At 39.9% G+C, this 144,179-nt stretch overlaps 7 protein-coding genes and 1 non-coding gene across 14 annotated transcripts; 3 read left to right on the forward strand and 5 right to left on the reverse strand.

Annotated features, from left to right (window-relative positions):
* Positions 1–423: 423 nt before the first annotated feature.
* On the reverse strand, positions 424–39,965 carry axin1 (axin 1). 4 transcript variants are annotated; one of them, XM_022214435.2, is made up of 12 exons: positions 39,735–39,965; positions 32,892–33,077; positions 24,988–25,947; positions 18,848–18,988; positions 17,719–17,815; positions 16,584–16,721; positions 12,499–13,028; positions 12,252–12,416; positions 10,891–11,139; positions 10,264–10,371; positions 6,087–6,236; positions 424–3,954 (listed from the first exon to the last, which is right to left on the reverse strand). In XM_022214435.2, the coding sequence occupies exons 3-12, from the start codon at positions 25,869–25,871 to the stop codon at positions 3,828–3,830; spliced, it is 2,589 nt and encodes an 862-aa protein (XP_022070127.2). In that variant the 5' UTR covers positions 25,872–25,947; positions 32,892–33,077; positions 39,735–39,965; the 3' UTR covers positions 424–3,827. The 4 variants fall into 4 exon arrangements, with proteins under 4 accessions (XP_022070127.2, XP_022070126.2, XP_022070125.2 ...); XM_022214434.2 differs by lacking the exon at positions 39,735–39,965 and adding an exon at positions 38,837–39,659; XM_022214433.2 differs by lacking the exon at positions 39,735–39,965 and adding an exon at positions 38,825–39,659.
* Positions 39,966–44,324: 4,359 nt separating this feature from the next.
* trnat-cgu (transfer RNA threonine (anticodon CGU)) lies at positions 44,325–44,396 on the forward strand. The gene has a single exon. It is a non-coding gene; the product is annotated as a tRNA-Thr (tRNA).
* A 7,250-nt stretch (positions 44,397–51,646) lies between these two features.
* Positions 51,647–57,247, reverse strand: pla2g10 (phospholipase A2 group X). The gene is made up of 4 exons (XM_051941260.1): positions 53,919–57,247; positions 53,210–53,378; positions 52,470–52,576; positions 51,647–52,020 (listed from the first exon to the last, which is right to left on the reverse strand). Exons 1-4 carry the CDS (start codon positions 53,953–53,955, stop codon positions 51,872–51,874), a joined length of 462 nt encoding a protein of 153 aa, XP_051797220.1. The 5' UTR covers positions 53,956–57,247; the 3' UTR covers positions 51,647–51,871.
* A 1,512-nt stretch (positions 57,248–58,759) lies between these two features.
* On the forward strand, positions 58,760–74,997 carry zc3h7a (zinc finger CCCH-type containing 7A). Of its 4 annotated transcripts, none has more exons than XM_022214424.2 (24): positions 58,760–58,912; positions 60,202–60,305; positions 63,140–63,179; positions 63,334–63,537; positions 65,957–66,115; positions 66,235–66,276; positions 66,779–66,859; positions 67,050–67,103; positions 67,192–67,231; positions 67,326–67,669; positions 67,762–68,014; positions 68,112–68,140; positions 68,233–68,377; positions 68,505–68,663; positions 68,952–69,157; positions 70,066–70,166; positions 70,362–70,543; positions 72,367–72,440; positions 72,928–73,061; positions 73,144–73,249; positions 73,340–73,448; positions 73,539–73,672; positions 74,033–74,196; positions 74,279–74,997. In XM_022214424.2, the coding sequence occupies exons 2-24, from the start codon at positions 60,238–60,240 to the stop codon at positions 74,466–74,468; spliced, it is 3,018 nt and encodes a 1,005-aa protein (XP_022070116.1). In that variant the 5' UTR covers positions 58,760–58,912; positions 60,202–60,237; the 3' UTR covers positions 74,469–74,997. The 4 variants fall into 4 exon arrangements, with proteins under 4 accessions (XP_022070116.1, XP_022070115.1, XP_022070119.1 ...); XM_022214423.2 differs by having other exon boundaries at positions 58,761–58,912; positions 72,925–73,061; XM_022214427.2 differs by lacking the exon at positions 66,235–66,276 and having other exon boundaries at positions 58,761–58,912; positions 72,925–73,061.
* Positions 74,998–75,071: 74 nt separating this feature from the next.
* On the reverse strand, positions 75,072–78,961 carry rmi2 (RecQ mediated genome instability 2). The gene is made up of 2 exons (XM_022214429.2): positions 78,601–78,961; positions 75,072–76,151 (listed from the first exon to the last, which is right to left on the reverse strand). The coding sequence occupies exons 1-2, from the start codon at positions 78,881–78,883 to the stop codon at positions 76,000–76,002; spliced, it is 435 nt and encodes a 144-aa protein (XP_022070121.1). The 5' UTR covers positions 78,884–78,961; the 3' UTR covers positions 75,072–75,999.
* A 1,553-nt stretch (positions 78,962–80,514) lies between these two features.
* Positions 80,515–85,866, reverse strand: ubfd1 (ubiquitin family domain containing 1). The gene is made up of 7 exons (XM_022214437.2): positions 85,688–85,866; positions 83,531–83,803; positions 83,231–83,439; positions 83,062–83,127; positions 82,853–82,958; positions 82,673–82,755; positions 80,515–80,939 (listed from the first exon to the last, which is right to left on the reverse strand). Exons 1-7 carry the CDS (start codon positions 85,701–85,703, stop codon positions 80,829–80,831), a joined length of 864 nt encoding a protein of 287 aa, XP_022070129.1. The 5' UTR covers positions 85,704–85,866; the 3' UTR covers positions 80,515–80,828.
* An 833-nt stretch (positions 85,867–86,699) lies between these two features.
* Positions 86,700–99,456, forward strand: LOC110965392 (UNC93-like protein MFSD11). Its single transcript, XM_022214430.2, has 13 exons — positions 86,700–87,332; positions 87,842–87,897; positions 87,993–88,100; positions 88,171–88,250; positions 89,994–90,090; positions 93,177–93,235; positions 93,409–93,553; positions 95,464–95,513; positions 97,594–97,659; positions 97,739–97,864; positions 97,946–98,120; positions 98,212–98,347; positions 98,839–99,456. The coding sequence occupies exons 1-13, from the start codon at positions 87,243–87,245 to the stop codon at positions 98,989–98,991; spliced, it is 1,341 nt and encodes a 446-aa protein (XP_022070122.2). The 5' UTR covers positions 86,700–87,242; the 3' UTR covers positions 98,992–99,456.
* Positions 99,457–101,604: 2,148 nt separating this feature from the next.
* kdm8 (lysine (K)-specific demethylase 8) lies at positions 101,605–109,455 on the reverse strand. Its single transcript, XM_022214432.2, has 8 exons — positions 109,318–109,455; positions 107,404–107,882; positions 106,406–106,578; positions 103,826–103,958; positions 103,666–103,716; positions 102,102–102,251; positions 101,900–101,992; positions 101,605–101,815 (listed from the first exon to the last, which is right to left on the reverse strand). The coding sequence occupies exons 2-8, from the start codon at positions 107,857–107,859 to the stop codon at positions 101,651–101,653; spliced, it is 1,221 nt and encodes a 406-aa protein (XP_022070124.1). The 5' UTR covers positions 107,860–107,882; positions 109,318–109,455; the 3' UTR covers positions 101,605–101,650.
* Positions 109,456–144,179: the final 34,724 nt, after the last annotated feature.

Here is a 144,179-nt window from a genome sequence, read left to right on the forward strand (position 1 = left end):
GATGTGTTAACAGTCAAAGAGAAGGCCGAGTGTGCAAGGCTGCCTCCCTCCAATCCTGTCAGACAGTGGGTCATTTCACAGAGAAATTCTGTTGCCTTCTTATCCAGAGGAAAATCTTTGCAGGTCTATTCAGTAAACGCACTGATCGTCGCCTCGTTTCTCTGTATATCATCCGATTGTCTTGGCTGTTTTGGTGGAGGGATCAGTGCGAGGAGGTGCTTTTACGGTGCAGAAAATCCATTGTCACCAGCACGCTGAGAGTGCCATCTTGGGTCTGTTGCAGATCACTGCAGCTGTGCTTGATTTCACAACACAACTGAGGGTTCTGCACAAATGCGTACGAAAAGCAAGCCGCTACATTTCATCCTTTGATCCATGTTGTAAATAAAAACAAAGCATGACAAATTACACAGTACTCAAGTGCTGGTTTATTGCATGTATTTATTGTCCAGGTACCTTTAAATGGTTACCATGCTAGTTAGTGAACAGAAACAGGTCCAGGGTACTGGATGTGATGACTGGGCTGCTGGTTGATGACAATTTAAGTTGTACATATTTACATTTAAAAAAAAAAGGCAGAACAGTGACAGACATGAACAACTTAGCAAAATAAAAAACTCTCAACAAAAATATCAAGCTAGTCCCTGGTATTTATGTCCCCATGTCGGTCTGAAATAGTAGTATAGCATAGTAATAAAGGCACTCTGCTGTTTATTATACACATTTCATTGATTTTAAATAAGAGAAGTTCACTTTTGGGGCTTTCACAGTAAAAATTCATAACAGAGTTGATGTTCTCGTTTTAAAAAATGCAAATCAAGACAACACGTAAAGGTATTAACTTCATCACGTACTCAGAAAAATTATAATTTAACAGGCAAAGGATCACTGGAAGCTAAAGCACTATAAATATTAAAACCGATTTAAGTTAGGAATCTAAAAAAGCAGCATCTCAAAAACAAACAAACAAACAAAGGATCAATTTCCTACACTGGGTTTCTATGCAACAACACAATCCAATACAGCACTCTGGACTCAAGGTCCACTGGCTATTACAACAGACTTCACATTTATGATAGCACATTCCTCTCTGTGGGCTCTGGCACAAGGTTAAGGACTAGAGCACGAAAAATAAAAAAACATGGTGGCCTTGAATCTTAATGTCACTTCGACGCTCCAGCTGATTTTGTGCCATACTGTTCAGTTGCAGTTTGTGCTGTTCCAGTGCAAAACTGTCATTCACATTGCGAGATAAAGGAGAAAAGCAAATGCAAACTGGCTGAGAAGGCATTGCATTAGTAACCGAACATTACACGTGAATGTGGGTGGTAGCAAGATGCAGCAGAAACCTACAATAAGAGATATTTAAAAGAACATTCTCAATTTCCATAAGAGAGCTTCGGTGTTTCCTATTAAAAAAAACACGAAGATATCAAATAAGTGCTGGCTAAAACTCAGTGTAAAAAGGGCTCATTTAAGAGCATATCTACCGTCTGCTCTTTTTTTTTTCCTCTTTGGTGTAACGTGACCAAACAGATCACTTGCACTAAACAATTCCTGCCAGGCACAAGATGTAGCTGTGAGAAGCTAGAGAAGGCTACAGATCAGACATCACCTCTTAGTGCAGACAATTCTTAATCCACTGACCAGCTGAGCAGTGATTAAAGGTTTACGGTGGTACGTTGTAGGGAATGAACAAAAAAGGGCATTAACACACACTACCTTTCAAAAGTTTGGGATCACTTAGAAATGTACTTATGTCTGAAAGAAAAGCAGTTTTGTTCAATGTAGGAAAGGTTAAATGAATCAGAAATACAATCTAGACATAGTTGATGTACTCAATGACTATTCTAGCTGGTAACACCTGATTTTTAATGCAATATCTACATAGGGGCACAGAGGAACATTTCCAGCAACCATCACTCCTGTGTTCTAATGCTACATTGTGTTAGCTAGTGGTGTTGAAAGGCTAATTGATGATTAGAAAACTCTTGTGCAATTATGTTAGCACATGAATAAAAGTGTGAGTTTTTATGGAAAACATGAAATTGTCTGGGTGACCCCAAACTTTTGAAGAGTAGCGTCTCTGCAACATTTCAGTGTCCGTTAGCCCTCATCAGCTCCCATGGATAGAACCTGTACATGCACTCATGTACTCCTTTTCATAGTATTCTGATGACATTTATTGGCCTTCTCAGTCAAATGCTGTGACATGATAAGAACTCTCTCCACTTCAAACCTCGAGTGTGCAAGTCTACAGGTTGAAAAGCTGCTGTTTCTATAGCATGAGCAACGCTAACGTCTAATGCTAACATAACGGAGTGCGGGCAATGCCATTCAGTGTTAAAGCAGAAATAATCCCAAAAATAAATTAGAAAGGAAACGTTTCTCCAAACTTTAACTGGCACTCTTTTACAAAACTTAGAATTCTTAATCATGATTAGGGAATTCAGACCATTTCTATGTGAAGCCTCGAATTATTTTAAACATTGTGCTAATGTTACAATAAATACAAATGCCATTTGTGGATTAGGGGCGACAAAATTAGAAATCTACTTGCATAGATATTCACCTTGGAATTTCCAATCACCTTTTTTTTTGACTATTACTGCATCTAAAGTCTACTCAAAATGCAATATTTGGGGTAAAAACAACGTAGTGGATGAGCACAGATAAACATAGCTATCGGCTACATTTACATGGAGTCTAAACCAAACCAGAATAACCAGAAACAAAATAACTAGTGCAATAAACAATAACGCAACCCAATAGGGGTACAAGAAACCACTTTATGAAATGTATGACATGGAGTTTATGTTCAGATTATATCAGAGAAGAACTACTCAATGGTATTTGGCGAAGGATGCAGAGCCTGAGCGAAGTTATGTGATGATCGCTGTTGGTTTGTCTGTCTGTCTGTTAGCAACATTGCTCAAAAACGGATGAACGAATTTGGCGGAAATTGTCAGAGAAGGTCAGAAATGACCCATGAACCAAATGATTAGGTTTTGGCACTGCATTACATTTAAAAAGCGGTTTTATTTTGAAACGAAACCTGTGAAAAATGACCACAAGCTTCTTGAAGGTTCTATATTAACGAACAGGGTTGTACTACTGGATTGTTCGACTGCACGAGTGTTTCTGGATTTCTGGTTATTCATGATTTTGTCCTTTAGAACAATGAGACACACTCGGTGCTAAACAACACACTGAACAATCAGCCACAAAATAAGATCAGTGAAGTATTAAAAGCACTTAGAAGAGCATTTGAGCCCAAAAGGGCTCTTACAATGAATGAAAAAATAACAAAAACAACCCCCCCACAAAAAAAAACAGCCCTATAAAGGATCTTGATCGTCTTCAACAGGGGGCAACGCTTTAATAAGATTGGAAATTTTAAATACTTAAATAGATATAAAATTTTATCTTTTTTTTTAACACAAACTGTACATATCTGGTACCAATACATATAAAAAATTACAAGTGCGGTTACTTTAGAAAGGAAACGCTCTGATACATCATTATCAAAAATATGTAGCTTTAGTAGCACTTTTTGTTCTTCATTTATCTAGTAAACTTTACAATGCTACATTACACTCCGGAGAAGTGAATGAGGTCTTTTTTTCTTTTTTTTTTTCCCCCCTTCAGCTTCACTGCAGTGGTGCTACAGAACCTCAAAAGTCACTGACTGCTGTTTCGCTCTAAATCCATCAGTTTTTCCTCCTCCACCCCATCCATCTCGAATCACTTCCTCTTCACCATCCAATCGCTCGTCGGATCACTAGGTGCTGGTTTTTCAACCCCGCTTTTCCTCTTCAAAATGCATTTCAATCAACTTTTTCGACTTTCCCGATAATCTTCTCGCCAAAGATTGGCAAGATGGCGTCATCTTCACGCACCTCCTCGAACACAACCCCACAGTCAAACTCATCGCTGACCTTCTTGAAATAATATCTAGAAAAGACAAAGAACATGGTTTTGGGTCACAAAATCAGAAACCAGATTGATATGATCATCTTTTCAGATTAACAACCTCATTTGGCAATAAATTAAAGAATTTTTCCTTCCTTCCTGCTGCTGTTAAAGGAGACCAGACAGAAAAAAATCAGTCGTACATCTCTTTGGTACAGTATCATGTTTATTATTATTACTTACTAGTTATGTGACGATCGGAGTCTGTCTGTCTGTCTGTTAGCAACACTACTCAAAAATGGACTGACGGATTTGGATGGCATTTTCAGCGAAGGTCAGAAATGACACAAGGACCACCTCATTAGATTTTGGCAGTGATGCAGCTTATAGTCTGGATCCACGGATTTGTTAAAGATTTCTGTGTCCTTGCGAGATAGCGGCACAGCATAACTATCCATGACAACAAGTGAACACTAGGTCAGCTGCCTGTTGACGATCACACGATTGCAATCCTACTCCAAATCCACCACTGCGGACTTATCAGGACTTATCCGTCGGAAATGATACAGGGAACAATTGATTAAATTGTGGGGGTGTTTCCGAGTCCCATCAATTCCCACCGCCTGCTACAAATTTGCGATTCGGTATCTGTACATAACGTACACATGCATACAGCGAGACATAATTTTGTTAGTGGGTACATCTATATTAAATGGCCACGTTCTATGGTGCCGTGATTTCAGCCCTCGGAAAAGATACAACTGAGCAGCCTTGGCGGAGTACTGTGCTCTCTGAGTGCTATTCTTGTTATAAATATGTTGCCGTTTAAAAACCCTGCGCAATATTTCCTTTCTACTCATGCGTAATCTGTGCAATAGAGGCAATCCGTGCAATATCAGTATTTCTATTCATCAAGAACTCTGTGCATTATCACTGATCTGTGCAACAATGTTATTTTTTAGATCTAGTACTTCTGCATATTGTGGTTTGCTTTGATTTTTTTTATATGTTTTGCTGCTGTAACATTGATCATTTCCCCACTGTGGGAATGATAAAGGCTTATCTTATCTTTTCTTTTAGTCAGTAGATCCTGCTATAATTCAAGTCTTTGATTCAGATAAAGATTAAATATTGAAAGAGTTTATGAAAACAAATTTCTAGGTCTGGGACTGGATCAGAAACTTAGTTGGAGCAAAGTTGCCTACGAAGGATGAGACACATTCTGAACTCAAAAGGCTCTTACACATTATACTGTTCACTGTTTTGTTTTTTTAAACCATGCTTGACCTACTGTGCAGAAGTGTGGGGTAACATATAATATGACATCACATCCAATAAACACATTTCAATAAAAGGCTATAAGGATCATACATAAAGTGGAACATCATGAGGATGCTGATATATTGTTTTCCAAAACCAATACTTGCTCAAGACAAACAATAGGTTCAGAAGCAACATTGCAAACTATGAATTAAGAAGAAATTAGAATAAAAAAACATTTGCTAGAAGTCTACCAGTTTGAGGGGCAAACTTAAGGACTAGTCTGGGAGATGATCTCAAAATGAGTACAACTATGAAACAACTGAAAGAATGAAAAAAAACTGCGTGAAAAATATAATAATGTGTAAATGTGTTGAAGTTTCTAAAGAGGGGTATAAAAGCATAAAATTTAATGCAAACAAGAAACAGTAAGAATTGAGGACGACTAATAATGTCGCCATTCTCATTTTCAGACATTTTTTTAGGTTTTGGATTTGGTTTGGTTCCTTTTTGTTTTGTGTTATTTGTTTTGTGTATTTTACTTCATTTTTTGCCTTAATTATACGTTAGTATGTCTGAAAAAAATCTAATGAACACGTAAATAAATTGTACATCTGTAATGTGTCAAATATAGCATCAGTGCTGTAGGAACAAAGGTAGAAATTCTGAAAAAGAAAACCCTAAAAGCATCAAACTCACCTGACTGAACTCCATTACATCAATGCTAACAGGCAGCCTGAACCACAGAACCACCCACACTTAGTAATTTTAATTCTTTCTGAACTGGCCTCAGTATACGTACAGCATACACCCTTTAGACAGCCATACTGTAGCTCTAATAATACTGCAAATGGTGCAACATTTTGAAATCTTACAGCACGCTGCGTTGCATCAAATAGCCCCATAAATCTCACCTGTAATTTCCTTTCTTTGTTAGCAGTTCTTTGAACTGGCCCAGTGTGACAACCCTCCCTTTGACAGACGTCCTGTATGGTATCAGCTCCTCACAGAAGTAGTACGCCACCGTAATGTTTTCACACGGCTGCTTTTTATTGGCTTTATGTCTGGAAAAGACAGAAAACTACTTAGAAAATGTGAAGCTGTACACAAAAGGCTTTCTATATTATATATTCTTCACTTATCTTAAAAGGAATCACACAAAAAAAGCAGGTCTATTTGGGCTGCAGTTTTCTAAGACTGAAGGAAATGAAGGTTGTTACAGTTCAAACAATGATGATCAAAAATGTCTATAATTTTAAACGACACAATGACAGAACCAAAAAACACTCAAAGGCATAAAATGTACTGGAGTGAATGCATCAGTCGGTGCCTGACTGCAAAACCAGACAAAAATCAAGTCTACAAAAGAGATGGACACAAAGGGGAACTATTGTGTGAACCCAGACAGGTGGCTTGTACATTGTGTTTCACAAAATGGGTAATTATTTTGAACTTTACCAAATTCCTGACATTAACTGGCAGCTGCCTCTAGCAACTCACTGCCATTAGAGGCACATAGAAAACACATAACCCAAACAAAACCTCTGCAAGTGTCAACAAAGGAAACTGGGAAAAAATCTTGTTACTGTATACGCAAGTACGCAGTAAGCTTAGCTAAGTGGGAGCTCTATAATATTCACAACTTCCTGTTACTGAAATGAGGAAAACTTTTACATTTTTTGCAGCTGGGTCACTAATGACTGCCCATATTTTTTTATTATTTACATTTCTGGTTGGGAGAAATGTTTTTTTGTTTTTTGGAGGGGGGGGGGCAAATACTGAAATCAGACATTTATAATAAAGTAATTTTGATAAAATATTACAAGTATATATTACAGATGAGTAGTTCAAGGATTGTTTATTATCTGCTATTGATGAATATGTAGCAGAAACTTGTAAAAGAGAAGGCTAATTTTTTAAAATTTTGAAGCCTTTATGTCTTCCAATTCTGGAATGACTCATAATTAAAATAATAAGTCCTTATTCATCGCTACTATATATCGAAGTCACTTTGCTTGCTAAGCAACAGCCTTGAGCTTTAAAATCCAATCTTGCTGTGATCTTTGAAAAAAACGCTCAAGCTTGGACAGCGGAGGAACTGAGGAGTTCAAACAGTGACTGCAGCACGCCGAAGCCCAGTTCTCTGAGGTCTAACAGGAGGATTCACCCACTGGTGGTTCCATATCATCTACCTTTCATCTGTCTCGAACACTTCTCCTGCTCTCCTCTACCCGTTAAGCATCCGTCTGAGAGGGCAGCCAAACATCAAACAGAAACATGCTTCTCACAAAACATCAAAAACTCGTCCTCCGTTTAACAGCGCGGCCGGTCTGCCTCTGCAGAAACACAGACAACCCTCGCTTTTACTTCCTCTGTGATCCTTTCTCTGCTCATCGGGGAAACAACCGAGAGATCTGATGTTTTCCACCAGAGGTATTTATGGCAAGGTGGGGAAGAAGGAAAGTTGACAGCAACACTATTGCCACTGGAAATAATATTTTTATCACTGGCTACCTGACGGTGGACAAGCAGTACGTTCAGCATAGCCAGATATAACGGGTAACACCATGGTGATTCTAAATTTCCTTTCAATTTACTCTCAATTCAATCAATTTCCTTTGTTAACACAGGTGTTCTTCACCAGATGTCTGCACTACAAAGCGATACTTTAGGGTTGGTGAGATATGTTGAGGTTGAAGTCAGAGTTTTCAGTGCCATGAAAGTGGCTCTCTTTTAACCTGCTAGATCTCCATGGTAACTGATGCTGCAGAGTTTCGGATTTACACCGACTGTAAGACCCGTTTCCCCTTAAACCAAACCGTTTCCCGACAATTCTCCATCAGTGATGCGGATTCCTAGCTGAGGGAATATGTTTAATCTGCAAACCTGTTGATCTGTGCGTTACTAAAACCGCCAAAGCCAAACAGTTGAAGTATCGCACACTGATTGCATAATTTTGCCATGCCAGCCAAACATGTATTCAACTGAAATCACATAAATGTCTTTTTACATTTGGTCCTGATTTGCTGTCAAATTTATTTACACTGTTGATACAAGTGCATGGAAAAGGCACTATTCTATTGGTATTTATTACAGAAAATATTCAATCAATAACATTAAGTTCACTTTTATTTGGTCAAACTAAAGTGATACCCCGCATTACGGGACAGTCAATACAATAAATGCACATCAATACAATATGTTTACAGCTATAATGTGCAATTTTCACATTAGATAAACGCTATCATAAGTGCTTACACTAATTGGTAAAAATTAACTTAAATTACCACACAATTATACCAGCATTCCTGTCTTTTACCATTTGCAGTAGCAGTGCTTTGTGATTACACTTTATTCCTCATAGCTCCACAATACAAACATATATATATAGATATAAGTATGTGTATATGTGAGGGGAAAGTTGACATTCACTTTCATGATGCCCGTTATCTCTCACTGGAGCTTTTGTCAAGCCAGCGCTCACAAAGAAAACCTGGCCATGTACAACTTGCTTTGTCGTACAGCCCTCAGGCTTCAGGCTCTGTTTGCGGTCGCATTAAGGGGGGCATCATTTGACTCTTCCTCTGTAAAAAATGGGACTGAAACAAGTCACATACTTCAGTCAAGAGGAGCACGTTTGTTGTAATGGAGAGCTGTGAAGAATAGGAAAATGTACTATAGTAGAAAGCACCGTTAGAGCGAATGTTACAAGAGAGGAATGCTGGTTCAAAACTGTTCAGGAGTTAATATTCATTTTACCACTCAGCGCACTCTCAATGCTTGCTGCTTATTTCTAACACAACAGCTGCACTTCACAGCTCTCAAACTTCACACATCTTAACATGATACACAGGATACAGAAGAGAATTAGGGTCTAACACTGTCCCATAATGAAGGATACGGTGAAATCACTTTACGTTTTGGTCAAATCTAACTGAAATTAATGTTACTGATTGAAAATTCTCTGTGAAAAACACCAATACCAGTGTTTTAATCTGGGTTCTACTAGCTGCAATGCCAGCGCTGTACAAAGGACGTGGCAGTAAATGAGGAACAAGCAGAAAACGGTATTTATGAATTTTCTGCATCACCTGCTGAATGCGTGTAGGTTCTCCTGATGACGTCAGCTTGTGCAACTGAAGCTGCACATAACCATCCATTATCTATACACCACTTAATCCTGGAGGGGGCTGGAGTCTATCCCAGCTGACTTAAGGTGAAGGCAGGGGGACATCCTGGACAGGTCGCCTTCTATCACAATGCTACATATACAAACAAACAATCACAGCCACATGCACACCTACGGACAATTTAGAGTTACCAATTAACCTCAGCATGTCTTTGGACTGTGGGAGGAAGCCGGAGAAGATGTAGAAAGTTGAAGCTCTATGTACAAAGATCCCAGGAAGGCCAGAACATAAATCGGGGATCTTCTACCTGGACGACCAAAGTGTTAACCACCAAAGTGTGCAGACCTTGGATGGATGTGTTCAGTGGAATCATTAAAGTGTGGCTAAACAGCTTTGCAGATATAAGATACTCCCTCAGCCCATAGAGAATATCTTCAGGGAAAGATTTAGTGAAAAGGTCGCACTTAACATGATCAATTTTTGGTGCTTCCTCTGGAGCGTTGAAGCTTTGCAGCATCAATCGCCATGGTGATCCAGCCAGGTTAAAAGAGAGCCACTTTAGTGACATTGAAAACTCTGATTTTAGGCTCAAAATACCTCGCTAACACACTAATCCTACTTCATAGTACACCTTCTACTAAAATAAACAGCCTTGTATTGTATTTGCTATTTTTTCTGCCCATTATCTTCTATTTCTCTGGACACTGGATGCACATTACTGCTTACCAAATACAAACCACTGACTTAACATGGATCAGTCCATATTTAGCTGTTAAGAAGCGTTTTGGTAATCACTGAGTCTGATTCCTGCATTAGTAAGTGCAATGAAAACTAGACAAGACACCAAATGAAAATGACAAACAAACCCAATGACGCGATGTGGGGAACTACATGGGAAGTAAAGAGGTGAACTATGGGGAATCTGGAAACGGCGGAAAAAGTTGGGACACAGCGGACGTACTCGGGCTCGGAGAGCTCGCTGTCCGAGACGGCGGGCACCACACTGAGCGGAGGGAACAGCGCTGGTCTGACTGCTGTACGACCCCTCTGGATCACCTCCATCACGTACCTGAGGGATGGAATAACCCTGGTAGTTAGACACATACCGACACATAGGCCAAAAAAACAAGTCTTTGTCTTTCTAGGCTTGTTAAATATACACTACCATTCAAAATTTTGGGGTCACCCAGGCAACTTCATGTTTTCCATCCCAAATTTTAACTTTTATTCATGTGCTAACATAACTGCACAAGGGTTTTATAATCCTCAATTAGCCTTTCAACACCATTAGCTAACATAATGTAGCATTAGAACACAGGAGTGATGGTTGTTGGAAATGTTCCTCTGTACTCCTATGCAGATATTCCACTAAAAATCATCCGTTTCCAGCTAGAATAGTCATTTACCACATTATCAATGTCTAGACTGCATCTCTGATTAATTTAATGTTATCTTCACTGCCAAAAAGAATTAAAACGAGGACATTTGTAAGTGACCCCAAACGTCTGAACAGTAGTATATTCCGCTGAAAAACTGCACTGATTAACTGGACAGATAACTGTGGCAATGAGGCGTGAACGCTTCCTACCGCTGCTTGGGCTGTAAAGTTCCAGACTTAATCTTCTCCTCCTCGAGCCGCCGGCAGACCTCCTCCAGCTGGATGAGGGGGCTGGGAGCTGGGTTGGGGGGCATAGTGGGGTCCTGGATGAATGGGTGAGAAGGCTGCACGTTGTTCCGCAGCTGGGTGCCGACGCATGGATGCATAGAGCCGGACCGCTCTGCTGAGCTGAGGCGGGATCCCTCATGGCCCGTCGTCCTCTTGGACCCTGTTATACTCCTGAAATGTGAAGAATATCAGCAATTAAACCAACAAAACACTCATGAGAGCTTTATGATTTTAGCTTTGGCTTGTGGGGGGCAAAAACAAAGAAAACTACAGACTGGAAAAGGAGAGCTTTCCTTACACGATCAGAAACACAGCACAGTGCCTGCAACATTTGAAATTGAGGATATATCTAAAAAGTATTTCTACATGCAATAATCCTTTGAACTCCAAAGTTTCTGAGTGTTTTGTTTGTTTTTGTTTGCTCTTGTGGGCTCAGTTTTGAATGCAATATAAAGTCGTGCATCTCTCTGGAAAGCACAAACATTAACAGAAGCAGAGAGAACTCAAATGTGCCTTTTATGCAGTTTAATGTTATGTAAAGTTAAAATGCGATAAATTTATTAAAGAAAAGGTCAAATGAACAAAAGTTTTTTTTTTTTTTTTTTTTAAAGTATCTTAATTTGATTACTTATTTTACGAAAAAAAGAATTTTCTTTAATTTTCAGTCACTCAAAAAACAAAACATAAAGACCAAACAGTGGCTCCACTTACTATACATATTTTAATATGTTTCTGTTTTTGTTTCCAAGCTTGTCTCCTCTTTATCCTGTATAAACACTGACTGAAGTTCAGTCCAGTTCAGCTAAAAAGTTCCTGAATTTTTGTCCTGTGACTTTTGGTCACAGTGAAGTCACTCACGGCTTTGTAGTCATAGTTACAGTGACGCAGTGCCACTCTTACAATACAGAAATCTTTTTTCAAATCCGTGGGTCCAGACTATAAGCTGCACGACTGCCAAAATCTAATCAATTGGTCATTTTTGATCTTCCATGAAAATTTCATCCAAATCTGTTGATCTATTTTTGAGTAGTGTTGCTGACAGACAGACGGACGGCAATCGACACATAACTGTGCTGCGTACCTTAGCGGAGTAATAACCTACATGTCAACACACATATACTTAGTTCAAGGACAGTGGGAAGGTTGAAAATCCCTCCATTCTTCCTATCTTTACAGTTTTTTTAATCTGATATATGGTGTCCTTTTGACAATTCTTTAAAGATAGCGTGTCTTTTCAGCATTCCAATGGGTTTCGGAGATCTAAACTAACTGTGACTACTGACCCGTACGGACTCCTCTTGTGTTGAACCATTTCTTTCTGTCCTTCCATCAGCCACAAAAGGATCTTCTGGTTTTTCTCCATCTCCTCTGTAGGCCCCGGCATGTCATAAGGCCGCACTTCCTCACCTTTCTTGAATGCTCTTTTACACTGTGAGCCACTTTTGCTGCTGTAGAATGGAAGAAAACAACGGGTGAGAAACAGGAAAAAAAAGTATTGTATGCATGTGAATGTGAAAAACAGATTTCTACCTATATCCTGTATGCTCTGTAGGGTTGGAACCCATTCCATCTGCGTAGCTGCGAGACTTGGACCCGTAATGACTCGACTCCACGCTCCAGGGAAAGCTGCCGTGAACACGCGTGGCCGCCTCTGCTTCCGCCTGCTCTTTGGGCTTCCCGACGCCTGTGTGGTGGATGTGGTGCACGTGTTTGTGGTGGTACATGTGGCTGGAGTCTCCCTTGAAACCGTGCCGAGATGGATGCTTCCCCTGGCCTGACGGTCCCGCCCCTTTGATCCCTGGGAAACCGTCCGGTGAGCGCGACTTGGGGGAATGGCGGCCGGTTCCTGGCGACTGGCAGCCGGGAGTCTTCATGACCCGCTGGACGTGGTCGTCCAAGATGCTCTCAGGGTTTTCCTCGTGAGCATCTCTGAGGAAAGGATCACTGTAGGTGATGTCGGCATAGCGGGAGTTGTAATTCTGCGAATAAGCACCAGGGGGGAACCTGTGACTGGGTAATGAAGCTGCAGTGGCCATGACGACTTCATCGCCTTCCTCTTCCTGCAGCACAAACACAAAAACACACATTTAGAGGTGGAAAAAAAAACAGGAGGAAGCGTGTAATTTATTGATTTGCCAGCTCATTTCCCAATGCATCAATAACGTGTATGAGGATTTTCATGTGTCGTACCTATTTCAACCTGCAGATGGCAGATTCTCCCCATATGCTAATGCGAGTCGTCTCATTCTTACTGCAGAGCTTCGGAGCCAAACCGTGAATCCACCAGCATCAGTATGCGCACAGCACGTTTCTATTGTTTCATGTCGTGACAAGTGCAAGCGATACGGCATCAGCTCTGACTGACTGGGACAAAACCGCGCTCTGACAGAATCTGGTCCGAGGGGGAACGACTGGGTGTGGTGCTGCAGGCATCCATAACGGGTTCTGATAAGCAAGGCACCGTAGGGAGCCGGGGACATGCAGTGATGAAAGAAACCAGGGCTGAAATCTTTACCCCAGTCCACCGTTACCGCAGAAACGCTGATTAAATTCAATATTTTATTGCAAAGCTGAAGATCTATTGACGCAAAAACACATTTCCGGAACTTGCAAGCAGCGATTCTAATCAGTTTTATTCCCCATTAAGGTTCGAACCACAAGAAAATGTGTTTTAATGCAGCTGGAGCACCATACGGCAGAGCTTTTTTATCTTTACAGCATCCTGTGTAAAGTTTTGGCAGAGGGAGAAGGGAGAGGAGACAACAAAGCTATATAGTGGAAAGACAACAGTAGGTATTGGCTTGGCTTTCATTTTTTCGCCAGCCCAAACTTTTTATGTCAGTTATGTTAATAATTAAATAAACCTTCACTTGTGAATATGCCAAACCATTTTGAGTTTGCTACTGCCCTGTGGTCACCGTCCATTAACTGTAACTGTATCAAAGCCGTTCTCAGCTCGCTTTCTACAGAAACTTAACTTCCCCGTGCCCACCGCTTTCTTCGACTCAGTGATGCTGCAAAAGATTCTATATGCAGCCAAATATTTTCTGGCATGTTTCTGAATAATTGAAGTGTCTTTCGCATCTCTGTGCTAGCCGAGCCCACAAGTTCCACATGGAAGCATGACACCTTCCCTTTGAGCACACTTTCCGCTTGCTCCCTCTTTCTCCAACTGAAAATACTGAATTCTTGGCAAACGGGAGCAGATATTTGACTTTTTACAAGTTGGCTTAGGTGCTGGATGGAAATGTACTGATGCCAGTGCTTTGGCCTCTCCTTATGAGGCGTGTAGCGTACGCGGTCACATGATCTGTTGTCTTGTTCACACAGAATTAAAAATCTGATACACACAAGCGATGACCACCTAGCCAGTAATTTACTTCTGCTGCTCTTGCGTGTCCGCATTGCGTACATTTCCCGAAAATTACATTAAATGAAGCCACGACTTCCTTCCTGGGGAGATAAGCTCCTCGCATTCACATGAAATCAGATTAGGAGCCTTTTCCTCACAGCAACAAAACAATGACATCCATTTTGAAATCAGATTTTGTGCTACTTCTTCACACATTATAACCACATGGCTTTTAATACCTCTGATATTATCACTAAAAAGCTGAAACCTAAGTTCACGTTTCCTTTTCTGGAGGCCCAGAGTGTTACTTGATGAAGGCAGTCATTTCATCCTTGCCTCTAGGTTTCATAAAGCAAACCTTGAGCCGTGTGATGGCAGCTTCTCTCCGTTCGGGGGCCAGCCACAGAAATTGTCCGCCTTGAGATTTAATACTTGGCTCTGTGTACTGAGGGAGATTTCATTTGTGGTAGCGGCGGCTATTTTATCACCGTTCAAGTGACATCAAACGGGCGGCTCAGTGTTCCAGGCTTACAAGTGGCTGAGCGTGCAGGTGCTCCATCTGATTCATCGACAAAGCCAGATTGCTGACAGGCCAAGGACAGAATTCTCCAAATGATTCATATTGTCTTTCTATTCCCCATTCAAATGGCTGGCCTCATTAATTTCATTAAGGCCAGACGGATTTAAGTCTCCTTTGTTACTGGAAACTTAAAGCCCACCGGCCAGGCACACGTCTCGCTGTCTGGCTCCGAAACAAGCACTGGTGGTGCCTACTGATACTCTTCAACCGACAGTCTGCTTTTCAATACCCTATCCATGGTCACAGAGTATTTAATCATTCTTTTATTAAAGTAAATCAAAGTTATTAAAGTTAATAAAGAGCCATTTGATAATAGCATTTGCACTATGAGGGCGTAGATTGAGATCTTACTATGCACGTGAACCCTCTCAACCACTGAAAACACCAACGGGTTTACAGGATTGTCTGTTTTTAACCACCAAAACGGCACCGATTATCAGAGCGAGAAACTGTCAAAAGTGAAAAATGTCAGATTTCCAACTTCCCAACAGTTCTTTATAATAATAATTATTTGTGTCTGTTTGAGTGGGAAAAAAAATAGATATTTAATCAAAAATCACCTGAATTTACATATTTCCTTGACGATTTTGCCAAATATACACCATCTGCAATAGCTAGAATTTTTAAAAACAAGACATTTCACGTTTCTTGTCACGATCAAGAAACCGTTCAGCCGCTTGACACAAATTCGACTGAACTGCAGGCTGTGTAGGCACGGAGCAGTGAACAGTGGAAACAAATGAAGGATTTAAGTAGTAAAATATCTGCACTACAATAAGTAGAGCCACCATTTTTTCACCAGTACTGGTAATACGTGTGGGCACTTGGAAACATGCCATATGTATGCTTTTTTTTTTGCAATTTGAATATTCAAAAAAATTCAACTATTACGAATTATGGTGCTATCAGGTCCTTAAACTGTTCAGTAGACATTTCTGAGTTCTGTAAAGTTGTTTCCATGGCTGTGCTGTTTCCATAGAAGTGCAGGAATTCATATTGCAGTGAAAAATGAGCCCACAGCGAATAAAAATGCGACAGGAGCTTAAACACTTAGGAACTGTGTGGGGTTCAGATGGTCAAACTAGGAGATTTTCACATATTTTCTCTTCAAGATATCCGAGAAACAAAAAAAAGATGCACATCAGGATTTGAAATGTAAAGCACTGAGGTGCATTTCTGACACTGAAATACTTGGTCAAAGACAGAAAATATTCTAAATAATTTAAGGATCTGATCCTAGTTTCTAAAATGTAAAGATTTAATGCTGATCTTTGGTATATATGACAGTAAACTAAACGTCTTTAGATTCTGTACCGCATTTTTCACTATTTTCTGACATTTCATTGATGAAACAGTCGATAAACATTAAAAATAACATCTAATTCCACTCTAAGAACTCAGACTTCAATCTTGTTTTCTCCCCTGGCTACTAATATTATACAGCTGGTGTCACCAGGAGCTAATATTCAGCTCCAACCAGCACTTCGCATGACTTGAATGTTTAACCCAAGTGAAGGCAGAATTCAGAATCACACTGAAGACGTCACGCAGCCAAAAAAAGACAACGTTCTCCAGCGTGAACGTCCACACCAGCTGCTGAAAGGCGCCTCTTGTTGACACATGATAAATCAAATTAAGAAAGCAGAAGATGAGTTTCAGGTTCGGAAAGGAAAGCCAACATACCAGCCGTACTCTCTTCAGTCGCTCCTCCAGCTTCTCCTGAGCCTCCCTCTCCCTCAGCACTCCCTCCAGCCTCCTGATCAGCTCTGCAGCGAACCTCTCCGGCTCCACATGTATATCCTTTGGAATCCGGTCTGGGCGCTGGAGGAAGAAATGTTGGTGAATTTTTTGCCACTGCTGCATTACTGTCAAAACCACAGGGGGATGCTTTAACACCCCGATCCCTTCACATCCTGTCGGTATGAAAGACTTGAAACACAAGCAGGAAGCATTGACTGGACAGTGTCGACCGTTGAACCTCCAAATGGATTGTAAATTTAAATTTGAGCCTCTGTGACATTTCTGTGGCTGTTAAAAGAGCTGGTGTTAACCTCTGCTCGGTAAGATAAGAGTGTCTTTGTTTGTCAAGAAGAATTCAGCCTAGATTTGATAATGAGCTTCTGCATCTCAAAATCATTTTGTGAAGCATCACTAAAAAGGATGACAACTACGCTGTAATTTTAAACAACGCACATAATCATCCTAATAAGGCCACAAGTGACATTTATTTCCTTCCCTTCCAACATGAGTACTGCAATCACGTCTCCTCAAAGCTGTTGATTTGGAAACGGTTTATAAAAACAAGGTTGGAAAAACAAAATACTTCCAAGCCCCTGTCATTTCTTCCTATTGCTACAGAAGTCATGATGAATTTGTCGGGGCAGGGAAATATGAGAGTTAGGCTTCAGGGATTTGGGCTCTACTATACAGTCAATTCACACATCCTAATAGGATGCTACGTGTGGAGTTTTAATTTGACTCTTCACTCCGAGGCCTAATTAGGGCCGGGGCTTTCCTACCAGGAGACAGCATAAGCTGCAGAGGGAGGCATCGGGCTGTCACAGGGGAGGATTCATGTCTGCTAGGCTTCAGCACACACAGCTTAGGAAAGCATCAAGCTGCATTTAGACAGCCTTCTCTTTCACCATCACCTATTCTTATACTCCATCACAGGCCCTGCGACACGGCACAGCTTAAATATGCACATCACCAACGATGGAGCAGAGGAAAAATAAGGCAGAGACAGACAGACAGAGAGAGGGAGAGGTGTAGAGGCGGAAAGTGAGAGGGAAGAGGAAATAACCCATGAATAACTCACAGGAATATGAGGTAGTGGCACTCGCCCATTTGCTTTGGCACTTTCGTGCATCTCCCGGCGATGCTGTTTGCGGTATCTGTAGGGTGGAACCCCATCTCTGGAATTAACAACAAAGACATTTTCATAATACATCCTCATGAATAAACAACAGAGGCAGCTTTGAAGTTGAAAGCTTCTCGCAGCATTTTTCGCCTAAAACGAACACCTAGTAAGTCTCGATTAATCAGTAGGATAGGTATCCTCGCAGGTTTGCGGCGTCTCTGCCGCACTACAAGTGGTCTGGCAGATTACAGTTACATGCTATCACAAGCACGAGTCTGCAATTCCACGCGGCATTGGTCATGCTGGGTTTCACACGCTCCTGTGCTGGAAGCTCTGGACCAATTAGCTGATAACAGACTCTAATCCATTCAGCTTCAAACACATTTTTGTCCAGTTGTGCGAGCTTTGAAGCCTCTTTGGCTTAAATTCCCCGGTGCCATCCCTGCACCTAGGAAACGTTATTTTTCAAATCTTCTTTCAATAGCACATGACTGAATCTGACTCACGAACACTGCACTGAAATACAAGTTCTGCTTCAAGTGATCCCACATGATAGAAAACGCTGCCTTTGGTGTCGAGTTTGTGGACTAAAAAAAAAAGTTAAACTGTGAAAAAAGACAAAGGCTGCTTTGAAAATCAAAAACAAAAAAAATGAAAAAACACTCTCATTTCATTCACAATCACTTCAAACTGAGTCCTGTTTGCACAAGAGGTCAGTAAGTAAGGTTGTTCCAATTACATACCTTCTATTAGACATGCTTTCATATGTGCTGCACCTTTTAGGATTCCCAGCTTATATAGAAAAATGTATTTTAATATATATTATTTAATATTTTAAACAGCGATTTTTAACAGTCATGATGACAAGGAATCTATAATAACATGGTATCAGCTCCCGAAAACCGATGTTCCAGCCAAAGTGGTAGCCTGGTGCATCCTTTACAACCTGCTACAACTTTCTGTAAAATGTGTGTGTGTGTGTGTGTGTGTGTGTGTGTGTGTGTGTGTGTGTGTGTGTGTGTGTGTGTGTGTGTGTGTGTGTGTGTGTGTGTGTGTGTGTGTGTGTGTGTGGGGACAAGATACGTACACACTGCTGTCCGTAAGGGAAATTGTGTCTGCGTCACTGGACATACTCTGCTGCTCGCTATCATTGGCGCTGGTGGCAGGAGCCTTAACGTGACCGGTGTTGACATAATACGGGTTGATGGGCTCCCGACATGGTTCATGCCTGGAAGTAACACATGAAGAAACAGAGGAAATGTAGAAAAACAACATAAGAAATTACAGAAAGAGATCCTAATGTGACAGGTAACCCCTAGAAAAAGACTGACTTTACTGCATGATTAAACAAATAACAGCTCAATTCTGTAGTTGGTGTTGGGGTGATTGGATCACTACATGCTTGCAACAACATTGAAAACCATCAAAACAGCATCATATATAACAAAGGAATATGTGAGCACGTTGTGAAATGTCAGTATTAAGTATTAAGCTGATGATATACTACAAACAAACAGGTTTTCAGATGGACATACAATAAAAACAAGAAACTCCAACCAAGGTTGCTCAGTTGTTGTATCATTTCCGACAGATAAAATCTTGAAAAAAATTTGTGGCAGAAATCACGGCACCAGAATGTGGCCATTTAACACAGATGTACCCACAAACAAAAAGACCTTGCGGTGCACGCAGGTGTGTGTTACGTATGGAAACCCTGTTGCGGGAATGGATGAGACTCAGAAACACATCTGCAATTTAATCAATTGTTCCTTGTATCATTTCCAACGGACAAGTCCCGATACGTCCACAACGCTCGATGTAGTCGGAGCGCAATCATGCGATCATCATTCAGCTGACATAGTGTTCACTTGTAGTCATCGTTACACCGACGCCGTGACGCTATCTCGCAATGATACAGAAATCTTTAACAGATCCGTGGATCCAGACTATAACCTGCATCACTGCCAAAATCGAATCAATTGGTCCTTGTGTCATTTGTAACCTTCCCTGAAAATGCCATCAAAATCTGCCACTCCGTTTTTGAGTAACGTAGCTGACAGACAGACGGACAAATTTACACCAATCATCACAAAACTCTCCGCTTTCCTTGGTGTAGTAATTAGCCATTCTAGCACAATTGCTCAACACTTAAAATGTGCACCCAACCTCATAAACCAGCCTCTAATACTCCACTGCTTCAATTTTGTTTCTTGCTTTCTCATATCCTCTGATGCCTCTTGCAGCCATCATTTAAGCAAAAGCCATACTGGCTAGCAACATCGTGACCGACAGCGGTTGAGAACATCAAATTCAATCCCAGAGTATCAAACAGTGACACGTGACTGTCGGCTTGATCCGGATGCACGCTGTTCAAAGAACGTCTCACGAAAGACGAGGAGACTTCATTTGACACCTTTTCCATTTTCAGTCATCGACTTTGCTGAACACACTTCTCGAAGGCCTTTGTACACATGAATTATAGATGTTAGGCATCATTACTTTTTATTCAAATTGGAATTCCCTCAAGCATTTACCCGAGCTTCCTCCCCTGTTTGGAATGCAGAAGCACCCAGAGTTCACTACAAAACCTTCGTGACCAACTGATTTTCATTAGCATCCACATTCAACAGAGAATAATTACAGCACCAGGTTGGTTGAAGAGACAAAGAAAATGCCGTCGACAGAAAGCGACGTTCAATGCTGTGATTGTATGTGGCGACATTTCTAATAATGAGAAAAGTAGGGACAAAGGTAGGAAGAAAATATTCTAATTCTGTCATTTGATCAAAGACAGATCAGGTGTTTTTTTTTTTTTTTCTTTCTTTCTTTGAGGCACCCTTCACACATACAGGCAGCAATTTACAGAATAAAAACACAAATTTCTCATACAGTTAAATGAGAACAGAGCAGCACAATTTGAGCAATCATGAAAAACTGCAATACTTTCGCTTGAGAAGTGGTTTAGTATTGTTCTTCTATGTCATGTTTTCTCTTCAACTGATCATCATATTATTCTTGGAACTACAAACACCTACACATGTCGTGATTAATCCCATAATAAACAATACATGCAATGAAAATCAGCAGCAGCAGCAGCAGCAGCAGCCTGATTTCCAGGCTTGAGGTCCAAATTATTCCATTTTTTTCTTCTGCAAATCTACAAGCTGGAGCATTGTGTGCCAAGCTGAAAGAAATACTAAAAGGCTTGATTATATGCACAAACTGATTTAGCAGAAATGCTCTTGCTGTTTCCAAGTCTTCAAATTCTCAGCAGATAGATGATCGTCATGTCGAAATGTGACTGAATATGGCACACTTAGGCATCCTATTTTCAGTGCAAGATGTACCAAACATGCTATATGGAACCGATTAGTCTCAAAGCTGTGTTTATGATCAAAAGAGCACCAATAATTATAACTATTCCAGCGTTCTCACAGATTTCTGTAGATCACGTAATGCCACATGGGGTCCCAAGACAAGGTGTTTCAAGGACATGGATTGGTATGGATTTCAGCAGTTTAACATTAAGCTATTGCAAGATATTGACCAACCAATGTGCAGTTGAAACTTTAAAATTCCCTTCTTGCAGCTTCTAAATACATGCAAGAGATATCAGGTCAATCCCCGAACACAACACAATTATTGATAAGGGTCAACCCCAAAAACTGAACACAGGCCTTTCATCTTCGACACATAATACAGTCCCATGTTTATCTCCACTTTACTCCAGCCTGTAGTCTGTTACGGGGCTCTTGATATTACTCAAAGGCAACTTTCATTAAAATTACAAAGACGACACAGTCTCGCCTTTGAAGTTTACATCTAACTTGACTGAGAACAAAACTGAGCCGTTCTCTCTCCCCCCTAAACATTAATGGCCATTCTCTTTCAAGTTATCTCATTTCTTAAAGCTGATCTGAAAGACTCTTTAATGTCTTTTGTTATCCGTCTCTGAAGAGATTTTGACACAACTGCTGTAAAATTTAGCTTCACGAGAAAAAAAAAAGAACCCAACGGGCGACGCTAAAAGGCTATTTAAAAATGAAGCGTGTCTTTCTGGAATTCCAGCCAAATGCTTGATTGCTGAAATAATGATGTGAAAATAAATGTGTTTCAATCACAGTTTATTTATTTTTTTATCGCCTGCCGTGCAGATCTTCACACGCATATGGCTGCAGTGTCTGTGGGAGAGTAGACTTTTTCTCTTTCGCCCTATATTTTAGAGACGACTTCAAACATCGATCCCCAACAAAAGCGCCTTTGGTTATGTTTTCAGAAATCTTGCTTGTACAAACAAGCATTTGCATTCTGTAGATATCAACCAAAAAAAGCTGGAGAATGTAGTGAAACACGGCAAGATCTTGGAGGGGGAGAAAAGATAGTAGAAGACGGCAGCTGCCTGGTCTCATGGTCTGGTTTTATCCGACCAAATAGCGATCAGGATTTGCTCAGTCTCCGCTACATAGTGCAGCACTGTGCTCGGTGTTTTTGTCACAGAGAGGGTTTATCTGGAAGGTATTGTCTGTCTGTCAGCTGATGTGAATTCCTGACCCTCATCATAACAGTGGTGCTGCAGCAAGAGAGGTCAAACATGGGAAAGTTTCTGTAGCGATCCTGCAGGGGGACCAACATTAGAGCAAAGCGGACAATAGCTGCCACCACATTAGGATCTCACATGATTCGCTTTCATTCGCAGCAATAATGGTACAAATTGCTCATGTGACGTTTCAATTGTGACATTTAGCAAGTTTCTTTTTCTTCCTTAACTGCAAGTGACCTTAATCCTCATCTGAAGACGTGACCTTATTACATAATAAGCTGTGTTTGCTTCCTGTCTGCGCTGATAGTAGCTCGGCTGCAGCGATGAAATGCGACTTGTGATTTATGAGTTCCTATTTCTGAGCCACTTCTCATTTGTTTGACAGCATTAAAACTCCTGTGCAAGCACAAACAAGCATCAAATCCTGGTGTGAAAATTCAGAGTCTTTCGGCGGTATTAAGTCTGGTCTTCGTTCTGTCATTGTGCCGACAGATTCACAAAATATCACTGAAATGTCCAAGGTACACAACACCAAATCCAAAGTCATACAATCTCACTCTTTACACAAGACTAAAGCTGCAGGTTTTTAATCCCTGTATTACATTTGAACAAAATCGATGAAAACCTGAAGCAGAAACGTCATCATAGGAGCCCAATTTGAACAAAAATGAATAAAAAATTTAATGTATCTTCTTTGTGTATTTTAGAGCAGGTTTGCCAACATGCTATACTCATACTAAACTAATTATACTACGCTGTTTTTAAATCCTGTATCTCTGAGATTATATGCAAGGGCTTGTTCACACCAAAAAATGTACGGATGCACAATTTTGCATGTTTGCCAATAACCAATTGGCTGAATGCCAATATATGCACATATTTTATACACCTGATTGCAGTGAATGTCAAACCTCTTCTGTGGCGCAATTACCATATTATTGTGAATACGCTTACTAGCTGATGCAGTCATAAAATACAAAGCTTTTCAAATGCACGCAATCACTATGAAAAATAAGAAAATCACTCCAACTCGCATGTAAAACGTGCCAAAAATGCACTACCATTCAAAAGTTTAGTGTCACTCAGGCAATTTCATGTTTTCCATGAAAGCTCACACTTTTATTCATGTGCTAACATAATTATACAAGAGTTTTCTAATCATCAGTTAGCCTTTCAACACCATTAGCTAACACAATGTAGCATTAGGAAACAGAAGTGATGGTTGCCGGAAATGGTCCTCCTATGTAGATATTCCATTAAAAATCAGCCGTTTCCAGCTAGAATAATCATTTACCACGTTAATATCTGGAGTGGATTTCTGATTCATTTAATGTTGTCTTCATAGAAAGAAAATGCTCTTCTTTCAAAAATTAGGACATTTCTTAGTGCCCCCAAACTTTTGAACAGCAAAGCATTTGATGTGACATTTTAAAAGAAAGTTGTAAATACTCAGCCTGACAGGCCTCATTTGCCTGTTCAGTTTGGGTACAATATCATCATGCATCCCTAGTTATTTACAGAAAATAATCTGTCATGCCAGCAAATGTATAAATTATCCAGAATCCTAACATTAGGTTAAAACACCACAAAGATATGGACAACTCTATCATCACTACAGAGAAAAAAAGCCAAGGATTGGGATGGATGTTGGTCATTCAGCTGCAATTAACAACTAACTGTATTTATTAAAAGTACAGGCCTCTAATTATGCCCTTACAGGCACATTAAAATGACTAAAAGCTGATTTTTCTCAGCATCAAGCATCAAGCAGCAGGCATCAGCAGATTTGGCATTACAGAGACCAGAACATCTGGCTGAATGTTGTCTGACCTCCCCCACACCAGATATGAAAAGCATTTCAAAGCGTAGAGGACACTGTTCGAATGACATTGCTGGCTGTGAGAATCAAAAAAAGTCCAAAATCACTGCAAACTGAGGCATTTGTTCACCGTTTTACTTCAATTTACAAAACATAAATTAGTAACTTTATATTGATTCTGAGTTTAGAAGCACACCCACTCTTAATCAGCATACTGTGTTGAAATTTAAAAGCTGCAATAAGAAGTTTCCAGCATATTAATATAAAGGCTGAAGGTGCACTCTATAGTATTCCATCTCTGCATGCCCTGCTGTTACAATGATTTTTTTAGGTTCAAAAATCCAAAATGAGGGAAAAATCATCATCAAATTAAGTCTCGATCCATAGTCGTGACTGTTTCGCTTCATAAAAGAAGTTTTGGAGCGACAGATTGAATAGCCAAATATCATATTTATAGTATTTCATTACACAAATATAAATCAGTTTTATTTCCAAAAAGGCAGACTTAACACGAAAGGGAAGAGTTAGATTTTCAGGGTCAATGATAACAAAAAAGCTCCTCATGAAATAAAATGCTCTTCAACTTTTACTACAAAAATTTCAATGCAAAACACACGATTCCTGCACTAAATGCACAAAGACTGCTGCCTCAACCTCCAAGTAACAAGTCGAGTAGCCTCTTTAACTTCTGGCATTTCCTCACCACCACACCTTCAAATGCTTAAACCACTTCACACACCATCCCTGCCGTCTCTTGCATTACGCTCACACTCTGTTTTCATCTCAAACTTATGGAGGCATGGGGCCTTCAGGTACATTTCTAATTCAGCAGTTAGAGCTTGAGAGAAGCTTCGCTGGGAGGATTTACCTGTACTGGTGACTGTCCTGGAATCTTGCGCTTTTGGCAACTTGCTGCGGCTCCGTTAACAGCTTCTGAGCGAGCCGGCTGCTCGGCGTGGAGTCGCACTCGGGCTGCTCCTCCGGCTCTTGGTCAAATCTGCTTTTCTCGTATAAAGTCGGTAAATAACCCGACAGTCCCTTCCCATTCCCGGAACCAGAGCTCTGATCACTGTACAGCTTAGGGCTCTCCCCTCCTGTCCGTGTGTATTCCAAATATATGTCAGACTTCAGGAATAAAGGATAGGTGTTCTCCTCCATCATAGTCTGTATCTCAGTCTGAGCCTGGTCGAACATGGCAGGATCGATGTGAAGCTTCATCACACAGTCTTTGATGAAGGACTTGGTAGCCGGTTTGATCTGTCTGGAGACAATCCCATTGTTGTCCAGGATGTACTTCTTATAGATCGCTTTCGCCAGCTTCACCTTCTTCTCCTCGTTGCCCTCGTTGGCTTCAAGCTTGCGAAAGCCGCTGCACGCAAACCAGAAGTCCAACATATCCGCACAATCCTCCTGCCTGAGGAACGTCCTGAACAGCTGGATGCCATCCTGGTCATCCAGGAGGGAGTGAAGAGATTCTGCCCACTTTAAGTAAGGCGGCGTTGGGGAAGCGCTGCCTTCGGGCTCGTAACCCAAGTCCAGATCGGGTCGCCTGGGCGTAGCCACGGATGCCTCGCATTTTAGGCTCTCGCTTTTGGAGGAGAAGCTGAGGTTGCTGTGCTGCCGACCGTCACCGCACACCAGCTCGCCTTCTTCCCCAGGGACCGGTGGTCTGGGAGCGTCCTCAGTGAAGCTGCCTCCCAGGTCTGCCAAGTAGTCCCTTTTGTCGCTTATGCTCATAGTCCCAGCATCCATATACCACGTCCCTGAAGAGCCCGCACTGTGCAACTGTTCGATCCAGAATTCTACTTATGCCGCTGCAAAAAAGCTCCTGCAAAGAGGGACAATACAGAATGAGATTCATCACATCACGTGCTTACCGTAACAGGGTACTACTACTACTACAACACATAATGATCATTCTCATATTCATGTCAAACAATATTTCTACGCGGCAATACCAACGAGTGTGAGTGAATTCCGCCTGGTTGGAAGAGGACCTCTTGGGAAATGTTTAGAATTCAGTTCAGTTGGCGTTTTCATCAGATATTCATGGAAAACTCTAGTGGCCGGGTTTTACCCAAACACTAAAATGAATACAGATCAGTGGAAATCGAGAGGATTTCGTAAACTGGTTTGCGTTTAAATGCAACATGTTCTGGTTGATCCTGCTGATTTTACATTCTGAAAATAACATCTTACTACATCTTTTGGAAGCTCACAGTAGAATAGGTCAATCGGTACAATAGAAAAACAACACATCGGCAAGGAAACGTCTAAAAAAAATGGTCACAATACAAGGATAAACTTTCATGCATTTGGGTCCCACTTGCAAACAGACATCTAAAATCATTAGCTTTTAACGTGGTTCGATTCGTGAATGTGGTGTAGCATTACGGCCCAATAATATCTCCCTGACTTACATGCATATCAGTACTTCACACAGCTATTCCAGTTTCATCCAAATTAGCATTGGAGCGTCATCACAGTGATAAATCCACTTAAGGTTTACAGTATGAGCTCAATAATGAAGCAGCCTTATTGTCTTTACTATTAGCTGATATGAGCAGAGCTACGAATGATACTTTATTGATCCTGATGCCATCTTCTTATTTATGCAGGATTAGCTGCAGGAGAGCGCATCCAGCGATCAAGGACACATCTTGCCTTCATAGCACAGTTCTTTTTTCTTTTATTGCTGAGGAAAGGATCTGCTGCTTCCATCCCCACCTCTACGGGTTGCACAGCTTATGACTAAGCTTCCCAGATACACTGTCAGTATTCAATTTGAGGCCTCGTGCAGCCACAGCTGACTGTTTGAATTCACACAGCAGCAGCAGCAGCCACTAATTCTTGACAGATCGGAATCACGCCGAAGAAAGTGAACCCGCTTTTTTGCTGCATTTACAATCTCAATTCCTATTTATAGCTATGTGCACTTGTTGACTGCAATAGGATTTTTAAAAAATGAAACAAAAGAGCATGGTTTCCTAGAGGCTGACAGCTGGATATAGCTACTCTAGCTGTGATTTCACAAGAAATATTTTTTATTTAATGGTTGCCATCACCCTTTCCTTTAGGGCAACACCCACTCTCTGTCTGGTCCAATACAGATACAAATCATTTTCTCCTGATTGGAACAAAGGCTGGATTAAGAAAAAAAAGGGCAAAACACTAAGTGTTTATTCGCTGCACAAATGTGGGAAGTGCGAGCAGCACGTGTAGCCATCGGGGGGGCAGATGTGCAGGAATGACAAAACACAAGGCGAAATCTGTCGTGCAAAAATGCAAATCGATCATGAGTGCAAGGTGGCATCGTAGCACCTGTGCAGAGGACGCATCGGCACAAGATGTTCGCTCGGCACCACTGTTTTGAATGAATGGATCACAGGTGTGCAGCGACATGGAGGGAGGCTGTAGGTCAGCTAGGGGGAAATACACCCCATTTTGTGTTGTTTTTTTCCCTTTTGATTTATATTTTTGTTTTTCTCCCATGTCCTCACACTGTTCTTTGAAGTGAGCCTCTCATCACATTCATGTCTTGGCCTCTCCAGAATGAGCAGAACAGGCATCGGCGAGTGGGGGAGGGGAAACAAACTCCACACATGCATAGACAAACACACACACTCACACGGACACACATATACACAACACAGCGATCCAGGCCTTTCAGCAGCCGACCGACAAGTGCACAACTTTGTCACACTATTAATATCTGCGGCCGTATCCGCCGACAGCTGCCCAACTCAAAGAACAACATGACAAACATTTCCCCCTACCGTTACGCACGGAATCCCGCACCGATTTCCCCCGAAAAGACTAAGAAGCAGCAAAGCGATGGTATATCTCCCGACTACCGCAGCAATCCCAATCTCTGAGCAAAGAGAGACAGAGAGAAGGGGGGGCTGCCAGGGGGGAAAAAGTGACATATACTTAACCGGTGGAAATCTTCTGGCTGCTTTCGGGTGCATCGCGCGTTTGGACCGACACAAGTCACAGCGAGCGGTGCCATACTTGCGATTTGCACAGAGTTTAAAAATAACAAAGAAAACAGTCCGCTCCTCTCCACCTCTCCATGGCTGAGCTCTGGCTGTCTGTGCGGGGCTGAGGCTGCCAGGCGGATGATGCACAGCGCCTCACCCGTTCACTACACAAACTGCCACTGTTTGGGTTTCATACATGTGCTACACCGATTTTTTTCCCTCCTCCCTTCTCCCACCCTCTCTCCCTATCTAGTGTTAGAATAAAAATCATGAAAAAGAGATCCAGTATTTTTTTCCAGCCACAATTTATTGTCTATTACTGTTTTTCATAACATAAAAATACCCCAGAATTCGCACATATACTTGCTGCTGAAAAGCATCTTCTCGCCATGATGCTGCCACCACCATGCTTCCAATTTGGGGATGGCTCAACTAAGACAACAAATTCTCAATTGGATTGAGGTCTTGTCTCTGACTCAGCAACTCGTGAACGTTTATCTAGTTGTGTCAGTCATTGTCTTGCTGTAAAACAAATTTTCTCCTACCATTTTTTCCCTTCTCTCTCTCTCTCTGAGATGCTAAAAATCATGAAAAAGAAGTTCATTTTTTTCCAAGCACAATCTACTGTCTCCTATTGGTTTTTCATAATATGAAAATAAAAGTACCCCCAGAATTCGTCTATACTTGCTGCCTAAAAGCATCTTCTTGCCATGATGCTGCCACCACCATGCTTCAAGGTGGTGATGGTTCAACTCCAACCACAAATTCTCAGCCGGATTGAGGATTGGTCTCTGACTCAGCCACTCCAGAACGTTTATCTAGTTGTCTTTAAACTATGTCTATGTCAGTCATTGTCTTGCTGGAAAATAAATTTTCACGGACCATTTTTCCCCCTTTTGTGCTCCCTCTCTCTTTATGAAGTGGTACAATAAAAAACATGGAAAACAGGTTGAATTCCATTGTTTTTTTTCCCTAGCAACCTACTGACTACTATTGTTTTTTCTGGTAAGAATTTACAAAAAAAAATATATATACAAAAACAATAAAAATCCCCCCAGATTTCCCCTATGGTTGCTGCCAAAAAACATCCCCACATTATAATGCTGCCACCACCATGCTTCACAGTGGAGATCGTTCAACTCCAACCACAAATTCTCAGCCGGATTGAGGATTGGTCTTTGACTCAGCCACTCCAGAACGTTTATCTAGTTGTCTTTAAACTATGTCTATGTCAGTCATTGTCTTGCTGGAAAATAAATTTTCGCCGACCATTTTTCCCCCTTTTGTGCTCCCTCTCTCTTTATGAAGTGGTACAATAAAAAAACATGGAAAACAGGTTGAATTCCATTGTTTTTTTTCCTAGCAACCTACTGACTACTATTGTTTTTTCTGGTAAGAATTTACAAAAAAAATATATACAAAAACAATAAAAATCCCCCCAGATTTCCCCTATGGTTGCTGCCAAAAAACATCCCCACATTATAATGCTGCCACCACCATGCTTCACAGTGGAGATCGTTCAACTCCAACCACAAATTCTCAGTTGGATTGAGGTCTGGGCTCTGACTCGGCCACTCCACAACATTCATCTTGTTGTATTTAAACTATTTCTGTACAGCTTTGCAGGAAACTAATTTTCTCCTAGGTTTCCCCTCAGGATTTCCATATACTTGCTGGCAAGAAGCATCCCCACATCATGATGCTGCCACCACCATGCTTCAGGTTTTTGGTTGGTTTCAAGTCCAACCACAAATTCTCAATTGGATTGAGGTCTGGGCTCTGACTCAGTCACTCCAGAACGTTTATCTGGTTATTTTTAAACTATTTCTGTTTACCTTTTACTGTTTTGGCTCATTGTCTTTCTGGAAAACTAATTTTCTTGCAGGTTGCCCCCATTGTTCCCCTATACTTTGGTGCATTTTTTTTCACCCTCTACCTTAACAGGCTTTCCAGAACCTCCTGCTGAGAAGCACCCACACATCATGATGCTGCTACCACCATGCTTCACCCTGGCTTGGGATGATGTGGTATGCCGATTTTTTTCCCCCCACTTTCCCTCTCTCTCTCTCCCTATCTCAAGTGTTTGAAATAATATTAAAAATGGTTCCATTCCTGCTTTTTGCCACAATCTACATTGGCTTTTCTGGCAAGAAATTACAAAAAAAAAAGAAAAGACTATTTTATGTGAAAACAGATTTCTACAATTACTGCATTAAACCTGTCTAACCACAAATGTTCAACTGGATTGAGGTCTCGGTTCTGACTTGACCCACTCCAGAACATTCCCCTTATTGATTTTAACCATTCCTGTGTAGTTTTGGCTGAATCCTACAGGTCATTGTCTTGCTGGAAAACAAATTTTCTCCCAGGCTGCCCGCTAGGATTCCGCTATACTGCTGTATTCATTTACCCTCTGCCCTCACAAGCCTTCCAGTGCCTACTGCATGGAGGCATCCCCACATCATGATGCTGCCACCATGCTTCAAGGTGGGGATGGTGTGATTGTGATCATGTGGAGTGCATGGTGTCCACTAAACACGCTGTCTGATCTAATTGCCAAAAAAAACTCAATTTCAGTCTCATCAAATCAAAGAACCGTCTTCTACTTAACTTCAAAGTCTCACACATGCCCTCTGGTGAACTCCAGTTGAGATTTAATACGAGTTAATGTACAATTAATTGTTTAGATGCTCTACACAAATGAGGATGTTTGTGCTTATGAAAATCTCTGTGATGGTCATATCAGATCTTACAGTCTACAAAACAATGAAAGGGCATCATAAACTTCATGGATTTTTAAGACAAAACTGATGCTGCAGCTGCTAAATTTACCTAATTTTTAATCCATAGTAAGGTCAAGAAATGCTGGATCCTACAATTCCCATAATGGAAGTGAATAGCGTTCTTGTTGAATGTTTGTCAGATATCACGTCCCACTTTGTAATACAATGCTTTCTATAATAAATAAATGTGTAAATCCCCTCAGAGTTTAAAAAAAAAGACAAACAAACCCTCCTACAGATCCACAGAAGTACTCCCACATACTGAGCAATACTCATCTTAGTGAGAAGACTGAACTTCATCTGTAAATTTTGTGGAATGCCCCTTCAAAGGTCAGATTTGTTATTGCTGCGACAATGACTGCATTTTCTCATTCCGATGAGATATATAACGTGCGTATTTAAGTTCTGCATGTGCAGCACTAGTTCCAAGTGTTTCCAGAGCAGGTTGGGCAACATTTTGTTTTGGATGGCACCAGTCTGCAGGTTTTTTTCATTCCATCCTGCACCAGATGACTTCACTGGCATGCGCCTCAACCAGATAAATCGGTATACGATGGCAAACTTTCCTGGTCATGTAGTGCATTCAGACACTAACTTTACCAGCAGGAAATTGGAACAGAACATCTTAAGAAGCAGTAAAATGCAGTGGTAAACTTAGGGAAACTCCTTGAGCTTATGAGTTACCTTTTTTTTAACCTTTAATACATAATGGCCAACAGTACACCAGGTTAATGGTGAATGCAAACAACATACATAATGATGTTAACTACACTGCCTGACATGCTAACGATGTACAAATGGTGACTTTTATGTCTTATTTTCAACATATATCTCTCTTTACTCATGTCATTGTACACCACTGACATGACCACTCAAATGCAAACGCTTTAGAGGGCTTTCAATTTCAAAAGAAACTGAACCTTTTAGCTACATTATTCCTCCTGATGCTTTGTATTGAAAGAGCTTCTCAGACATATTTGCTCTTGTTCTGGTGTGTTTATGAACAAAATCAATCCATCTATGGTGGAAGCCACACTACGCAGACAGATACCTCTAATGTATAAACACTTAGGAGTCAGAGAAAGCAATTAGCATGCCAGTTTAAACCATTAGGCAAAATTTAAGTCTGTATTTCAGCTCTTCTGCATCAGATGATATCACGTAGAGCTACATTAATTAATTTCTATACGATTTAAGATCAACAAGGCATCCAAATGCGTGACTGTTTCAGTTCAACAGAACACTTTGCCGTGTTCAGCAGCCCCGTTAGATGCGCTTCATCATGTCATTACTTTATGACTTTACAGTACAAAGACTAAATGCAGCAATAAAGGCTGTTGTCATTTTCTGTGCTTTCACACCAGGCAATCACCGAGCGGTCACACTTTTAACAAGATGAAAGGCTGGTGGAACACCATAAAAACATAATGCTTTTTCTATCACATAATTAGACGAAAACATCTGTGAACACCGCGGTGAACGGGACTTTACGTTTCACACTTTCTCTCGTTGTATCACCTGAAGTGCCGGCTCAGACCTGCAAACCTGTGAAAGTGTGAACAGTTCCTGCAATATTTATGCCAGCAACATAAAACATGAAAAAAAGTTCAATCCAGTGCAGCTTCCTTGAGGCAAAATTGACTTTCTGCAGAAACAATTTAAGCATCCTGATACTCAGACACTCCTCTTCTCTTTGTACTAGTTACTTTCTCAGACTATATGCTGTATCTCTGTTGGTTTCATTTCCAAAAGCAACCCAGAAGACCGCAATTACTCGTTATTTTTTGTTTCAAATTCTCCAAGATTATTAATGAAAAAATTATGTCTTACAGAAGTTTCCTCTCACTAACACTTGGGTGTCACATGTCACCCTCAACAGTCAGTTTCACAGCTGTAAAGTGGTTTTTAAGGGTTTTCTTAAGTGCATCTGCATGTGTACCAGCACTGGATATTCGTGGTTAAATGCTGTAAATGGTGCATATAAAGATGATTTGGATGCACAGTTTTACCTTGACTTTGATTGTCTTCTCCACACATCCTCCAGCAGTGCATCCTTTCACTGAAGATTCCATTGTACAGTTATTTAACACACTGTGCTGCGGTAATGGTAAAGCCGCTTTCACCCTCATGAAAAGTAAAGATCCGGCTGGAGCAGAATGTCGCCATAGCGGTTTGTCTTTACCATCCATTTGCTCCTGAAAAAAAGAAGTATTTCATTAGTACAGCTAACAGGGGACAAGCAGGGGTTAAGAAGCAGAAACCATAGATTCTTCACAGAACAAAAAAAATAAAGTCCTCTTCATAAATTGTGACTAAGGCTTCATCACAGTGGCTGTAACATAAGTCAAGCTCCCCAGCCATATACTGATAAGGTAGCATGGTGCCCTCTACTGAAATAAAGTTTTCCCAACAGTTGTCTCCTGTAAATACAAACTGAACGCATTTAATACGTCTCTCAAGCTCTTGTGCAGTTTCACGTGACACTGTTCTTGTTAGAGACTCAAAAATTGAGACACAAATCTGGAACAGACATCACTATTTTTTGCTTGAGAGTATTTTTCTCCTTTCAGAACAGCACATGCTAAACTGACAGATAAAAATACTGCTTATACCAGTGCTTCAGATCTGATAAGACGTAAACACAAAGATTACAGTTTAGAGCTTTGCCAGTTCCAAATGTGTCCTTCAACAAATGTAACGTAATGAGATGAATTAAAGAGCTGATTCCACGTTCACCGGTGTGAGAACCGCTGCAGAGCAACAACCTCTGACCCTGGTTTTAGTTTTACAAGCTGCCAAGGAAGAAAGTGTGGAAATAGATGAAACAGACACCTGACAGGCAAATCAAATATCAAGTCCAGCTTTACATGGTACATTCTCTAGCTTTCCCGCAAACTCCGTTAAACGTAAAAACTGGAGAAATGAACTGCAAAGATCTTTTAGAAGAGTCCCTCACCAGCACTTCCTCAGTTAATAAAACAGAAAATTTACAAACACAAACTCAACACAGATGTGGATGACCGATCCTGGATGACCAGCTGATTGATTGAAAATGATCAATTAAAGTTGGGAAATCCATCCAGAATCAGCCTTGTAGACTTCTCACACGCAGCTTTCTTACTAATGACGTACGGATGTGAGCAAAAGTTTACGTACACTTGTAAAAACCTAAATATCACGGCAGCCTTCTGTTTCCAGTGACTCCAATAACTATATTTTTTTGATGGATTCTTTAAAACGCGTGCATCTTTGTCACCGTTTGGTTCTTTCATTAATATATTATAGGTCTTCTGGAAATATGGCAAATAAACACATACAAACAAACATAAGTAAACTTCTGTTCACAACTGAACCTGGCAGTAAAATATGAAGATGCATCAGAATTTGAATTCCAAATCCACTCATGTGCAATACTTTATCTCTCTCCATTGTTTTGTGTGGCTTTACTGACATCTACTGAACCCTGATTCTGTGTTTTATATCAAAACTGGACTTTGCTGACTGACATGTTCCACTTTGTGTGGATCCTGGTCACTCACTATTTGATCTACTGCTCTCAGGAGAACATTATAAGTGTCTGAAAAAAAGGACTAGCAGATTCAGGAACAGCTTTTATCCCAAAACAATGTCAGTGTCAAATGGTTCTAAACTGTTATGATTATATGAATGCACAGTACCTTAATTTATTATTATGTGTGACTTATTGTGTGACATGCGTCTTTATTGTGGTTTTATGGTACGGATGTATTGAATGAAGCACTTGCTGGAATAGTGCTCTAATTAAAGGCATTCTGATTCTGACACTCAATATGACATGCTTTTTGCCCTCCTGATCTACAGGATGACAATGAAAACAAGAAAAGTGCTCAAAGACCACAGTACTAGTACCCAGTACCAAGGCTGCTCAGTCAATGTGTGGCAAAAATTACAGCACTATAGATTGGGGACATTTAATATGGATGTATCCACAAACAAAATGACCTTGCGCTGAGCACAGGCGTGTGCTATGCATGTGTACATTATGTACGGCTACCAAATCGCCCAACCTAAAAATGTAGCGGGCAGCGGGAATTGATGAGACTCAGAAATACCCCCATAATTAAACCATTTGTTTCCTATGTCATTTCAGACGGCTACATCCCAATCGGTCTGCAGTGGTTGATTTTTAGTAGGATCGCAATCATGTGATCATCGTCAGCAGGCAGCTGACGTAGTGTTCACTTGTTGTCATAGTTACAGTGACGCCGGGCTGCTATCTTGTTATGATACAGAAATCTTTAACAAATCAATGAATCCAGACTATAAGCCGCATCACTGCCAAAATCTAATCACTCCGTCCTTGTGTCATTTCTGACCTTATCTGAAAATTTCATCCAAATCTGTTACTTGTTATGTTGCTAACAGACGAACAGAAAATGTTCTTACTCCTCCATGTTCATTGGCGGGTAATAACATTTTCTGCAAACGTTTGGACACTCTCTCACTTAGTCTCACACTTTCATAAACTCATTAGATTTTATTTTGTTAAGACCTGGAATACAGGCCCAGAACTGTCATTGGAAACTGTCCTCTCACAATGTTTCCATGAGTTGACAAATTCTCTGTCTCTTCAAAAATTCTAGTAACAAACTCCTCCAAGCAACTGACTGAGGATCAGCAAATGAGGCTAATTGATTCGTACAAATCTTCAAGATTGCAGTTTCCCCTGCCTGAAATTTCATTATGAACCTGCAGTTCAGCCGAACTGTGGAAGTCAAGACAAGATCTGGAATAGTAGGAAAGCTTTCAGATAAAACTGCACTTCTGTTGGGAAAAAAGGCAAAAATGAAACCCCATATGACTGCAAAGGAGCTGCAGAGAGGTTTAGCTGACACAGGAGAGATGGTGTATTGTTCCACTGAGGAAACTTTAACTGCAGCATCATCACAGAAGTCAAGACAAGCCAGAGGCATTTTGGAAACAAGTGCTGTGCACAGATGAAGGTTCCAGTGCTAATATGCATGCTTTTCAGAGTTTGGTTGGGCCCTTAGTGGTTTTGCGCATTCACTTTGGAAACAAATTGGAATATATTCATGCTTGTTATGATTTAAAGTATTTTCTAAGTTCTTGTATGCTATTGAAAATGGTCACTAAGTCCAATGATGTTTTGGGATTCATGCTTTCTTGTAACTCTTGGGGAATGAGATTGGTGGCCCCAGTAAAGCTGGCTTCTCTTCATGATAAACCTGATTAAAGTCTCGCTCCAAAACACTGCAAATAAATGTATTTCTGCGAGTCAGACAGTCTGCAAGAGTCAGTTTGAAACTTTGGGATGTGATTGTTCCGTTTGCACATATCTGCCTCATAAAACAGATCATGAAAAGTTTCCTCGCCTCAAATCAAGACACATGAAGTTCAGATTGAATAGCTTGGCTGCAGTCACTAAATATGTGTTTGGAGAACAGAAGAGCAGCACTTGATGAAAAGACTGACGAGCGTGGGAGTGGAAATGAATGCACAACAAGAGGAAAAGAATGAATAATGAGATATCATCAAATTCCAGATGCAAATGTCACGCAGCTGATCAAGAAAATGAAACTATAAAGAGGCTGGCTTTTGCCAAAGGACAACAACTTGGAAGGGAAGGACACAAATTACTTTAAAAAAAAAAACACACATACACACACACACACACATGGTGAAGCATTTGGAAATGGCCCTTAGAGTCACCTGATTTGAACATCACTTAAAATCTGTGTGGGTATCTTAAATTTGTGCAGGGCAATTGAACTCACAAGTTAAAGTGATCAGTAAGACAGACAGTAAAAATGGATCAAAAACAGAAAGATTTGCAGCTGCATATACAGTAGCTGTAAAAATGTGCACGTCTCAATTACTGTTTTATTTTTGAGTTTATTATATAAAAAAAAGTAAGGAACATCTCTTCCCTTCTTCAAAAGTAACATCTCCTTTCCTATGTGTGGTTGCTAACTGGGTTACACTCAGTTTTGCACTTTGAATTTCACATACTTTTTGCCTTTTTGCAAACAACTGTATGTATTTTTGTAAATTAAAAGTGTAACAAGTAGCTAATTTATTATCATTAATTTATCTATTTGCTGCCCCTTTCCCATCCACCTCACTTGTTACTAGTCTTCCTGGGAGCTCAAAAATACAGCATAAAACCATGTATCCACACATAAAAGTATCCTACCAAACACCAACATAAGCATTATCATTCTACATTCTACATATGCCTGGCCAGTCATATAGAGCTGAGATGCATTTTTCTGTATCTTTTAAGGATAAAGGTGCAAGATAATTCTCTAAAATCCACTCAAAAAAAACACTCTTTTTGCACCACTAACTGCATAATAAACCAGAATTCAGCATTTCATGATATTCTTCAAAAGCTCGCCCAAATCACAGTATCAAGCGATTATGCATTTTGACTTCCTCTGGCACACTATTCAAAAAACTAGCAGCACAACCAGCAAGCAGTACAGTGAACAGCAGCCATGAAAGGTTCCACTAGCCCGAGATCAAAAAGTCAAGTAACCAGAAGGCTTTCAGTGTGAATCCCTTGGATAGTTCGAGGCAGCCGGGTGTGGAAAGCGAATGAAAAATACTCTTCCCTTCTTCGGTAACTACAAACAAGAAGCCCTTTAGCAACTGGCTGCTCAGCACACAGAAGAACAATAGAGGAGGTTTCTCTGCTCAGCTCAGAGGTCTGAAAAAGACGTGGCTATTACTAAAATCAGCAGACCTTATGTAAAACAAGGATTCTGTGTGAAAGAAATACAGCTAGAAAAAAAAACCTGTGGGATGAAATTTTGCTTTTTTTTTGTTAATTCCTGCATGAATTCACTAATTATTGATACTAATTTATGCTAATTCAAATGCATTATTTTGCAGCTTGGGAAATAAGTTATGATAATAAATGCTTTTAAAACAATCTCAATTTTGTGGATGATTTTAAAGCTACCTTCAGGTTGTGAAATATTTGCAAATTCTCAAGCAGTGAAGTGCCACCAGAGGACAACTTCATGTCTCCAAATGCAGTCCTTTCAGAGGTCCTTTGTTCCACCTGTCAGTGTGGATTTAGACTCTCTTGTAGGCTTTGGCTGAAATAGGCTTATCTCCGCAGAAGACTGTGATGAACAAAAGCCCATTAAGACATTTAAATGAATGCTCCCACTTTTGAGTGCACACAATAGAGATTTCAATTTCTCAAACTGGCCGTCTTCAAAGAATTCACGAAAAAAGTTTAGAGGAACAAAAAAAGAAACAACAAACGAGACAAGGGATATTTCAAAGCCCTCAAAACTAAAAATGGAAAACATTCATAGGGCTCATAGACTAATATGTTGTGTCACGAATATTAACGCTTTTAGTGTTTGTTTTAAGTTCTGAAAAATGATCCAAAGAGTAATATCTAAAGACTGTCAGAAAATGTATTCTGGAGTCCTGCTGATGTCCTTTGTCCAAGCTGAATAGATCATGACTAACAAGACTTGGAGTGGATTAGGCACAGAGGATTGAGCAATTTGCAGACTTGAGTTTATTTTTGCTGGTTATCATAGCATGTAGAGAACCGTATTCCCACAAGAAGGGGAAAAAATCTTATTAAAAGGCCCACGTTTCCTATGGCGATATAATACCAAAGACATACATGCGGAACCGTGTACCAAATGGCGAAAGTACATAGCCAGAGATCTGTCGGCTTGAAGAAATTCAAATTAATTTCAGTGTTCAGTCTATCGTGGGCTTCAGTAGTCTGGTCATGGGATGCACATTCACCGGTCAGATCAAATGATGTGCTTTGCTTTTGATGAGAGGGAGGACACAACAAAACAGTATGACATGAAAAACGGTAGGAGACATAACAGCGACGCACAATAGAATGGAAAGTTACTGGCAACAGCAGTTTTCATCCTCGCAGACTGAAAAGCAGACATCATACCTGCTGATTTACCTTACTGTGTGCTTCTTGGTTTTGTTGTGCTGGATCGCAGACTACTCCCACCGCTTTTCTAGGGATCGAGAATAGTCCTTCGTAGTCTGCAGTAAAGACTGCCGCCATCTTTAATCACAACAGAGTCCATCTGTCGATGGTTCTTCCCTTTCTAGCCTCTCTTTCTCTGTTCCAGTCTCTCTGTTCCAGCCCTCTGTTTGTTGTGGGGGGTTCTTATTTTCCATCCAACATCAAACCACCATATCGACAGGCTCATGGGCCGCCCAGTAGGGGGGCAGCTTGAACATGCTGCATTGGCTGTTGTCCTTTTCCAAGCTGCAGATTAACTGACCACATTTATTTTTCTCAGAATTATATGGAGAGCCCGGGAAAAAAAAAAAGAAAAAAAAATCATCTCTCAGGCCTTTGATTTCAACAAGCCTGGCCTCAAAGCTCCTCCATGATTGTCCCTGAACGCATCTTTTCCTTAGATGTTCTGACTGATGGGATTTGGAGCTCTCTTTGATTGAGGCCACATCTGTAAAACTACTTTGTGAATTCATTTGTGGTTGATTGTGATCATTTAAACCAAAAAAATGTATTTCCCCTCCCAGCTGTTCCATCATAGGTAAAGTAAAAAGAACATCTTCCTTTTCAGCAAAGCTAAGCTGGAATTCTTTGATCTCACTAACAAAAACTGAATGCGACCTGAACACCCTCGGACTACATTTAGAAGTATAAGCAGACTCCATTTCATTTAAAGTGACATGTCCTTTTTGTTCCTCTTGGTCCTTTTTTTTTTTAGCTTTCAAAGCTCGAATGCAAAGGCACACCTTGTTTACTGTCACTGTTTTGTTCCGCCAAACTCTTTCAATGAACAATAAAATGACCCGAATTTCAAGATGGTCGATGCTCTCACCTTCCCCTCCTGTTGTGTGGCTCGTCGGATCTTGTTTCTGTGGTCCGCCATGACTGGGCGCAGTCCCCCGTCTGCCACTCCGCAAGACTTTTTGTTGCTCATGAACCTGTTTCTGATTCTTTGCCGTGTGTTGTTGAAAGATGAGCATCTTTACTTTATATTACAGCTTTAGCCGTGCAACCCCATTGGAGGAAACAAGGACCAGATGATTGTCTGCATAATCATATTGTAGCTATGGTAACAGACCCAACAGGCATGAGCACCTAATTGCTCTGCACAAATTAAGGAACCAAAAACAAAATCAGAGAAATTAAGCTGCGCTGTGCAAAATCAAATCGTAGAAATCCCACCTTTCAGCTAATCAATCACCTGCATCATGATATTTGTCATTAAAACTTACATCTACCTTCTGTATGATGTTGTGCAAACAGTTACTGATCAGATGAATGCAAAGAAAAGAAAGAGAGAGAGAGATGGGTGGAAGGAAAATTTGGAGAGAAGGGGAGAGATGATATTGCTTTTGTTATGCTCTGCTTACCTTTCAACTGGATTTCACACTCGCGTGTCTTGTTGTGACCAGGGTCAGACCCAGCAGACCCTCCTCACAATGACCAATTTTCTCCTCAAACTGCGCCGGCAAAGCCCCACGGTGTTGGCTGCCACTCGCATTTGCCTGGATTGTGACACATTTAAACACAATTTTACTTCTAGATCTCAACTTGTCACATTCGTGCGACTAAAGCTGTCGTCCGAAGTTATATTACGGCCAAAGAAACCAGCTACTAAGTTGCAAGAGATGTTTCAGCACTAGAATGGTCCTATAGAACTGGGACAGCACAAAAATATAATATAATATAACACTCAAGCATGTGATTAAAGTTTTTCATTCATAGCTTTAATTTTTGATAAACATCATTAGCTCTGTGTAAGGAAAACGAATTTACCACATGTTAAGGGAAATGTAATACCGTATAACTGTCAGTGCCAAGCTAGCTACAGCATTTGATTTGTGTAGTATTGCACAAATCAGAATGTCTTTTCACCTTACAAATATAGCTAAAGGAACAGTATATTAACAGAAGAAACAATTACTAATTCTCTCTAAAAAGTAACATATAAGTCTGCATATAAAGCTCACAAATTACCATGGTGCATCTGATTCATTCAATCTGTACCAAAAACAAAACAAAAAAGGACTGCTTGCCATCTAACAGGTTGGCAGTCGAGCAGACAAAGATGGCAGCCGCAAGTGGTACATTCATAGTGATGATACAGAACTCCCTGTTTGGGAATATTTTGAATAATAATTATTATTCAAAATATCATGTGGATTAAAAAACGTTCCCACAATTGCAAGAGACATCAGTGAAGGAAATAACACACACAAAAAAGTAGGTTTAAATTTAATTTTAACTGTTCTATTTGAGATTAAATTTGGTCATCTGGGGGGTGGGACAAGGGAAAAATGGCATTTTAGGGGGAACTCCAGATTAATTTGGTGTTTTTAAAAATATTTTCAAATATTCTTTTCTCCGAGTTTCTCTAGATTTGGTCTCAGGATAAGCACATTTACACAACAACTGCATGTTTTAGCATTTTGTACATGGATTGTTTGAAATTTAATGGGTGGGACATAGAATGTCCTCCATAACAGTTAACATCCAGTATTGTTTGTAGATGAAGAGCACACGATGACGAAACTGATGTAATGTGGACCCATGAAGATGTGGAACACTAGAACTGGAATTTAATCAGTCCTAAAAGTGTTTATTTAGCTGTGTTTAGCTTGCAGGATATTCTGAAGGCGTGCTTTCTTGCAACAGAGAAAACAGAGTCATGATGACTGAGGACAAGTTCACAGCATCTCCTAATGTCTTTATGGCTAAAATGAACCGATGAGAAAATCAAACAACCAAGACCACTGCTGTCACTGATGATGCGCTCAAACAGACAGCTGGAAACATTCCAACTGTCAGAGAAAGTGATTCAAAGTACTTCAAGAGGCACACAGGACAGAGTACAGATGCAGTTGTAACATATTCTCTTGTGTTTCACTCGCACAAGAAACACAAAAACAGTGGTGAAGACTTTCCTGTCCACAGATTAAAGGTATTACAGGGAAACTTTACCCACATGACAAGTGTAAAAGTAGTTCTTGTGCTCATCAAGTGTTCTTCATTACACCAAAGCTCTATTACTTTCTGGCTAGCTTGTGTTTGTAGGCTAATATTTAAAAGGGCTGAATAATTGTAGCCTTTTTTAAAGCTTCTTTAGGTGCATTTTTCTGTTATTTGTCCAAAACTCTCTCAAAAAGCCTCATTTTCACGTTGTTTATTTCACTACAGATAACGATAATGGCAACGACATGACAATAAATTCTCCTTTCAAAATGTATTAATTTTATCAAGCCTCCCTAACATGACTGTGGTAGCATGCTTACAGAAAAACAGCATAAAGTGCCAGACGACTGGAAAAGAATACGATTTTCCTGTTCAGTTGCTGTCATGTATCAGAATTCAGACAAAGCAAATGCAGCCGAGTCTCACTCTTGTTAGCAAAAAGAAAAAAAATGCAAATGCTGTACAGAAGAGAAAAAAAAATATGTGACTACTCCACCAAAAATAAATATTCTCACAGTTTCAGGGCACAAGAGTATTCATTCGTTCACAGGCAGCACAGCAAAATAAGAGGGTTTTTACAGCAACAGACCAATAAATAATTAAACAGACTGCTACAGTAATACTTCTTATTCTCTCAGGGAGCGAGCTGCTTGGTGTTCCCCAAATGAACAACAATGCCCCAGACCCATGTGATCTCTGACTGGAACATATTGCATTTCTCAGGTTATGATGTTGGAGGAGGTTTATGATAAACAAGCAGCGAGGCAAAAGAAAAAAAAATCAATTCCATGTAAGATTATAAAATATACTTAAAGGCCCTCCAGCAATTTAAAATCCCTGAGAGTCACTCAAGGATGCTTATCTGGTTTTATCATCACAACCTGCCTGTAAGACAGTTATATTTTGTTCAATAAGCCGCCACCTTAACAGCATGAAAAGCATAAATTCTTAATAATAGAAAAACAAACAAGAATCCCCAAGACGGAGCTAGACGGTGGCTCAACAGTCAGTTGAAATCATGAAGCTCAAGTCAGCAAAAAACAAAATAATAAACAGATCTGATCAATGTTCATATATTCCAACAACATTTCAGGTGAAAATTTGCCTGCTTTAGTGTACTAAAGCAAAGATTTGAAAAGAAACCATGTCACATTTCAAGGTGCTCTGAATTCAGTCTACCAGTGTGGGGTATTTTTTGAAGAGAAGCCCCATTTTTCTTTTCTATTTTTTTTTATCTGTGTGCTCTGACAACGTGCTATAAGCAGGTCAAGGTGAATACTCCACATCTGTGATTTTCACTGCTAACTCATTCCCAATGGAAATGAGTCTTATTCATTTTTCAAACAGCCTCTAGGATATCTGATCTGGAAAAAAAAAGAGAAAAGCTGCACAGGCAAGCATTCATCTTTGATGTTTTGCAGAGAAAGACAGCAGTCTGGCTTCATGCATATTGTATTGCTTAGAAAAGAATTACAAGCAGCCTACTGGCTCCTGTGGTTATTAGTTATGCGAGCACATCCCTGGCAGTTCAATATTGATTCAGAAAAGAATGTACATCTTGCTTGTAGTGTACTGATTGCCTTTACGTTTAGTTTGGATACTCCAGTAAATGATTTCTTGTGATATTTTCTGACCCCCTGACCTCGTTAGGCCAAGAATTTGCCAGCATCGGTGTGGGAATGTTGGAATTTAATACACCTGTCTTGTGGCTGTATTTATCATTTAATTGGAAGTATGACAAAATGCAATTCAGCAGCTAGGCCCTACAGTCATTACTAACCTTCTGACCTTCTTCTTCACTGTTGGCCATGTAGAGAAGGCAAATTGAAATCAGATGGATAAATTGCCACTAGGCACTGCTTCCATAATGGGAATTTTAGCAAAAAAAATTCCATTTTAGACATTTTTATTTTCATAATATGTGTAGTTGGCTGCAGTAAAATTGGCAGAGCATATTTTTTTGTCTGCAAATAGGCACATTGTTAACGATGCAGCAGTGGGACAAACACCAAATAACAATGACACTTCTCTACATCCTGCCACAGCTTTGTTTGAACAGATTGTTAATGCACATCCACTACTTTTGCAGAAATGCCGACTGTACCAACGTTTTTACAAGCGTTTGAACCAAAACAGAGAGTAGAGAAACACAAAAGTAAGGTCTCACCTGAGTTGCAGTTGGAGTACAGAGACCTCTGCCTGCCGAATGCTGCCGAAGGCTCCAGACACGTGTTGTTCTCACATGGTAGATAACAGCCTCCTCTTGTGGCCGAATCACAGTGCTACATCCATCCCTTTCGCCCAATCTGCAGCTTGTAATGGCTCCAGTGTTTCCTGGAGACCCTAAACTGAACATCGGAAGCGTTTAAAAGAGTCAGTGACTGCACCATTGTGACGATAGTGCATAAATACCAACATCAATGACAATAGCGGTAGTACTTGAACACATCATGGCGCCGTCTTCAGCGCAGGCGCGGTGGCCAAGTGGTAAGGCGTCGGTCTCGTAAACCGAAGATCGCGGGTTCGAACCCCGTCCGTGCCTTTTTGACTTCAGCCAAATGAAGTTGCACTATACGTGGAAGACCACAAGCAACTTGAAGCATGTGTGCTGCTTCTCTGAACAGCATGTAATATTGTCTTTCAAATTTACACCTCTTTTGTTGCTAACAAACTCCATTTTGTTTCTTAGTGATCAACAAAGCAATCTATTTTTTCGTCAACATGCAAAAATACATCACAAGCACCCTTGTATAACATTAAAAGGTTATTTTGTTTGGGTCAGTGTAAGAAAAAAATGAAAATAGTTTCTGCTGAGCTTGCTAAGCCTCTTTACTGGCCTGTACCTTCACAAAAGTTCCAATTTTAACAGTATGATAGTCTGGTATGCAATATGTTTAATGCAGAAGTGGTTTTCTTCAGTTTAAGCGATTAAACTTAGTTATCTAAAACACACAAGCCTGCTGGTGAGCATCAAATACAAATAAAATAGGCCAGAATTAATCACAAAAAAAGAGGCTGATTCAAGGGGGATTTCCTCGAAACAATACAAGAAAAGAAAACAATGTATTAGAAATGCTAACCAGTGAATCTCTACTGTATCCTATTTACACCTGCTGTGAACATGCGATCTGTATCTAAGTAGCTTAGGGAAAACACATGTAAACACATGCAGAACAAAGCAGGATTGGAGTGCAAATGACTCACCACATTTATGATCGTATCTCAGCCAGGTGGAACAATGTGTCTTAGATGACAGGGCGTTGCTTGGCCTGCGATGCACCACGTTTATTGTCGAGTTGATCAGCCCAGCTGTCATAATTTGCGTTGAGATTGGAGAAAATTACTGAAACAATCAAGATAATGAGAACTGATTTATAATATCAAGCGTGAATACAAAAAAGCATGAACTGGATATCGGTATCCAATGAAGACATTTAGATGCAGATCAGATGGGCAAAATGGGCCTCACCATGTGCTTAAAATTTACTGTTGTTTCTGCAGAAATCCGGATCAAAACAAAAACAACAAACTACACTTGTTCTCATATTTGCCCCATCCACAATCAGCATCGTGTGAGTGAATTTTTCAGAACCTCAACCAGTGCTTTAGTGCTCTTTTCCACAAAATCCCATAAAGTTTCCTATCAAAATCAGATTTTATTTCACACTGTGACAGTTTCACTATAATCATGCCGCTGACACAGATCCAGCAGATGAGTGCAGTTTCCTGGGTAACGCTCCACGTTGCAGCATCAATGATTCATATCTGGTTCATGTTGTAGTATCGTCACGTTCCATCTGTTCAAGTGACCCTTTGTAAAATGATGCCTGATGATGGGAGGGAAACAACTGGAAACGGCTGCAGAGATTTTCAAAAATCTTTGTCAACAGAGTCCACAGCACATCACCGATGATTGATGTCCAAACTCCAGCTGCATTCACTGTGGGATGAAATGCTGCTTTTAGTTCATAAATCAGTGTACCTAGTCATTGAAAATAAGATCCAGATGGTAAAATCACTAGTTCTCTGTTATTCTTCATGATGGTAGAAAATAAACCAGAACTTTATGACACTATGAGCAAAATATAGACACAGGAAATGTACCATTTTGTGCTTTTTACGATCAGATTGCTTTTCACCTGATCAGTAAGAATGGCTTCTATGCAGCATACACTCAAGGCTATTGTGGTCCTGACGCCAGCAGCTTGTTTCCATAGTAACCTTTGTTGACTATTATATAAACAATGACATAAAAAAAGAGGAGGTTTTCTAATTAATGAAAGTAATATGCAAAGATACAACTTATTTATTGTTTATCCCTCTACCTTAAACAGGGTTTATTTCCATGGAACCTTTGGTAGATGAGCCTAAAATAAATGTACAATACGCCACCCCAGATGATGTATACTGTAAACGCATATGGCTACATAATGACACACTTCAGTAAAAAATGAGTGTGACATAGCATTTAGAAAAGCAATTATCAGGCCCCTTCCAGATAGTGTTGACTTTCACAACCACTCCTCAAATCCCAGATATAGAAACAGACTAAGTGTCTGAATTCCTTAGGTTTTACCAATCAGACGTTTACTGCTTTTCACTTCACAATTTAGCACCACAGGTGGAAAGACTGTGCGCTGCAGGCTTGAGATTCATTGAGTGACAAATTTTTCATGCGGGTGGGAGAGGAAAAAAAAGGCAGAATAAGAGCTATCTAACCAATTATAAAACACAATGCAGGAAACATGGAGCCCCAAGTGAAAGGAAATAAAATAGAAAACTGTAAATTCAGCAGTGTGGTTGGAATGCTCAGCTAATGATAGACAATGTTTAAGCCTTGATTATACTCCCTTGTGGACGTTCACACAGACCGCTGCAGACACAATGGTTGGTTTTTGATGGCTTTATAGCTTATTTGTTGCTCTAGATTTTCACAAAGAGTCTAAACTAGTATAATGATATGATCACTGTTTTCTTCAAGCAGTTAGTAAAGATTAAATAGAGTTATGAGGCTTCTTCGGATGCTGAAATTTACAACACACAGGCTCTGGTGAACCCTCGTGTACTCCATGACACTTGAAAGTATAACGCCTCTTTTGCACACAGCTATATTTGGTGCTCATATTTTTGGGTAATATACGCAATAGGCAACCTAGTGTTTAATGCAAGGAAATATATTTGCTTACAGATAGATGGAAACTTCACTGCAGACATCAGAGAGGTTGATTTTTATCAGTTTTAAGTGTTTGGAGTTTTATGGAATATGTACATGAAGCAAAAGTGCAACAACAAGAAGAACCAATGATACATGGTTGAGAAATACCTTCAAGCAGGGGATCCAAATTTATGAATATTTTGTTACAAGACGTTTGAATCACTGTAGTTCATGTGCATTCTGTACTTTACACAGCTAACATGAGTAAGACTCGCTAAATGAGTCCCTTGACTGTCAGCATAGTCAAGCAACCAAATAGACTGTCAGTCTGTTTGTTATCATTGCTATATTACTACATCACTATAGTCTCTCTGAAATCTACTGCAGAAGTTCCCGTTTTTCAGCATACTGGAGTCAAATTCCACATTTAAAATAAAAACAACAACAAAAAATGGAAGGAGGAGTGTCGCAAACATTCGTATATGTTCAAAGAGCCCTGGGAAGGAAGAAGGCGTAACAACTCTTTTCCACAGTTTTGCTTCATTTTTGCAAATGCATGCTTTACTGTTCAAAAGTTTGGGGTGGCCCAGACAATTTCATGTTTTCCATGAAAATTCACACCTTTATTTACATAAACCTTTATTTACCTTTTATTTACCTTTATTTGCTAACATAATTGCACAAGGTTTTATAATAATCAATGAGCCTTTCAACACCGTTAGCTAACACAATGTAGCATTAGAACACAGGAGTGATGGTTGCTGGAAATGTTCCTCTGTACCCCAATGGAGATATTCCATTAAAAATCAGCTGTTTCCAGCTAGAATCGTCATTTACCACATTAACTATGTCTAGATTGTAATTCTGAATAATTTAATGATGTCTATATTGAAAAAGATTGCCTTTCTTTCAAAAACAAGGACATTTCTAAGTGACCCCAAACTTTTGAACAGTACTGTAGACTATCTGGAAGATGCCCTCTTGTGGTCAATGCAAAGAAATGCATGTCATTACAGATTAACCAATACCTCACTTTGTGGAATATGTGCATGGAGCATTACTGTCACAAAAACAGGACAACCGATATTTGCCGAGAAATTGAGTAGGAAGCTAACTAGCCACATGTGGAGCCAGTCTTGTGACTATTTTTGTTACAAGTTGCAATAACTTCTACAATATGTGTGTCCTTTGTATTTTACACAGTGATCTACTGAGCATTTATGGAACACTTTCTCCAAGTGAACTCTAGGCCGACCAGAAAGTAGTATAACATCAACTATGTTTACACAGCTGTTCATGTGAGCATTTGCAATGGAGTATAATCAAGGTTTGTTCAAGGCCTTTTGGTTTCGTGGACTTGGCCAGCTGACAAAATTTACATGACTCAGACCCCAGCAAACCCTCATGTACTCACAAATGTAGAATGACTGGAGTTACTGTACGAAGAAGTTTGCTCATGCAAAGGATGCTTTAACTACTAAATTAATTATATATGTAGATGAAAATATATATAATAATATTATGATAATTTCAAGATAAAGACTAAGATTTTTGAATTTTCAACTGTAGAATGCATTTAAAGCTATGTCCATTTAAACATAATTTACTAAAAGTATTTAATCTCTTTTCATTAACCTGTAATTTTCAATGTTTATATCTCTTTGTGACTTTCTTTATTATTACTCTAATTTCCTTATAATTTCTCCTCTGCTGCAAATAAATAAAATTAGGCATCAAGGATAAAACACAAAAAGAAGATGAAAGAAAACAGGAAGTGGACAACAAAAGAGTCTGTGACATGCAGTTTTCTGGCAGCAGGTCCAGGCCTGCACGCAAATAATTATTTTTTTTCTGTGTGGGCTGTAGATTCTGAACTCAAATGAGATTTTTATATGCAATAGATTGTAGCCTATTCATAAATATGCTTTCAGCTGCATGCTAGTGGGTCTTCTCCTGCATTATCACCAACCACACATGATATACCTGCACATAGCATGTCAAGAAAGCCATACAGATGTTATCCTTGTCAGAGGTCACACTTCTGTCCTGTACATGTTTGCTACTGTTTATATTTTGCAGTGTTTAAGCCAAGACTTCATTGTGTGCCATCTGGCTCTCAGCCGGGGAGCCAAACAGTTGATTAAAGAACGCAATTAGCATGGAACAGGTTCTGTCAGTTTCCCCGGCAGGGATTAAAGAATGCGCTCGTTCACTGTGACAACCACGCTGTCATGTGTATGTGGAGAATATGCGACCGGCATTTCTTCAAACCCAGGGGTTGTTCGAGAGTTGTTCCAGAGATGTTAATTTGAGGTCAGCTGAGTCGTTTTAAACCAAGATTTACACGTCAGTCTCAACTACCGAGCTGCAGGAGCAAAATCTCAGGAGATGGAATGTAATAACCACAAACTGAAACTGGAGAGCTTAATTTAAGATGCACTTTAAATCTGTAGTGCTGCAATCAAAATGACTGAAAAATAAAAGAGCAGGTGTTCCTCAGACACTTAACCTGCTGAAAATCCTCCGTCAAGCCATGAAAAAGGAGGAGAATAAATATTCGGTGGCCTAGAGAAGAGAATGCATCACTTAAGAAAAATTATTTGCATGAATTAAAGGCAAATTCTGCAAATGGCGAGTGTGCATCTCCTGTAAGGCCAGGTCCAGATCCTGGAAGTTGCAGACAGATTCCTAAAAAAAAAAAAGTGGCACACACTGTGATGAAAGCAATTAGCGACAAGTGTGAGCTCATCAGCAAAGTCAAGTGCAGGAGTCCTTCAAAAACCAATTCAAGGCAGCAGAAGCGTGATGCTGAAAGACCACTCCGAGTAAAAAAAAAAAAAAAAACCTCATCAGCTTTCACTGGCAGCAGGAAAAAGAAGCAACCTAGTCTGCTTTCATTGAGTCTCAGGGGTTCACGAGACAGCTGCAGAGACAGAAAACATATGAAAACCCCGTGTGTGAGGCAAACAAACATGCATTCACAAAATGTTCCACAAGACTCCCAGTAAGAGATGTCAGAGATGCTTTATGATGTTCTCAGTTCCCCCTCTGCAGAAGGGCAATGCCACTTCATTTTTGACATTGAAGATCAAAACATTTTTGCTTGAGGAAGCACAGTCTGTGTTATCAGAAACGCTTGATAGATGGGGGTACCGCAGCCGTGAAGCAATTTTTCAGTTTCCAATCTCATGAATTCAAGCATCTGCTGCCATCGTGTACCACAGAGGAGGAGAGCAGACAAGTTCATTGTCAATTTTAGTACAGCAAAACAAAGAAAACATGAAGCACATATCAAAAATCAAGCAGAGCAGTGAGACACAAGCATGACGGCGGGAATAGAAAACAAAAGCGTGGAACTTTGGATCACTTTCTCTGTCTGCCACAAGGTGGGCAAGAGCGCATGACTTCCATACTCTCAGAGTTTATATGCAGTGAAGGTTGGACACAATCGGGCAAGTGTTTGTAGGCCATGACCCAGATACTTATTTCCAGTGCTGGACTCTGCAGGATGGCATCATCTCCCATTTCAGTCCACAAAGAAACTGTGTTTCCTGTGTGAACCCACGGACGAGGCTCAGGAGTGTTAAAGCTCACTTGGGCAGTCACATGTGGGAGGAGTTTGGTTACTTTGATTACAGACGGTGATGCTGTTTACTGGGCACCAGAGTGGAAATGACAGGGGGCACTTTCATTAGTTTGATCAGAGGAAGTTCCCAAGCCAAAACCCAGAATCAGCTGCAGCGGACTAAAATAAAGTTCAAACTCACAGGCAACAGCAGGAAATCACTTTTTTTCCTTCACAAATCTGAATAAAAACAATGCCAGCATTCACCATGATGTACAAACTATTTGGGTGTGTATCTATACGTGCTTGGTTGTGAATCTGGCACCATCTGCAGGTGAATATCTAGACTTCACACATAGAAAATTGGGAGTTCCTTGCTGGTTTGATGGCACTATTATCATTTCTTGGGTTGAAGATGTGAAACTGTTTGTTTTTGTATTGAAAAGAAAGGAGCAAATTGTGAAACAGCAAAGGAATCATGCGCTTGAGAGATAAATAATAAGGTGTATGAGATCACTTCATAGCTATTCGGTGAATGCAACTTATCTATAAACCTAATGGGAAAGTTATTATAAGCACAGCAAATCAGAACCTTACAGGGAACTATCAGTTTTCACACATTGCTACCGTCGAAAATATTCTGTGAGAATACTGCTAAGATGTTTTATACATGAGTTCTGAAAACAGAGAGAAAAAGTTGTGTCCCAGCAGCAGGCTTTAAATAGAAAAAGCAAGGAAACCTCAGTTTGCCTATTAGCTCACTAAATTTCCAAATGCTTTTCTTAAAAACCCCGATGAATGGAGCGCAGTCAAAAACACTCCCAGAAGCACAGCGAGCCAGCTTCAGATTTATAAAGCAGGCACTGCCCTGCACAGTGCAGTTGCAGATTTTTAACAAATAAAAGTACTGTTGTGAGGACTGGCTATCTGATCTTTCCCTCACTGATTCACATTTGACCTTCCGGCTGAGCTGAGAGAAACACTCAAGTTGCCTTTTTCGGCAATCCTCCTCGCTTTCCAGGCAGTCAAAAGGCATTTGTGAAAAATGCTTCACTGTAGACTCATCTTAGGTTTTAATAGCAGTTTTGTCCTTTATTAAAATAACATTTGATATAAAGCAAAAATACATGTTGCACATCTTATTGTGGCATTCCACAATTTCATTAAAAGACCTGAAAATGATACATGCTATAAAAGGCTTGAAAGACAAAATATAAAGCAGATTTTATCAGCGCTATGAGTTTAACATTCTGTATTTACAAACGGCACACTGGAATATAAGGGTGCATTTACTGTGTCAGTAAATATTACACATTGGATGGTCGTAGCCACACATAAAGTCCGGCCATAGGGCGTATTTCCGGATGAAAGGTGCTTTTCTCAAACATTTGGCAGCATTTCTGTCGCACTTGCACAGCAGCTTTTCACATTTGTCCTCAAGGTCATCTGCAACGAAGGACAGAAATGTCTCCCCTCAATGACAAGCTGAAAAGATGATTTATACGATATGATTTTTTTTGGTGAATTTCTCATAAATGTTGTGAACTTTGACGCTTGGAGAGTGTGTAGCTATGTTCATTTAGAGGGATTCCTCTGAAAATGTTACTGTTGATATTCTGATTTTATGTCACATGCATTTATTTTTAAAATAATCATTAAAAAAGACACAATTTTTTGGTAGTTTAGTGGGTAAACCTTGTTATGGCTATTTCTGTTAATAATCAGTAAATAGTGTGGCTTATGGGGGCTTAAAATATCATTAAATATACATTGGAAAATGTCCAGTTCTCGTAAAAACTACCTCGACTGTGTTTCACTTTGAGGTTTACTCCAGAGGGTGTGTTACATGCTACATGAAGCATCATATTTGCGTGTTGCATGTAAGAATGCCATACCACACTCAGCTTTCCTGTCCTCACATGTCCACTGATACCGGTCTGTTTTGGTTTGGCAGCCGAAACGTTCTGCATCTCCATAACAGCAATCATGCCTGTGGCAACACCTGCATACAGAAAGATTAGCATGATAAAATGCATTCACTTGAAGGCTGAGCTCAGCCTACAGTAGACGGGGTCAAGGAAGCAGCAGGAGGCGGTTAGTCGCAGGGCTGTGGTTTAAATCCCACCACGGCTATTTAAAAGGCAGGGCAGGATCGCCACATGAGTTTTCCCAACGGATAGTTAGCAGTTAACCAGTTTGAGGGGGTGAGACGTCTTGTGGCGAAGCAGGAAAAGAAGGAGATGGTAATTAGGATTCGGGTGTGGAATTTTTGGACCTATTTTCAAGTATGCATTGGAGCATGTGAGACTGCTGGGTTTGGACCGTCATCCCCTGCTTCCGTCCCATCGCACAGAATTTGTGGTTAAGTCGACTCATTCATAAATGGAAACTACACATCAGGACGTAGGATGAGTGGGAGGAGAAAACTAACCAGGAGGAGGCGCACAGCATCGGTGTAAACATCACCAAGGCCTGCTGAATGACATCCTTTGCAAAGCATAATGTATAGGTGGTGTAAGCTGACTGTTTATATTGTGGATCCCACTATCATCACAGCTGTAGTATTTGCAGAGTAAAAGCTAAACCCTTGCATTCGCTTTCATCTGTCAGGTGTGATTAAAAGCTGCTGCCTCACCAGTCGGCCCTGTCTCTGGGCCAGCCTTGACCACCCAGTCCACAGTAGCATCCGTACATCACGTAAGCCAAAGCGGATCTCCCCGTGCTGCATTTGATGGCTCCTGCCAGTTCGAATATCCCTCTTTTTGTTCGCTGGGAACTGCGGGCAGCCACAGAGGCCACAGCCACTGCAAAGAGAAATAAACAATAGAAGAGGAGGCACAAACTCAGCATTCTTTACCTAAATCCACATTCTCTAGAGTGCTCGGACACTCTTTGATTTATGGTTTCATATGTATGGGATGAACAAAGCAGAGTCACTGACACCTTTTTAACAAACTTAAACTCTGTGAAATGTTTCTCTACATGTCAAACCCTATTTTAATAGGCTGTAAGTAAATAATAAATCTTCCTGCAGCCAAATGTAAGCCTCTATAATGATGAATAGAGGCTTGGCTTGGCTCTCTCACATCTCATCTACACCTTAAAGCTTCACTCTGTCTGAACAAATCCACAACTTCAGATTTAAAATGCAGGAAAAGCAGAAAATGTTGCAAAGCAAAATCAAAGCAACTTGTTTGCACTTGCTCACTTAGAACAACTTTCACTGAGCATGTGTAAACACAAGTATTCCCCCTCTTCAGGGATCTCACCTGCTCGGTTTCCCTCCGTAAATAACTTCTCAAGTCTGTGCATTACCAGCAGGAACTTCAAAGTAAAAGACTCACCAGACAAGAGGAGAAGTATCCGGTAAAACACAGTCATGGTATGCAACAGGCTCTCCAGCTACTCCACGGCAAGTGTTCTTCACTGCTACTCCGAGCACAGCGTGAAGTGGAGAGCTTTTTATAGATGCTGTTTGAATAATCTCCTAAGCATCACCATTGGCTGGAGGCTAATCATGTTTGTGAGACTGAGCTGCTCCCTCTAGAGGGAACAGTGTGGAGATTTTCAAGGTGCCTTCTCAGCTCCTCCAAGACCAGGGGTTGTGTAATTGCAGGTGACAGTTTTAGCATTAATACTATAAAATTGAGGGGTTTTCTATCGGATAAAATACGATTTTTGCTGGAAGTGTGAGACAACTGGGAGTTTCATGAAAATTAAATATACACAGGCAGCAATGAAAACACTTTCCTCTGTCTTTTCATTTATTTATTTATTTATTTATTTACCTCACCTGCTGGAACATGTTGTTCTCTAGAAGAAGATTGTCAAGATTCAGAATTGAACAGTATGCTTTAAAACAGGCAGCTTGTTTTAGAAGAGGTGGTCTGGATAGCGATTTTAATTCTAGATTAAGATGTTACACATAAAACAAATCATTTAGAATATCATACATGCCATATGTTGGATATTAATCTACACTCAACAAAAATATAAACACAGCACTTTTGTTTTTGCTCCCGTTTTTTATGAGATGAACTCACAGATCTAAAAATTTTTCCACATACACAATATCACCATTTCTTTCAAATATTGTTCACAAATCTGTCTAAGTCTGTGATAGTGAGCACTTCTCCTTTGCTGAGATAATCCATCCCACCTCACAGGTGTTCCATATCAAGATGCTGATTAGACACCATGATTAGTGCACAGGTGTGCCTTAGACTGCCCACAATAAAAGGACACTCTGAAAGGTGCAGTTAAAGCAATTAAAAGGTGGAAATAGAGAATAAAACACCTGTGAGATATGACAAAAAAAAAATGTACCTCTGGGCTCTGTAGATACACCAATCAGTAGAATTAAAGTTTAATATTTGCTCACACAGTATATTGTTAGCTACTGTAAGCTAGATAATGTTGTGTGAGGCTCCAGTTTCTCACAACAAGTGCAACCAGACTGGCTAATTACGGTTATTACAGTCTAATAATACACTTATTATGCTGTAATTACAAAGAGATTAGCTTGTGCCTCTCATCTGTCTTTTTCTCTTGTAAATAAACAAGTCAGCAATCCTCTCCATAAAACAAACACTCAACACGTATTGTAGCTATCATTACTGTCGCTGTGATTTACTGCGCAGCACTCCAAGTGCCCAAGTTTAACTGCAGTTATTGTTTCGTTGACAAATTCCAAGACCTGGTGTGGAAATGTTGTGATATGTGTCGTATCATGGCTTTTCATCTTTTTGTTATGCTCCCCGAATTTCAGCTCTGTTATACTCGACTCCATTGTCATCCATAATGTGGTAATGTCGAGGCAGCTAAATCATAAAAGACACACGCTTTGGGCTTTGATAACTGGGGAAATATTCTTTTTTCTTGCATGTGTGTGTGTGTGTGTGTGATTCAGTTCCTCAGTGGTGCTTCTGCACAGTGTGAGATAAGCGCCTCCTCCTGGCAGTTATTACATCTGCCATACAGGATGACTGCGCTGCACCACGAGGCGCATCCCTCAATCCATGTATATCTGATTATTCTCTTCTCAGCACATCCATTGCCGCAAAACATCCAGCCAGCATTAAGATCGTATCATGCTGAACCCACACGGATACAAATTTTAATGTCAATAAGCTACGAAGTGTGCAAAGAACTGAACAGGAAGCACAATCCCAGATAATTGGTGATGTTTAGTGTCAGTTTTGTCAACACTACAGTCCCAGATGGTGGTATCTGATATCTATTTGCTCATTAAACACGAATAAACAACCTCAAATGTTCTATTTTTGATTAAATGAGGAAAAGAATGGAGGCAAGCTGAGTTTCAGCTTCAGGAACATCCAGTAAATTATGCCCCATTATCAAACACAGCTATTTTCCCAATTATGACTGAAGAACAAATTGAGTGTGCTTGAAAAATTCTCCAAAGCATACAACAACATTTCTAAATCATACTCTGATGCAGAGCCGTTGCTAACCGACTCAGTTCTGCTGTTTCGTAATGGATTTGAGACCTTACCCATCACTCATAAAAATGCAGAAAGAAGAAGGCACTCGGTTTTCAATGGTACCAGAGAATAATTACTGCTGGTTTACTGTCATTTTGATAAATGCTTCAACTGTTTGTTATCAGTCCAGCTGGTAGCTGGTGCTCAAGCTGCCTGAATGACAACCAAAAAAAGCTCCAACGGAATTTTTAAGAGAGAAAAAGAAGTCAAGAAATGATAAATTGGACAAAGAAATGTGGTCTGTCTCCTCAGAGAGATCTCTCGGGTACATCTGCAGCATGTTTACTGCTTTCATCAACCTAAATTTAATGTATGACTGACAAAGTGAACCACAACAGAATAACTTATGATGGAATTCCATGCACGTCCTGCACACATCCCACCAACACCAATGCTAGTGTTCATAATGCTAACACTGATTGTAGTGTAAAATACTAGGCAACATGTGAATGCATTCTCAATTTCTATGTAACTTGTTTTTATGTTTAATGAAAATGCAAAGATGTTTAACATTTAGACTTTTTTCAGAACAAAGAAACAACATGTATGAACATTATCATGTCCCTTTTATTTTGAAAATCTAATAACTAAACTAACCAGCCTGTGTTATAATGCAGCTTTGAGTATGCAGGCTAATGACAGTGTTTTTTTCCCAGTTACGCCCATAAAAGAGATTTTAACCCCACCAAGGAAAGCGGCGGAATTACTTGACAACTGTCGTCTGTCTGTCTGTCTGTCTGTGCACAACATTAGTCTAAAACGGACCAATGGATTTGGATGAAATTTTCAGGGAAGGTCAGAAATGACACAAGGACCAATTGATTAGATTCTGGCAGTCTGAATCCATGGAATGGCTAGAGATTTCTGTGTAATTGCGACATAGCGGCACGGCGTCCCTGTAACTATGACTACAAGTGAACTCTATGTTAGATGCTTGCTGACGATCACATGGTTGTGATCCTACTACGAATCCACTACTATGGACTACAAATTGATTTCATCTGCTGGAAATGATACGACTGAGCAGCCTGGACGGAGTGCTGCGCTCTCTGAGGGCTCTTCTTGTTTATCATTTGATGCCCTGTCGTCTAACACAGTAGGTCTGGACGAGTTAATAATTCATTATATTAGTACAAGCATTAAAAGTGAACCTTATTTTACCTTAGAATCTAGTTTGCATATTAATAAATTCAAAGGAGAAACAACCAGAGAATTCATTGCCTAAGGAAGATGTGAATGAATGAATGTGGCTTAAACTAGAGGTCTTGGTAAAAACCATGAAGAAGTGACAATGATGTACTGATTCTTCTTTATGGATGTTCATGCCACCTTTTAGATATACTTTCAAAACCACATCAGAACAACTTTATGGTTCCCTTTAGTAGCACAAAACTATTTTATTCCCTCAGCTTTTATAACAATCAATATACAGTGTATGACAAATTAAAGGAAAGCCAAGTTCTTAGTAAGGTGTTGGGCCAACACATGCTGCCAGAACAGGTTTAGTTGGCACCTTGGCTCTGATTCTCCAAGTCTCTGGAACCCTACTATGAAACACCATTCATCCAAAATAAGTTCACTTCTGTGGTGTTTTGATGATGGTGATGGAAAGCGCTGTCTAACATGTCAGTCCAAAACCTCCCACAGATATCCAATAGGGCTGAGATGAAATGTAACATTACAACTGAATTACAAAATATGAAAACAAAACAAATAGTCATTTTTTTTAAATTAATAACACTGAGGGACTTTGCCACAGTATTTCTAACAGTTATGTCAGGTTCTGTAACTTCCTGAACTACAGAATTTTGCTTATTATTAAATTAGTTAGGCTATTCTCCATAATAATGACACTGTATGATTCCACCCTGAAGATGCATTATAGTAAAGTATAGTAGTGTTTTATATTACTTTTCAAGGGTTTAATATCAAATATATATTCTATATAGGTATAATAATACATTAAATTAAACTACAGGGCATTAACTTCAAAGGTTTATGTCATAATGCAATTCAAAAAAAATTTTTTTTTTTTACTGGAAGACACTTCGGCACAGCAGCTTTGTCTTCGATATGGAATATGTAAATGTGATCTTTATTTGACGTACAGATTTATTTAGTTTCTGCTGGTCGTTTGCAACCTTATTTATTTGTTGAATTTCTTTTGTAATGAATTTGTTGTTTTCACACTGGTTTTATTGTAAAGATAGACCAATTGCACTATTCTGAAAGGAAATTCTTTAAGCACTTAGTAGTAGTAGTAATAATAGTAGTAGTATTGTTATTATTATTATTATTATTAGCTTTTCTGTTTTTGTTTTATCATCATTCACTTTTATGTATCAATGTAATGATTAATTTTAATTTCCTCATTCATTGTATATTTTTATTGTTAGCTTTGGTCAGTTTATGGTGCATTTTTCAAATAAATAAATTTTTATTCATAGCATACTTAACACTTTTTTTGAATTTCGTGTTTTAATATATTTTCCATACTCATTTTTTACATTTTATTTTATATTTTTCTTCTCCGGCGTTCACTTTACCCTTTTTGCTTGCTACTGTAACAACAGAATTAGCTTTTGGAGATCAATATATTAGTCCTTTTCTATTCTATTGTAAAATTCTGTCATATCCTTCCACCGCCTGTGAGGGGGCAGTGTGTCGCTGGAGTCCATGTTTACTGGTCCTATTATCACTGTAGAAGAAGAAGCAAAGGGCGGCCTTCAGCGATACAGCACATCTAGCTAAGTTCTTTTAGCTAATACGAAAAATCACTTTCCCTCCATTTGGATAACCGACGTAGGGTTTGTGGGGAATAAAGACACATTCATGTAAGTGTGCACATCAGCTGCTGGTAAATAATTCCTGTCATATTTCCTCGGTCTCAGTCAGGAGCTAAACACCTCCAGCTCGCTATTGTTTGCGTTGAGGAACTAGTTTAACTTGGACATGCCTATGCTTTGTTAGGATCAGTCTACTTCCTAGAAACTTACAGGGATAACGTCATGGGGCCGGAGAAAACTGACGTGTCGTAGAAGTTAAGATCATTTCGCGGTGGTGACTGCTAAACTGTTAAAGCTAGAAATCGCTAATATTTGCTAGCAGATGATGATGATGGCTAACGAGAATATATACTCCCATGTTTCCCGGCCGCGGGTAACACACGTGCGCTAACGGTCGTGTGTCCATTATCGGACAGCGCTCTATCTGAGGCGCTTCCCCTCCTTAAAAACTTCACTTACGGAACGTCGTTAGTCACAGAGATTCTGTCGCCTTTAATTAGACATAACTGTTACGTGAGAAAAGCATTTAAACACAGAACTGGCCCCATGGATAAAGTTAATATTGGCTTTGGAGACCAAACAGGACGGGCGTAAGCGCCATAAGCTAACGTCCTTCTCCTCCTTACACATATTTTCATTAGCAAAGAGTTTTGAAGAATTCTAAAGTGAAATCTTTAAAATACCATCATGTATAAGAGATTTTCTACGATCACACATGGTTGTCTGCTTGATTTGGACGCGTTTAAATAAGCTCTGATTCTAATCTGTCGCTTCAAAGCAATATAAATACGTTTCCGTGACGTTTTAAGCTTCAGTACAAATTATTTGACATCCAAATAAACTTGCTCTTAATCGTTTGTGGCGAAATTTCAGACTTTATAAAACAGACGCAGCAATCACAGAGGTACGTCAGTGTCATGGAGCTGCTGTCCGATAATGGACCTCTTGCTTTTGAATGCTAATTTTGAACACTTCCTCATATAACCGCTCCCCTTACCATCCTCAATTTCAGATCTGTGGTTTTTACTGTGACCTTATCACACTAAACGACGTGTTGTTAACGTTGTTAGCTCGCAAGCTAACAAAAAAGTGCCTTTATTTTCCGGATCTACACTTGTGTCGTCATTACCAAATGCGGAAGTAACTAACACTTATAGCACTGAAGGAAAGCAGAAAGAAGACTTTCAGTTGTATAATGATTATTAACACTAAATGAAACTATGAGTTGGAATATCCGTTACTGTCGATTAATGAGAAGGAAGTAGTGCTTTCAGCTGTCACTGTTGATGCATTTTGTGGCTACTTTCAACAGTCAAAATAACACTGCAATATTACAGGTGCTGACTGAGGAGAGGCTATCAAAACACGCAAACATGTCTGGAGCGTGTCAGGACAGAAGGACTCGCTGGCAGGAGATTCAGAAAGGTCTACAGTTTATCCAGTAAGTGTAATTTAGGTCACTGGTAGTTAAACTGTGGGCTCTAAAAGGGTTTACTTATAAGCTATATTGATTTGATCTGTTTGTTTTGTTGCCTTGCCCACTTAGAGTTACAGCGATTAGTCATTTAATAAGTTAGTGAATCATCAGAAGAAGAATTTGCCAGTAGTTTGACAATCCATTAATTTAGCGTCTTTAAAAAACAAAGAAATATCTCATATTTGCTGTGTGTAGCTTTTCAAATAGAGTTTAAAGCTTTTCGCTGACACTTAAGTAGTAAATGGAGTATATCTTGATTTTGTTGCTGTTGATCACACTAAAGAGATTTAAAAACATCACATTAGTCTTTGGGAAATAAGAAGAGACATTATTGTCAGTGTTGCCATTATGTGCTTTGTAGACAAACTGATAACTGACAGATTAAAGCTGGTCTATGCAGGTTTTTTGGGCATCATTGGTATAGAAATCCATAATAACTTTACAGAATATTGTAATTAATCCGATCTGAGAGGACACTGGACTTCTTTGGCACCTCTTGGCTTTGTTTTTGGGTCTTAAAAAAGCTAGCCAATGGTGGGTCTGTTCAAACTAGCTTAGGTGAGATGGTATACTTAAATATGTTTCGTCACCAACCTTAGGATTTTCAGTCTACTGTCACAGAGGAGGAAAGAAAAAATAATATTATATTAAATTAGGAAGCTGGAATCATAGATTTAACATTTTTTGCTTTAAAAAAAAATGCTGAAAAGCGATAAATTTAATTGACAAATAATGGAATAGTGGTGGCTTTAATAGCTGTCAAAGCAGGGGATGAGCTAAAACTTCAGCTGTGACTCTTTTTAAATGAAGAGTCTCATCAACTACCGGTACACGTCTGCTGCCAGAAGTGTTTTTAGGCTATTCTAATGAGAAGGTTTAGTCACCTCTGTAGACTGCATGACTCAGGAAGGATTTTTCATCCTTGCATCATTCAGCATTTCTTTCAGTCACTGCAATGTGAACACTTCTAGTGCAATCATTCACACAGAATATTAAAACAACACATTAATCATGGGATGTCTAATTCCATAATTGAAAAGGAGCAGTGAGGGGGGAAAAAAGATTCTAAAATGTGCCTCCTTCTCAACACAAATGGCACATCTGGTCAGTGGTGCCTTGTTCAGATCAGCTGGAGCTCAGCTGATCCCTGGTTTTGCTTAAGTTTTGTTTTTGATGTTTGGTGTCTCAGCTTTGTATCCTTTGTGGCAGGCAGCACAGCATTGTATTTCATCTAATCTGACAGGGCCCATTATTGTTAAAACAAAAGTGATACCTAAAATACTACGATGTACGTCATCACAGCGTGTGAAGTTGTGTAAGATGGATACACAAAGTCTGACCCTTTCATCAGCCATGTTGTTTTACTGAATACTTTATCGTCATGTATGAACTGAAGACGAATGACTGATGCTATAAATGTGTCAGTAAGAGAAAGGAAGTTACATTTAGACACACATTTTATTTTTTTAATGCATAATGAGTTTGTATATAGTTACAGCTGTTTTCATGTAGTCTGGTTTCCAAAGAAGGAAATACATACTTACAGGAAACTAGTAAAACAAACAATGTTATCAACAAGTTTTTCCATTGTGACAATGAATGCTGATGATATTAAGGTTGGCAGTGTCTGTACTGTATCTCTGTGTCAACATGCAGATTTGGGCGTTTCCATTAAACTTAATAAAAATCTTGGCTGTGATCAGTATTAATGTATAATATGATCTGCTTAAAAAATATGTTGTCACTGGATTAACTTCCTAATCAGAATCATTTCATTCACTTTTTGTTCGTTATTTGGTTTAATTTGCCACAACACTCCTCAGAATATCAGAAGGTGTATTTGCTTACTTATGAGGGAAAAAATAAAACTTAAAATGAGAATTTTTCCTCAGTGTTGAATCTGGATTTTGGAGGGTGAAGGGCTGCTGCTTTTGCTGACTTGTTTACATTTGACAGAGGGTACAGTCAGCATCTGCACACACGGCAAACCGACGACAAACTCACACCTACACAGTTTCCTGTCCCCTCATCTCAAACGGAGATGTGTTTCTTCTGGTTAACCAGAACAAAACCTTGTGTCACCCCTCAAGTAGTATACTGTACATACCCCAAACCATAAATACACCAAAACAAAAAATAGCAACAATACTGCTAGTAGAATGCTTTTTTGATGACTAAATTGCCATTTTGAGAGAAATACTACATTTTTTAAATGAAAATAAGGTATTATTTTTGAATACTTATTTAAAGGAGAAGCCAAAGTGAAATTTGAAGAAAAATGATTTCACTGAATGGGTCAATGATCAGTGACTTTAAATCTGAATAAAATTCAATAAGTCTGACTAATACAGAATGTGTTGTTCAGATCAAATAGAAATAGTACATATGAAGGTTTTGTAAGATGCTTTATCATTTTAAACAACTTCCATCAGACGTCTCACTCAAGCAGCAGGTGATAGCTACCTGTATTTGGCAAACAACCGTTCTTCACCTCTGATGATCTAGTGTTGGACAAAAACGTCAGAACAGAACCAAGGCTAGTAAATTCCATCAAATTATTGACTCAGCATAGTTTCTGATTACAAAACTATCTTAGTATGTTTACTCACCAAATGGAAAATCCACCTACACTTGGCAAACGTTACCTTTACACCCTGTGTAAGATATGTATAAAGAGGCCTACTTTGTACTAAATGAAAAGCTGTAAGCTCTGAATGCTCTTACACTCCAATCAGTACTGTCATTTCTTATTTGAATGTGTTGTTTTGTAACTTTACTTCTTTTGTTGTTGCTTATAGATCTACCCTTCCATTTCCTGGCAGTCAAGAACAGTATGAGGTAAGCTATGTGAACTGCAGTGTGGCTAAAGCAGCATTCATCTTCTAACTTCACAGTTAAACTAATGACTATGGGTCACATGAAAGGCAACCTGTTTTTGTTTTTTTTTGGCTCCTAAATCAAGACCATTGATTTGGCTCTTTCTAATTTCCAGGTGTTCATAAAGGACCTTGTGTGGAATCTGTTTGGAGAAGGAAATGACGTGTTTAAAGAAGGGGAATGGACAAAATCCATTGAAATGTACACTGAAGCACTGAGTATAGCAGACTACGCCGACTCGGAAGACATCTGTGTTCCAACAGGTTTACTAGAAAAGCTGTACGCAAATCGAGCTGCAGCGTATCTAAATATTGTTCCGGTAAGTAAGTAGATGGTGACTGTCACGCTAATCACCTGTCACTTTGCATTTCTTGCACTATTTACATACCGGATTGAATGGCAACGAAAATTAACCCGAAAACACAGTGGAACCTTGTGGTATAATTTTGTAAATAATAATTAGAATTTAATCCTCTGAACCCCAAGAAGTTTCTGGGCATTTCTTTTTTGTTCCTCTCACATTTTTTACTCACTGTGGGCTCATTTTTTAGTGCAATAGTAGGGAAAACTCAAATGTCTTTTTTGCAGTTTTACAAAAAAATAAAGTTTATTGTAATTGTTTTAGCAAAATTGAAATAACACTGGAGTCAATATGTGCAAAAAATTTTTGCCCACTTGTGATCAATACAAAAAAAAAAAGGTTCCTCTACATACTGAAGATATTTTACTACTTAATTTTTTTTGACTTGTTTCCATTGTTGTCTCAGCTCAGTTAAAAGGGCCTGATTTTGTTACATGACTGCTGGGCACAGCTAAGTCCAGAATGTTTTCTTCTTTGTACCAAGAAATGCCAGATTTGTTTTTTTACAGACTCTAGTTACTATAAACAGCTGATTTTTTTTTGGAAATTTTGTTAAATGACACGTGAAGAATAAAGTGATTTTGATTAAATATCCAGATTTTTAGCTTGGATGTGGTTGATAGCAGGAAACTGGGTAAAGAGCTGGTGAAATTGAATTTTTCCTTTATAGGTGATGTCATTTTAGCAATTTTTAAAAATGCAGTGCCTTGCAAACCCACTGGCAGGTTTTGGGGTTCAGAGTGTTAATACAACTTGACCGAAAACAAGTGGCCTATCCTATTAAAAAAAACAAATAAAATGTAGGGATAAAATATGAAAGGTGTTCCTAAATGCCACTTCAGTAGCGTAGCTCACTTTTGTAACCCTTCATTGTCTTTTCAAACCCAAAATGGCTCTACTTCGTCTGGCCCATCACAGTTAGCCGGGTTAACCATTAGCTTGTTTTACTGTTGCATGCCCTTAGCATAATTTATAATGGACAGACATGAAATCAGGGCGAGGCCATGATAACTGGAATAATGCCAGACAATTGACGCATGTCAGATTTGTTTGTTTTTTTGCTGTTGTTGAATCTATACTTCTATACTACTGAATTGTCAGTCACACAACTTTACCTTGCAATTTTCCTGTCTGCAATGCTTAAGTGGTTGTGGAGGGCATGTTTGTGTCCTCAGAAGGTCTGAGATTCGAGCACATTATCACACTGCATTACCAGTTTGACAGTGTTATTTAGCCCAAGGACATGCGGGTTAACATGACGTGGGGTGCGGTAACAAGATCTCTTTTTTCCTCTTAGAAACTACAATGCATGCAGATGTTATTGTGGTCAAGGACATGTTGGTTTTCCTGTTAAATTGATCCTGGTTTTCCTCTCATGTTTTTGAAAACGTATCAGGAGACTTTAAATTGCTCAATATTTGATAAAATCTGACAAACCAAGACTAAAGTTCAGATATTGATTTAGTAAATCAAGATGGTAATTTGAACCCTGAGTAATCAGTAATGGTCAGATCTGTGGCTTTGAAGGAAGAGTAAGGAAACATGCTTGTTTCCCCAGTGTTGGTTCTGAAATCTGATATGTGCGTACTAAATATGAAGCTACAGACAGCTTGGGTTATCACAAAGAAGGGAGACATGGGGAAATGACTTGTCTGGCTCTATCCTTACAAAATCCACTCACAGCACCTCTAAAGCTCACTGGTTTCCTGGCAACGTAGAGGTGACAAGACCCCAAAAATCATTTCTTTCAGCACAGACACACAGTCTTCTTATCTAACTCCAGACAAGAATGCACATCAATGTATTCTCCTAAATACAAAGCATTTTTTCTTACACTAAAATGTTTGTATAAACAGGAATTAGAGAAGGAATATAATCTGAAGTCAGCTGCATATTCTTAGCGGCAGTACACTGAACAGTAAAAAAAGTCCTTGTGAAGTAGCTGAGGAATTGCATATTTTTGTCACTACGTCAACAAAGATGTGGGTCATGATGCAACTTCACGTTGGACAAGTTTCAAAATGTAGCTTGTGTGCTTATCAGAGCAAAACTGTGTGCTACATTCTCAAGAAATGAATAGAGAAACTTGGATCCACTAAAGAAAACTTCCATTTGAGGAAAATCAATGCTTTTAGAAGAACATCCAGTCCCTTCTTCCTGTTGGTGTCAGTCCGCATTGAGTCACGGCAGTAAAAAACACTCTGCTGTCCTCGGGGAGGACACACACACACACACACACACACACACACACACACACACACACACACACACACACAGTCAATTTGTGATCAAAGCAAAGTTTCTTTGTTCTGTGTCCACTGCACTTTGGTAAAGTACATCTTTTCTAACTCCGCAACATCATTTTACTTCTTCATAGGGACTGTACGACCAAGCACTAGAAGACTGTGAAAAGGCTCTCCAGTTGAATGAGGGCAACTACAAAGCGCTGTACAGAAAAGCAAAAGCCTTGAAAGAGCTGGGGAGACATCAAGAGGCCTATGAGGCTGTTGCCAAATGCTCTCTAGCAGTGCCTCAGGTAAGGTTTAACGACTACATATTTTAAGCAAATTTATCCACGTATGCAGGAAATCCACTCAATTTATTCTTTATCTCCACGAATTTGACAAAAATTAAGCAAACTGAAATGTCTTCCAGGCTGCCCACAGACACAGCACATCCAGTGGAGCCATGTTTCTGGCAAGTTTTGCCTTACAGAGTCTACAGGCTACACTGAGAGATCAGCTCAGCATTAAAGGATTAGCATGCTACCTTTGGTTTGAATTGAGAAATTTCAAAAGTGGTGTAAATAAGAGCCACGTTTAATTTGATGCAACTGTAATACATTATATGCTTTTCTTCTTTCTTTTCAATGCACACTTATGCACACACAGCTCTATATTTGACAACTGAATAGCTCTGCTTTAAGAAGTAATGGCCTCACCACTCCATCACACAATGCAACACTGTACGTGACAGCATCAGTGTCTTGCAAATGTTTCTACAAAATAAAATGCAGCAGAAGAAAAAACTTTTTTTCAATTGAAGAATATCAGAAAATGATGTGTTACTTCCTTAGATTACTAAAAAAAAATTTAATTCTAATATTTTCTACAGTGTAGGCACAATAACATTTCACAAAGCGATCAGTGTCCAGTGATTCAGTGTGTTTAATCTAACTTTTATTTTGTTGTTTCCCCAGGATTCCAGTGTCACACAGCTGACGCAGGACCTTGCCAAAATTTTGGGGTTGAAAATCCGTAAAGCTTATGTGAGGAGTAAGGTATGTAAGATGACACTTCATGAAAACACGGGATGTTTCCAGGAACAAGAACCAGTTCTACATGTTACATTTAATGTCACAAGTGTAAATTTTCAATGTATATGCAAAAAGATTTTTTTTTTCCCTGACCATATTATGACCAAAAACACATCAAGTCAAGATCTGATTTTTTTCTTCTTCTTTTAAACAGCCTGCCTTGAATGTTTTGCAAAGATCAAGTTATCAAGATGCATCATGTGACAAGGTAAGCGGCATCCACTAAACGTATGCCTCTGTACTCGCCTAATAAATAGATTTACCAATGCTCATTCTTTTGACTCATTATTTTTCAGTTTTCTTATGGCTCAGCTTCGGTTGAAGATATAGAAATTGGTACGTTTCAGTCTTTGAAAAACTTTGCTTTACGCATGAAAAGGGGATAGGACGAAATGTACTCATCCATTTTTTCCCCCCTGGTGTCTTCTAGAAGTGCCTCAGCTGACCCAGGATAGCAGTGTTTTGGCTCCAGGCCCGGCTCCAATCCAAGCTCCAGTGGCCGTGCATCCACCTCTGAATGAAGCAGTGCTGGATGAACTCCCTTCAAACAACAGTATATCGTCTGTACCCCCGTCTGAGCCTCCAGGTTTTGAATCTGTCCCTTTGCCCGTATCCGCAACCCCTTCAATCCCTCTTCCTACGCTGACGTTTGTTAACGGGTGCCGCGCCAGCAAGCCTTGCCCGATTCTTGAAACTAGTCAAGATTTTGATGCCGACATCATTGGCGACGACCTCGATGATCTACTGGACCAAGCAGGCCCCGAATCGTCCATGGTTAGTGGGCAGATACGGCTGCAGATGAATAAACTGTGACAATGAGTTGGTTTCCGAACAGACGTGTAACTCTTCTTTGTCTCTTCTGTCAGAGTATTCCCACAGTGAAGGGGCCTCTTCCTTTGCCAACCAGTATCGCCTCAGGCAATTCCATGCCGAGTCCATTCCTGATGCCATCTCACATCAACCCGTTTCTCAACAGCAGCGCTCAGCCGTGCACTGTAACTCTGCCGCCTCTGTATCACCAGTCGGGGTCAAGTGCTTATTTTGGTATGGACACTTTTGAGACTCTGGCTCCACCGTTGGACTCCCTGGATAGTCTCACTATATCAGACTTCAAAACAGGTGTGTTACTTTACCATCCCCACAGCGCCACATATTACTACTCAGCATCAGATTCAATACACACTAATGCCTTTTTATCATTCTGTTAAAATTTCAGAATACGCTCCGAGTCCATTCATTCCACAGGTAATTACTATTAGTTATCAATGATGACAAACTGCTGTTAGTTCAGACTTTGTTACAGGCTCATAATGGGTTCTATTTCTTCTTTAACACAGCTCAACAACAGTGACATCCCAATGGGAATGGCTGTGGGTATGCCTGATGTGAAGGGCCTCCCCGCTGCTGTGGATTTAGCAAAGAACCCCTTAGCTGACACACACGAATTCAGGCAAGCCTGCTCAATGTGCTTCGTCAAAACTGGTGAGGAATTGTTTTGACAGTGCAGAAATTTGACTGTCCACTCTTTGTACTGCTGCGAGCTGGAATTAGTCATTGTCTTTCAGGACAGGTGGGTAAAGTGTGGCGTTTCTTATTTTCCTGTGTGCAGGGCCTGGAGTGTTGGATTACACACTTCATACTGAAGAGCATAAATGCAAAAAGGATGTATTACTGGGACGGATCAAGCATTTACCAGACAAAACGTGGAAGCTCATTCGACCCAGACCAACAAAGACCCAATACGTTGGACCTTATTACATTTGCAAAGGTGACTTTTATATACACTTCTTTCTCATTTGGCTGCTTCATTTGTCTCAATGTCTTCTGTTCATTTGCCCTTTATTTCAATTTGCCTGCCAAAAAAATGGAATCAACGCCTTCCTCATTTTTTACCAGTAAAATAAAATTTAAAAAATCGAAATAAATGTAATATCTTTCCCGATTTGGCATTTTAACTTGTTTTGTGACTTTCTCTTTGTACTCTCCTCTTTTGCTACATTTACAAGTCATGTCTGGATTAAGAGCTTATACTAAAGTCTGACCTTGCTTGTCACAGAGGTGGCTGTTGGGAAAGAGTGCCTGTACCCTGGGCACTGCACATTTGCATACTGCCAGGAAGAGATTGATGTTTGGACTCTAGAGCGCAAAGGGTTTATCTCCAGAGAACTGCTCTTTGATCCTTTTGGGACGAACTCCAACATCAGGTTGACTATCCCCAAGATCTTACAGGAGCATCACGGGATATTCATGTTTCTGTGTGGGGTGAGTGTTTGCTTAGTTTAATTTAAAAAAAAAAAAAACACAAACTAGTATGACATCAGAGTGTGAACCAGACCAGTATATAGACAGTTAAACACTTATCTGTGCTTCAACAAATTTAATGAGAAATAAAATAAGGGGTCTACATTGAAGTGCCAGGTCAGCTTTAAATTTAGTAGTTTCACATTAATATTTAAAGACTCATATGGGGATATTGGCCTTTAAACCCGCAGTGCTTAGAGTTTAGAGGGTGTCAAGGTAATTGGACCAATATACATGAAGTCTTTCAAAATCTTCACATTTAATATTAAAAAAAATAATTCTCGCTACATTTAACATGAGGTGGTAGGATTTGGATCACAGGCTTTCCCTTTTATTTTCTCCACATTTCCTTCTTCCACAGCTCTGCCAGTTTCTTTCTGTATGTTCTTGAACACTGCTGTCTGGACTGTCAGTATGTGGCATTTACATCCTGTTATGAATCAGCTTTTCAAACTACACACAGCAAAAATTACTTTTCAATGTTTGCAATTTAAGCAACGTGTGTTAAAAGGGTTGTATCTCCCACACAGTGAAACCACTCAATTTAAAGGTCCCATTATGTGTAATTATTTTTATTTATTTTCATTAGTGGCTGCCGTACTGGTACAATATTTTTATTTATTTATTTATTTTTTTACATTTTCAGCCCACCGTCAGGTTCAGAAAGCTTCACTGTAGTAGTATATGAATGTTTCCTGCTGTTTGGTTGGTTTAATATTTATTATACTGTCACAGAAGCCCTGTTGTAACTCATGTTTAAAGTGACCGATCCAGAGAGGCCCTTTGAATGTCTGCCCTGAATGTTTTTAATTTTGATTAATTTGCAGTGCTTATGGTCTATATTAGAGTATATGCTGTTTGTTCTGCAGGTGTGCTTTGACCACAAACCCAGAATAATCAGCAAAACCAACAAAGATGTCCCTTCACTTTGTTCTCATCCTGTGACAAAGCATGACTTTGAGGATCATAAGTAAGTTACTCAGGATTTTGTAACTCTGTAACCTTCTTTTTATTGTATTACTTAAAAAAAATGTCTCTTTGTAGTATTTATGGGCATTACTCTTGAATTTAGAGTTAATGACATAAAGAAATTTTAGACAGATGTGAGGAATTAAGATTAGGGATTAGTCTATTTCTAAACATTATCATCCAATTTGTCTTTCAGGTGCCTGGTCCACATTTTGAAGGAGAATACAGTGCGGTATTCCAAAATCAGACCCTTGAGTCCCCATTCCCAACTGGATCTTTGTCGGCATGAAGTCCGCTACGGCTGCGTGAGAGAGGACGACTGCTTCTACGCCCACAGTCTGATCGAGCTGAAGGTCTGGATGATGCAGCATGAGCTCGGTAAGACTGCTCTTTGAAAATGATACGAGAGCCTAAATGTATTACATTTGAAATATGGCCGTTCTCCATTGCTTGCTTCCTTCCCACAAGTGCTATTCTACACTAGGGCTGCAGCTGCTGATTATATTAGTAAATCGAGTATTCTGTCGATTATTCTGGCGGTTAACCGAGTAATGGGATTCTGCCCTCGACATGCGTGTTGTATCAAAAGCGGAAGTGAGCGCACTGCAACAGAAATTACTGTCCTGGTGGAACACGTGCAGACGTCTGCAGTGTATTGTACATGTATAGTATAGTACAGGGGTATCCAACTAAAACTTAAAGCCATGGGAACCTACAGTATATGTGTTTAGTTTGTGACGCAGAAATCACAAAAACATGTTTCTGTTTGGCTTGTTTAAACTGCTGCTACTGCAACTGATAGAATAAAATGAGGAAACTGATCAGTTTTGGTATTTATTACAGAGAATCAATCAGTAACATTAGTTTCACTTTGATTTGGCCACAAATTAAAGTGATTTCTTTCATTAGGAGACAGTGTCAAACCTACATGCACTTCAGTACATTGGAAGTTTGATGGTTTTATTGTGCAACTTTGTTAGAAACAATCAGCTGCATTGATCGGTAAAATAAATACGTTACGCAAGTTGAACGGTTTTCTACCAGAATTCCTGTCTTAGGTCATTTCCAGTCACAGCTCTTTTTACTGTCACTAATTTGTATGTTCCTCATTGTTCTCCATTAAATCAGCTTGTTTGTGATCAGTTCATTTTCTGGTAAATGAGTCAAATGATGCGTTAAACGCTGCCGTTTGTGTGGACGAGTTTAAAGCATAGACTGTATATATAATGGACGTAGCATCTGGCTCCAGAATTGAAGCAAACCTGGAAGTGTCAAAAACTTGCAATATCACGCCGTCCGCTAGGGTTGGCTCCAAGAAGCTTTTTCTCCATAGACCCCAATTCATTTTTGGAAAAAATAAAATCTGATAGACTGATTTTCTACAGCTCAGGATTTTTTTCCCGTTAGTTTTCATGGTCAAAATGAGAGATCAGGTGGCCGATCTTAAAATAAGTCAATACTGAATTTTAAATAAATCGTTAAAGTTGGCGGAGCAAGGGGGCGTGGCTATACTTGATAGACAGCAACAGAAGCCTCTGCAGTAAAATGTGGGCGGGATAAGAGAGTCCTCAGCCAATCCTGCCCCTAGTTGCTCTCCGGTCCAGTGTGTTTGATGACGCTTTTTACGTCACTGGCTCCAAAAAATCCAAAACGGCGACCAGGAAGTAGCAAAATCCGGGCTTCATTTTCTCGGCGTTGAAACCAACGGGTGACGTCACGGTTAGTTTACGCCTGGTTTAAAGCAGAAAGGCTGAGTTAAAGAAAGCTGAAAACCACCTTCACAACTGTTAACTCTGAGGTTTTAGTTTTTCTTGACTCACAAAGAAAGCCTGAGTCTGTCAAACTGCCTGCATAGTTCAGTGATCTGATAAATGCCGTGAACATTAGAATAGCTGCACCGGTTAAAATAGAAGCATCCCATCAAATTTAAAATCCCCTCATAATTTATTGATTATAGGTTCGGGTCTATATAGGATGAAGTCTGGGTCTGGACTCGGACCACGGTCGACCATTTAGTGACCTGGGGTGTAGTATGTAGCGGATTAAAGGAAGCCTCGATTCAGTGAGTTTTGCCTCAAGGAATGTTAATAATCAAATTACTTGAGGAATCGTTTCAGCCTTATTCTAAACACTAGCTTTTCAAGATGTTCACTGCCAGATTCAGTCATTTGTCTTTTTTTTAAAAAATTTGTATCATACAGGTATCACTCATGAAAGTATTGTTCAAGAGGCAAGGAAGTTTTGGAATGCAACAGCATCATTACAGGGAGCCCAGGTAAGAACTCAGTGGCATCATTCATTCACTGGTTGTTGCTGGTATTTCTTAATGATTTGTCAGTCTGATATTACCTTTACCCCTCTGGCTGCTTTTTTTTTTTGCTCCTGTCATGTTTTGAACCAATGTTTCAGGGCAACATGAAGTCCTGCACTTGTATGAAAACAGCAAAAACATGACTAGAAATAGAGAGAAATCAAAACTATCTTTTGAGCAGAGTGACAAAGTTATAAAGCCATCAATCATGAAAAGTTAAATTTTACATTACAGACTGCTTAATGTAGATTTTGGATTTATTTTGAGCTAGATTAAGGCAGGAGTTGTTGCATATCATCAGTGTGATTTATTTATTTATTTTTTTTACCATAAATGGGTAATTAAAGAAAGCTTTTTACTACTTAGTTGGTGATGTCCTTTAATCTTGTTTTACTGCTGCAGCAAACAATCAATCGCAGCTCTTAACCAGTCCTTTTAATCTTATTAGCAGCTTTCCAGTACACAGAGGAGGTTCGGGCCTCCAAATCTGAAGATGATGTTTGTTTGTGGCCAGTGCTGGAGGAACGGCCAACTAAGCGAAGCTGACAAAAACAAGAAGTATTGCTCAGCCAAGGCAAGACACACGTAAGTATTTTGGTGCCTTTGTAGATGGATGTCAAAAAATGGGGGGGCATCACTGCTAAATTAACCTGTCTGTCTGTGCCAGGTGGGCAAAAGACAGGCGGGTAGTGCTCGTAAGTTCCCATGAACGGAAGAAGTGGACAACAGTAAGACCACTGCCAACCAAAAAACCCATCCCATCTCAGTTTGAGGTACACGTCTGACATTGCCCCAATATTTATTTGAGTTTCAAATCAATTTGCAGCAATCTTCACATCAACATTTTTTTTAATCTTGCCTAGATTTGCATGCATGTGACAGCTGGCAAGAAGTGTCAGTACATTGGGAATTGCACATTTGCCCACAGTGTAGAAGAAAGGGACCTTTGGACCTACATGAAGGAAAACAACAGTGAGTTTTGTCAAGGAGATTGGCTCCGTTACTTGGTAGAAATTTAATCAGTATGCCATGAAGCATGCTCATTTTTATCCCCTCATTTAGTTCCAGATATGGATCAGCTTTATGAGCAGTGGCTGCAGTCTCAGAAGCCTGGCTGGGGCGAGGAGACTTCCAGTAACTCAGTCAGGGAGAACGGCAAGCAGATCCACATGCCAACAGACTACGCTGAGGAAGTGGTGAGTTGATAAGCCAGCAGATATGGTGCCTTTTTCTGGTTGTGTACACAAAATTTATGTATAAACTAGTGAGCAAATGTAGTTTGTGCTATGTGCCTAAGAAAAATACAGTGAAATTAAAAGTCGTCTTAGTTTTTTCTTTTTAGAATCTTTGTTAGAAAAATCATTGTTGTATTGCTTTGGCAGATCATCATTCAGTTGTCTGTTGATGCAGTAAAAATTATTTGTGCCTAATGGTTAAACTGCATGAACATTTTGATGAAATATAGTTTCTGTTTAGTTATTTACTGAGTGATTAAACTGCAATAAGAAGCAGATGGTAATTAGTCATTTGTGCAAATGAAATTTGTGTTTTTGCAGGCTGGCAACCACTGTTGGCTGTGTGGTAAAAACTGCAACAGTGAGAAGCAGTGGCAGCAGCATATCACTTCAGAAAAACACAAAGACAGAGTTTTCAACTCTGAGGATGATCAGAACTGCTGGCAGTATCGATTTCCCACGGGCACTTTCAAAGTTTGTGAGAGGTAAGATTATCAAACGGCATACACTATGTCACCGGTTACCAGTAGTTTATGATGGCTGACGTGCAATCTTGTTTTTTGACAGGTTCCTCAAAGGCACATGCACAGAGGATGACTTGTGTAAGCTGGCACATGGGGAGCAGGAGCTAAAAGAGTGGATGGAGCGCAGGGAATTCCTTTTGATGAAACTTGCCAAAGCCAAAAAAGACCATCTTATAGCACCAAATGACAATGACTTTGGGAAATACAGTTTTCTGCTTAAAGATATTAAATAATGATGATGTGATGACAATATTCATGCTCACTTGCAAGTAATGCAGTATTCAGTCTTGAATCAGGTCAGCTTTGAGGGCCTCTGGGGCGCAAAGGAAATGGCCTGATCGCAGCATGACTTTTAAAGGGGGCATTCAGGACCCGGCCCTCTGATTGGTGGCTGGTTTTCTCTGATCGGAACTACTGGGAGTGTTATCATTAATAGCAAATACTGAGTGTAAGACACCTGAAGCTTTGCTATGCACCATTCAGTAGTGTACCTGGAAATGGTGATTAAAATAGCATGTGTAAAACTTGATCCGAGACATGTTCAGATACTTACAGTTGACCTTAATAAAAGTTATTTCTTTTCACAAACAGGTTGTATATGTTAATGAAAATTACCGTTTTAAGTATGGGATACTTAAATTGAGAATTCAGTTGACATTCTTTTATTTTAATCAGTCAACATAGGTCATTTTCACTTTCCATTTATCTAATAGTGTTACCAGTGTAATGGGCACACACCAAATAAAGCATCTTTTTTTTTAATCTGTATTGAAACTGTTTTTTTTTCAATTAGGTATACACCAATAAACTGAGGTTAGGCACTCAGATCCCTACTAAAGTATCGCAAGAATGTATTTCTGGTATGCATCAATCTGATTGTTTGTGGAATTTAAGCCATTTATTTCACATTTTATAGTTGGATAATTCAATCTGTGCTTGACATTTTACAAGCCTGTGTGTTTAAGGTGGAAAACTTCAATTTGTGAACCAACAGCTGTCTCACTGGTGTAAAACATTTACTACAGAAATGTGAGCGCGCAACAATGATATGAAAATACAGAAGCACAGAACTTTAGATGCTTTTCTGGAAGTGTCAGCTGTTTTGTGCAATAATCCAGAAGTATATTATTTTGTTGTTCATGAAACATTTCTGTCTCCATGTATCAATCTTGCTGCAGTACGTATAAATATTTAAACTGGGTTTTATGGTAGAGAAGAGGACTGGAAAATCATAAACCTCTATATATTTGTTGAACCATCTGGCTAGATTTTTTTTCCAGAGGTGATGCGAGTCGTATAACCTGACAAGATGTTTCTAAAACCAAGTTAATGACACAGGATGTCCCCATTTGCAGTTATACTTCCCTTAAGCAATGGCAAAACAGTTGTTGAGGTAATAATTAAACAGGAGGTGGCTGGACCTTTGCCTTAAGGTGGATAACTAGTGTTTAAACCATGTGTTAAATTTTCCTGATATGGTGCTACACAGCTATAAATCCAACATTTAGGCCTACAGTGTGGGAGTGAAGTGGGAGGTAACTTACATCATGGATTGAGCATCACTCTTCACAGTGTACACATTGTAAGCACAAATACAAGCATCAAGTCTTTGTCGCTCTTGCATCCTACCTCCGAGACAAGAGCGTGGCATCTGGGAAAACCAGGTTGTGTGTCCTTTTGGGCAGTTTTGCATTTGTCAAGAATCACTTCATTACCGCATATCCAGGTGTGACAGGAGCCGCATTTCCATCCACATGTCTGAATTCAGGCCAGCACCTGCTGCAGGTCCTCCACCTCCAGCTTCCACATCCGTCTGTGGAGCGCGGCGAGCTCGGAGAGGTCTGCCATCTTCACCGCACGGATCACTGGCTCCGGGGAGACGGCGTGGATGACACCCATCACCATGACATATTTGCCTGCAACAATAGCAGCAGGTGGTCAACTGTTACACTGACAGAGGATCCAAGGGAGCGAGGATGGTGATACAGAGAGACGGGGCTGTTCCCTGCCGCAGATCAAGATTTTCCTGTGCAGTCATTAATTTCAGGCCTAATGCTGCTCTCTCAGGCGAACAATGTGCAGTTCTCTATGCCGACTGTGGAAAGTGTTCGTGTTAAACAGAAATCTCATGAAATGAACAGCAGACTGCTACAGGTCTGGTTTAGCATTACGCAACAATATTGTAAAAAACAAACGTATTCCATTCACACACTCCTATTTAAAGGTGACACTAAAGCAATGCGTCATATTTCAAGCTTCTGAATTTGCAGAGTTACTCCATACATGAGACAGAGTTGAAGTCCCAGCAGATGTTTCTGCATTCGTTTTAAACAATTCGTGGTTCCAGCTTTAGTACATTGCAGTGATATTGCTTCCTGTAGGGCATGTTATTTAACGTAAACAGAAGGATTTTCCTGTTGTAAATCAAAATATATACTTCCGGTCAAAAGTTTAGACACACCTTCTCATTCAATGCTTTTTATTTATTTGTATTATTTTCCACATTGTAGATCAATACTGAAGATGAACATGTTTTATTTAAAACATAATTCCACATGGATTCTTTCATAGTTTTGATGTCTTTAGTATTTAAACACATGAGCACAAGTGTCTTATGTTTAAAGTAACAATAATGTAGAAAATAAATAAAAAGCACTGAATGAGACTGGTGTATTTTGAATAAAAATATTTATAGATTAATTACCGATTTCATTCCTTTATTTGTAGCTTGTTAAGAGCATGTGTAGACTGAAAGGGAAACATTTTTTGATTGATTCTCTGTAAGTAGATGCCATTGTAAGAGTCTATAGAATTTTCATGTTTTTAAAACTAAATAGCAAATTTCATTTTTTCCACTCCGCATAAACAAGTTAAGATCTGAAACAAAACTTAAGTCTTCAGATCAAATCAGCAGTTGTTGAATTAGATGAATTATCCTGTTTTTTTACTGCCTGAGAATAAAAGCAATCACTTTCTTTTTCCATTGATATATCTTTGATCTTTTAGTACTGCATGAACTGGTATAAACTAAGTGATCTTTGGGCTGGGGTGTTTTCAAGATAAATGTCAAATATGCCACTTTTAGTGTAGAGCTGCACATATTCTTACACCGAGTATCACTTACTTTACTGTTTCTCGAACAAAACAAGGAATTTAGTGACAGCAGTGTAGAATACTGAGATTTGAATCAAACAGATACTGCATTTTAAGGTCAATACTGATATTTAAAGAGTGGATTTGTGTATCAATATTGGCGTCAATATCAATCAATATGCTTGATATAAATATACATCCATATGTTAAAGTCACATCGAGATGTTAGTTGAAGTCATTGTGTCTCAACTGAATAAAAATATACTTCACAAACTAGTTAACAACTTGTTGTGAAGACACCACTCAATTCTGCATCGAGAACTGCTCAACAGGGATACTTAATAGCAAGTCATACTTTTCCACAAAGATACACACGTTATTTCACTGACAGATCCCTATTCATACATCTGTGTGTAGCACCAAATTTAGGACTACGCGGACTGTCCACATTGCAAGAGCAGTAACTGCATATGCGCAAGGAAACTAAATAGAGCTTAAAACAAAAACTTGTTATGAGGAGAGACTGTAGAAGGAGATTTCGCATTAACAAGTCATAACTGAAAAAGTCACAAGTGGACTTTAGAGGCGTTTCGATTTGTACGTGACTTTCATTGATGGAACCCAAACACAGTGGGGAATCCCATTTCTTCCTGTAATCCTGTGCTCTGTCGGCCAACTTTGCCCAGTACACCTCAAGAATAATCAAATATATATGGTGCTATGGTCCAATCTGTATCCACTATATCCTCTAAGAAATGCTAAGTTACAGCCCTGTGTGTTTTTGTATTTGCAACGCAACTGTCTGCATAACAAACTGACAATAACCTACTGCAGTCACTTGCAAAGTTTGTACAAATAAACAAGGACAGCTGCTACATGCTAGAGACAACTGAGAGTATGGTAATGAATGGAGTCAGAGCACCATCTTTAAATTACTCTAGGTAAGGTAATATTCTGTAAAAGAACATTTTCATGTTGTCGTATATCGAACACATAAGTCTATTCAGTGTCTATCTGTGGCAGGCCAATAATTGCTGATAGTATCCTCCAATTAATTTATTGTTTGGGTGATAAACATTTTTCAATAGTTTAGGAACCAAATATTAATCCAGTTATATGTGCAGAGTCATTGATAATGAAAACAGTAGTTAGTTCCATCCCTCTGTGCTGTTTTGGAAAACTAATTAGTGATATCACACTGAAACACAACACCTCAGTCAGTCTCTACTGTAATTCCTGCATCAGAAATCAGCTTTAGTTTGAGTGACTTACCTGGAGACAAACAAGGTTTCCCTTTGGGGATGTTGTTAACGCCCTGGACAGCAAAAGTCCCCGTCTCGTCCATCAGCAGCACGGTGTTTCTGTCCAGCTGGGTTTCCAGGACAGTCCCCTGCATCCACACCAGAGACACCAGCAAAGAGCGACCCCTTCCCAGCCTCAGGACAAAACCCTCCCCGGTGTCCGCGGAGCTCCGGTTCCCAGCGGCCCTCAGCTGAGCCGACAACACTTTAACGGGCGGAGGACGTTTCTTTTCTGTTTTCTCTTGGTTGGACATAACTCACAGACAGCTGCTGCAGCTCCACACGGTGGTGCTCAGCTGGTAAAGTTTTTATTTCCCGCCAAGCGGAAAATTAACCGGAATTAGTGGGCGTGTGCTTCCGGTAGGTCCGACCGGGAACGTTCCGGGTGAAAGCGTTAAATCTGAATCATCATTGCAGAGGTTCCCACTATGGAAATTTATTTATTTAACTAAACTAAACTAAAAACATATAATTAATTCGAAATTACACCACCACCATCATTTACCCATGTTAATGTTAGAAGTTCAGGTTTTTTGATTGTTTCCCCTACTAATTGGCAAAACAGGAGCAGTCACCTGTCACTTTTGGAAGCCACTTGAAATATGTCTGCTATTCATGTTTCTGTTCTGTCGTAATATTTGGTGGTGGTGGTGTAATGAACAACTGTTTTGGAGATCTTCATGTTTTTTTGCCACCTGTCTCTCATTTATGCCAATTTCCAGCAGTGCAAAGATGGCTGTCTTTGTGGCTTCACATAATTCTTTTGTTTCAGGCATTATGTGAGAGCTGACGACTTCTGAGTTGTGCTACAGCTTAAATGTCAGCAGGAAACCACTCGAGGCCCTTGCATGCGCAGTGCTGCTTATGACATGAAATGGCCTCTTCTATACCCTGGAAATACAATTGAGCTGAGTCATGTCAAATAGGACAAAGTATCATCTAATCAGCTGCATTTTTTGTTGTGTTCATTGTATTCTTCAGGTAATACACCTTTTAAAGCAGGGTCTAATCATTTTTTTCATCACTGTATGTACAATAGCAACAGCATTTACATGCATTTATATTTTTGCTTGTATTTTTACTGATGTTTCCTACTATTTTCTGTATTTCCCTGCTGTGAGAAAAAAATGATTTATTTTATCTTTCAACACCCACAAACAAAATGAATGGCAACAACTGCATACTAATTCAAAATACAACCAACCAAATTTGCTGTTCTTGTCATAATACATTGCTGTGTTTATTAAACTGCCACGTTGCGTTGAAGTAATAAACTAATTAACACCCAATGCTATGCAGCTCTATTCATGACAAATCTTGATAAATGAGTTTATTACCAGGATTTATGCAACTCGCGACAGAAGTGATAAGAGGGATAAGTCACTTTGGAACACTTGATTTGTGTGGTTTGTAAGTCCGGCTTCATTTCCTCCATTCAGCATGTAGCTTTTAGCCACAGCGCATGTGGGATTCTTACAAATGAAGTGTCAAAAAGTTGTATGGTCTGAGTCCAAAATCCAGCTTTTTCTGCAGCTGTTTAATACAAGGCAAACACCTCACATCACAGTGGGGCTAATAGGTAAACACTGAAATCCGGGAGGAAAATATGCTGCAGTCAGCAAGGAAACTGCTATTTGGAAGATTTATTTTTCAGCAAGACAATGACCCAAAAAAAAAAAAGCCCAAACCACACAGGAACAACTTTAAAGTCCTGAGGTGGCTTGTTCTAAATCTCAATCTAATCCACAATTTCTGGCAGCACCTGAAAATCGCTGTTGATTCACAGCCGCTATGAGACCAGACAGTTTGAGCAGATTCACCAAGACAAATCGGAAATGAGTGCATTTGCGCAGAAGCAGAAAAGACACACAAGAACGACCTGGTGTTTCCATTTCATTAAATAATTTTTATTTCTTTAAGAATAACTGAAGAAAAGTGTTAGCAATTTCTGTACAATTTTTTCATTGTTTTCCCTTGGATTTGCTGAAAATCTTGAATGATCAACAGGGCTGAGAAATGTTATGCTGCCACATAGTGCACTTTTAACCTAAAAAGAATATGATTAGTCCACAGGCATCCGTCAGTTTCCTTCAGATATATAATCCAAGAAGTTCCTTAAGCCTCACAGTTGACTCCAGTTTCATTATTCATTGGCTCCTCTTCTCAATCCCAGTTCATCATTGTCAAAAAAGAGGCACATTAGAAATACTGCCATTTTCCAAGGACTGTGTCTTTGATTGCATCGACAAACTGTGCAGGCACCCAGTAGACCCAATATTGAGACGCTTCCGTCGGACCCAATTGAAAAGCCTGGAAAAGTCAAAGACAAACTGGTTAAGTATATTTTGATTTTAGCTTGTGTAGATTTAAACTCAAAGGAACTCTTCGTACATCCATCTCAAGGCAGGTGAGTAGGAGAGGGAAATCGCATCCAACAGGTAGAAAAATGGACTCCCACACACTGCCTACCTTGCAATCATGAATACATTTCTATTAAACAAAAGCATTTTTACTTCTTCCAAAGTAAAGGTCAATGAAGTAGAATAATAAAGTGAAAGGGGGAGACATAAACCTACCATCTGTTCTTAATTTTCTTATCTATAAAACCCAACGTGAATGAGATTTCTTTATCCAATTTGCATTTTATTTTGTTCATTTCATTGAACTTTCTTTAACTTCAAAATACTCTCCATGTTTCTGTTTTGGTTGACTTCTAATTTACAATATTCTATTAGCCTGATGAAGGTCCATTACCGAAACGCTGCACCAATAAATTTATGACTGCAAGTTAGACAACTTGTGGGAGTTCATTTTTGAGGTTTTCTAGATTTGAAATACCAATGAAGGCTACTATTTCGATCTGTTAGTATCAACAGTTTTAAATGCACCTTAAATCACAACAGACATCTGTATGTACTACATAAGATCCAAACATGAGAAATAAAATCTTTCTGTCTTTCGTGTTACAGGAACACATACTGCACAGCAAAGCACTATTCACAAAGCTACACTGTAATGTATACTGTGGCTGACACACAAAAATTGCCTCTTGTAAACCCATTCAACACAAAAGGAGAAATTTCTTTTCAGAACATTACGCTTCACTAAATTTCAGCTACTCTGTAAAATGACATACAGCCGCTGAAAAACCTCACACTTTATTTAAAACGACATGGATTACTAACAAAAATGACTGACTTACAACTCTGGAGCAAACAGCTCCTCACCTATTGACATTTTAAACCACTAGTGAAGGAGGAACACACTCCCAGTTAGCTGCTAGAATTATATTTCGTTTCTAAGCCAAACCATTCAAACACAAAACAGCGCTATTTTGCAATATGTTCTCATATCTCTGCTGTGTAGAAGCAACAAAACATGGATTTTGATTGATTATACATGCTGTGATGAGATGAAGATGAATCTAAACAACCCCTCATACAGGCTCAAACACAAACTACATGACCAACATTTGATCGAATGCATTTATAGCCAGTGGTGGTGGATAAATCATTCCTATGCATGACAAAAGTATAGGATACCAATATAAGATGTAATTATAGCTTCAGGACCTCCTTCAGTAAAGCATCCACTTCAAAAGCACATCAGTAAGAATGTTATGACACACAATTTTTGCACGCCCGAATGAGATCGTGATCTTATCAAGACTACCTGATTCAATTACACCACTTGTCCCAGAAGTTCCGTCTCAGACAGTGAGGAACACAAGTGCCCTTAGACATAAAGGTTAATCTAAAGAAGTCACTGACATTTCCCGCTCCACTGCAGAGCCCAAAACAGCAAACAATGACTTCTTCATCTGACGCACACATACTCTGGTGACCTCACTCAACATCTACACCAGCTGTTTACCCACACAGAAGATCTTTTGTTCATTAAATATACATTAAACTGTACTGGTGCGCTCCTTTGCTTTTCTCCAAACAAATATCACACATCGTGATCCGTCTTGACCTCTTAGCATTTGGTATTTGGATTTTTCATAAAACAGGTACATCTGACATGCAGGCAGCAGCAGTTACCATCATGTGATAGTCCTCGTGGCCTTCGATGGGTTCAGACACTACGTTTTTAATGGAGCCCATTGGGACTTTCTCCGTTCTCTCTGTGGAAGGGAACGCACAAGCAAGAAAAAATAATGTAATCATCCGTGTCTTTGTGTTGCAATGAATTTCACAAACGTAGGCCAGCTGTAATCTCACCTTTTGTTCCAATCCACAACTGATCTTGCTCCAGTTTGAATGTGAGTCTAACTTTTCCTCCGGACTTGTTAAACATTCCGGATAAAGGCACAGTTGGTAATCGTTCCTGTGAGGGCGACAGGGAAACCGTCGCGTTTTTTGCTATCCAACTTATACACATTCAACTTACTGTGAATTATCTGTACATACAGGGAGTAACAGCAACTCACCTTTGTTCCTTTAATAGCTGGCATGATATCATCTGGTTTACCTTTGTCCAAAACCTTCCTATGTTGCTGAAATAGTAGTGCAGCTTTAAAATCACAAAAACTAAGCAAAAAAAAAAAAAAAAAAAAAAAAAAAGACGACAGTGCCCTAAAGTAACATGTGACATCTTACCTTTTGCCTGCATAAAGGCTCTTTCTTGTTCTCTTCGGCTTTAACTTCCTGCTGAATAACCTCTTTGGGTGTGTTGACAGCTAATACATCATTTATTGTGGATCCTACCACCATTATTTTTGCACCATTTGTAACCTTTATTTCACGTAGCGTCTTATCCTCTGGAAGCAGTCCTTTGTACATCACTTTCTGCATTGCTGGTGGAAGACCTGAAAAAGAGGAATAAGCACAGTCAAGATCTTAATGTTTGCGATCACCGGGAACATCCGCTGTAACATTTACTGACAGGTTACCGCTTACCAGTGAGTGAGTGGATCTGCTCTTTTAGTTTGGCTCCGGTGCTGTCGACGGGGATTTTCAGATCGTATTTATTCTTGTTCCAGATGATCTTCAAGTCCACCGTTTCCTGCTTGTCGCCCGTGTCGTCCCCATTGCTAATACTAGAGTCCTGAGTTGTGGAGTTTCCTGCATCTGTGTGAGACGTAGTTTCTTCGTCACCTTTCACGACATCTTCGCTTAGTGGTTCCTCTTCTTTTGGCTTTGCCTCAGTTTCCATTATGACTTCTTCACTTCCTGGAAGAGCATGAAATAGCTGATTTATATCCATCAAATTATTTTCTATGTAGCTGTCAAGCACAACTTTGCTAGTTCTCAAAACTGTATTTCCATTATTTCTCTTAGAGATGCAAGTAGTTAGAAATATTCACCTAATTAATTAGCAAGTATATATATTTTTTGCCACCACTAGTTTTCTGTGTATTGCAGTAAATAATACATGCAGTCTGGGTTTCTAGGAATCATATCTGTTCAGCCCAATTATTCCGTGTGCCAGTTAAGCCCCTGAAACTGAATTAAAATTTGAGGCTATTTACACAGAAAACTCAGCAACACAATGGAGAGGCCATTAAAAATGAAGCAGCATTGAAAACAATGAAACAGAGTAATAAGACAAAAGCTTTTCTACATATAGAAAAGGTGTAGGATGAAGCTTTAACATTTTTTCTTTTTGAAATATACTTTTTATTCAATTATTTCTTATACTAGTAAACACCAGTGTTCTAGAGTGGAGGGGGACCACCTTGCCTGAAAAAAATACCACCTCTATTAACGTAAAAAATATGCATATTCTTTTACAAATAAGCATTACAGCACGCACAGTATATTGCACTGCAAATTACATGCATTTCATTAATATGGGTTTGAATTACAACCTAAAAAAATATAAGTTTTAACCACAATGAAGCTTTTTCTTTGCTTAATTGCTTTGTTTCCAAAAAATAGGAGCAAGCAGTACAAGTATCTTGTCTGACTAGCTGTCCAAATCCCAAAGTTATTAATTCAAAAACAGTAAATTTGCACATTAGAGAAACTAAAATTAGACAATATTATACCGTTTATGCTTAAAACAATACTTCAATTATAAAGATAGCTGTTGATTAACAAACTGATTAACGGCCCATTTGTTGTAACTCTGCTATCAAAGTATTACAGTAACCACAAGACAAGATGTGTGTGGAAACAGATGGCTTATTTTGATTAAAAAAAAGAACTGAAATTTACAGGGGAAAACCCTGCTTAGCTTTAGTTTTTGGTCCTTATTTTTATCTCAAATAATATTTCCTGTCTCTAATTTTGAACAATTTTCAAGTATTTATTAATCTTGAGGTTAATATGGTTCAAAAAACCAATACTGACTTACTTGTTTGACAAGTGATTAGTTCACAAATCTATTAAGTCTTTTTAAGCATAAAATATGTATTTGTTTTCAATACAGCTCCCCCATAAGTTCACACAATATGTGGTTAAAGCATGGAGATATAACTGACAGTTTAGACGGTAAAGTGTGTAATGAAGCCTAGTTTCTCTTTTTCTGCTCACTCACTTTCTGTCTCGTGGTCTTTCTAGCTCTTTCCATCGCTTATTTTGACCACCTCCTGAGAAATTCTTAGCTATGTGCTGTTAGAGACAACAAATAACAGCAAACCGCCTTTGAACCACAACAGACATGTTTTTTTAACCACAGTTTGTGCTCGTAAAAACACTGGTTCTTGGAAAACGCTTGGCCTTACTGGTTATAAAACTGGTAACGTTAACGTACGAAACACTATTTTAATATTTCGTCGAAACCATTCTTAACTCAATTCTGTTTACTTAGCTCTTTAACAGCTAAAGTTGACCGATTTAAACCTAAGACTTATTCAAATTCCCAACGTTAAATTCAGTCCTCCATAAATGCTGCTAAATCTAACTGCTGTTAGCTATCGTGAACGTTAGCTAGCTGCAACACTGGGGAACATTAAAAGAATAACGTAGTGGAGAGACGTAAATTTACGTTACAGTCTGTTAATAGCGGCATATATTTACATGTCAGTTAGAAGCACGAGATACTTCATTAATAATATTTCGGCTAAATATAAAGATATAGAAGAAATACAGCTCTATTTTCTCAATACCCACCATCCTGGGTCGCCATGATGATTGTGTACAATCCGTTGTAGGTTGTGGCAAAGAGAGTACAGGAAGCGGGATGAATCTGATATTCAGGAAACTAAAGTCGACAACTGTCGTGCTAATGCTAATCTACATGTGACAGCATAATAAACTGGGAAAATTGTGAAATGTTTTAAAATGGCAATACAAATACAGCTTCAGTTACCCGTATAACGTTAAAACAACTGTAGTTGAAGTTTTGGATGAAATGCGCATGCGCTGACCAAAAAACCGTATTTTGTTGCTGAATTTACGTGTATTTGTGACTTATAGATAAATATGTCGACATAATTTAGTTAAATGCATCTTACATGAAGCAAACAGTTAAATATATAATAAAACACAAACGCTGTAATGTGGCTACATTGGGGGATTTTTTGGCCAACCCGGAAATGAGTGGGAGGGAATCGTCTCATTTTGCCGTTCTTCTTTGTTGTTGTGGCAGCAGAATCAGGCACCGAGAGGTGGCACTTTAACAAATATCTGCTAGTTAAAATTTTCATTTTCCATACTATTGTCGAAGTTTGGATTTAAATCGATTAACTGTTGACAAATATAGGATGTCATGTACGATTTACAAACATCACGAACAAAAAGCAAATGCTCTTTATCTAATAAATTGGTAGAATAGAAACTATATATGGCCTTTTCTCTGTCTTTTCACTTGAGAACAGCGTGAAAGGATGTTTTTTCTGTCTACTTCTTTAAAATACACAGGCTATTAACTATTATTCTGACACCGTTCTCCAACTTTATCCTTGATTTGTACCATTTTATATACTGATCATAAGACATATTGACATTTTTTGTTTTATTTTTTGTTGTATTATGTGAAATCAACACAATAATTAAAATATCACACATAAAAGTCAGACATTGTACTTGCACTTTCTGTGTGTTGATTGGTTCAAAATTAGAGATCCGCACTTTATTTCATCTGACTTTACAGTAGTTTTTACGTAACTCTAATGTCTCTGTACTGTCTTTACGCATTTTTTGTTCATATTGAAGCAGCCTGTCGCTATAAATAGAGTGTTTTTAACCTGTACAATCAGATGTGCTTTGATAGTCTAACATTTTTCCTCAGGGGAATGTTTCTCTTGGTCACCTCTGGAAGGCAGCAAAGCTAAAATGAGTGTAAATGAGCGGATTTTACGCACCAAGAAGAAGAAACAGAAAAAAAGAAGGTGACGACAGCCGTGACGAAGAAGTCACGGTGGAAAGAAGACCGCAAGAAAATAATTAAAGTCACAAGTTGTCATGCGTACTTGATAAAATAGGAGGGAAGAATCCCAGTGACACTATTAGTATGTGTGTATTACCCAGACTCTCCACTGCTCCTGTTTTGGCTGTTGTTTACGCGTGAGACTGTAACCAAACAGTTGGTAAAGTCAATTTTACTGGCGCAACTCTGCCGAAATGGATTTATTCGAGTGCATATGGTAGTGTGAAGAGTTACAGACGGGACATTAGAAGCAGTAATAAATGTAAAATGTATTGGTAGGACGATTAAGAAGTCACCATGGGAGACAGAAGGACTTTCAACGTTGTGATTTTGGGTGTGGGGTTTCTGTTCATTTTCACTGCTTTCACCACCTGTGGGAACATTGAAGTAAGTTTTCTCTCTCTCTCTCTCTCTCTCTCTCTCTCTCTCTCTCTCTCTCTCCATAATCAGTGCTTTTTATACTTTGGTCTGTTTCCTCAGAAGCATATTTTCAGAGCACAGAGAGGACTCTCAGTAGAGATTTTTGGTTTAATGGATGGAACAGATTTCCTGGCCCGCAGCTCTGAAAGTCATTCAAAAACGAATCCAGCGCTGCTCTTAACACCCACAAGTGTGCAATTCTGAATCTATATTTTTAGCAACATGTGTATTTAAGAAAGAGGGAGAAAAAAGTAATGTGTGCATTTTTGTCTGTAAATGTAAAACTATCCAATTACAGATGTCTCATGTGTAGCAGGAAACCGGCCAATCACAGGAGTGTGTCAGGCGCATCTCGTGTTTCTAATTTTCTTCAATAGAATTTCCTTCAACGGGCAGAGAGGATAAATTACTAAAGGACATGACCCACTTTGTCAAGTCAAACCTTCACAGAGCCATTTTTGTTTTCTTCTTTTCAGCAAACTGTAGTGAAAAGCCTTGAAAATGCCACTTTTACTGGAAGTGGGTACCACAGGTGAGAAGCAGCTTCACATGTTGAGATCAGGATAAGAAGTTATTCTATATTTGTAAACAGAGGTTCACTCTGTTCTCCTTTTGCCTCCTTTATAGTCTCGGAATCATCTATGGAGTCTTTTCATTCGCCAATCTAATTGCATCACCGGTCGTTACAGTAATCGGAGCAAAAATTACCATGGTTTTGAGTGGCCTACTTTACAGGTATGCTGATTACACAAAGGATGCTTACAGAGATGCTGAAACAGGTTTCTCATGACTGCTTTTATTTTAGTGGTTACATTGCAGTGTTCGTCGTCCCAACAACCTGGGCCTTTTACCTCACGTCTGTGCTCATCGGCATCGGAGCAGCCTGTAAGTTCCTCTCCTACCTACTGTCACATCACATCTGCTCATTAGATATTTCATAGCTTTTTGAAGCTACCACTCTGTCACCTTTAACACATGTTTGCACAAGCATATATGTGAAAGGTGAGGTAATAACTAAATGCATCCTCGGAGAGTAGTTAAGAATTGAGGATTACAGTGTTATTGTGTCTATTGTTTGTTCTTTTGTTCTGCCACAGCAATTGAAATGAATAAAAAAATAACAGACAAATTCTTCCAACTTGAGCAAATTTCTACTCTTCTTTGACTTTTTCCTGGTTCCTGTTACTCTTTCTGACATTTTATGATGCACTGACTTGAAACTTGGTTTTTAAAGGCACAGATCACTGATTTGGAGCATTATATAGAAGCAGACCGATTATCAGCATGGACAAATATTGTAGCCGGTATTTGGTGTTTATCGGTTATCGGTACCTGTATTTTTATTGATCGATTATTGACAAACTAAATGCGTTACTTCAGGCCTGTTGCAGCCTCCTCTCTCAGTCTGTCGTCACTCTGTAGTCTCAGAAATGTCTCTTCAAAGAACACAAGCCATTTAGAAAACAGTAATTAATAAGATCTGCACCTCAGAGGACAATAAAAGTGATGGAATAGTGAAAGATAGAGAAAATAAAGAAAGAGACAAACTAATCAGTCTTAATCAAACCCACATTAACAGATGAGAGTGTCCTAATTGTAATCACTCCTATTTCTATTTTTGCATATTCCATTATAATCACCTTTATTGATGAAGAAGCCTAGTTATGAATGACAGGTCCTCTGCTGTCACGTGTTGTTAAAGTATTACATATAGTGAAAATTGGTTTCAAATATTGATTATCGGCCTTTCTCGCTTGCCACTTATTGGCTTCATCACCAATTATTATGTTGTTTTTTCTCCAGAAGTGAATCGTTTTATCTGTAAAATGCCAAAAAGTAATTACACCTTCATTGTGATTTCCTGGAGGAAAAAGATATAAAAGTGTCATAGTGAAATTGTATGCAGTCTAAAGACTACAGATCAGATATAAAACAAACCAAAAAAGCCTCAAATAACCCCATTTCAAGGCAAAACTAGGAAATATTTAGGATTTTTTGCTCATTTATACCAGTATCTTTGTATTCACAACAGAGAGTTTTCCAGGTTTTTGTCTGGCACATACTCAATCACATTCTATTTAATAAAATGTGCATATGATCACTGGAGCATGATGCTGTGTATTAACAATAGCCCCAGATATTACGGTGCATACATACATTAACGTGGTTGCTGTTGGTTCATTCTGCACATGCGGGCTCAGTTTCTGTATTTAAGATCCAAATAGTGTTTAATCATGCATACAGGGATTATCATGGCTGGGATGTGATGCTGCTTATAAACAGTATATCCCAAATTAGACCTTAAATGGGTTAGGGGCTGTTTCTCCAAATAGTGCGTGGCACCTTGAGCTTGCTCAGAAATGTGAGCAAAAAATACAGAGGAGGCAGCCTTCTGCTGAGCGTTTACAGGGGAAAAAAATGAAGAGAAATGATTCTGGGCTGTTTTTAATGCAGCCTCAAATCACTGCAGTGTGATGAATTTTTATCATGTCCCAGGGCTGCTGTATGGTTAGATGCATTACTTGCCAACACAGAAGTGTAATTTTTCATTTCTTGTAGGCAGTTAACTGACCGGTTAGATTTTTTTTTACCCTCTCAAATGACCCCTCTCCTTCGCTTTCAAAACAGTGCTCTGGACGGCTCAAGGACACTTTCTAGTGGAAAACTCCGAGGCTTCCACCATCAACAGGAACACTGGGATGTTCTGGGGTCTCCTACAGTGCAGGTATGCAGCTACTAACAAAGGAAATGTTTTCACTCCGGTCTCTAATACATCGCCACCATGCAGTAGTTCATGTAAAATTCCCATTTAAACCACGTTGTGTTTTAATGGTCAGACTACACCGTGTGTGATTTAACTGTGGCCTTTAGAGAAATAAATATTAGGCTAATGTTTTATTTGCTCTCTAAACCAAACCCTGCACTGCTATAAAACCAGCCTGCATTATATTATACCTTCCTATCATTGCATTCAGTGCATAAAACACTATTCATCACCGTGTTTTCATGATTTTTTTTTCCTCTTTTTGTTTGATCCAACTATTCCACTTGATCAAAGGTGTAATTGCACTGCAGCAGCCAAAATCCTCTCTTCTCTTGTCCGTATTTTTAGCTTGACAGGATAAATTACTGTACGCTTCATCTTAAAAATACATTGAATAAATCATATTACAAATTGTCATTCAAGACACCTTGCAAAATAAAACGTAAAAGCAAAACAAAACAGCGTCTTACACACAGAGGTCTGCAGGTGAGAGTTTTCGCCTTTTTGTTTCTTGTATTTGGCCCTTTGCTCTTGCGCACCGGCTCGGACAACTAATTTGTATTTGTTAAAATATGCAAATTGAATTAGTATAATAATTACAGCGGCTGTCACTGATGCCAAAGCTCCCAATGGGCAATGCTAATCTGACGCCGCAGTGGTGATCACTGCCATGGGAAACTTATGAATCGGTTCCTCACCGCCTGCAGACACAAGCTCAGAGTGCCACTGAAAAATCGCTGTTATCTTTCATGAATAACCCCTGTTATTCCTCACTGTGGCTACGAGACAGACTAATGGCTCATCTGCATTTTTTTACTTGAGGTGGATATGCAATTAAAGACAGAAATAGATCAGAGCTTTTTACACAACTACACTGTTAACCATGAAAGGCAAATAAACAACTTAAAAAAAAATGAAAGAGGCGTCCTCAGAGGCATGAAAATGCAGATTATTATGTTTATGAAGTCAGTGTTTGATCCAGCCAGAATGTGAACCACAAGTCCACATTTTCTGCCTATCAAACATCGTGTCTCAAATGGCTCGGCCAACACCATATTCGGTCTTTTTTTTTAATTACACTGACTGTCCAAATGGGAACACTATAATTAAAGGTCAAAAGTTTAAGCTCTGAAAGGCCCCGAGAGGTTTGATGTACATGAAAGTTGATTTACACAATAAATTGCACTGAGGGTTTTATAATTAAATGTTCGAATGTTTAACGAAACTAAATCTCAGATGCTGGTGGTCCAATTATGATAAAACTTATGGGGATTTATCACCTTGCTGATTGGCCCAGGTTGTGTTTGTATCGTTTGAGAGAAGCAAAAGCCACATTTGTCTGCTCATTCCCTGCTCCCTATATAACATATGTGACACTCAGTGGTCACGTTTTAGTGAACCATCATTATCCTGATGGATGGCACATAGGTGTACTGCTGCACAACAATAATTATTGCATCTATAAAATGCAACATACTACACTGTGGGATCATTAAGGGAAAGTAAGGCCTGTGCTACGGAGAATATCGTCTACATTCTACTGTAGGGATTTTTGAGGGAGCTGTACTATATAAAGCTAACTCTGGAAGCACTACAGCTAAATTATTATGGCATGCAGTGCAATGTTAGTACACTTCTGTGCAATACAAGCTAATGTCATGTGACTCAGAATTGCATCGCATCACAATAATTGTGTTATTTCTGAGATAACAAGGGAGAGTATTTGCCTTCATGAATAATCAAAAACAAACGCTTCAGACAGACCGCATTGGAAAAACAGGCTCTGAAGTTGGAACTCAATGCAACAAATTTGTCCTTGAACACCAGAACCTTCTCTGTTTTGGATGTATGACTTGTGTCTATCTGCTTGCCAGCATCATAGCTCCACTTAGAAAAGAACTGTCTGAGGAAATTTTAAAAAAAAAATCCAATTGTCTTTGACTTCACAAATACGAAAAAGATCGGTGAGCAGTTAAAAATCAGCTAAAACACAGTTGGAGCAGTAGTCAGAAGGTACAGAATGAGCCACAGTACCACTAATCAGAGCCACAGTGGCCATCAGGTAGTTGTGTTAGTTGTACAGTCTAGCTTTGAAACACACAAGTTGCAAGTGCTTCCAATTTGGTACAGGGGATGAATAGATTATCAATGGAAATCAGAGTTTCTGTGATCGCTCAGACAATGGAAAGGACAGTTTGTAACATCACCCTCTAGGAACAGTATTCAAGAAAAACATCCTTGCTTGCAGCTCAGTACAAAATTGCAAGAGTGAGCTTTGCCAAAGAGCATAAAAAGAAGAACATTCTTTGGCCGGGGGATAAGGAGATAAATCTCTGTTGCTCAGATGGAATTCAGTATTTGAATTCTACCAGAGTGAATGCATAGTCCCAACAGTGAAGCGCAGAGTTCAGACTGAGGCTGCATGAGAGCAAAACGTGTAGGGGAAATGGCATTTACACATGGCATTTATAGATGGTTTTTTGGATACACCAAAACACAGACTGACAAGATGACTCCCAGTTTCCAAATACTTGGCATAAGAGAAATAATCCAGCATGATAACTATCCAAAGCATGCTGTTTAAAATCATGCAGGAGTTACTATAGAAGGAAAAGGTGAAAACTCTGACCTGGAGAAGTAGGTTGCCTAACTTGAATCCAAGAGAAGACTTTTGGGGTATTTTATAGAGAAAGGTAGAGCAACACAACCCTTCAGCAAAGAGCAGCTGGAAAAAAATAGTCTCAGAAGAACGGCTGAACATCTCTCGAAGAGTTTATTTTACACCGGTATCCTCCACAGTCCCCTAAGAGGCCAGTGTACACTGCTGCTGCTGTCAAATGTACAACCTAAATGTTAACTTTTCATAAACTAAGAAAGGGAGCCTTGTTTTAGCTAGAAAACAGCCCATTTGTGACAATATACGATGAATTTTATGATCCTAAGGAGTTGAAACTAAGCTCATCCGTCAGAGTTTTGAATGTGAAATCCAGTTCATGTCACGTTTGTCACTTACCCTATTTGATTTACATACTCTCTCTTATTTACAGCATGTTGTTTGGCAATCTTTACATTTATTTCGCCTGGAACGGACACACAGAAATATCAGGTAAGGTCAAACCCGAGCAGGTGCGGTCCTGACTACGAAAGCAAAATGCAGCATGATGATGGAAGTGAAATATCAAGGGGATTATGCGGTTATTCTGAATACGCTCCGGCTTAATGCTGTTAATATATCTGGTGCTTTTAATTAAGCGGTTTATTTTAATCTTCCTCTCTCAGACGGCAGCAGGAGAACCCTTTTTCTGGCCCTGCTGGTTGCCTCCGTCCTCGGCACGCTCAGCTTCCTGGTGTTGAGGAAGGTTTCACATGAAGAGGAGATGCTCTCCGACGAGGAGGGGCAGTCGCTGCTCCCGACACCCACCATGTAAATAAATATTCTTTAGATGATCTTTTTGTGTTGTTTATTAAATCACTCTAATTGTATAAAAAAATCTCCAAGACACTGCTCGGAAAGGACACAGAGGGCGTGAACGCACAAATATATTACAGCTAACATGTCAAAACAGTTGCTAATTTACCTGTCATCCAGTTGACCTTGTTAAGCTGCTGCCAGACCACCAAAGAAATGATTATATTTCTCCAAATAACCCACCTTGGATTTTGCAAGGGTCTCTGATGACTTACTGTAGCAGCTCTGCAGGACTTCTGAAGCACTCTTGTCCTTCACAGAAATGACACCGTCCATTTTTCTCTAGATCAGTGCAATTTTGACAGAGCCAAGCCTAATCACGGCACTTTGCACAAGTGGGATGCAATCAGGCAGATTTGGGATAGCTGGGACAGAGGCTTTCTCTTTGAGAGCGACGCTTAAAGAACATTGTTTCAGACATATTTCAATTTTTATGACTTAAATCTGGATAAAGTCTGAGAAACAAAAGCTGCCAATAAAAACAGACTGGAAGCTTAGTGATTATATAGGAGTGTTGTGCTACACTGTATGGCCAAAAGTATGTGGACACTCTTGTACAGAGGCTCAGCTTGTCTAATATTAAACAGACAAATCAGTTGTTTTGACAGAAATATGAACAAGAAAAGCACTCAGAGCGTAGTACTCCACCAAGGCTGATCAGTCGTATCATTTCTAGCGGCTAAAATCTTGAAAAAGCAGAAATCATGACACTATAGAGTGTGGCCATTTAATATATACTATCATTCAAAAGTCTGGACACACTTTCTGATTCATTTGAATGCAACTCTTGACTCTTCGTGTAGATGTATCCACAAACAAAATGCCCTCGGCTGAGCACAGGCGTGTGTTATGCATGTGTACGATATGTCCGAATGCCAAATCTCGTGACCTAAATATGTAGCGGGCAGCGGGAATTGATGGGACTCGGAAACACCCCCACAATTTCATTAATTGGTCCTTGTGCCATGTCCGACCTTCCCTGAAAATTTCATCCCTATCCATTAATCCGTTCTTGAGTAATCTTGCAAACAGGCACACAGATAGAGAGACAAAAAGACGGACAGTAAAACTTACACACTGCCGTTCCTTAGTGGAGTAATAATGTGAAAAATTAAAATAAATCATCCTTTCACAATTAAAGAATTTATGAAAGGTAATTATTATTTAATTTGAGGAGTTTTCATTTTTTTTAAAAAGCCACTTTATGCTCTTAAGCTTGTCGTGTGATTGGCTGTTTGCTTGTCTGGCCTGAATTTATATATTGCTTTTAATTAGCATTTTACAAACCACTGACTGTAATATTGCAGTAGTGTGATTCTGTCAGAACCCCATAGTAATCCCAATACTACACTTCGAAACATGACGTACAGTTTCCCAGTTTACAGTTCACAGCGTTACCTGCCTACATAAAACCCTCAACCACACCCAACACGTCGCCTCATCACCCAATATCAATAGCAATCTTGCGGCTGAATGGGAACAAATTCCATCAGCCAGGTTCCGAAATCATCACAGCAGCAGATTAACAGCAGATTTAAATATGGTGTGTGCCCTTGTGTCCGCATACTTTTGGTAGTATAGTGTAATTTGGACAAAACATATTCTCTGTGTGTCTGTGTGTCTGTGTGTGTACGGAAATGTTTCAGATACTCGCTTATTGGCTGAGTTTCAGACTTAACAGTGATTCTAACAGAACAACAATGAATCCTGCTGGGACGAATCCTTCCTCTCTTTGATTTGTAAATGACTTCACCTTCAGCATCTTTTACTTGAAGGAATCCATACGATTGTGTGTGCAGTTTATTTTTATCGATTTCATTTCAGAGCTGTAGAAGTGTGATATTGATTTCATTTCTGTTGTTTAGGTACAAGCGCAGAGCAAATACTGCCATGCAGGATACCAAGTCAGAATTCAGTAAGTTTTATATGTGTTTTTGGAATACCATTATGAAGTGGAAGTTTTCTGCTTTGTGAAAATGATGCTGGGGATTTTCTCATTAACTTGCATTTACTGGGTTCATTATGTATCCAGATACAGTATACATAACGAACACAGTAAATGCATGCTGATGCAAAGTGCAAATGAGCAAATCTCATACACACGTGTGTCTGGGTACATAATGAACTATGTGTACTAACAATACAAATGACGCCTCCTGATCCGTAGCACATTCTAAGCAGGCTGTATTGTGTTCAAACTGGAAAAGTGACAAAATTAAGTATATTCCAACCAGACGGCTTGCATACTAAACACAATTTAATCGTGTTTTTTTTTCCCAGAGTGTTGTTAATGCATGCTATTCTTCCGTGATGCAAAGCTCAAAGGAAAGAGAGCAGCTGCTCACAGCAACAACAAAAAATATATATTTAAACAAACACTGTGTGCTGGTGGGAAGATCTTTAGAGAAAATAAGTGCAGAATTCCAGTAAATAAAATAATAATTGCGAAGTTTGACTGGCAGTGACATCCCAAAGTTAGTTTGATTGACATCTCACATTGATTTTGTTGTATACTAACTGCTAAAATGATGTACCATGAGAATTATTGTGCAACCAGCAGCATAGAATCAGTTGGTAATATGGGTTTAGTTTAAGAGTAAACAGACGTACAAGCAACCCGGTGAATCCATGACATTTCTGTAACACTTGCTAACAAGAAAAGCACTCAGAGAGCGCAGTACTCTACTAATTCTGCTCAGTTGTTGTATCATTTCCGCATCGGTCGATTTTTAGTCGGATCATGCAATCATGCAATCGTCAGGAGACAGCTGACATAGTGTTCATGTGTTGTCATAGTTACAGTGCCACTGTGCCGCTATCTCACAATGATACAGAAATCTTTAAAAATCCGTGGATCCAGACTATAAGCCGCATCACTGCCAAAATCTAATAAGGTGGTCCTTGTGTCATTTTTGATCTTCCTTGAAAATTTCATCTAAATCCGTTAGTCCGTTTTTAAATAATGTTGCGCACAGACAGACAGACAGATGGACAGACAGACAGACGGACAAACGTACGGCGATCGTCACATAACTGTGTGCCATTGCTTGGCAGAGTAATTAGCACAACACACAGAGTGATTTTTGGCTGATGCGTCACTCAATAAATAGCCATTCGTCCTCGGGGGAACAGGAATGTCGGCACTAAAATTCTCCCCATTCAAGCCAATAGCTGTTGAAGATTTTTTAGTCCGCACTGCACTGAAAAAAAAAAGATGTTTTCTTCCTTGCACTGCAAACATGTATCATCCGAGAAACTGAATTTTCACAGTTGATGTGAACCTCCCACAAAAGGCACCGAAGACCTCACAGAACCGTGTTATTTTTTCCCTTTCTTTCCCGGCTATTCGCATTACATCTCACTTCTCTTAGTCTGAAACTAGCAGGCAGTCGCGGCAGTTTTGTTTTTCTTCAAGTGAAAATTGCTTTCATGTGGATAAAAATCTTCTAGCATCACAGCAGAGTACACAGAAGCCGCCTGCGCGCGAGTTTATTTCAGATTATATCTCTGTTTGTCGACTGGAAACTCTGCTGCACTTGCACCTGCCTTCAGTGCAGCCCCGAGTTGTTTGGATCATCAGATTGCTCTTTGTCTCGTGTGTATCTTGTGTGCGTGCAGACTTTTGTACACCTGCCTTAAAGGTATCGGGTTTATCAAAGATGCATGCTGATTCATGTCAAGAAAGGGCATAGAGGCATATATAAACAAACCTAGCGGGATTTCTTCTTTTTAGAATCTGAATTTCCCCTTACAGCCTGAGTGAAATTCCCTCTTGGGTGCGTTTCCATCTGCATTTGAATGTGGCTTTTTGGCTTATTGCGACAGAATAATTTTCCCATATTCTACCTGGATTGAACTTTAATTGTCAGAGGAGAACGCCGCCTTAATGTCTGCATTTTCATCTGAGCTCAACACCGAGGTAAAGGATGTGCAGCAGCGCTAGAAATGTATCTATTAGCAATTCAAATCAGCGCATTGTGTCTTCTGCCTTTCAGAAACCATCCTGCAACTGATAAAAACTAAAACTATACTGCTCCTGAGTCCCTGCATGGCATACAGCGGTAAGTCAAGAGCATTAATGCGGAGTTTTAGCCTCCAGTAAAAGGCTCGCAGCTACAGCATGCCCTCCTTGTTCTCCAGGCCTCGAGCTATCCTTCTACAGTGGAGTCTATGGGACGTGTATCGGAGCTACTGCTCAGTTCGGTGCAGCCGCTAAAGGCTTGATCGGGATCTCTGGGATTGTGGTAGGCATTGGAGAAATAGTGGGTAAGTTTACTTCCTTCTCAGAGCATCTGTAGGTGTTTTAAAGTCGCCGAACGTCGTACAGAATGAGCTCTTTCCCATCAGGTGGAGGCTTCTTTGGATTGATGTGTAAGAACAATCGCTTCAGACGGACATCTGTGGTGTTTCTGGGAATGGTTGTCCATTTCGTTGCTTTCTATTTGATCTTCCTCAACATCCCGGACGATGCTCCTGTCACCTTTGAAACCAACACCCTAACGAGCCCATATCTGACTCCAAGGTGGATGATCGCTCCAATTACTTACGTAATGTTGAAGGAACACTGGCCATGATTCTGTTGTTTTTGACACAACCTGTGTTTTGTTCCTCAGCGTATCCATCGCCCTGCTGTGCAGCTTCCTGCTCGGACTTGGGGACAGTTGCTTCAACACACAACTCTACAGCATCTTAGGCCATGTTTATGCTGAGCAAAGCTCGCCCGCGTTTGCTATCTTCAAATTCATCCAGGTAATACCAAGTTGCCGCTTCTCAGACATCGTTAGCAGAGCTGAGCAAAGCCGGGTCAAAACGTTGTCCTGTCAGGTGTGAAATAAATTCACCTGAAGTCACATTAAGAAGGAAAAGAAGAAGACAGACAGGGATTTCTTCACTTCCACATGCTTCTTTTATGCATAATTACCCCAGATACCAGTTAAAATGTGGAAACGGTGGTATTTTCTTGACACGCTTTTGATTTTTTTCAGGACTTTCCTCTTTATATTAGCGTTACCATGACTACAACCTCATGGGCGCTGCTAAAACACAAGGAGAAAGCTTGACGTACTTGTTTTATTTGGTTGCTAAGCTATTTTTTCTTCAAGCGGAAGTAAAAGTGCAGCTGTCAGTTTAACAAAATATAAGGAAGTCTTACTTCCTTCGCTTAACTTTTAGCTGTCTTTTTTCCAGTGTTGTAGGAGCAACTTAATCCCACTAACCATCAACTGTTGCATCTCTTTTAGTCCATTTTCGCAGCAGTGGCGTTCTTCTACAGCGGCTACCTCCTGCTGATGTGGCAGCTCCTCCTCATGGTCATCCTGGGCTTTGCTGGAACTCTGTGCTTCTTCATGGCGGAGCGGATGCAGAACCTCTCTTTAGATTTACAGGAATATTAGAAAGAAGGCGATTTCATTTCAGAATCGATCATTTTCTGGGTCTTTTCGGGAGGATGTGAGGCGATTAGAAAACCAGCTCTGCATCTTTTATTTCATGAAATTTTATTTTGTCTGTCCGTTATTATACACTAAAGGTCATACACATTTGGAGAACATTCACAATACTTTCAATTGATGCCACTACTGAACCCAAGCTGCCTTGAAGAAAACCTTTGAATAGGTTTGCATTGCATTGCTTCTAGCTCATATTTGTAATAACGAGTGTTGAATATATTATGTTCCTTAACTGATACTTTAGAATTTTTAAAGCTTTTTATAGTATTAAGACGAGAATATACTAATTAATGCCTGACAATCACTACTACTCTGTATGTTTTTTATAGAAATTTTGCATTGTAATGTCAGTGTTTTCCCCTCAGTTTTGTGAGTCTTTGATGAATAAAATTTTATGAATTTTAAAACTGACCAGCAAACATCTTTTTTTTAAGCATTTTGTAATAATTATGAGATGGTAGAAATGTAAACACGAGTCACTGGAAACAACTGCCAGAAGGTCTAATCGACGGATAAATCTTGATGCAGGGGAACATTTACTGTGGTCATGCGTAGTGATTAATTTGACCCATAAATCTGTGAAATCGAGAAGCCACGCTTTCATGTTCTGCTTCTTCCCCTCATCTAATGCTTTTGATGACATGCCATAAAAGAGCAACGCCACCGAATGATCTGGATAATCTCATCTGTGCTTCAGATTTTAGAGGTTTCCAACTCATCCTCACCAAAACTTGCACATCCAGACGACACTTTCTCGTACCACAGGATAAATCTAACCGACTTAATCCTAATTTGCCCGATTTATGTGAAAATCAATGACCCCATTAATCAAAAAAAAGGAGCAGGCAAGGTCTAAGTTTAAGAGAAAGGCTAACAGGCCCAGAGGTCCCACATTACTTCACTGGTAATTGAGTATTGATTACATTATAATGAGAGTAAGCAGTTTTGCGTGATCTTAAGTCAATTGTGCCACTTACTTGACAACAACAAAGCACTGAACAGCTAAGTGAAGCATACAGCATTTACTCACAGAGTTAAATCCTGGCAGGGTTCATATTATAGGCCGGGAGAGATAACCTTGTAAGGACAGTAACTAGGTTTGGATAAGTCTATTATCTTCACACTGGCGTGTTTAATAATGCATGAGTTGTTTGTTAAGCCACCTGTTCCGGCAGAAACAGAGAAGGTGAGGAAAGAAAGGGGGTCTGAAGGCACTTAGCCAAACTGTGCTTCATATTTTTTTAGATGTTTTAACCTTTACTTTTGGTGGGTTTGGACAACATTTAAACAGTGCAAACAAAATATGCTTCTTGTCCAGTGAATGCCACCTTTCAGTATGTGTGCTTTGCCTGGTGTGTCCTGTTTTCTCTTCAATGATTATCTTATGTTATTTGTGTGGTATAACAAAGTCAGTTAATAGTTGGAGCAGTAAAATTGATTTTCCCCCCAATTCATGCTGCAGCCTGAGTGCAATCTTTGTTGCTGTTTATATTTTTCTCCTTTATTATTTTTTCAAAATTGAGTAAGATAGGCTACATATTAAAACCAGATCTTTGTAGAGTAGAATATCTTACATTCGCATCAAATTCAGTCATTGAAGTCACTTTCTTGTGTTCCAGACTGTCATTATTTTGTAATTTTCACTCATCATTCCCTAAATCAGGGGAAGAAATGTACATTTACGGTCCTTTTTTTTGGAGCAGTTTTGTTTAATGAAAAACTCCACCTGCCTTCCACAGCCTTGATTTCCCAAAACGCTAAACTTATCAGACTGTGAATTTGACTGAAAAAAAAACAGATCAAACGCACACATTAGGACTGATCTGCTCAATTTTGTCACATCCTCACATCGTATTTGTAATAAGCAGGCTTGATTAAAATGGACCTACGGGATGCACGACTGGGGCTTGTCAGAGGTCTGAAATCTGAAGCCGTCTTTGTAGTAGTGAAGTGTTGCGGTTTTCAGTGCTAGACGAGTCGCACTGTCTTAACCAATGAGGCCGTTTTAATTTCAAAGTCTTGTCTGTACCCAGGGGATTAATTCACTCATTAATTTTTATTTGTGACCTGCCTGATTGGCTCAGACTGTCAGTTAAACCTGAGAACTGTGTTTATTACCATGTTTCTGTACCTGTAGCTCAACCGGTTATTAAATTTGAAGACTTGCTTCATTTCCATGTATTATGGAAATCACACATCTGAGGATATTTGTAGGAAGAAAAAGCTTCCGATTTGAAAAGAGAAACATATCATATTAAATTAGATGACTAACAATGCTCTGTAAATTATTTGCAGATTGAAATGAACACAAACAGCTTTAACTGCTCACTTGTGTTTTCTGTTCTGTTTTGCCGCTGGTAGCTTTCCACACAATGGATGTTGTTTCAATCATCAGAAGCACAATTAAACTAATCATTCAGCAGTGTGTGTTCATTGTTCACGGATCAAAGGTTTGTGTGATCAGCAGTTGTCCTAGCATTTGGGAGAATTAGCCTCACATTAGCTGAAAACTCGGGACTGATTTCCTGCCACAGCAACAGAAATCAAGCTGAACTCCAGTTTTATCCTACAGAAAATATATATATTTTTTATTAGGAATTTCCAATCATGACCACCAGAAGCTGACAGAGAAGCTGAGTTCTAAGGATCGGACATAATGCCAGTGTCGGACTGGGATGAACAGCACGTCTCCAGGCTGCAACACACATTCGAGATACGGGGCTTTGGCAAACTCGGGGAATCGCTCGGCATCTGGATTCTCCACCTCCACCTGGATGGGAGAAGTCACAAATTGGAAATACTGCATATATTTACAGGTTCAACATGTGCTATCTCTGCGGACTGTCAATCCCACCTGACTGGTATTGTGAAGCAGCTGTGATTGATGAGGGTACAGCTTGTCTGTGTCCTCCGGGGAATATAGGCGAATATATTTGCTGCCCACCACCTGATGTGTACACAGGAAGGAGAGGGAGGAGAGAAATTCCATGAGGTAAACAGAATGCGACAGATCTTTGACATTAACTAGATTCATAAAGCGGTGGTGTTAAAGTCACCTGAGCCAGGAAGTTCTGTTGAGGGTCCTGGTGAAGAGGAGACACTGTGCCTCCGGGCCCAAACCACGCATTCACAGTAATATCGTCTTCGTCTCCTTCACCAAGGCAGCAATAATCGGGGAGGCAGATGTCTTCCTTTAGCTCCGGTATCTGAGGGAACATCAAACAATAATAACAGCAATAAGGCACTGATGACTAATTTCACTCACCGAATATGTTTCTCACTGTAACATTTGTTACAGATTACTAATTATTTGTCTTCTTTTGCTCAGATTGAAAAATATACTAACAAAAATTTGAAGGTAAAGAGATCATTCCCAAAAGATGGAGCCTACTTCCTGTAACGATCCCCTTTCTCTCATTTACTGTAGCCTCACCATGAGGCTGACTTCTTTAGTTTTTAATTAACTATCACCTCTGAGCCATTAGCATTGTAGCAAACTCTTGCTATTGTTTCCGTCTATTTAGTTACTAGGTTGAGTTTAAATGCCGTTTAATCTCGTAGATATGTACACTACCATTCAAAAGTTTGGGGTGACCCAGACAAATTCATGTTTCCATGACAACTCACACTTTTATTCATGTTCTAACATAACTGCACAAGGGTTTTCTAATCATCAGTTAGCCTTTCAGCACCATTAGCTAACACAATGTAGCATTAGAACACAGGAGTGATGGTTGCTGGAAATGTTCCTCTGTGCCCCTATGGAGATATTCCATTAAAAATCAGCTGTTTCCAGCTAGAATAATCATTTACCACATTAACAATGTCAAGACAGTATTTCTGATTCATTTTCTGTTATCTTCATTGAAAAAAAAACTGCCTTTCTTTCAATAATAAGGTCATTTCTAAGTGATACCAAACTTTGGAATCATAGTGTATAGCTGAATTCTGCGCTGTTTGCAACTTCCCTCACAACTTTCACTATAGAGACGCACAAATCTGACCTTTCCCCTGCCAGCACCACCTCGGATTCCTCAACTGTGCTGATTCAATACCAACAAACTTGGAGACGATTCTGTTCCAAGTATGTACCCTCACATGCAGCATGTGCTTCAATGTGTGGTTAGAATTACATCATCATTCCTCAAAACATCATTTAAATCCACCCATGTTGGTTATCTCAAGGATTATTATCTCTAATTTCTCTTTTTCAGTTACTAACATGACATTATTAAGTCCTCAATACTTCAAAACAAACAGCTGATTGTGAAAGATGATGATGATGCCGTGCAGAAAATCAGGATGAGTGATGACCCTCCCCCCTTGCTCGGCCTCATTCTTATCTATCAAACAGCCCAAAATAACCACCCTTTAGCCTGACTAGGTGCCCTTTGTGTAAAGTTCAATCCAGACAACGCATTGACTTCGACGGTAAAATTAGGGCCAAAAAGTCAATATTGTTCAAAGAAGTGTGGTGCGAGGATGACAGATGGAAGAAAAGAATCTCCTTCTTCACTGTGCTGAAAATGTCATCTGAATAATGAATTAGTAAACTGGGAAAATGATTATTATTTTTTTTTAATCATCTTGTAATTACGAAAGTGAAGTACAGAACCATACCTGATCAAAAAGCTGGTGCTGGGCCAGATAACCCAAAGCTTTCCCTTCATCCTGGGCGACGTGTTCAGCAGAGCGGAATCAAATCAAAATACGGTGTTAGAAATCGTATGGTGCGTTATCTTCCTGTTTAAGAAATGCAAGTTTAAGAGGAGGCACTTACTCTATTCACAATGTATCTGTCAATGAATTCGTTGACCGTGAGTAGCGTTTGTGACCAGTCCTCATCTGTATATCTGGACCCCACCTCAACAGGAACAGTCCGGCAACCAGCCACAGACCTCAGGTATTCTATGCTTTGCAGGAGGGAGACAATTGATCATTTAAATCACCGTTTTCTAACACACATGATGAAAGAACGCCGGTTCGCCTGAAACGTCTGTACTGCAATTAAAAAGTCAACCTGGGGTGATGTCCCGGTTTCTCTTTTTTCATTCTGGATTCCAGCAATGCTCAAAAATACATTACAAGTGCACTTCTGGATGCGAATCAGATGCCAGGAGCCGTGTGTCAGATGTCAGAGTGAATAGTCAGCTGTCAGGAGTCAGCGGTGAGATGGAGGACAGTGAAGGATATTCTTAAATTGAGAAGAAGTTATATCAGACTCCGGTGTCAGACTTAAGCGTCAGGAATTTAGTGTGGAGTAAACCAAACCTGAACTGAGTTTACCTACACTTTCAAGCAAATTAAAGCTGAAACCTGGACAGTACACCATAGCAGCTGGTATCAAACTGATGCAGACTTCATGTTGCATGGCAGGTTTTCTGTCCACTCTACTAGATACAATCACAAGTGCAAATCTGTTTGATTACGAGGCTGGATTAAATGCAAATAGTGTTGCTGTGTTTAAGTAAGACAGACAACAACATACGATATTACTGTTCAAAAGTTTGGGGTCACCCAGACAAATTCATGTTTCCATGAAAACTCACACTTTTATTCATGTGCTAACATAACCCACAAGGGTTTTTGAATCATCAATTAGCCTTTCAACACCATTAGCTAACACAATGTAGCATCAGAACACAGGAGTGATGGTTGCTGGAAATGTTCCTCTGTACCCCTATGGAGATATTCCATTAAAAGTTTCCAGCTAGAATAGTCATTTACCACATTAACAATGTCTAGATGGTATTTCTGATGATTTAATGTTATCTTCATTGAAAAAAAAAAATGCTTTTCTTTCAAAAATAAGGACCCCAAACTTTTAAACAGTAGTGCCCATATCAGCCACAACCTTATAAAAGTGAATAACATCGATCATTACAATGCAATGTTCTGTTAGGAAATCTTAGGTCCTGGAGTCTATGTGGATGTTACCCTCCATGGCGACCGCATTCCCCGACATCAGTGGCCTCCCTCAGAGGGACAATGCACCCCGCCACGCTGCAAAAACTACTCAGAAACTGCTAAACAAACACGACAGGCATTGAAGCGACCTCCAAACCCCCCAGACCCCAATCTCATCAAACATCTAAGGGACGTGGCAGAACAAGCCCAATCCATCCCCACCCCACAACCTACAAGACCCAAAGGATCCGCTGCCAACATTCTGGTGCCAGAAACCACTGAGGTGCGGTGTACGTTCCCCGACAGGTCAGAGCTGTTTTCTTTGCACAAAGGGGACCTACACAATACTAAGTTCCCTCCAGACACGCACCGTTTTCCATTCAACTGAGCATGCGGGCTTCATGTCTGAACGTGCACCCTGGTCACTCTTCCATCGGAGTCACGACGACACTCTTACCAGGTGGGATCTAATAATGCTTCATTATTATCAACGCACCACAAGTCTGACCTGCACCCAGTCACAATAATGAAATGGCACGCACAGGCAACAGTACTTCAAGCTGTGAGAAAGTGATTAAGGGAAGACTTTTTCCTCATTTCAGCGCCAATATTTGTCCAAAAACATCACAGACAGAGAGACCCTCCTTTGAATTTATTAAACACCTGCAGCATCAGACAGCAGTAGTATCCACAAGCAATTCCACAACAGAAAAAAGGCATTAGTGCATGTAGAACAACAGCACTAGTAACTTCATTAACTACCTGTAATCACAAATCAACACCCAACATGGAGACAGGATCAATCAGGATCTAACAGGAAGTCACACCATCCTTGGTCAAGCAGCATTTTGACGATCATCACACATTGGCAGAATTTACAGTGTTTAGGAAATCACAGAAAAACTAGGCTGTTATTTCTACACTTTGATAAGCTGCTATTAGCTTAGATTTAATCTTTGTTTGTTGGCGCGTTATTATGCATTATACATCGCTTGGCGTATTGTCTAATCGTGCCTGAAGAACAAATACGGCTTACGTACCGCTGCTCTCTGGCACTGTGGAGGCTTATGTCTGATTGAAGCCATGAGAAAATGGAACAGAGAAGTGAGTTATGTCCGAATGACAGAATGTTGTTGCTTTAACGGATTGACGAAGCCAGGAATGTTATGTATCCCACGTCTGAAAAGAGCTTTAGGCAGGAGGTGAAATGTTGCGGCTGACTGATGTACGTGCTGATGCTAATGCCGAGAAATACATTTTGTACACAGATAATTCAATATTAGAAGTGTTATTCTTATTTATTTCAGCATTTTGAGTGTTTTAATGAGCTTCACATACTAATAAATCGGTTGGATGTGATGTCATCTGGACAAAAACATGCAAAGCAACAGTGATGACTGACACCAAGTCACATAGCAAATGAGGAAGAATATCATCAGAAAGAAAAACAAACCTCCAGGGGTGTTTGTTGAAAGCAGGCCAGTGGTCAATGATTCCTTCTAAAATCACCGGTTTGAGGGGGAGCAGATAGTTGGTGTTGAAGCTTTCCAGCGAAGGACACTTTATCCTGGGAACTGCCAACTCTTCTTTGATCACAGGAACATGTGGGCTTGCAATCTTTATTCTCTATAAATGAAACCAAACGAAGAAAGATCCGTCAGTTCAACCTCCAGGGAAAAGCAGAAACACAGTGTGATCATATTCTTTGTAGCTGAAATGGCCGGCCGATTAGTCAGCTGGTCAGTCATCAAAAAGGAAAAAGAACAGCTACCAATCATTTAAATAAAGTGTCATTTGTTTGGGGCTGTTGGTGGTGCAAGAACTGAGCAAAAACAAGTGAGCTGGGAAAAACAACTGTGGTAATTGATTTGCCTAATAATTGTAAACCTGTATTCCCCAGAGAAAGACCCACTTTTTCTTTGTTAAACATCCAGGGCGGACGTTCAACAACATTTTGGACCGACTGAGAGCACTACATTTGTTGAACAATTAAACTAATCCTGAGGATAACAATTTGATGAATTATTATGCATGGAGGCACGTGTGCAAATACTCACAAACCTCCAACGTGCTTCAGTTGTTTTTTTAAGCTCATATTTTTAAGGCAAAAGGAAAAACAAACATATCCCGCCTCTAAAACCTCTATCTCAATTTTGACAGTGTCTAAACAAAGTGATCTGACATTTGAAAATCTGTTGCACTTCATCTTCAGTGACATCTATGGAAGTGCAGCAAGATGAAAGGCGGAAAAGGAAACACTTTCAGAAAACTTCCCAACTGCTGAAATCAGTCACTACGTCTTTTAAACTTTGAATCACAGTGAATATGATGTAAAAGATAAGTTTGCAGGCTGCAGGATGTAAAGAGACTCCCTCAAAAGTACTCAGAATAAGATAAAAAACTGACTAATGCACATAGAATAAAATAAATGGCATAAAAAAAAGCACTGACCTTGGCCTCAGAGTGTTCATTTTCATCTTCTTCTTTGGCAGATTTCCTCGTTTGCTGTTGCAGAATCCTAACAATAACCTGAAGTATATTATCCATGATGGCCGCCCCCATGAGTAGACCCATGTCACATGTCCTGACAGCCTGCAGGATCTCATCTTCTGATGGAGGACGGCGGCACAGAGCAGCCACTTTGAACAGACATCCATAGGAGTAAACACGCCTCCACTCTTTGTCCACCTGCCGCCATGTTCCTGTGTTGAGCCTCTCCCATGAAATATCCAAGATGATCTGAGCATTGAGCATATGGCTGGCACTTGTTGTGTCACTGTACAGCTGCCGCCTGCACCGTTTCAGCATTTCCAGCACACTTGACTCCACTCTGTCGGTGAACTGCAGTGGAAACTGCTCTTCATTGAAAGGCAGAATAGCGGAGATTTTTGACCACAGCGACGCCATTGATGAGAAGGTCTTTATTATTTCTGTGGGACGAACAACAGAGGTGAGTCAGGGATCTCTTATTCACACTGAAGCCCTGATGAAGCACTTCTAATTTTAAATTAAATTTACATAAAGACTGCTGAAATTTTCAGAAGCAAAAGGTTGTAATTTAATCACTCGCTCTGTGCTTATCTGGTTATTCGCCAGCAATGTAACAATCTGCTGGAACCGCCTGCCATCGGGACACACACACACACACACACACACACACACACAGGACACTCGTTTATTCCATCGCCGACAGCCTCTGTGCTGCAGTGAAACAGATGTATACACCTAATTTCCACATTGGCAACCGCAAAACACAGGTGAGGCCATCGCGAGCCAGGACTGCAAGTGTGACACATGCACAATGACGACACTTTGTTGCAGGGTTTTTGGTACCGCCAACTCTGCCTCCGTGTGACTCAGTCCATGTTTGGATGCTCAGTGTTGCTGGCTATGATGCCAAAACACAAGGCAGCCAACTTTGAGCACCTGATTCATTTGCGTATAGCAACACACAGCCTTGAAAACTCTGAGGGGGACTGAACTACACAAAGCTGAACGGTTGCATCTAATACACCACATGCTCAAGGTACGCTGTGACCCCCGCCGAGTGCACTCCAGCCGTACTCACAACACAGATTCTTACATGACACACATGGGCTGAGGCATTTGTGTAACAGCAACAAAGAAACACGCATCGACTCTGGTTATTTAGGATGCTTGGGGAATTACAGTCCTGTCCAATTCCATTATGGAAATGAGTGAAAAAGGTGGGAAGAGTATCTCACAGTGGGAGGAAGTCAATAATATTTTTCTTTAAAACCTGAGAAATTAGACTCCGACAGTGGAATCTACTTCAGGGTTAGTTTCATTCCACAAATTCCCAGAAAGCATGAAGCGATGCACAGAAGAACCTGAGGTCAGATCTGTTTTTGCAAGGATGGATCATTAATAAGAAGGTAAACTATATGTTACGACTCAAAAGCAACTTAGATATGAAGAGTACAACTAAATAAAACATGGCTAAAAAAAAGTTGAACACGAATTTGTAATTTGATTCTGAGTCCTATAAATGCCAACACATTCAGTTTCTTCATTTTATAGCTGAACATTGTCTGGTAAAGCATCCTAAACTTCTCAGCTGTGGCTCTAATGCATGAAATACATGAAACAACATAGTAGACATAATAAATATGAGGATTAGAAATTTAAAAAAATCATCGTTTGCAACCAGTTCAGGCTGGGAAAATATGCATACTTGCTATAAATGTAGTGTGAAAACCTGAAAAATATGTAAAATAACGTAACAAGCGATGATGCTTGTGAACACGGCTTGGTAACGATTCGTTTTTTTAAAAAATATTAAATAAAGTATATGAAAGCGCTACCAGCTAAAGCTGAATAAAACACCTAAAATGCTATATTTACCTGTTATTAACACATTTCCGCCGTTAATCCGATAATTCAGGTGAAAAGCTAACGAAGCTACAACTCCAAACACTACTCTTCTGCCGGTGGGTCAACAAAAACACACCGGGCGGGAACTCGAGCATCGAAGAACATTGGTTCCGCGTTGTGTTCAACAATTTGAAAGCTGGGTGTGAAGCCAAAATGATGTCTGTTAATTACACGAGCGCGTTGTCAGTACAATTTAAAGGATTCCAAAGGCACAATGGCTTTATTTCTTGGTTTAATTATGCAGCAGAAGCTTTGGTTTTCATTCACTCTGTGCTCCAGCAGAGGGTAGTAACATCTGCACAGGCTCTAACCTGTGAAATAACAGACCACACAGAGCTCTGGCAACGATTTGAATGGCATCTTGTGTAAGAAAAAGCAGCTCATAGAGGCACACTTCACACACACCTGTTTGTCATGTGTTGCCAGTTTCCTACTATGTGCACACCCTCCCACGTCCAACTCCCACACAGTTACATTTGCCCACAACTTCGCAGTCTTGTAGCTGCTCAAAAACCTGTTCCTCTCTCATCTCAGTTCTGCCTTTTCAGATGATCAACCGAGTGTGCTAAAGCTCAGTCAGTTAAAACAAAACAGTGCTCCGGCGACAGCTCGACCTCATTTACATGCACCTACTCACATATTAAATAAATTATAAATCTGTCTCAACAGGTGAACAACAGGTTCCATTCACTATGCGGCACTGAGACAACAACACCTCTGTCATAATAAGTGATGGCACTATTATTACTCTATATTGTTACTCTCTTTTCACTGCTCCTGCAGCTCAGAAAGTTTTATGTAAATACCGATATTCCTAGAAGGCTGATTGATATGTATCTGCTCATGTGAAGCTAAAACAATAATTGGGTTTGTCTTTTTGATGTCATGCAGAGATATTCGAGTTTTTCATATTCAATTGCTTTTTGGGGAGGAGGTCGCCTGAGCAAACATGATAGGAAACCTTCGGCAGAGAAGTCTAGAATCTATAAACACACCGCACTATTATCAAATGTCAAACACTGTATGAAATTCAAATAATCTCAGTGCAAACGGCAGAGCTGTTCCTGTATGTAAAGCAGATGGAAACAAGAGAAAGACAGGCTGCCTTTCCAGGAATCACAGGGGATTTTAAAATGTTTCAGGCATTTCTATTCATTCGCACTGTGTAAACAGCAGAATTCTCGTGGCTCAATCTATTGTTCACTTATAGTACGGAGGTGAGAAATTACTGTGATGGCCAAAACAGCAGTCTGTTCTTTTATGTTTTTAAGCGTTTGCTGTTGCTTTTGGAATAAAGGGACAACAAGGAAGGGAAAAAAAAAGATAATTGGCAAATTTAATGTAAAAGAATATAAGGAAGCAGCGCGTTTGGCATGCTGCAGAAGAATCTGAATGGATATATCCTTGTGTGTAACATAAAAATAGATTCAGCAATGTAGTACCAAAAAAAGGAGCCATTCACTAAGATAAGTCTCTGGATTTGCAGTGTATGTTGTAAGATACCGAGACCAGCTGGTCAAACACAAACACACATTATTGTATCAGATGCTGAGGGAGACAAACCTCACACCATGATGTGAACGCTGTGTATCTCTGCCTGTGTGAGGGGTGAGGGTGGTCCCAGCAGGAGAGGCTGATGTATTATTCAGTCGTGTCTGAATCTGTGGTTGTAAGACAGTGTTGGGCTGCACTGAAGGTCAGAGGCCCAGTGCTGCTGCTCGCTGTCAGCGCTGACTTCATGTGCAAACTGTCCTTCCAAATCGTCATCGGCAGGGGTCAGCGACCTTTCCCCTTGTTTGCTTGGAAAAGGATTCTGCCCGTTCCTCCCAGGGTCTAGTTATCTATTGTTATTCAGAAAGTATTTCAAGGTTTTATTTTTGAAATATTGTGGGCAATATTTTATTAATTGAACTGAATGCACCAGTAAGCAGTCCGGTTCACGAACCCAGGAAAACAGCAAAAAAAATTATGGTTTTTCACTCTTTTTTCAGATTAGACTGAAATATAACGTGTAAATTAGCATTTTAAAGGTTGTGCTGGTTGGTGGATTTTCTGTTTCTACTCTTTATGCTATAAATCTATTGGATTAATCGCACAATAATAATAATCTTGGGGAACTTCTTAAAAGATTTGTTCAAATCATACTCACAAAACATCCATAACAGAATCCGCTTGATTGCTGTTCAGTTCATATCACGATATTCAGTAAAGATAGTCTACTTATTTGTTCAAGTCCTTCTCTGATTATTGATTTAACTACTAAATATCCATCACTGCATGCCAATACTACATATTCAGAAGGATTTTTCCATTGACATAATCCCTTTCAACCACACACTGTAATTTCTTTCTTACAGATGTCAAAATGACTTAGATGTACGTCTACACCACTGTTTCCTCCAGATTGTGTAAATCTAAAGTCTGCACAATCTCTATTTAAAGTCCCCATCTTGCTCTTTATCCACCCCTCCTCTACATGCTGCAGCTCCTGCACACCAGCTCACTTATTCCGTTCAAATGCTGTAAAACTACTCTAAGTCACACAATCTCAAGATGCAACATTGGAGTAATTCACACAGTTTGAGCCAAAAACCAACTCCATGTGTTTGAGAAAGTCATCAATATGGTGCAGCTACAAGGCAGGAATGCTCAGTCATGGCATCCGCTGCTTATTTTGCTCACAATGTGTCTTCCAGTATACAAAAACCACAATGTTAACCTTCATTTTCACTGAAGGGGGTCTTTAGAAAGACTATACGATGTGATCAAAAGCACCAGAACAGCGAATATACGGACCTTTTGGTGACAATGTACTGCAATCTGCTGTTTCTGACATACACTACCAGTCAAAAGTGTGGACACACCTTGTCATTCAAAATAATACAATCTTCAGTATTAATCTAAAATGGAGAAAATAATAGAAAGAAATAAAAAAGCACTAAATGAGAAGGTGTGTCCAAACGTTTTCACTGGTAGTGTATAGAATTTTAAAAAATCATCCTGTTTGACCTAGAAAATTTGCATATTGTTCATTTATTTTTAAATTAGCAGCTTGCTATTTGTTTATAAAAAACATTTAAATCCCTCTAAATCAGATTTTTTATATGTTAAGATAAAACCAAAAGTTCTATGTGCCTGGTTTGTTTTTGATCAAATGTGAATTGACTCTGTTTCATAATAGTTCTCTCTGAATAGCTTTTTGTACTTCAATGTTACTTTGTAGTACACAGTTTTAATTTCATGCCTCTGCAAATAGTCTTTCCTGCTGCATTGTTTGGAACTTCAGCCTTGCCTGTGCAGTAAACAATTAATTGGGTTTGTATTATCATAATTCCCTTTGAACCTGGGCTTATCTCAGCGGTGCTACAGTGAAAAAGCCTCGGCAGCAGGAGCTCGGGGTTTGCCAGCAGTCAAACAGGGCAGCAGGGCAGCATGGACCGTGACTGTCAGCAGCATATTCCCAGGGGCAAGCGAGGGTAGAACCACCGGGACACCACAGGAGGGATGTAATCACCACCATTACGCTCCAGGTGCTGCTGAAATAAAAGATGGAAACAAGCCTCCGGTGGTGTTGCCATGGATCAGAATCCAATTAAACACTGTTTAGCTTGACACAAGCTGCCAGTCGTAGCCTGTTGACTCATGAAATTAATGTATTGTCGTGGCACAAAGAAACTGTTGCCACAGAAAGTGCAGCATGACCCAAGGCGGTACCCATTTGAACAGCTGCAGCTTCATTCTTGGGGTCATGTACATTTCATTAGGCGATGGAAGTGTCAAAGAGACGGCACAATACTGCACGGGTAATTCCATAATGAGGGTTTCCTTTTTGGCGATGCTCAGTTTTGGAGGTCATCTGTTTGCTTAACCTTGCACACAAACACAAATCACATCCTCTGAATTCTGTGTCCCGTTTATCCCCCAGGCAATTAATGCATACATAAAAGCCAGCGGGGGTTAAGGGTTGCTACCTTCTTTGGAAATTCGGTAATGGATATTTGGAGATACCCCAGAGAGGTAACAAATGAGAGGTGTAAAGTTAAATGTCCTGTGAAATCATCAGGAGATGTGAAACAAGCTGCCTTTACAGCCTTGGGGAGGCTTCCACAGACAATTATCTCCGGCACACCCAGCCCTCGGCTCGCTGTGACTACAGGTCGGTGTCGCAGGGCTGCTCGCTTGCAGATGTTGCCGGTAAGTCAGAGGCAGGGATGACGGAGCCGTCCCCTGGGTCAGAAGACATGGGCTGGCTGGCTTTGGCGTACCTCCACGGAGCGGTGTTAGTGGAGCGCTCCAAGCAGGTGCTCAGTTCCAGTGGCTTAATGTGGGACGCTGGAGTGCAGGCAGTCCGTCAAAACCACTTTGGATCAAATTAATGCAACCAGGTGTGCCCCTGCAGTCGGGGCTCAGGTGACACCTGCTACTTCCCTTTAATTAGGGCTCAAACAGCTGTTTCAGGATAGACAGAGAGGGGGAGGGTCTCCAGGTTAGTCTGCCGCCTCAGTCACCACTTGATACTGGTCACATTTGATTATCGGTGGAGGCTTTGGGTAACACCGATGCACGAATCAACACCGAGCAGTGGGGGGATATACAGTTTCACCCGTTTGTTGGGGATGAAAAATTAATAATGGCATTGAATGTGTTTGCCTGCTTAAATAATCCCCTGTTTTCAGCTCTCCCTCAGTGCATTTTTCACAAGGAGTGTGGCACTTCTGGCCAAAAAGATTCACTTCTGACAAATATGACTCACTTGCTAAGCAAGGTGAAGATAAAAGTGGAGGCAGTCTTCACCTCGTTATTCTAGTACTGTGAAAAATCTTCAGTGGGCTGCAAGCTCCAAGGGTAGTTTAGGTAGCTTTGATCTTTCTTGGATGCAGTAATAAGCATAGTGCAGATGAAGAGCGAGGGTATCATCTTGAAATATGATTTCCCTTTGGTTCTTTAACAAGGCTAAAAAGAGGTGGGTGGTCAGCTCCAGGGCCTCTGTAGGAAATTCTTAGCTCCTGACAAGGTGCGAGTGAAGAGCTCATACATACAAGCGTAGCATCTGAACAAAGTGATATTACTCCAAATGTCTTGGAGGCCCCTGCAGCTGGGGAGCCCTTGCTAAAACTGCCCCCGCCGAGCAGTCTGTAAATCTGGAAGTGGCAAGGTGCAAGATGTGTGCCATAAACCCACAGCATTAGGGGAGACAGAACATTTGCCTGCAGTCTCTACAGCGCATGTCTGATCTGCTGCACATCTGAGGTGGAGAAAATAATGATTCTAAGTGGATGATTATTCTATATAGATGCATTTTTTTATATTATAGTAGCACTTCATGATCATCCAAGATTTAAATGGACTTCAGGGAGAGAATTTTTCAAATTTATTCATTTATTTATTCTCTCTTTTAATGGCACATTTCGGCTTCTCCTGCTTCATTCTCTCCTCTCACAAACAGAGCCTTGAATCTCTCCATCTCTGTCCTGCAACCGTTCAAAGGTCAGTTCAATACGAGAAGTTAATTTGCCAGCAGAGAGCAGCATTGTGGCAGCAAAGTGCTCCCCCATCACGGCTTAATAATTTAGTATGCAAAGAGCAAACAGAGATAGTTGCGTGTGTCATGCTTTTCTTTGTTGACAGTTTTTGACTCCAAAGGCTTTTTACCAGGTCAGATTCATGAATGACAACCCCACAAACATTACAGAGAGGCTGGAGAACCGAGATTAAGACTTCAAAACTCAGCCAATGCACAGAAGAAAACATTAGCTATGTAAACCACAAACTTTTGGCTTCCACGCTTTTTCACATACAGAACAATGATTCCGTTCGGGTGAAGCTATGCTAGCCCCATTTTCAAAATAAAACTCTTCAATTATTTCTCACAATAGCATAAAAAAGCCCCAAACCATATTCACATAATCAAGAATGCAGGTTTGTTGCAACACAAAGCAAAAAATCGCATCAAAGAACTAAATGCAGGAAAATTGCAACATGCAGGGGCTTATTCTTCTGTGTCATTCATTGTGTAGACCTCCATGTATGTTCTAGGCGAATAAAAAAGAAGTCACAATATACTTTTTTCGTCTCCCCCCCCCCAAACGTATTACAGGTACATAAAGGAGCTTTCATTGTTTTCTTTGCATTACACAAGCTCACAAAGGCGACAAAGGACCAGAAAGAAATAGAGAATTGAGCTTGAACATGGATAAATAACACAAACACACAAACACAACGCGTACGCCGGAGTCAAGAATGCCTTTTGGTGGTTTGTGAACAAATAAAAGCTGTGGGTGTCTGACCTTGGCATATCAGCCTCAAACTGGGTCAGCAGTCACCTCTACTTGCGGAGAGGGAGTCTATTCTTCATTTTGCACAAGTTGAAACCTAATGCTTCGGGTGAATGCATCCACAGAGTTGTATGTCAGGAGATGGGAGGGTAAATGTTCGCACTTGTTTGCAGCGGCGGGAGGAAGATGGTTAATTTTCGTGGCACCTGTGACCTGCCACTGTTTCTGTCACAAACAACTGCCTCGGTAAATAAGGAGGAGGAGAGGAAGATGCCTCGTGGCATATTCGGAGGCAGAGACTTGTGTTTTCTTTTTTTTTCTGTGTGTCCCAGCAGTCTTGAGTGGAAGTATGCAGAGAGCTGCCAAAATGTCATCACATGCGATTGATTTAGGAACCCTGAGGTGCTGATTGATGGTTTCCACTCCGGACAGAATAACGAGGCTTTGTCTCTGCATGTGTGACGGGACACGCTCCATATCATTTTTTTCCTCTTCATCCTTACTATCATTTTAAATAGTCATCATCATCATTCAGCATCGCCGCTCAAAATGCGCAAACATACATTCATTTCCTTGCATATGTGCTGCACGGGAGCCGGAGCTAAAGCCATAAATAAAGCAGAGCAAAGCGATTCAGTTCTTCAACCACCTGCCTCTCTGATGAACAAACACACAGACACATCACTGAACATGCCCAAGGGCTCTTATCACATCCAGCTGTCAAATGGGTGCTGATCCATCATCCAAGTTCTGTGTTCACATTTTGACATTTTGACCTCTCTGAATAAATCTTTGATATATCTAGACGAGCTGGGTGTAAGCAGTGCTGAAATTTACAGCGAAGAATTTCCATATTACAAAGATGTTTCTGTCCGAGGTACACATTCAGATTTCAGTGTGGAGAGGAGTGTGGATGCCACCCTTCACGAAGTCTTATTGAGAGACAACTCAGAGCAAAGCGACACAGCGTGGATAGTTGCTTCCAGCTTCTCCTGCACCCGTTTTCTTGCTGTTTTTTTTCCCACGCACCACAGCGGACGTTTACAGATTTCCTATTACAAATTTTTCTTCTCCCTTTTTGCTCCTCATCAAAAACAAATTATGATCTATTCCCAAGTCTTGGTACCTAAAAAACAAAGCTGCATTACCGGTAACCTTGGAAACTGCAGCCTTGTTTGAAATGGCTGCTCGAAATTTGTGATTATTCAACCATCTCCACTTTTATTAGTTGACATAAAATACGAAAAGTCAACTTCACACGTGCTTTTGCCTCGTATGATTTGTTCAGCTGCGGTAGCAAATTCAGCTTTAAGCAAATGTTTAGGACAAATATGTTCCCATATTCTTCTTCCACCAAGGGAGATCAACGAAACGCCTAAAACAACACTTAGGACATGCAGCTGAACTGGCTGGAGGACTGCTGTCCTCCATAAGCTTCTTATATTTCCTTTGAAATCAAAGCCCCAGCAATTCATAAGCCTCCTCTGTTAGTGCAGAGAAGATTTGCCTCATGGGAGATTTGTCCTGCCTAGCCTGTGGTCCTTCCAGCTTGTTTCATGTTCATTTAATTGTATTTTTGACATTGGCGGTTGACAATAGCGAGGGAAGGAATTAACTAATTCAAGATAATCATACAGGGCTGCACAGTAGCACTGTCGCCTTGCAGCTAGAAGATCGCAGGTTCACGTCCTGGCCTGGGATCTTTCTGCGTAGAGTTTGCTTGTTCTCCTTGGGCAGCGTGGGTTTTCTCCAGGTACTTCAGCTTCCTCCCATAGTCCAAAAAACAAAAACATGCTGAGGTTAGCTGATAATTCTAAATTATCCGTAGATGTGAATGTGAGTGTGATTGTCACCCGGCCGTCACCAGGGAAGTAAGCTGGGATAGAGTCCAGCCCCTCCGCGAACCTAGTGAGAAATAAGCTGTGTACAGATAATGGGTGGATGGATTGAAGATAATCATACAAAAAAATCACTTCAGTATTCCGACACTGGTTGAAATTTCTTCACCATAAGAACATTTTTAACAACATAATTCACTACTCCGTTTTATTTGTGGCTCAGTAAATATGATTTAGCAGTTCTGCAGTAATCGATAGTGTAATTTGTGGACCTAATCCACCAAAAAAAGAGTTAAAATATGAGTGGGAGGACCCTTTGATTCTCTGTCTGGCCACAGGAAACATTTCCAGTTTCCATATTTTCTGCTGCTGAAGCACTGTGATGAATCCTTTTCTTGTAGGATGTGAAAGATTTGGCAGTTCACTGACTCCAGGCAAACTTGGCAAGGCTCACTAGGTTATGTTTTAGCTTGGATAGACTAGACTCTCAAGCTGGAGCCTCTCCCTTGATATGCCCCTCTAATCTTGATGATAATGCTAAGTATAACATAGAAATTTTGGGGGGGTTTCATTATGGTAATATTGCAGCAGCAGAGTGTAGTCTGTGTGAAATCATGAAAATAATAGAAGCTGTTCACTTCACCTCATTTTTCAGTGACTCTTCTGCCAGAGCAGGATAGAGGAGAAAATAACCAAATGCCATATTACATTAAAAGCATGAACAACAGATAAAACCTAGCTGTACTATATTTTTTTCTTCCAGCATCAAATGATGTTTTATATTCACTCTGATGCAACACATTCACATGTGTTGTAATCATCATCAGCTTAATGTAAATGTCCAATCAGATGCACAAAATCCTGTCAAAACTATTCTAATAAACTATACTAATCTGACAAATAAAGACATATGACCAACAAACTAAAGCATGCACACATACAGTGCAAATCATAAATGCATCTTCACATTTGTGCATAAGAATATACTACTGCTGCAAAGGAAAAACAGAAATACATGCAGCAGATGTAAAAATGATACCAATAATACATTCAGTTTCTGTCTACAATTTTAGCACTAAGCTACCATTAGGAATCTTGCTTAAATTACCACTGTGCAACAACAACAACAACAAAAAGCTATGTTCTTTTTATTCTCCTGAGATGCTCTCACAAAATTAAATTTGGAGACCCTCCAACCCTACAAGTGCATGATGACTTGAACTTTGGGAGAAAAATACAAACAGTACAATCTGTTTGTTGCGAAGAAGGAGAATGACGCCGATCTCACAATCATCTGAAAGTGGAAGGGAAGAAAGATTTGATTTCTTCTTCTGACAAAATACATCTTCCCCGCACATCATTCTTGAAATTAGCACACCTCAAAAAGGAATGAGGCTGCTCAGGCAGTTATTCAATATTTTCTCACATTGTTAACAAATTGTGTAATAAATTCGATGTTAAACAAGTGGGTGTTTTACCAAATACGCACCCTGGGAAGCTTGTTACCTAACACTGCAAGGGTATTTTTACTATCAGCTTTAATACAATAAAGCAGAAATCCCATCTCATTATTTACATAGATGAAAAATGTCTCTTTTAATGTACTGTAGCTGCGTTACACTGGCCTCCGTATCTGCTCAATTGATTACCTTGAAGAAACAGTTAATCGTTTATGTTTACCCGTCTTCATCCCACTTGGCTGTCCTTGCTTTTAGCTCTGTCTAATCCTGGAACTGTTTGTGCACCGAAAGCCACAAGAAACTTAAGTAAAACACCTTGGATGCGTATATACGTGACAGGATAAGCCAATCTTGATGTGATGTGTCGAAAATAAGAAAATACAGAATATCTCCACCCTTATTTTCCCGTACCATCGCTCTCCCACCCCATCCATCTGCCTTCAAACTAGTTTAATATCTTCCATGACCCTGACCACTGCCACATTTATCCAGCATTCGTAAGTTCTGCTCACCATCCTGTTCCAACCACACATATTCCAGCAGAAAAAAACACAAACTTCTGATAACATTCCCCTCCACATCTCAGTCCAAACTCCCGATCAGAGACATTTCTGCTTCTCCTTCAATTTATCAGCTTTGCATTGTTGCAACACATTTCATTTTTTTTCTCAGAGTACAGGACACAGGGGCATGATTGCCTCTCTACCTGTGTGATGGAGACATTTCCTCTGTGACTTGGGGTCCCTTCACGCTTTCATTACAACACAACCATACATCTTCCCTGTATCTTGATGGTGTTCGGGGAGCGCGGCAGCCATCTGGGGGAGCATACAGACATACAACACTGTATCATTTGTGGCAACCTATCAACACCAGCCTCACCTTTTTAATTCTGATTTAGAGCGAGCAGCGAGCGGTTAGGCGCCCGTGCGGATGATGCAATCCCCTTCATGCTGGACCTGCTGAACAAAAGAGACCGCGGAGACCAGCTCTCCTCCAAGAGACACATGAATCATCACTGACAAGGCTCCTCCCCCCACGGTGTTGCCGCCATGAATTATCTACATCTGTAAAGGCCTTGATCAATTAGTCAATCTCTCAACTGCGGACCTCACTTAACAAGGTGATTCCCAATGCTGCCGGCTCCTAACTTGTTGTGCATTACTTGACGCTGCCAATTAAAGCGGCGCTCTGCCACAGCTCTCAGAGCCGATACGGGTAAGTATACTGAGGGATTCATCCATAACCACTCTGAGCCTGTGAAGCCGAAAATGAGGGGGTAGAAAGCATCTTTCTTAGATTGATGTGCTCAGGGATGCTGTTAGAGAATTGATTTTGTTATAAATTCAGAGAGAAGGTGCCAATCACCTGTGCTGGCAGCCAAAAACAGCCAGTCTGAACAGAATCTAAAACGAAAGCGGGGCTAAAAGGAGATGTCTGCGGGTTCAAACGGAATACAGATTGGCAGAGGGATGTTTGGGGCCCCCAGCGCTCCAGAGCAACATGCCACTACCCTAAGTCCACTCCAATAGACCGTTGCATGTGTCAAGGGGACTCTGGTGCGTGAGGCTTGCTGTAATTGGAGCAATCTGTTCCCCTGGCCTGTAGCTGCAGAGGCTGTTACATGTTTGAAGTCATAACCCTGGCAAGATGTCCTCTATTTCCCAGCACTGGTGAGCTGCTCTGCTGCTTGTTCAAGAAGCTCCAACCTTTGCATGCTCTTCACTGCACCTGAATTACCAGACTGCTGCCATCATGTCTGAATGTGTATCCCAATTCCCTCCTGTGCCTGTGAATTAGAAAGCCAATTTCGGGAAAGAACAGTAGAGGCTTCTGAGCTTGAAGAGCTTTCCTATTAGTATGTGCAGCTTTCTTCATCTCTGAGCAGAGGCTGTGAATTATTATTGACCATGAATATATTGCTGATTGGGAAATGCACCTAATTTTGTATTCTTGTCCAGGGTTTGATGAGAGGATTAATTTGACTTTTATTTATTGCCAGTACATATTAAGGCCTATCAGCTGTTAGCTTGGCTTAGTAAAATGAACAACATCGGAAATGGGGGGGGAAACAGTTCACCTGGCTCCCTACGAAGGACAGGAAATCTGGCAACCTGCAGCTCTCGGCCTGATTAATCAACACAAGAAAAAAATGTAAAGAGAGCAAGTGAGTTTAGAGGTGTTGGTAGACTGTAAGATTTTATTTTTTTTTAATCATTTTTACCTTTCAAGGTTTCCTTATGTCCAGTCTAAGCTAAAATAACTAGTTAAAAGACTGAACCTCTTATATTTACTGTTGATTTTGTTGAATGAGTTAGTGTTTAGTCTGTTTTTAATTGTTGCACTTTTAATGTTTCTCTGGCTGCTGTTTTAGCCAGGCTTCCCTTGGAAAAGAGGTCATTGTATCTCAACGGGACCAACCTGGTTAAATAAAGGTTAAATAAAAAAAAAAAAAAAAATATATATATATATATATATATATATATATATATATATATATATAAAGCTGTTATCAATGCTCTTATGTAGCAAGACAGAAAGGCAAGATATTACGTCGGCAGTGTCTTTTAGTCAAAATATCCACGCTCAACTCAACCTAGTTTGTGGTTCTTTATCAGAAATTGTGGAATTTTTGGATTGATTTTGTTACCTACAGGTGAGTTCCTTGTCCCAGTCAGTGACAAATTAAAGGAAATACCCTTTGACCCCTACAGTAAGGGGATCTGAGCGTTGTGTTATGCTGTATGAGGAATTTTGCTGGCATGCTTTGGTACTACTTGTCCCTTAAGAGGGGAGGCAAATCAATACAAAGGTGCTTCTCTGAGTGATCACCTTTATCAGCGATGAAATTCTATCCTGATGGGGGTGGTCTCTTCCCGGATCAAGGTGACCCCCATCCATAAGTACCAAGGGGTCACTGGATTGTTTGATGAGAATAAAAGTGATACGAATCATGTGGAGTGACCTTCACAGTCACCAGATCTCAAACGGACAGGGACGGGACTTTCCATCACCATCGTCAAAACACCAAGTGAGGTGATATCTTTGGGAGGAACGATCCTTTCACCCCTCCAGTAGAGTTGAAGAGATGATTGGATTTTCTTTTAGTTTGTCACCTGTCTGTATTGAATGTCGAGAGTGGAATAATGTTCGCATGTGACTCCGTATTCCCTAAACTGTCAAACTACTCTTTCAAAATGAATGCCGAATGCATGCACATCCATGGCGGTTTCTTCTTTTTTCTCCAGACAATACTAAGTGATTATGAACAACCCTAACATCCAAAGAATGGTAAAATATATGACTAGGAACCAGTGCTGGGCAGATTTTTTTTTAACATGTAAATGAACTTAATTTGCTTTGTGTAATTGTACTATTTCGAACTAGAAAATATCCCCGGATTTTCTGTAAAAGTCCACCTAGGTGCTGTTGCCATGTCTACAAATCAGTCTCCCATTCACTGTCCACAAAAGAGATTCTGTAATTTACCTCTCGATGACATCACGGAAAGCTCTTAAGTAAATCAAATGACAAACAGTATATTTGCCGTTTCCTGTCTCATCTGCATACAGTAGGCGGTATTTGTTGGACTTCACTCCACGACAATGCAGGAGAGAAAATATGAGGGGTGGTGAAAATGTCCAGCAGGTCCCAGGTGATCTCCATAGAAGTGCTAAACCATGTAATAAAACAACTGTGTTCTTTCTCAGCTGGAGAGCACGACACATGAAGGGACACGCAAATCCTCACATTCATATCGGAGTTGATAGACTCCCATCAAAGCTGCTGGGCCAGATGCATTACATTTCCTGGCTCATTGAAATAGCTTTTTTCCCCTCTTTTCATTCTTTTTTGAATTAGACATGCTTTGTTGGAAAAGTGTCTTCCCCCAGATGAGGGCTGCAGATCTTGTTTCCAGAGCCGACTGCTAAAACAATCCTGCCTATATCGTGATACATCTGCTTTTATATTAAGTGGCTGCGATTTTGTGAAAAGAGCAGAATGTAATTTGAGCTAATGGCTATAACTCTGGCATCCCGTTCTGCTCTTTCGAATGCATAAGCAGGAAGATTCTTGGTCAGAAATATTTTCCTAATGTGTGTTTTACTCTCAGTCGCGGTGATCAATAGGATGCCTGGACAGCTCAATTTAATTTCTAATTGCATCAAAATGCTGTGCTGTCAAACCATCAATCTGTCCGAAGTTGTCGTGCTGTTGACTTCTCTATTCTTATACTTAGTAGTTGACATCCACAGGGATTCATGTGAGGCCATCCTCATGTGACCTGAACTGCACCTGACAGCCTGTGTAATTGTAGGACTGTGGGTGTTAGTAGCTCAGATAAACGTAAACCAAGAATTGCTTTTTGTCGCAGCAAATTACAGGTATTTAAAGTGAGTAATGTGGCATTCATGTGGATGGAGGTGCTGTGTCCATGCTTAGATGATGGTTGTTTGGGTGGCATCAGGGGGACCTGTGCAGGTTTTAATGTCGTGACTGATCAGTATATATCACTATATATATGTGGTTTTGCTCTAAAGTGCTCACGCCTGGAAATCTGATCCTTTTTCTTTTATCCATCCAGTGTCTGGCCTGCTAGGCACTGATCACTTAGACCGAAACTACTTTGTTAGATTTAGCCGTGACAACAGCTTGGTCGCATAATGAAAAGCCTCGCAAATCAATGTCAAATTAAGCCGGACATCGGACAAGAAGATTGCATTACAGTGACATAAAACACAAAGTTTAGATTCGACCGGAGATACTCTGCTCATCCATGTGTCTCCCGCACCATTGTACGGTGTACTTAATGTGTCTGGGCCTGTAATGTGTCGAGCCATGTGAAATGCTATCGGTAAATGAATAAGGAAGGCGTAATTCAGGACAATTACGCAAGAAGGGAATAAATTAGGCTGTGCTGCAGTAACATGGGCAGGTAAAAAATAAAAACTATTCATATCGTATGCAAGGGGCTGTTAAGTGCATGCAGCGATTATACACACAGCCAGAAATGAAGTTAAAATGTTATATGAACCGTCTGGTTCTGTGACAATGAGGCAGCATGCAGAGTCCCTCTTTGGCAGATATGAAAGCAAGTAAATATACTATTATACAGCTACTTGATGCACACATTAGATAGTAAACACAAAGAGCTTAACTACCACGTTTCCCTGCACTAAACCGCTCTGACAGACTTCTCATTTTCTACTGTATATTTTAAGTCCAGCTGTGCAAGACAGCAGCACTGATTGCACAATGGAGCATCAACATTGAAATAATATCTGAGTGTAATGTTGATCCCACTGTTGCTCAGAGCCACGCTGTTGGTAGATCTTCACGAGAATAATCAACAAGCTAGTCAGAACTTATAGTATTATTCAGAGAAAAGATTTTAAAGTCATAATTCATGTTTTCATATAAATGCAGTGCATGAATGTGCATTTAGCTTTCCTACAGATCTGAAAAATCATGTATTATGTCTGGGGCTGGGACTTTAATGGTTAATTTTGATTAATTGATTACAGAAAACAATAACATGTTAAAAAAAAATCGCACCTTTCTCAGTTCCCTAATTTCTGGCACACTGGTAACACTGATGCACACTCCACCCCAGTGGGTGGCAGTAATGAACCTCAAGTCTGTTTTCCAGCTGTGAAGAAGATGCACAGGACGCATTGAGTGAATCAGCGCACAAGAAACTTTGGTGAACAGCGAAGTAAGATGAGATCGCATTGAGCTTGTTGTGTCTTTTAAAAATCTTCCCGATGGCAGCTTGGATAAAAACATGGTTGTGTGTAAATTGTGCAACAAAGAGTTTACTTATCACTGCGGCGCTTCAAGCTTCAATGCAAAGCGTGTTGCTGTGAGCACGGACAGCAGGGCGGTTATTTCTCACATGAAAACTTGCCGCATCTGAATATCGGTCTGGAAGAAATGTTGGACCAACATGGTGACTCGGTTGCAAACGTTCTCTTTCACTGCGAAACAGTTCAGCAAAAAGTATTTCTGAAAGCATTTGAGGTGAGTAATACGCCGCTGAATCTGTCCTCGTTTTAGTTCAAGGACGACTGGTTGAGACACTTAATGAAAGTTTCACAATGCGTCGGACCTCCACTCCCCACACTGAATTTGCACAAATGAAACAACTTTATGCAAATAAGCTCCGGAGTGATGCACCGGAACACGGCTCGAAACTCACCGCAACACAACCAGCATGCAACTCAGTGAGTTTCATATAGACTATCATGTTACCTACGACAGTCTTGGTACTGCCAAACAATGTAGCCATCCCATAATAGACCACTTTTCAAGACACTGAAAGTGCTTGAGTTTACAAAAAGTCTTAAAATGTTGAATATAATAGTTACAATTGCACTTTGAGTTTGCAATAATCTGTGAATGCAGTAGACAGTTAAAAATTTCAGATAAACATCAATGAAACGTTAACATTTTTGTTGTTTAAGTTCATGTATATGTCTATTCATCGATTCAGTCGTCAACCAAACGTTTCTTGAATTGAAAATCTTGTGTCAAATATTGCTATTTGACAAAAATGCAATTAAGTAGATTCATTCTTTAAATTGAGTCCCATCACTAATTTTGTCCCTATTTTTCGATATGGCCCAAAGCAACATACTATTGTCGTCTGTGCTACAATCCCAAATAAACGTTTAAGGGTTGTGGAACTGTCACAGCTTTGTCTGTTGTGTCAACCCATTGATCCAACCTGACATCCTCCCTGTGTGGACTTTGTGGCTCAATAGCAGCTTCCTGGATGTAATTACTACACCCACTTGTGGGATTTGTCACTAAAATGTGCAACTGTGGGTCATAATAAGCTGCTTGCACAAATGACAAACCTATGGGGTTATTTTTTATGGGGGGACCGTGTCCTCTCGACTTGATGATGCGGTTTGTGTGAACAGATGCAATCAGTTTATAATCATCACAGTAATGACGCTCATCAAGAAAAATGCCGCCAAAGTTGAGAAACACTGAAATATTGTGGATTATTGCATTAGGAAAAATGATTGATCCGTCAATCACAACTGCACAGTGGTGCAAGAAGGTTCTTTGCGAGAAGACTCTGCAGGATGGCTGTTTGCATGTTCTCCTTTTGACTGCTTGGGTTTCCTCTGCAGACATGCAGGTAAGGATAACTGATGATTCTTAATTGGTTGCAGGAGTGATTGTGACAGGTGCATGATTGTCTGTCTCTGTGTTAGCCCTGTGATGAACTCCTGACCCGTGTACTCCCCCTATCGCCCAGTGTCTGCTGGGACAAGCTCCAGTGAGTTGCAACTCTCTATAGGATAATATAAGAAACTGAAGGTCATAAATCATACAATCAGCATGAAAATGAAAAAATGAAATTGTCTAAGGAAGACTGTCCTTATTAGGATGAAAAGGAAATTGAGAAACAACATCAACTCTATCAAACTGATGTAACATGCAGAGTAGAAATTGCAAGATGCAAGATCCAAAATATTCTCTATATACCAAAATGTCTTCCCCCAGTGTATGAGTACAGCTTGTATAGTGTTTTATTTACTTATTTTTGAAGGCAGCAGCTATCTTATATCCTGTTTGAGCACACGGCTACAGCACACGACTAAAAATACACAGTAGGAAGTTGAAGGGGAGGGGTGTGGGAGGATGCCATCCCGCTTGCTAGCAAAACGACCAAAATGAGTCGCACTTGTTAACCTGTTATTCCTGTTGGGTGGTGGCTGTGTGGGAGCAGGGGGAAGCTCCAATTTGATCATCTCCTCTCCTATTAAAAAAAATACACACACAAAAACAACGGAAAATTTAGTTTGACATGACGCTTGTATCAGTGATGAATTGTTACTGTTGCATTAGCATGTATTGCCATCGGGAGTACAATGTGATATGACTGTTCCAGTGTTTTAAAGTCAAATACATGATTTTCAAATCACAGCATATATGGAAATTATATTAACTCATTGCTATCCAGACTGCAGACATTCAGATTATTTGCCATTCTGCTGTTTTTTAGACTACAAGGTTGTCTAATGAATTAATTCCTTGGGAGCAAAAGCCTCATTAATTTAATGTCTTAATAATCACACAAATTCTTTCTCAATCATCAAAGATGGGGTCAATCAACTTTATAATTAAGTAGAACAAACTACATAGCATCATCCAGACCATACAGACACGAGATCTACATGCAGGGCGCATGAAAGCTGTGAAGCTCTCAGCCGTATTTGCAGATTCCACATTTTGCAGATTTGTATTTCTATTATCTGTTAAACCATTTTGTCCTTTTATGCCATTTCCTCTCTAATAGTTCCTATTGCAGCCCGGCTGTCAGAGGAAGGAGAATGTCTCATTGAATAGTTTCTCCCGAGGTTTCTTCTTTTCCTTTTGATGGTTATCTTGTACTGGAGTTTTTTCCTGTCTTCTTAGAGAAATTGGGCTGAGTTGGGAACCGTTGCTGTTGTGAGCCTGTGAAGCCCATTGAGACGTTTTATGTGATATTGGGCCGTGTAAATAAACTTGACTTCACAAGGCTTCTCCTCTGGGTCCTCCAGTTTCCTCCCGCAGTCCAAAGACGTGCAGGTCAGGCTGACTGCAGCCGCTGACTTTCCCAGATGTGTGAATGTGAGTGTGAAATTGTGTTAGACTCCTGACCTGTCCTGGGTGTTTCTTCGTTGGCTTCTGACCGATGCTCACTCGGATCTGTTCCAGGCTGAGCAGAAGACAGCAGGTACAGACAATGGCTGGATGAATGGGGCGTATCACACTAATTGTTGGTGTTGTGAACTCTGGGAGATTGAAATCAGCCATGTTTCATGTAACAGATGGTCAGACATCTTAAGTGGAGAAGCTGTGAGCTGGAGAGCAAACAGATTTATTTGGTTTTACAATGAAATGACTGAACAAATCTAACTCAACGAGTCACTGATTTGGTTCAGCAGGCAGGTCTTAACGGGCATTACAGCTGAGACAAGCATATTTCTGTGCTGTTTTGTTGCCACGTGTCTTTTACACATTCAATCCTGCACATTTACAGGACCAGGTTTTGTGAGTTCTTTGCACCATCCTGTCCTTTAGAAATGACGTCCCAATAATTTACAGCTGCATTATACACTCAACAAAATATAAACGCAACACTTTTGTTTTTGCTCCCATTTATTATGAGATGAACTCAAAGGTCTAAACCTTTTTCCACAAACACAATATCACCATTTCTCTCAAGGTCCTGGGCTGGTGTGGTTACACGTGGTCTGCGGTTGTGAGGCTGGTTGGATGTACTGCCAAATTCTCTGAAACGCCTTTTTTGTGTTGCTCTGAAACGGCTTATGGTAGAGAAATGAACATTCAATACGCGAGCAACAGCTCTGGTTGACATTCCTGCTGTCAGCATGCCAATTGCACGCTCCCTCAAATCTTGCCACATCTGTGGCATTGTGCTGTGATTTCAGAGTGGCCTTTTATTGTGGGCAGTCTAAGGCACACCTGTGCACTAATCATGCTGTCTAATCAGCATCTTGATATGGCACACCTGTGAGGTGGGATGGATTATCTCAGCAAAGGGGAAGTGCTCACTATCACAGATTTAGACAGATTTGTGAACAATATTTGAGAGAAACAGTGATATTGTGTATGTGGAAAATATTTTTAAATCTTTGAGTTCATCTCATAAAAAATGGGAGCAAAAACAAAAGCGATGCATTTATATTTTTGTTGAGTGTATAAGAAGCCCAATGTTGTACATTTCTTGTTAAAATAATGAGATATTGTTAATATCTGGCAAGTTGTGAACATGTCAGTGAGATGTTCACAGGTTAAAATGTGCGGCAATGTGATAAATCTACAAAAGTGTTGCAAGTGAGCGTCATCGAGGCAACAATAATGTTTTTGCCACCACAATGCAATTGGGGAAAGGAGAGTGTCCATACATTCACTTAAATGCTTGATTTTACATTGCTTTAGTTGTAAATCCGGAAATCTGATTTTAAAAAAATATGTTGTGTTATTTGGTTTCACGAAACTCTTTCATGTTGCTTTGTGTCTCAGCGGAAACTTTAAATTCATTTCATGCATTAATCTGTAAAACAATTACAACTGGCACAATTTGGAAACGTCCCCTGCTTCTTTAAAAAAAACGTGATTTAAAAATGATGTCACATTTGTCTCGTGACTTTTAAAAAAATGTAAAACCAAGTGAACTAAGCAAATACATTTTCTAGTAATCTTAATGTTGTACATTTTCTAATAAAATTATCACTGTTAATCATATTTGGTCATTTGTGAGTGTAATAGTGAAATGTTTATTGGGCAAAATATCCAGCAGATAAATGTACAAAAATGTCATCACCGAGGCGACGATTATGTTTTTGACAACACAATACAATCGAAAGCGGAGACAGAGTTGCCATATGTGCACTTGGCTGATTGAGTTAACATTGCTTTAGTTTCAAATCTGGAAATCACATTAACAAACCAGTCTTGTCCCTCAGTGGAAACCTGAAATTTAATTATATGTATTAATCTGGAAAACAAAACTTTAATCGATTAAAAAATGATTTGAAAATGAAAATGTCAAACCAACCGAGTGTAGTTCACTGAACGTACAGTATGATAGTGAGTTCAGTTTCTTAGTAAACTGAATGAAGAATTCTTTAGTCACTGTTTGAGTTTTTTGTACACAAATGAAAGAAATATCTGCCAAGGAATTTTCAAGTGAACTCACTCTACTGAAACACCATTGTCATTGACTGAATCGGCAGCTGTTCGTCAGCGGCGCTCTCTTCACTGGAGATTGAGAGTATCAGCTCAGACATGACTCACAGCACTTTAGCTCCTCACTTAAAGCACATTAAAACCTATGGAGACAATCAGTGGGACAGTTTAGTTGGCTGCTGAGCTATTCACCTTATGTCCATTGCTTGTACAGTATGTACTAGTTTTGTATTTAACTGAATGTGACAACTGATTATACCCCTGAAATATGACAGACTGAATCAGCACTGAACAGTATGATCCACTCACTCACCATTGTATGTACTCGAATGCAGTCAAGCAATGATGTAGCCGCTCAGCTTGAGAAAGAAGTGATCAACCTGCAGGCTCAGTGACTGCAAAGTCTTCTCTTCTCTGTTCCTAAGATGTATTGTTGGTTTGATGTAAAGAAAAAAAACAAATGTGTAAGTTAAGCAAGTGTGTTAATCTTAATTGTGGTAAGCACTGTTTTCTGTACTTGGAAAAAAATAATAAAAAAAGAACAATTTTAGCTTCAACCATTCATGACTGATCAGGACTTTTGATCTCAAACTGGCCTCAGCGTCCATTTTGATCAGGGCACAAAATATTGTTGTACAATTTTCTGTTTAACATGGTTCAAGATGAGAAACAAAAGCTCCAATCAGACTGGATCTGTCTTTGAGTCATTTATTATCTTGCAAGAGTGGAAGGTCAAACACACAGCTCAGAAGCTGTCGGTGAGGTTCTCCATCCGATACAGAAGTACAGAAGTTCTCAAGACTCAAATTCCTGCTGTTGCTGGGCAGGTTACACTTAAGACCATTTGTTCTGACGCCTTTTGTACAGTTCCTGGTACCGAGTACACAGTTCTTGGCATCGAGTCTGAGTTTGTGGTTTACACGTCCGGTGAAGTTCCTGCTTTAGCAGTGGTGGATGTGAAACCGTGACACCTAGGGGGCATATGACCTTATCTTCACCTGACAGAAGCAGAAGCACCTACTGTACAAGTAAGATCTCTGAGTTCAAGAGTTAACTGGAGTAAAGGTTACACTGAAAAGTTATATTAAGGTTAACTGGAACAGCAGACACAAAACAAATTTTCCATTACAATATGATTACACATCAGGCCAATTGTGGGACCCAAGAAGAAAAACATATTTCATTTGCTGCGATGGTGTGAAGTTTTCGATCTCAGAAGGAGGTCAAAGGAATGCAGACCTCTACAGAATACCCAATCTCAATTTCAAGTGAGGACACCCGGAAATATGTTTTTGGAAGATCACATAGCTGATGACTTGCTCACAACCAGAACTACACGGAATCACTGATCCTGCAGGAAGTAGGGGTCAAAGTCTGGATAGCCACATCAAAAGAACTCCACCCTGCACTAAATGAATAGAAACAGGTACAGAAGGGAGTGAGCATCTCCTCTAGTAAAGCCCTGTCGCACTCTATTCACTGCCCAAGAGACGGACATGCTCCAGAAAATATGTTTAGGTGACAACTGGAAGTGGGTCTGGATTTTGAACTGTTTCTGTCACGGGCCAAGCCAAAACCCCGCCCCCTTCCGGCCATCCGTTCCCCTGCCGGTGTGTTGCCGTTCTGTGGGGCTCTCCAGCTGCTGATTACTGGATTATAATCCACCTGTTTTGCAACATCTGTGGCATTGTGCTGTGTGATAAAACTGCACCTTTCAGAGTGTCCTTTTATTGTGGGCAGTCTAAGGCACACCTGTGCACTAATCATGGTGTCTAATCAGCATCTTGATATGGCACACCTGTGAGGTGGGATGGATTATCTCAGCAAAGGAGAAGTGCTCACTATCACAGATTTAGACAGATTTGTGAACAATATTTGAGAGAAATGGTGATGTTGTGTATGTGGACAAAGTTTTAGATCTGAGATTATTTCATAAAACATGGGAGCAAAAACAAAAGTGTTGCATTTATATTTTTGTTGAGTGTATATTGTTATAAATATTCTTTTTTCTTGGGCTTTTGTTTATCAATTAACTCGATTGAAAAATCTACTAAACACTGAAGTAATAATCTCTTTCTGTGCACAGTACTATTTTCTTAGATTCAGAGGTTACAAAGGGTCCAATTAGCAATATATTAACGGTGAAAATTAATCTGCTGAATTTAGTCTCGTTGTGATTGCCTACCAGGAGTCTACATTTGTAAATGATGCACTGCAGTACTGGTACTATTTCAGGTTTATGTAAACTACTAGGAAACATTATAAAAGTGTAACTCTGCGGGAGGCATGTGGTGCCAGATTCCCTACCGAGTTGATTATATGCTAAAATGCCTTTAAAAGATCGCCACCTGAAAGTGCCATTTGAGTTCTTTGTGTGGCCAGAAACAGAGGAGAGGTTTTATTTTTTTCTAATATTCCTGAACGAGAAGCATATTTTTGAGATTGGTATTACAGTGATCTCTGCGTGATGAATCGTATAAATGCCTGTATTTCTGAACTTTTGCTGCTAGGAGCTCTTGTTCTTCCAGCATGTTTTGCGCATTGTTACAAAAAAATTTAGAGGTGCATGACGTGGAAATTTTCTGTTTTATAAGGACCACACGAGGGATTGTGGCTAATAAATGATGTAATTCTTCCCTGTGCAGCCACGCTGACCTCGTGGACGAGTTAAGCATAAAACTCAGTGTATCTTCTTCACAGCTGGCAATCAGACTGTAGGTGCGTTAGCTCCACCTACTGGCTGGAGTCTGCATCTGTGTAACCGGTGTGCCAGAAATTAGGGAACTGAGAAAAGTACGATTAAATGTGTTATTTTTTTAACGCGCTATTTTTCTGTAGGTCTCAGCCCTAGAAAAAAAAGTACAGATTTTTCTTTGTAATATTGGATACCACCAAATTTCGACCCCAAATTAACTCATCTTGACCCCACATCATTTTAGATCTGACTTCTTGTCACATTAATCACTATGATATGTTTTAAATCATCAGGTTAGAAGTTCAACTACAAGTAGAGATGGCATTGAGTGCGTAGAGGAAGCAAAGGGTACTGGAAGATTTGCAAAAAAAAAAAATCACTGGCGGAATCATTTGTTCAGGTCTAAGCTTCTACAAAGCAGACTCACTTGATTTACTGACTGTAAGCTATCTGTCAAAATGCTGGCAATTTCTATAAAATAATATAAAAAGCCAGTAAAAGGCAGATAAAACTGTAGCTAGTTAAAGCTATAACAGAGAGGGCTGGCCTTTGCGGGAACTACTGTAGGTTTAAGGACACTGGAAGTGGATTTATATCTTCAAATATTATCCTTTACATAAATGTATCTTATGAAAGGATGAATCATTGTTCTGGTAGCAGAGGCCTGCCCTGAGCAGCGGATCAGTCAGGATCAGCTGCTGTCTTTCTGATTCCTGAGGTGTAAAGCCACTCTAATAGCCGACGTAACTACACCTGCATGCTAAGGAGACTCTTTTATTCACCCGAATTACCGTGTGGAGAAATTTAGCAGCTCAAATTCGCAGTGAGTGATAAGCTAAAAAAAGAAACGCCAGCCAAAATATAACTGATTTATCAGTAATCCATTCAACAGGCCAGACAAGATCCAAGGTGGTAGTGGATTGCATGACCAACGAGCCCTGATAAGAAATGAATGCTGACTCTTAACCTTTATCCTCCGCAGAAAAATCCAAATATGCAGACAGGGCCTATTTAAACTTTGCTGGCATATTGAACAGGGGCTCAAATGCTCTCTGTGTTAGGCAAATAAAGCAAAGCCCAAGACTCATGTTATTACAAGCTAAAACACCTCTGGAATCCGGCAGCATATATAATGTGATTACCTAGTTCTCTTCTCCCTCATTCTCCTGTATTAGCAATGATTTCATGGCTCTTTTTGCCACCATGTTGATAATAAATCTGTGTCAGGGCATCAATGAAATTTTTCTCTTAAACATAACCTTGAGCTCGACCATTTATATAGTATCTGCTGTTTCCAATGTTGTTGGATTTGTGGCTTCCCAGTAAAAATGGGATTCAACATCTCACCTTAAACTAATTTATAGATTAGCTGCTAATAAACACATGCACCACTCAAATATGACCATGTAACTGTATTAATAGCATAAAATTATCTTTTAGTTCAGCTAGCATATTAGGTCTTCACTGAATTTGATAGTCGCCTTAAATCTCTATTTACAGCTTGGTTTATTGTGCTCTGCAGCTTGAAACATTTCAAACATTTTAAGGTTATTCGCAGCCCTGTGCGGTTCTCTGAATCGGCAGGTTGTATCTTGTTGTCCTCTCGCCTGAATATCAAAATATACTTATGCAAGCGGGAATTATGGTCTTCGGAATTTCCCTTTAGTCATTTTTAAATTCTTTCAGGTTTGTTATTCCTTGCTTGCTTCATTCACGCACTGTGTCCTCCTTGCTTGTTGCTTTGCTTACTGCCATCAATGCATAAATGCTCTGGTGTTTGCACACTGTTGTTTAGTGACTGCAGATATCTGTCATGATCCAACATGGAATAATTAAAGCCATTAAATTTGCCATCACTAGCCTGAGCCTAAATGAGGTCGTTAAATAGTAAACACAATTTGCACGGCCGCTACACTGCGGTTGTGTATTTAGGAGCCACACTGAAAGTGACACTTGGAGATTTCAAAAAGCAAAGGCTCCCATATGCACTTTCGGCTTTGAAAACAAAACAGTTTAGTGTATTATTTACAGGTCATGAAGCTTGAACAGTGAGCATGAATAATAACAGCCGACGCCATCTGGGGAACTTCAAAGTTTCACATTAGCAAGTAATGAACATTAGCGTTACGAAGAGGGTCACTGAGCAAATCTATCTCACACAGTGTGTTCCGTCATTCCGTGCACCCTTCGAGAAAGCACCAAATGCTGCAATAAACCAGTGAGTGAGGATCAGCTTTATAGCATGTGGATGAAACTGCATCCATTACAAACACTGTGGCTGCGGCTTCCTGCCCTGATCTTAAACTCCTGTGATTAGAAATCCAGACAAATGTTGAAATGCTCTGCTGGTAGCACAGGCTGCTTCTGTTTGGACCAAAACACAATCTGACTTCTTTTAATAAATGTATATACTTTCAAAGTAAAATGGTTTGAAACTGAAATTGCTGAAAGTGCAAATAAATGTGTGGGGATGACATTTATATAAAGCACTGGAATTCAGCAAAACAATGCTTTTACAGGCTGCTATTCTCTTTGAATTTAATACATATTTTCCAATAAAAACAAACATGCACTAGATATATGAAAAACAAACCACTTAAGAGCAGGATTTGTATTTGATGTGATTATAAGTATAGGTTCCCAGAAAATGACTAAGTCACCGACAAAGAATAACCGAGCAACTCAAAATGAGTCACAACAATCTGAAAAGGACACAAAATGACCACAAAGATATTCACAATAACTGCAAAGAGCCACAAACTGAGCGGAAAAAAATATACAAAATGCCAAAGCAGTGACGCAAATGACAACATAGTCCCCACAGAGACACACAAAAAGCCCACAAAAAGACACCAAATTACCACAATGAGTTCTAAAAACTTAGAATTATGTAAAATTACCACATGGAGACACAAAAGACAACCAAAGAAATGACTCATATGACTAAAGTGACACAAACAACCAGAAAGAGACACGAAAAGCCACAAAAAGACCACAGAGATTGAAAAACATGATGAAAATATGCAAAATGATCACAGCTCCAAACACACAAAATAACCATAATAATGACCAAAAAAAGATACAAGTGACCACAAAGAGAAACAAAAACCTACACATGATGTAAAATGACCGGGAGATTCAGACTTCTAAAGAGACACAAGGAGACACAAGACCATCTTAAAAAAATGCAAAATGGCTAAGGGGAGATACATGATGAGTCCAAAGACACAAAACAACAAAAAATGACATAAGATGCCCAAAAAAAAATCACAAAAATGACTAGATGACACAAAACATGACCAAAAATGACCATAAAATGACACAAATGACTTAAAAAGTACAAAAGGATACAAACTGACCATAGAGAGATGCGAAACAAGCACCAAGTGCCACAAGATGAGCACTGCAACTAACAGTGAGGCCATACAGGGTGATAAAACCCCACAGAAAGATGCAGAATGACGATGAAGAGATGCATACCAACCACAAAATGACCCAAAATGACCACAAAACCATGCAAAAAAAACAACCATAAAAATGACAAAAAAATAACATTAAATTGCCTAAAAAGATGCACGCTGCCTCGGTGGTTAGCATTTTCACCTTACAGTTAGAAGATCCCCGTTTTACATCTTGGGATCTTTCTGCATGGAATTTGTATGTTCCCATCGGATTCTCTGGCTTCCTCCCACAGTCCACAAGTATGCTGAGGCTAATTCTACATTCTCAGTAGGTGTGGATGTGAGTGTGAGTGTATAGATAATGGATGGATGGATGGATAGCCACAAAAGACACAAATGGCCAACAAGTGACACAATACACCACAACGGCATACAAAAAAGGCACAAAAATATGCAAAATCACCATTAGAAGATGCATATCGACTCCAAGCATGCACAGCATGGCAAAAAAAATGACACAAATGACCACAAAGTGACAAAAACTCACAAAAAGATGCAAACTGATTGAAGAGAGATGCAAAACAAGCACCAAGTGCTACAAACTAAGCACCACTACTAATGGTGAGTTCACATCAGGACTCTGAATTGGAGTCTTAGAGTATTTTTGTCAATTTCTTAATGTATTCAGTCTACCCCACTTCTATTCAAAAGTGTCTGAACCCTTCACTGATTGCAAACACGCTATGGGTAGTAACTATCAAAGCTAAGTGATGGTGAGAAGATTTTTCTGTTTCATGTAGTTTTTGCACACTGACACATGCGCCAGCTCTGATGATGTATTGATTCATCTGGATGATGTGAGAAGCATGCGGGAAGAGCCTCTGTTTATGGATGCTGAGCAGTAAATTTGGACATGGTTTACCCTACTGTATCTGCTTGAACTTGTTCCATATTCTGACTCAGACAGAAGCCCCTTGTGCAGCAGCAGATGTGTGAAAATAGTCTCCATGCCGTGTGAGGCGAGCAAGAACAAGAACAAACTGTAATGTTTCTAATATGTCACATTGGCTCTTCTCTGCTCTCGCTGAGCGCTCAGCAACAACTCAAAACAATGTATAATTTATGTGTGTGTGTGATATTTTTTGCTGCCTCTCGATGAAGAAAGATGACTTTATGTTCAAGCGCTTGAGGGCACTTCCAACACTTCTAACTCATACATGCAAATGGTAGAAATGTAATTGAAAATGCAGCTGCAGGACGTGAAAAAGGATTTTTTTTTTTTTAACTGCAGAAATATCTGTCTCAACTCAAATTACATGTTTGTCGGATGGCCAGCTTCAAATCAGAGGCATCTGTGTTTGGTAGAATGTAGCTGGCTATCTGGTCATGGAAAAATAATTACATAGTCATTGTTGCCTACAAAAACGGAGCACAAGGTTCAAGACTCTGATCATTCAGATGGAGATGAGCTACGGTAAAACAGGCTCTTTGTTATTGTTAGAAGATGAGTAGGATTTGCTCTGATTTCATTTATCATCCAATCCATGTTTCAACCTGAGGGATGCGGCATCCATCATGAAGATTAATTTAGTGTTACGCCAAAGGCAGTGAGGAAATCAAGACTGCAGGATATGTCGGCGAAATCCTGCTGTCTACTTTTCAAGGGGTCTCATCGGAAGATCAGACATGACAAGGACAAAATACAGCTGCGCTGTTTTTAATTCTGTGGTAATCTATGCGATGGTGAAGTCAGTCAAGTCATCTGGGAATTAAGAAGAAGACTGGGATGAAGATGACAGTATGAGATTCAGCAACTGTGCCAGTGCCATCTGGATAGACGGGAAGCAGTAGTTCCACTGACAACTGGTCGGAGAGGAAGTGCCAGCAGCAGTGCAGAGTTACATGCAAATCAGATGGTGGGAATAAAGCAGCAAGGTGCAGGGACAGGATGGCAGCAGGCGATGGACCATGAGCCCTCTTGTTCCTAGCGCTGATAGGCCAGGCCTCATTGTGTCAAGTTCACGTTACATTCACTTTATATTGTCTTCTTCAGCCTCTCCAGCTTCTTCTGCTGAGTGACTATTATGCCCTGTGTGCCTCAAAGGAAAAAGACTGTAAGACATCTTAAGCTCTAAGCGCTGGGAGGAGAGAGTCATCACTGATGTGACAGCAAGGTGCTGAAGGCGAGATACTCCAGCGAGCATGGCGTGGCTCCACTTTCATCAAAGCAGGGGGAGAAGTCACAGCCGAGAAGCGCAACTGAGTAGTTGAAAACAGACGGTTCAAAGTGTAGCAGCATTTTCAGCTTAAATTCACATCACTGTGACCGTGCTTAGTCCAAACAATGTGCCACCACGGCACAGGTGCTTAAAGTGAGCCGGCTTTGTCCCAGGAGAACTGGCGACGAGGAGGGCCTGTGATGAGAACATGACAAAGTATCTGAGCTTGATGGCACAGCTAGGAGTGATGCACACAGTGGGTACTCATCAAGGAAGGTCACACAGATGTATTTCCACAAACCCTGCAGTTTCCTGGCAGGTGTGGGATTAACTGAGCCGGCATGCAGGACACCTCTCCCCGGGGAGGGCCACCACCAAGAAGGAGGTGGGTGTTCGGGGGCAGGCCCTCGGGGATCTGTTGCAGAATCATTTGCGAAAGTCTCCTGGGGCTTCACAGATGTGCACAAACTGCAGCAAAAGCTAGAAACAGTGTGTTAGGATGGCGGTGGATTAAGAGGAGTCATCCATAGAGTATACACGCGGCCTGGATGGATTCCAAGGCCTGATCAATCCTCCTCTGGTCCAGCTGAGAGGGACTGATTTAAAAAGAGCTGATCTACACTGATCCTCAGATTACACTGATTATGTACCTAACTGAATGAGCGGAAGATGAACTGCTGTGCACTGAAAACCAGCGTCAAAACTAATGTATTGTGCACAGAAACAAATTAGAAAATAATTGCCGTTATTAGCATTTAAAGTCTTAAGCAGTAATTAATTAAGCTGACTGGAGAAGGATGAAAATCCACTTGGCAGGAGATTTTTTTTGAGATGATGCACAGGTTTTTTTGAGGTTACTTATGTAAGTGGCAATTTTAGGCAATTGGGATTTATTTAGGCCTTTTCCTTTCGTACTGTGAAAAATATTCTCCTGACATTCAGTGTAGAACTTTTTACTCCACTACATTTGCAAACAAAAAAACATTTTACATGATATGTTGATTTTATGTTGTTGTGGAGCTAAAACTAACCAATAATATATAAAGAGCCAATAAGAAAGAAGTCATCAACTTGTAAGTATTCTCTTTGCATTGCTTTTCAACATTAAATTATGGTCAATTTAATTTATCTTCAAGAATTTCCCAGAAAAAGACTCTTTCATGTCAAAGTGAAAACTGCTTTCTACAAAGTAACACCAATGAATTCAAAAATATCTAATGTAAAATAAGCGACCCCATAAATATTCACCCTATTTAAAGTGACTTGCTAATGACAAGCTAGTTGATGCTAGAAGGCACACAATTAGTGAAATGGAAATCTGCAGAGCCTTAAGGGACTGTAGTATAAAGACACCTGTATCTTGAAGGTTAAGTAGCTGGTGAATCAGTGTTCCCAGCTAATACTACATCATGTTGATAAAAATAACGCTACAGAAAACTCCACGAAAAGGTCATTAAAAAGCATAAACCGGGAGATTGATTCAAAAATGCCCATGTTGCTGAATATCTCTCGGAATACAGTTAAATCGGTCATTAAGGAATGAAAAAATAAATGGCACAGAGCAGTCTAGAGCAGGCTGCCCTAAAAAGCAAAACTGAATTAACATGCAAGAAAGAGAGGCCACCGTGACACTTAGCACGAGATTCAGTGGAAACAGAAAGCCAAAGGTAGAAACCCCCCCAACTCAAATTAAATCTTCACTAGAGTTTGCCAGAAGGCATGTGGAAGACTGGTAAGCTGGAGAATGGTTCTTTGGTCTGATTAGATCAAGATTGAGCCCATCAGACTAGATGCTATAACTTGCACATCATCACAAAAACGACAGCATGGTGGTGGCAGCATCATGATGTACGGATGCTTTTCAGCTGCAGACCTCTACCCACATGGGCTCAATGCTTTGAATGCAAAAGTGCATCTCCTAACTTGAAGGGTGAGGTGAATATTTTTGCAGTGGCCAATTTTAAATTTTCTATTTGCAATTGATTGCCATTACTTTAAAGTATATATGACAGAATTTGAGTCAAAAAAGCAAATTTATATTGGCCATGATTTAATGTTGAGAGCCAATAAAAGATGAAAACTTTCAAAGGTGGTGAACATGAAATTTTAATATTCATAATAATATAGTTCAGGGAGGGATTAAAGAATGCATCTGTGATTTTATTGGAGTAATAACTACAATACAACATATTCATTTCACACTCAGTAGCATCCCTTTTCTACATTAGGACTTTTGATCCTTTAAGTACATTGTACCAAGTGAAAATGCAAATGCAGGCTCTTTACATGGTAATTTTGTTTTTGTTAATTAAAATTTGAGATCTTTCAAAAACAACACATTTCATGCACAAAATGTTCTTAATTATACTGTACGTTGTCGTCTTGGATTCTGCTCAGACCTGCACTGATTACAATTAAATATGGCAGACTGCTCACATGGATTGATAATGCTTTTTCTTCTATAATAAAGAAAGGAGCGCCGTCTGCATAATATATGATCTTGGCCACCAATCTTAATACATCATGCACAGATGGACAGTTCTACACATTCAGTTGCGAATATTCAGTAAGCAGAAAAGCCCATCTTCTTGGCTCTATTGCTTCCCGTTGCCAAAGTAACCGGGCACCTGGAGCTCTGCGGCATGTGCGTCTTTATAATAAAAGACAAGGATCTACTCAAACCTTCACCAGCTTAAAGCTTAAAGCAAAACAGCCCTTAGAGATGTGTGGTACAATGAAGTCTACTCATAAATACATGTCAGTATTATATTTTCCCCCGGAGAGCAGGATGGAGAGCAGGATGGAGAGCAGGATTCATATTATTCGTAGGCACAATGGCAAGTGCCACTGACGGAAACTGATTGCTTGACATGACTAAGGTCACATTCTCTTTCAGCATTTTTACACTTTAGGATGACAAACGGCGAGGATTCAGGCAAACATCTGTGAAGGCATCCACACGGAGCTCTGCGAGTATTCAGACAGTGCACATTTGGAGGTTTCTGGCCTGATTCTTTTTTTGCTTTGACTGTGAAATGAGACTGCGACTGTGATGTTAAGAGTTCACATCGTCAGCTTTGAGTGCTGGAGGGGATTTTCAGCCATATCAAATGAGCTGTTAAAGAGCCGGAGACCTTTCCGTGCTCCTGCCAGAAGTATTTTTGACAGATTAAGATGTGATCTTGTTATCATTATCTGTGGACTTTTCTTGTCAATTGTTTTTTTTTTTTGCAAACTGTTGTGCAGTAGATGAAGAGTGGAAAACGCAACACAGTTACAAATCAAATAAATATTAATACTCACAAGTACAACACGGTCAAACCTCAACAGCACAAGCTGTAATCAAAACTGAAGACAGTGTGATTAGAAGTGAAAACAACTTGTTAAAGTAGCTGGATGCAGACATTGTGGCTGCAGAGCAATGGTATTAAGCGATCACAGCTTAAAACACTGTTATCTGAGCTACAGATGACCATTCAAACGACAGTCAGTCTGTGTTGTTCGCTCTGTCTCTGGTTTATTTGACTAATTTGGCCAAGTCACTCTGAGCCAGAGACACAGCCGGTCGAGTGTGGCGGAGGCTGAGGTGAATGACAAAAGGGATTTCAGCAGAACCAGGAACAAAACAAGCATTGCACTGATCTGTTAAGATAGTCTCTGTTTCCAAAACCGAACAATGACCAGTGCTGTGTGTCTGTATGTCTAAAACCTACAATGATGAATCCTCTCATTATTACTCAAGGCTTTACGGATGACATGGATTTTAGTTAAATATTTGATCTGATAATTCAGTAAGAAGTCTGAGTTACGCTCTCTGAGTCTCCCAGGAAGCAAAAACAAGCACTGTGAATAAATTCTGATGTGGTAACAGTATTATAATGGTATTACTTTTCCAGTTTTAGTATTTTATTAAAATGTTTTTTTCCAGGGTTGCACTGGTGGTTAGCACTTTCACCCTGCAGCGAGAAGATCCTTGGTGTGCATCATGGCCTTTCTGGGATCTTTCTGCACTGAGTTCTGCATTTAACAGCACAGGTGACTAAATACCACAAAGCTCAAAGCTCCATTTACATTCATTTGGATTTTTCAACTGCATCTCTCAGCCTTTAGGTGTGTTTGCACCGCAGGGACTTTCTCCTGGGAACAGAATCTTTTTGTACCCAGTGCTGAACACCACTAACTGATCAAGTACGCTGGCCATCACTGTTATACATCCAGCATTTTTAAACACCTGCTAATTAAAAAAAAGTGGTCTTTTTTAGTTGTTCCCCTTCCTGGGATCTTCCTGCATGGAGTTTGCATGTTCTTTCTGTGCATGCATGGGTTTTCTCTGGGTACTCCGTCTTCCTCCCACAATCCAAAAACATTCTTAGGTTAACTGGTGATTCTAAATTGTCCGTAAGTGTGAATGTGAGTTTGATTGTTTGTCTGTATGTATAGCCCTGTGATAGACTGGTTACCTGTCCAAAGTGTCCTCTGCCTTCACCCTAAGTCAGTTGGGACAGACTCCAGCCCCCTGTAACCCTAATGAGGGGTAAGTGGTGTATAGGCGATGGATGGATGGATGTTTTTTTCCTGTTTGAAACAATGCGTTTTTGATACTACCACTTCGAGGCATCGGAGTCAGTAATGCTTAAATTCTACACAAAAAGGCTTTAAAGTACCAAACTTTAAAAAGTTTACTTGTGATAATACACTCTGACATTGCTTTGAAGTGTCTCTAAGTCAATATTAAAATTGATTTAGCAAAAGAAATCCAAACGATGAAATACTTTTCAAAAGATTTCTTTTTAGATTTTTTTTTTCTGAAGTTTTCTGGAAGCAGACTTTGCTACAGTGTTTGAGAGAATTGTATTAAAGGGGCTTTACTACAGATTGAAGCTGGATGTTTTTCAGCATCCCACCGTTTTATTTTTTTGAATCAAATCTACATTTGCCAGCTATACAGGGGGACTTTACCTTCATTAAATATTTTCAAAACTTAAAACGTTCATCTTCTTTTTTTTCTGGAGCATGAACTGAAGCACATACTGTTTTATTGTGCATTTTACACAAGCTGGGACTATAGGAAGATTTAAAGCTAACATTTGAGATCATAAACTAAGAAGTAAAAGGTTTATTGAGCTAATAAATCAAGTGAGAAATGGGGTTATTTTCACATAACGGCATATATAATTGAGTAACCAGAGGAATCGCCCCCTGCTGGTCTTTTAAAATAATGCAGGTTTAAGGCTTACTTCTGTATTGGCTTTACTTTTCAGACCTTGAGGCTATGTCTGCTTGTCTTATACACAGTGTACAGTTTGTACAGAAACAAGACAAAAGATGACAAGACATACTCATCTTACAAAATAGATAACTATTGTTGTGAGGCTTTTAAATGATGTAGGGTTCATCAAATTCCGAATGGGCCAGTTTCATTCAAAACAGGAATTAAATGAAATGGGGTGAAAGCTGCCAACCAGAAGGGCAGCAAAATGCAGATTTTTAGTCTGGTGTTAACTGTTTTAATTTATTTGTTTTAATTTTTGGAAATGGACTTTGACGTATCTGTGAGCCCGATTTTTGTTTTTTGTTTTAAAAATGAGGCCATTGAGCAGGTAAAATCACAAAATCATCACAGTTCTGGTAAAGTAGACAGACAAGAAATGACCCAGAATCACCAGATTATTATTATAAGCCGCACTTGTAAACTATATTTAGCCAGGCTAGGTTTGCTGAGCTCTGGTTCTCTTTTCCTGTGAATCCTCACAGCCCTCAGTGACACTTAGGAGCTTCCCGGCACAAATACAGTTTCAATCTCGGCCACTCAGCAGGATTAAGTTCCTTGCTCAAGGGTTCCTCAAAGGTGGGTAATGAGTAAGGGGCAACGAGTGTTCATTAACTTCCCAGATGGCTGCTGCTTTAACCTTTGGGCCACTGTAAGTCTCCGCTCATTAAGCTGCTCTTTACAAGCTAATGCTGAGTCAAGCAGAGTATGTACTGTATGCAAATATATGGCAATAAACTACTGAAATATGTGCCCAACTCGGTTTTAAACTTCTTCTCTTATCCTGCCCTGCAACAAAAAAAATCAGGGACACCTAATATATATAATATACACTGCTCAAAAAAAATTAAAGGAACACTTTCTAATCTAAGTATTGCATCAAGTCAGTCAAACATGTTTGATACTGATCTGGTCAAGTAAGTAACTGAGGAGGTTTTTAGTCAGTTTCAGCTGCTTTGGTG

Source organism: Acanthochromis polyacanthus, chromosome 21 (assembly GCF_021347895.1).
Source record: "Acanthochromis polyacanthus isolate Apoly-LR-REF ecotype Palm Island chromosome 21, KAUST_Apoly_ChrSc, whole genome shotgun sequence".
Taxonomy (NCBI): domain Eukaryota; kingdom Metazoa; phylum Chordata; class Actinopteri; family Pomacentridae; genus Acanthochromis; species Acanthochromis polyacanthus.

Coding starts and splice junctions, on each gene's coding strand:
- axin1 (XM_022214435.2), bottom strand. CDS start 25,871: ATGGATGCTGGGACTATGAGCATAAGCGACAAAAGGGACTACTTGGCA. Junction 18,989..24,987: donor CAGGACAGTCACCAGTACAG/GTAAATCCTCCC, acceptor TGTTACTTCCAG/GCATGAACCATGTCGGGAGC. Junction 13,029..16,583: donor GACTGAAGAGAGTACGGCTG/GTATGTTGGCTT, acceptor TTTGTGCTGCAG/GAAGAGGAAGGCGATGAAGT.
- pla2g10 (XM_051941260.1), bottom strand. CDS start 53,955: ATGACTGTGTTTTACCGGATACTTCTCCTCTTGTCTG. Junction 52,577..53,209: donor CCCAGAGACAGGGCCGACTG/GTGAGGCAGCAG, acceptor TTCTGTATGCAG/GTGTTGCCACAGGCATGATT. Junction 52,021..52,469: donor GGACAGGAAAGCTGAGTGTG/GTATGGCATTCT, acceptor CCTTCGTTGCAG/ATGACCTTGAGGACAAATGT.
- zc3h7a (XM_022214423.2), top strand. CDS start 60,238: ATGTCTGGAGCGTGTCAGGACAGAAGGACTCGCTGGCAGGAGATTCAG. Junction 69,158..70,065: donor TATTCATGTTTCTGTGTGGG/GTGAGTGTTTGC, acceptor TTTGTTCTGCAG/GTGTGCTTTGACCACAAACC. Junction 73,449..73,538: donor CTACATGAAGGAAAACAACA/GTGAGTTTTGTC, acceptor CCCCTCATTTAG/TTCCAGATATGGATCAGCTT.
- rmi2 (XM_022214429.2), bottom strand. CDS start 78,883: ATGTCCAACCAAGAGAAAACAGAAAAGAAACGTCCTCCGCCCGTTAAA. Junction 76,152..78,600: donor GAAACCTTGTTTGTCTCCAG/GTAAGTCACTCA, acceptor CTATTGTTGCAG/GCAAATATGTCATGGTGATG.
- ubfd1 (XM_022214437.2), bottom strand. Junction 83,128..83,230: donor AGCCTTTATGCAGGCAAAAG/GTAAGATGTCAC, acceptor CTACTATTTCAG/CAACATAGGAAGGTTTTGGA. Junction 82,756..82,852: donor GTTGTGGATTGGAACAAAAG/GTGAGATTACAG, acceptor TCCCTTCCACAG/AGAGAACGGAGAAAGTCCCA.
- LOC110965392 (XM_022214430.2), top strand. CDS start 87,243: ATGGGAGACAGAAGGACTTTCAACGTTGTGATTTTGGGTGTGGGGTTT. Junction 97,660..97,738: donor TCCCTGCATGGCATACAGCG/GTAAGTCAAGAG, acceptor CTTGTTCTCCAG/GCCTCGAGCTATCCTTCTAC. Junction 97,865..97,945: donor AGGCATTGGAGAAATAGTGG/GTAAGTTTACTT, acceptor CTTTCCCATCAG/GTGGAGGCTTCTTTGGATTG.
- kdm8 (XM_022214432.2), bottom strand. CDS start 107,859: ATGGCGTCGCTGTGGTCAAAAATCTCCGCTATTCTGCCTTTCAATGAA. Junction 102,252..103,665: donor AGCACCAGCTTTTTGATCAG/GTATGGTTCTGT, acceptor ATGTTCCCTCAG/ATACCGGAGCTAAAGGAAGA. Junction 101,816..101,899: donor TGCTTCACAATACCAGTCAG/GTGGGATTGACA, acceptor TCTCCCATCCAG/GTGGAGGTGGAGAATCCAGA.